General features: G+C 41.4%; 1 protein-coding gene across 2 annotated transcripts; it reads left to right on the top strand.

Annotated features, from left to right (window-relative positions):
• Positions 1–615: 615 nt before the first annotated feature.
• KCNK2 (potassium two pore domain channel subfamily K member 2) lies at positions 616–75,439 on the top strand. 2 transcript variants are annotated; one of them, XM_056853221.1, is made up of 7 exons: positions 616–701; positions 3,499–3,809; positions 15,696–15,813; positions 44,521–44,681; positions 47,073–47,259; positions 55,716–55,855; positions 74,118–75,439. In XM_056853221.1, exons 1-7 carry the CDS (start codon positions 695–697, stop codon positions 74,433–74,435), a joined length of 1,242 nt encoding a protein of 413 aa, XP_056709199.1. In that variant the 5' UTR covers positions 616–694; the 3' UTR covers positions 74,436–75,439. The 2 variants fall into 2 exon arrangements, with proteins under 2 accessions (XP_056709199.1, XP_056709198.1); XM_056853220.1 differs by having other exon boundaries at positions 44,500–44,681.
• The last annotated feature ends 46,457 nt before the right edge of the window (positions 75,440–121,896 follow it).

Below are 121,896 nucleotides of genomic sequence, written 5' to 3'. Positions count from 1 at the left end.
GGCAAAGTGACCAGCGCTCGTCTCCCCCTCAGCCGCCCGGGCCAGCACCGCGCGCTCCGCCGCCGGCGCGCCGCAGAGACCCCTGTCCTGCCCTCTCCGAGAGGGCGAGCCGCGCCGAGCGCTGGGGAAGGGGAGGCGAGCGGAGGGGAGGGAGTCCCGCGCACATACACACCTTGCCTGCAGAGCCAGCCGCTTCGCCCGGGCGCCCAGACGCCGCACGCGCCAGGCGCTACAGGCACACACGCGCGCGCGCTGACTTGACACGCACGCACACACTCGCGCGTGCAGAGGGGCGCGCGGGCGGCTCACACCCCCCAGCGAGAGGGCGCGCGTGGCAGCCCAGCCTTTTGCTCCCCCCCACCCCCCTCAGCCGATTTATTTATTTATTTGTGGGCGCCTCAGTGGTGTGTGTGTGTGCGTGTCTGCGCGCGCGCGCGCCCCTCTCCATCTCCCTCCTTCCTTCTATCACGGCGCTGCCGCCTCAGACCCGCGCGCCGCTCGCTTCTCTTCTCCCCCTTCCTTCCTTCCTTCCTCCCCCCACCCTCCCCTCTTCTCCTCCCGTCCCCACCCCGGCTTCTTCCTCTCTCTCTCTCTCTCTCTCTCTCCCCCCCTTTTTTTGCTCTCCCAACTCTGCCTCCCCGAGCTCTGAAAAAATGCCTGCCCGTGAAGCGAGGAGAGGGCACCGGGTCTGTAAATGAGAAGTGAGTACTCGTGTGACAATGGCGCGGCTCGCTGCCTTGGGGGAAGGAAAAGCCTGGCCTGACTCTGCTGCTGCTGCTGCTGCTGCATGCTCCTGCGCTCGGCCGGCGCATCCTCGCAGGAAGCGCCCCCGACCCCGCCCCGGCCGCTGGCGGGGTCGCCCGTTTTTGCCCCCTTCCCGCCACCCTGATGCCTTCCTCGCAACCCCCCCCCCCGCTCCGGTCCAGCCATGCTTCTTGCGCGGGCTCTCCCTGCTGCATGCAACACCTTGTCTTGAGAGGCGCTTCGTGACTCTTCATCTTTGTTCGAGGGGTGTGCTGGAGCTTTGCTGGGGATAGATGAAAGGTGGGGGGGGCGGGGGGAGGAAGGAAGAAGGAAAGGTCCGGGAGATCCACCGGGACCGGGGCTTTTCCGAGCCGTTGCCATCCTGCTGGGCACAAGAGAGAGCTCCTTTGCAAACGATTTCAACAGTGGGGTGGGTGGGTGGGGGGAGACTGGTTGCTTCTTTTAACAAATGTAAAAAATGGGGACCCGAGAGAGGCAGGGGGTTTCTTTCTTTCTCGTGATGACTCCAAAACGTCAAAAGGGAGGGTTCTGTCTGTCAGAGTGAAGATCTCACTGGGGAGGGAAGTGGGGGGGGGACACTAATCTTGGCAAGGTGGGTGGTTTTTCAGGAGGGCTGAGAAGGTGGATGGGGAAAGCTGATGCTAGAGTAGCAGTGCGTTTTGTGCCATCGCTGTGAAGGAGACAGCTTTCTCCTGCCACCTCTTTCTCCTGTGCTAGCTTAGCTAAATATTGCTTTCTCAAGGGGGAGGGATGGAGAGATCTTGGGGTCTGCACTTCCCCAGGGTGCCAGGATTTCCTTTGGAGGATAGGCATGCATTGTGTGTGTGTGTGTGTGTGTGTGTGTGTGTGTGTGTGGGAGCTACTAGAAACGAGCAGAATGTCCTGGTGAGTAGCAGGAGGAGGGGAATAAATCTAACTTGCCACCATTTTGGGGCGGGGGGGGGGAGAGATGGAGCAGGATGACAATTTGCCAAGAAAGGAAAGCAATCAAAGTGATAGTGGCAGCATTGAGCAATGATGGAATGGTGGTTGCCCATCCTAATTTTACTGCCCATCACAAATTACTCAGCTTGATCCTCTGCCCGCTTAAGGTAATTTATATTCATTCTGTCAGTGCCTCAGCTTAACTGGTTTATGGGTTGCCCTGTTTGATATCATCACAGGAAAACCATCACCTGTTAATGGGGAAATCCATTCCATTCTGGTAAGCAACTCCCCCATTCAGTCATAATATCCCAACCACTGACTTTGGAATACCCTGCCTGAAATGATTGGGACCAGTCCCATCTTATCTACTTTAGGCATAGTGAGATGGCTGTGGGGCAGACAGGGAGATCTGATTGTATCAGTGTTTTTGTTTAGAATAAAATAAAATCACTGCACATGTCAGAATTCTGCACGTGAAGGTGTTTCCTGAACTTCTAGCTTTCTAGGAGCCAAGAAACAGCGAGTAGATGATAGTGCTGTGCAGTGAGTCATGAGGAAGGAGATTTCTCATCTGTGCCTGTTGCTGCATTTCTCTGGAGTTCATGTCCACTATGTTAATTAAATTTGCCATGGCTGATTGCCTTCTTCAAAGACTGTCTCCAAACCTTCACGCTTGTGTCTCTTTCTAGGCATGGACGTGCTGTAATGCTATAGTCCAGCCTCCCGAAGAACAAGCTGTATGACACACAAGACTTGTCCTGTCACTCGCCCTCCTCTTAGGTCATATCCACCTTTCAGGCTTGTAAGGGTAGAAAAGAGAGGGAGAAAGAGATTTGCATCTATGTTTGGTCTGGGATTTCCCTGTCATTGATGAAAGAAAGGCTGCAGTCACTCAAAAGAAATTAATATAGCTTTAAAAAAATCAGTACATTTAATATTTTCAGTATTTTATATATTTAGTAGAAAAACCATACATGTGCCATATAGAATTTATCGAGTTAATAATAAATGCAGGAAAACATCACACTGGATTTCTTGTGTGGCGACAAATAAGCTATAGAACTGGGAAAATCCTGAAAAAATACCTGGTTACCTAAAAAATGCCCTAGTACTTAGTGGAAAATATTTTCTAGCCAATTTTCAGCCAAGTACCAGTATACATTTGTAAGAAGGGGGTTTCATAACAAATGCTTACCATCAAATATAACTCACAGTTGTATATGGAGTGAATCTGAAAGCTATGATACTCCAATAATGCTCTTCTCTGAACCCAGCACATGAACAGGGGTGGACTATATGTTTGGTGCTGAACTGAAAATCTCATGACTTGGGGTGCTTGGGGAATCTCATGACTGATGTCTAAAACAAAACAGGATGAGTTAAATTGAGTAAGGGGTATGAGACCTTAATGTAATATGTAACATCAGAAAACACATTGTAACAATACTGTGTCATATCTATCTGTTATTAGTGGTATTGTTGTGTCACTAAAGTTGCATTCCATGGTTTATACTGTACATATATAATGTTTTTGCACATTTTCAGGACTGCAAATATGACAGTAAGATTATCTAAAGACATGAATAATGAGTTGAGCAACATCACCACAACGTGTTGCTGGAACTCTTCATTCAAAACTCTTGTGAGGATGAACAAGTGGAGTTCATTTGCATGCAAGCATCACTGAAGTTAAATTGTCACTTGTATTAATAGCTTCTCTCCAGCCCTCCAGCAAGAAGAAGAACCACTGAATAAATCTCTGACAAGCCTTGTAAAAATTAGCATTCTCTCTTTTTCTTTTATTAGTGGCGGCACCTGACTTACTGGATCCCAAATCTGCCACTCAGAACTCCAAGCCCAGGCTGTCTTTTTCTACCAAACCCACTGTGCTTGCTTCACGGGAGGAGAGCGATACAACCATTAATGTTATGAAATGGAAGACGGTCTCAACCATTTTTCTGGTGGTGGTTTTGTATTTAATTATTGGAGCTACTGTATTCAAAGCCCTGGAGCAGCCACATGAAACTAGCCAGAGAACCACTATTGTGATCCAGAAGCAGACGTTTGTATCTCAGCATTCCTGTGTGAATACAACAGAACTTGATGAACTAATTGAGGTAATGACCTGTAAAGAAGTGTGTGCTTGCCATGTTTTTGAACAGAATGTTATTTATGAGTTACATGGGTGCTGTGATCCCAGCATCTTGGTGCAATGCACTGGTATTTATAAGAAATTATTGGTGCTGATAATTTGACTTTATGTGCAAAAATCTGTTTTTGATACTGGGTTGACATTAAAGCTAATCTTTTCATTGAGTGCTTCTGTTCTGCCACTCAAACTGTTGTTCATCAGTAGAAGCAGTTCAGTGTTCTCCACTTACATTAGATGAGTTGCAGTATTGCCTGATAGAAGAGAGAATAAGCAACAAGAGTTTTCTTTACTGCCCTTTATAAAAGATTGCCCTGACCTGGATAGCCCAGGCTAGCACAATTTCGTCAGATCTCGGAAGCTAAGCAGGATCAGCCCTGGGTAGTATTTGGACGGGAGACCACCAAGGAATACCAAGGTCATGACATGGAGGCAGGCAGTGGCAAACCACCTCTGAACATCTCTTGCCTTGGAAACCCTATGAGGGGGTCACCAAAAGTAAGCTGTGAGTTGATGGCAAAAAAGAGAGATTGTTTCTGGGCATAACCAAGTTTAAACAGGTTTCAACAGCAAGTATGTTCAGTACAGACAGTGGGCACCAGGTGAAGCATCTCACTTGGTATTGACTTAGCTTCCTGTTTATTATCAGTGCTATTTAGAGTGACTATTGATCTCAGAACTAGAAAAAGAGAAGATACACCATTATACTAATACTGCAGTCTGCTGTACACTAACTGGAGAATAAGTCTAGCTGGACCCATTGGCCATAGATTCAAAAAATGTTAAAAGAGAAGGGCTGTGAGAATACTTATTTATTGATCATCGGATTATTGCAGAATATGTTTCGTTATACTTGTGCTTTTGAAATAATCTGCTTTAAGGGGGGGATTGTCAGCTGTTTCCATAAAAAGCCTGATCTTGAAAGTCAAGGGTGCAAATCTGTTCTAAATCCACCACAAAATAACATACTTTGGAGCAGTTTCAGATGCCATTGCAATCTATAGAGCACTGAATGAAACTGCTGGTATCCAAACTCTGGTTCTTCCACATATCAGTACAAATGGCTTTCCATGCAAGGCTCTAGTTTAATGAGAAGAAAAGGGCTAATTTTATCCTGTGACCAATTTGTACGTTTAAAAAAAAAATCTATGGGAATGGTTTTAGTCCACTTTATGTAAGATATATTCACTTCTTTGTCATCCTATGGGACAGGCAGTCTCTCCTTTGGAAATGTTAAATATCCACAAAGGCTGTTTTGAATATGTCATAGAATCACAGAGTCATAGAATCAGAGTTGGAAGGGACCACCAGGGTCATCTATTCCAACCCCCTGCACAATGCAGGAAATTCACAACTACCGCCCCCCACTCCTCCAGTGACCCCGACTCCATGCCCAGAAGATGCCCTCCCTCTGCCTAAGGTTATAGAATCAGCATTGCTGACAGATGGCCATCTAGCCTCTGCTTAAAAACCTCCAGGGAAGGAGAGATTACCACCTCCCGAGGAAGCCTGTTCCACTGAGGAACCACTCTGTTAGAAAATGCCATGCAGTTCTGTAACAGGTAGTGATGGAAGGAGCTTTTGCTCTTCTAAGCTCTTCAGAGTTCACCTTCTGCTTCTGCCACCCTGTTATCTTGTGTAGTTATTTAATTGCTGAAGAAAATATATTATAATGAGGAGTGTGTTTAGTTGCTCATTCATCATACAATCATAATAATAGTTTTGCTCCAGTGTGGATTGTTCTCCTGTGTGCTTGAAAACATACAGTATTTGAAAATTGAATTGTTTGAATGATGGAAAGGTAAACATTACACAGTTGTAGAGTATTAGATAGCACTAATGATAGAGTATGAGTGAAGAAAATTACAGCGATGTATTTACTAGTGTGCTGTTTACAGACAATAGTTGCCTATTACCTACTTCCAGACAAAAGTTAAGTTCAAGATTTTATTTTAAAATGTATTTATTTATTTGTTAGACTTGTATCCCTCCTTGACCAGGGTCGGGCTCTGGTGGCTCAAATCCACAAAAGTTTATTTTTAAAAAATGAATCTGTATTAGTAGGGTTGCCAGGTCCCTCTTCGCTACCGGTGGGAGGTTTTTGGGGCGGAGCCTAAGGAGGGTGGGGTTTGGGGAGGGCAGGGACTTCAATGCCATAGAATCCGATTGCCAAAGCAGCCATTTTATCCAGGTGAACTGATCTCTATCGGCTGGAGATCAGTTGTAAAGCAGGAGATCTCCAGCTAGTACCTGGAGGTTGGCAACCCTATGTATTAATCTTACAGCTAAAGACCAATTTCTGGATAATATTCAGACCTTTTTTCAGTAATCTCTATAAGTACATACACATACAACATTTATATTGAAAGTTCATCCATGATGAATTCCTGAATGGGAAAAAAGCCAGTGTGATGTATTGGTTGCAGCTGGACTTAGATCAGGGAGACCTTGGTTTAGTCCTCATTGTGTCATGAAGCCCACTGGGTGACCAGTAACAGTACAACCCAAACCCAGAGTAATGCCCTTTTAAGCTCATTAACATGTATAACTGTTTAGAATTGCATCGTCAGTCTACCTCACAGGGTAGTTGTGAGGATAAAATGAAGCTCCTTGGATGAAGAATGGGATAAAAATGTAATAAATAAATAGAATTCTAATTAAAACCAGCCTTAATAGCATTGAGTCAAGGACAGAACTTACTCTGGTGCCACTTGTTTATTCTAGCTATAGGCTGAATTTGTAATCTGTAATTCAGTTACTCAGGAGTAGCTCCATTACCTTCAGTATAACTACCATAGTTTTTAAGTGAGTTTGAGGATATAGTTTGTCTCTGTAGACTATATGCTTCTGTTGTGCCTTTCAAACTGTTGTTAATCAATGGAAGCAAATGTAACTCTGTTTTTGCAATAATTTCTATAGTATAACGTACAAAACAATTTATAATCCCTATTTTGTTCACCCTTACATTACTGTGTGGGTCAATATTTTCCCCACAATATTTATCAAGATCATTTGTATATAAATTTTATTATTTCTGTAATTAATGTTTCCTTTATATACCTACCGGTTGTGGACTGTAATAGTAAAGAACTGAAGCTAGGCAGGGTCGGTACTTGGAAGGGAGACCATCAAGGAAACCTCTGCAGAGGAAGGCAATGGCAAACCACCTCTGCTTCTCACTTGCCTTGAAGGCTCCTTACTGGGGTCACCACAAGTTGGCTGTGACTTGATGGCATTTTACACACACAATTTTATTTCTCACACCCTTCCACTTGCATGAAATATACAGTTTTCATCCAAAGTGAGGGAAACCCAGCTTTATACACACACAGTGTTCACAGACGGTTTAAGATTTCCCATGACATTAAGCCTAATTATTTATTTTATAATTATTATTTATGTTATTTATAGTATGCCTTTCTTACTGAGACTTAAGGCATTACATAATGTTAGTCAGTAAAATCAATAGGATGAGGAGACATCTAATAAACAGCACTAGGATTGCAGAGATCTGAAACATGGCACAAGTAATAAACATGACATGTTAAACAATACAAGAAATTTCTAAGTACCAATACAATTCAATGAGATCAAGATAAAAACATATAGTAACATACATACTAGTAGTATAGTCCACAGTCCCATTCCCTCTTTTTGAATAATTCTCTTATAATGTAGCCTTATTCCTTTATAAAAATGCCCTTCTGAACAGCTCTGTTTTATACAGTTTGCAGAAAGCCAAAAGTGTGGGAGCCTTCCTGACATCCTCAGGCAGGCCATTCCATAGGGTGGGGCCCTTACAAAGCATGTGTATGTATGGACACTTATTGATCTTGACCATTTGCAGGGTGGCACCTGCAGAAGGCCCTATTCAAATGAGCAAAGTTGTTGCGGGGCATAGGAGAAGAGGTTGGCCTGCAGATAATGAGGACCCAAGGCCATGAAAGGCTATGTATGTGGCAGCAATACCTTGAATTGAGTCTAGTAACTAATGGGCAACCAATGGAGTGACTGCAAAAGGGGTGTACTATGCATGTACTACCTTGTTTTTGATAATTCTGCACTAACTGGAATTTCTGAGTTAATTTTGAGGGGAGACCTACATAGTGCATTACAGTAGTCTAGTCTCAATGTTACTGTGGTGTGGATCCAGGTAGCCAGATCAGCTGAATCAAAATAGGGGAGCTATCTTCCAGGCTAAACTACCGTATTTTTCGCTCCATAGGACACACCTTTCCATAAGACGCACCTAGTTTTTAGAGGAGAAAAACAAACAATCTTGTTTTCCTCCTCTAAAAACTTGTCTTATGGAGCGAAACTTGCCTCCCAGCTGGTGGGCCGCGTGCGCCAGCTCGCTCTGTGCAGCCCCGCCCGCCTCCCAGCTGGCCGTCGGGGTGGGGAACGCCGGCTCACGCCGTCCCGACGCGCACATGCCCAGCCGGCATTCTCTCCATAAGATGCACAAACATTTCCACTCACTTTTGAGGAGGAAAAAAGTGCATCTTATGGAGCGAAAAATACGGTAAGTTGCAAGAAAGCATTTTTTGTGACTGCATTAATTTGCTTCTGTAGCAGTGATGCAGGGTCCAGTATAACCCCAGGCTCCTAAACGAGTCAGCAAGAGTCAACTGAACCCCAAAAATCATAAGCATAATGGCCTTCAAGACCCAAGTCTTCCCAACCAGCAATACCTCCATCTTGTCAGGATTCAGTTTCATTCTATTCACTCTCAGCCATTTAACCACAGCAGTCAGGCAGTGGTTCAATACCACATCCCAAGGAGATTTAGATAGAGAGATAGAAAGCTGGCTTGTCATCAGTATACTGATGGCATTCAATACCAAAACTACAAATGATTTCACCTATGGGCTTTACATATAGATTGTTTAGCATAAGAGACTAGACTGCACCCGTGGAACCACAATGATAATAACTGGTCTCCAATGGCAGCCATTTTATAGTTTGATCCATAAGGAATTATTTAAACCAATCCAAAGGCCATCCCCTGATACCTACTTCTGCCTCCAAACATTTCAACCAGATAGCATAGCCTACTATATCAAAGACAGCAAAGAAATCCAGTAGGAGCAACAAAGAAGCAAGCCTTTGTCTACATTCAGATGGAGATCATCAACTAAAGCCACAGCTCTGTCTCTGCCCCCATAGCCTGGCCTGAAGTCAGACTGAACAGAGTTCAAAGCATATGAGTTATCCAAGAAGGTCTGGAGTTGATGCACCAATGGTCTCTCAGTTATCTTGCCCAGAAAAGACAAATTAGAGACAGGGGTGATAATTGGTTTATTAAGCAGACCATAGACAACGGCCTCTTTGAGTGGCCAAGGGAAGATGCCCTGAGTCAGTGATTGATTTTATGGTAGACATCAATGATTTATTTATATGGTCCTTACATGATCTCAACAACCAGGATTGGGCCCATAATGTTTTGAGAGAGGCTTGAGTCAGTCAAAATCACTATAAAATCCTGTGCCAGTCCCAGTGAAGCATCCTTGGCATGAATGTTGAAGTCCCCCAGAACAATAAGTCTAGTGTGTCCATCATCACACCCAAGAGCACCTTTACCAAATCATGTGGTGATAACTAGGCAGCCGGTGAAAAGCAGTATGCCTAACCTACCCTCAGTCCTTAAGGGAAGGAGAATACAGTCAGTGCTAGTGGTAGTGTGCACAGGGAGTCTGTAAAAGTTGAAGGACTCAGGGAGGATAATATCTGCCCCTCCCCTCTGCCCTATAAAACTGAATTGATGAAGGACTGCATAACCAGGTGGAGTTAATTGGGACAGACACACCAAGCCATTTTCTTGCAACTAGGTTTCAATTAGGCAAGCCAGGTCCATTTTTTCTTCCTCCAATAGTATAAACAGGAGTTCAGAGTTGCCCTCATGAGTCTGGTATTGCAGAATATTAAAGGGGAGGTGGAAAGAATAGGGGCCCTTCTATCAATGCCTCTTGGGATGCCATGGAGATTAGATGAGCAACTAGCAGTCTTGCCTAATGGTGGCCATCTTTGGAATTTCCTACCCCCATAGCTACCAGTTCCCATCTGCACTGAAACAGCACATTCCTTAACCATCCTGCCCCAGATACAAATTGCCGTGAGAACCACTAAGAAACCCCCATAATTCCAATCACCAATGGCAATACTAATTTGACAATGGTTTCAATCAGGTCCTTTATAATCATCATTAGATTGACATGCATGGATCTGCACATATGATACCATCATGAGCTGGGATTCCGGTAGGGTCTGATTCACACGACCAAAATGGTAGGCTTATATCCATCTATGGAATTAAATATATGCATAGTATACTAATTGTCTGACAGTTTCATTTCACCAGAAGTCCATATCACCAGTGAACCTGCAGTGATAGAACTTTAATTGTGAGAATTTTTCCAAGTGTCAGCCCTCCACTCTAGCACATTTCCTGTGGGAAGGAAGATAGTGCTTAGGAAGATGGCAGATAGTGAGAGGTTAAGAAAAGCAGCCATGCTGGATCTACTAAATAAGTGATGGTTTGCCACCCATTTAAATGGTTAGAAGGTCGGCGTGGGATGTGTTATGAGTTGCTTTAAGCTAAATTGTAACTTGTGAAATCAAAATGAAATATGTACAGCTTGAAGAGTTGACCCTTAATGGCTACATAGATTTTAACATTGTACCAGGGAGACCATTTTTCATGTGTTGATCAATCATAGTGTCTTGTAAGTTTGAAATTAAATAGTTTAATGACATCAACATTTACAAGCTAAATGGCATAACATATTTATAAAACCATATAATCAAAACAGAATATCATGTAGTGTAGCTAAAGCAACAATAGAGAATAGGTAAATGATTTGCATCTGTTGTTTTAGAAAAGCTGGTAAATTACCGTATATACTTGGGTATAAGCCGACCCGAGTATAAGCCGAGGTGCCTAATTTCACCCCAAAAATGGGGAAAAATTAGGCACCACGTATAAGCCAAGGGGGAAATGCACCCCTCCCCCCCGCAAGCTTACCTGACCGGGCTCCAGGCGCGCAGGCAGGCAGCGGCGGCCCCCTCCCTGTGCGCAGGAGGCCCCACAGGGTCAGCTGGCAAGCGGGAGGACCGGCCCGGGTGAGGTGGGAGGGTGGGGGGGAAGAAACCGCCGCTGCCCAGCAGAAGGCGCGATCGGGTGGGGTGGGGGTAGAAGGCGGAACAGCCCGCCCATCAGCTAGCCGGCGGGAGCGCGCTGGGAGAGGGCCCGGCAGGCAAATTACCGTATTGACCTGAGTATAAGCCGAGGTGAGTTTTTTAAGCCAAAAATCATGGCTAAAAAACTCGGCTTATACTCGAGTATATACGGTACTTAAAAACCTTTAAAGCCTGCTCATAATACATCACTTGAGTGCTATACTAAAACATGAATTACTCTGTAAAATAGTATTGATCTATGTTTTACCATGTATTGGGGTTGCTAGCTCTGGGTGGGGAAATACGTGGAGATTTTGGAGGTGGAGCCTGGGGCAGGTGGTGTTTGGGAAGGGGAGGGACCTCAGCAGTGTATAATGCCATAGAGTCCAACCCTCCAAAACAGCCGTTTTTTCCAGGGGAAGTGATCTCTGTCATCTGGAGATCATAAGAACATAAGAAAGGCCCTACTGGATCAGACTAAGGCCCATCAAGTCCAGCAGTCTGTTCACACAGTGGACAACCAGGTGCCTCTAGGAAGCCACAAACAAGATGACTGCAGCAGCACCATCCTGCCTGTGTTCCACTGCACCCAATATAATAGGCATGCTCCTCTGATACTAGAGAGAGAATAGGTATGCAGCATGACTAGTATCCATTCTAACTAATAGCCATGAATACCCCTTTCCTCCATGAACATGTCCACTCCCCTCTTAACGCCCTCCAAGCTGGCAGCCATCACCACATCCTGGGGTGATTACATCAACTGTAATAGCGGGAGATCTCCAGGCCACACCTGGAGGTTAGCAACCATAGCCATGCACCAATCACACTGGATAGTATGTTACCATTTCCAGGAGGGAGAATTTATGACCAGAATTTTTACCATACTGAAGTATATCCATAAACACTTTTTGAGTGTGGGCTGCAGGCTTTATGTATGAGATACAGCTCATCCAACAGCCAAGGAATTTGTATGTTACCCTGTTACACAGTTAAATTAATACACCAGTCCTTTGTGACATATGCAGTTTAGAATGATTTGTTCTTGTCTAAAACAAAATTAGCTCTGGAAAATGAAGCTTTAGTATTAAAAAGATTTCATAGCAACATTAAGCTTTCATTTAAACTGGTATGCCATGCCATTTGGGAGATTTATTGGATTTCTAGTAAAGTACTATAATTGTATTTAAAATAGCCATCGGGTCCATAAATTGAACTCAGGCCACCACCCTGGTATTGGGTAGCCATTTCCCCTGTGTTGTTTCTCTGACCTCAGTTGTTCTTGAAGCTCTTTGACCTTGCTGAGGAAAATATTCATAAATATGCAATCATTCCTCACGATAGTTCTTCCCCCAGGCCTATATAATAACAAGCAAGAAGCAACATGGTGGCTACTTCAAAAACATAAGCTGCATACAAGCTTCTCTACACCTGAGAACTGAGCCTTGTTGCCAGGAACCTCCTGGTAACTGGCAGGGGATGGGGGGGTGAGGTGGGGGGGTCGTCTGAGGCCTCTGCAAGGCAGTGACATCATTTCCAGCGTGCAACCGAAGTGACGTCATTGCATCGTCAACAACTGTGGGGAAGCTCTGGTATTTCAGCAAAACTCTACGTTTTGCCTAAATACCAGAACGGGCCCCCATGGTCATCGCTAATGTGATGATGCCAGAGTCCTCAGACTCTGTTTACTGCCCATAACTTCCCCCACTGGCTGACTGCCTGGCACTGGGGTGGGGGGGCACTAAAACAGAGGATCTTCCACTACCAGTGTGGGGCTGGCAACCCTAACTGGATCCAGCTTTATTACTGGAGAAGCAAGTTAATGCTTCTACCAATTCAAACTAGCTTGAAACATGGCCCCTTACCTTGATATGACTGATCTGGCCACCTAGAGCTTCACCACAGTAACATTGAGACTGTGTGTGTGTGCTAAGTGCCGACAAGTCGCTTTCGACTCATGGTGACCCTATGAATCAATGTCCTCCGAAACGTCCTATTTTTAACAGCCTTGCTCAGGTCTTGCAAATTGAGGGCTGTGGCTTCCACCCTTGGAACGTCCCCTGGGACGACGGTGGGAGATAGAGTCGGCGTCCCAGGGGAGGCTGTAATGTGTGCCCCAACACCAGCGTCTGTGCCACTCTGGGCGGTGCAAATGGCCTGGGTGCACCTGGCACAAGCAGCCTAGATGCTGGAACGGGCCCTTGCCTGCCTCTCAAGCACTTTCACCCTTCCAGATCAGGAATGGGCTGTTGGTGTGTAAAACCAAGATATTAAAGATATTGCTATTGAAGATATTGCTTATTTTGAATATATAAAATATAAGAAAGCATGGAACATGCAGTGTTAACCATCTACAACTATTGTTCTTAACGCTGATTTTGTTCATTGGAAATAGGCAACTTGTGAGAAAAATATCCTCATCTATTAAAACCATAGATTTTCCCCATTGATTTCAAGGCAAATCAGATCACACTCATGAGTCATGAGTTGTTTTTATTATTGAGTGAATTCATGGAATCAGTGCATAAGCAAAATTAGTGCATGGGATTACATTGGTTATATTAATCATTTTATGACTAAAACCCGTTGTGTCAGCGTTTTTCCTTATTAGTCTATAATTGGGCAAGAGCTTACTAAAACTGACCCCTACAAATGCAGTATGTTTCCAGCACTGGAACTCATTTCCAAACATTAATACATTTAATGGAAGACAATTTCCCAGATAATGGGAACACCTTTTCAAGATTAGAGCAGAACATTCTTTTAGGTCAGTTCCTATCCAGGGAATCTAGCACATGATTCTCCAACTAAGTTTATGTGTTCTGGTCACTCTGGTTAGTAGGAGTAGCCAGTTTCTATGCCTTCTCTCCTCTGTGGCTTGCCTATCTGTAGCTTCAGTATCCAGCTTTGGCTCCTGAGTAAGAATCTATAGTGTCTATTTTTTTTAAATGCTTTAACTAGGGCTACTTTTTCTTTGGCTTTTGTTTTTTGCTTTCTAGACAATAGTGTGCATTCATGTTCAAAACACCCACCCTTAACCACTATGTAACCACAGCACTGCCAGAAAGATTGATAAATAGATGGATGGATAGATGTCCACAGGGGAGGGGCAAGGGGACACTTAATCCTCCAATCCTAAATTTACTTATCTGCATCCGGTGTTCTGCAGTTACAATTGTTCCCCGCAATCATGTCTGCGGATGCTGATGGGTGGATGGATAGATTGACACAGAAAAAGAGATACAACAAGGGATAAAATGAGTAAAGGGAGAAATATGCTATGAAGTTAGACATACTGGTTTCTGCCTAGATCAGAAATTGGAAGTTACCAGTGTCTTGTAGAACAGGCAGTGAGAATCCAGGTGATAGTTTTCAAAACACTGAGGAATTGAAAGAATTAATAGAAAATGAATAAAATATACATCTGTACATTCCAGCATTTTTGTACAAAGCCTGCCAACGTTGTTGAGATTCTCTATCCACCAACTGCAGTAGGTTTAGGATTGGATTTTTGCAAGCAGAAATGAGTAATTTACATTTCTCCACAGTGAGGATCCAAAGCAGCTTACATCATTCTTCTTTCCTCCATTATACCCTCTCAACTATCCTGTGAGTAGGGTTCCCGACTGCCTGGTGGTGGTGGGAAATTGCCTGCCAACTCACCAGGCTGCCCTCTGCCCCTCAGCTGGCCAGCTGGTGGAAGTAGGCCAGCTGAGGAGGGGGCAGTGATTCGTGCATGTGGTGTGCACGTGGTGCGATGCTGTCATTTCCGGCTTTACCCCGGAAGTGCTGGCGACGCTCTAGCACTCTCCCCAAACTCTGTGGTTTCCATAGAGTTTTTGGAGGAATGCACTAGAGTGTCCCACACGATGCCAGCACTTCATGGGTTAACCTAGAAGTGATGCCATCATAGCACACGTAAAACTTTGCCCCCCAACCCTGACCAAATGATGCTCCTGCCAGTGGCATCGGGGGCCTGGCAACCCTAACTGTGAGGTAGGTTAGGCAGGGAATGTGTAACTGGTTAAGGTCACCCTGTGAGCTTCCATGGTAGGATGGGAATCTGAACCTGGATCTTCCAGATCCTAGTCTGACAATCTGACAAGAACTCCACACTGGCTTTCATGTGGTGGCTAATGTTGAATAGTTAGGGTTGCCAGGTCCATCGTCACCACCGGCGGGAGATTTTTGGAGGGCGGAGCCTGAGGAAGGCAAAGTTTGGGGAGTGGAGGGACTTCAATGGCATAGAGTCCAATTGCCAAAGCAGCCATTTTCTCCAGGTGAACTGATCTCTATCAGCTGGAGATCAGTTATAATAGCAGGAGATCAGCTAGTACCTGGAGGTTGGCAACACTATGAATAGTAGCAAACAGCTGGGCCTGGGTCAATTGTGCAAGTAGGGTGGTTGTGAATCGCTGGAGGTTGCTGCCAGGCCTGGCACTGATAAGTCCTCCCTCAAATTCCAAAACAGCCTTGGGAAGCCTTTTCCCATGTATTGAACTATGCTTAGGTCAGATGCTGCTGGAATTTGAGTCATTTGCAAAACTCTAAATGAACTTTGTGTGTTCCCTTTTTTATTGGCTTTAATCTAATACATTCACAAATGTACAGAATCACATACTCTAACATCCTGATTTATGTTTCATGAATATTGACAGATATCTCTTTAAACTTGCAGCAGGTAGTGGCAGCAATAAATGCAGGAGTCATACCTATAGGAAACACGACTAATCATGCCAGTCATTGGGATTTGGGAAGTTCCTTCTTCTTTGCTGGCACTGTAATAACCACCATAGGTAAGACACAATTTATTATTATATTTTAGCAACGTATTATCTTCAACAAATTTAGGATTTATGTTTATGTTTTTTGTGGCAAATTTAATCTATTTTAATAATACTTTTGTAGTTGTTCCAAAGTGCAGACTGATGTTCATATACATAAACATTGCTGTACATATGCATATAAGAAAGTCAATAATGGTACAAAAGCATCAATAGAAAGCAGATTTACTTCACTGTGTAGTCTATTTCACTGTGTTAACAAATAATTGGAATATTTCTGTTTTAAAGCAAATCTGTACTTTAAACCATTGCTTTGGGTTTCTAGAAATGATGTTCTTAATTGTATACAGCTTTTATAACTTTTAAATTAGGAATCACAATTCTGGGGAGTCAAATTAGGAACTACAATTTTATGATAATCCTGACCATGTTAGGTTTTATTATTAGTCTTGTAGCTACATGCAAAAATTTAGGAACAAGGTTACCTCTAATATTTAATTTTATGCAACCTTTACTGCAGATGCTACATGGATATTTGCACCATGCCAAACTAGACATGATGCCAGCAGACCCATGTGTTAAAACCTGGATCTTCCACAATCACATAGAAAGAAGCAGGTAGGGTCCTTTTTTACAGCAAAGGACATGCCAATGAAGTGTGCAGAACTCTTTCCCTCTGCATCTTCTCTCTCCCAAAGACTGTGGTGCTAGGCACTTTTCTGGTCAGTGAAAGATCAGTTCTCGAGGTATGCTCAGCTAGGAGAAAAGTGCTTGGAGAGAAGGAATGCAGAGAGCTAAGCATGGGGTCAGTTCCATGCCTCACCAGCATGCTTCCTTTGCTATTAAATTTAAACCATCACACTTCTTGCTTTATGTGCTATTGTGGCAGATCCATATTTAGAACACATAAACTTGCTACCATCACATCTAGTTTGGCTGCCAGTTGGCATCTTATGGTCTGTTTGAGACGCACTGTGCTCATGTTTGTTTTTTTAGGTCATTTATGCATGCTCGCTGTACCCTTCTTTATTCCCCATTTCAGCCAGGATCAAAGCAACCCGGGTTGAGGGAAACTGTATGCATTGACTGGAATGATCAGGGATGAAACTGTGTGCTAATGGAAGCATGAATACAGAAAAGCAAATCAAGTCCCACCCCTTTAAATGCTGCTCTGTAATTGGCTAACTTCGCAGTACTCACCCTGAGAGATTTCCTTCCCCCCCAAACCCAACTGCCGCATAAAAAAGCATTTTAAGAACAAAAAACGGAGCTACCTGAAAGAAGGGGGGGGGAATCCAAGCCTCATTTTAAAAAAGCCTTTCTTTTGCTCAGAAAGAGCTCCAAGGCAGCAGGAAGCACTTGAATCCCTGCCTCTTTACACACTGCTTCATGACTGGATGTGAGAGAAGCCAATCTTCTGTGCTTCCCGTTTGGCTGCCTTGAAGAGGGGTTTGGAAAAGGGTGGGGCGAAGCTCAATCTGAGAAAGGTGTACGCTCGTTCAGTGACTCCGAAATGAGCTAGGATCCACGGTTTGATCAAGCAAGAAGAGGAATGGGAAAAGCCGGGTTCGTTTTGCGTTGAAGCAGCGTTGAGCTTCCAAGGAATGAGGTAACGTGCATTCCCAAAAAATTGGTCCTGGCTGAAACAGGGAATAAAGGAGGGTTAATTGACCATGCATAAAACACCTTAATTACTTCTCTTCTTTGTACCCAGCATGCTACTGCAATCCAAGGAAAAGAGAGAGAGCTGATCCTATTCTTGTGAATGGGATCACGGTCAATGATACTCTTTCCTATACCACTAGCTTTCCAGCAGTGTTTGGTTTATTGCATAGATATACAAAGTACAGATCATTAGCAACTGCATCAACGTGACATCTTGAATGTTTTGCTACTCCAGTGACATTCCAAAATTTTTGTGTGGCAGCCCACACATGTGATCCAGTCCACTTTTCCTTGCAGAAAGGCAATAGGATTGGGCTGCAACATAGAGTACTTTACACAGAAACTTTAGACAGACTCACCTGTGAGTTAATAAGGATGTTGCTAAAAAAATAGTGTTATTCATAAATCTAATGTGTGGAATGTAGCACATAATTTTAGTGCCACTGACATTTTATTATCATACTATCGTGTTTGCTCAGGAAACTAAAGTGCTTCATAATTTTTCACAGTATGGCTGTAGGCAGTTTGGGCTGAAGTTAATAAAGTTAAAGGAGCTCACAAATTTAATGGTTTTCTTTCTAACTGAAACATTTAAGAACACAGGGACATCAAAAGAGCCATGCTGGGTAAGACCAGTGGTCCATCTAGTCGAGCATCCTTTTCCCAACGGTGGCCAGTCAGATACTACATGGAAGCCAACGGGCAGTTCCTGCCAATAACAGTCCTCACCTGCTCCCCCAAACCTGACAATCAGAGGCATTCTACCTTTGAATCAAAGATCCCGTTTGGATGTCAAGGCTAATACCCTGCATAGAACTGTCCAACCCCCTTTTAAATCCAAGTAAAGCAGTAGCCGTCACATCTTATGGCACTGAGCTCCACAACTCAACTACCTATTGCATGACAAAGCACTTTGTCTTGTCTGTTTTGAATCTACTACCAATCAGTTTCATAGGGTGAACCCTGAGTTCTAGTTTTATGGGAAAGGGAGAAAAGTTTCTCTTTATCTACTTTCTCTAGGCCATGCATAATTTTCTAGATCTCTATGATGTCACCCAGCAGTTACCATTTTCTGATTTAGGGTTTAAAACTGTGAATATTTGATAAGAACAACACAATAAATTAGGCTTTGTTTCCAGCAGCAGAATGTATGCAATCCAGAGCAGAGATCACATGTTTAGCTTCCTAAAACTATGATGAGAAGACCTTTATTATGATAATTTCCACATATTAAGTAGTTCATGATAGTTTTGTATTTCAATGTAGTGACACTCCATTTCTATTCCTTATCAGACAGCACTGACAACTTACACTTGGTCTGAGAGCCTGTAATATTCTAACAAGGCTACTGTTTGTGAAAATGAAGTATTAGTGTGATTGACATTCTTTTTTAATAACAGGAATATTTTTGCTTCTGAGAGTTCTCAGGTGATGATTTCAGTAGTTTTACCATTGTGCTTTTAGCACAGGGATCCCCAATGTGATGCCCGTGGGTACCGTGGTGGTAGCCAACAGCTTTCCTAGCAGTGGCCAAGTGTTTTTAGAAAGTGGGTGGGGCCAGCAGAGCTTCTGATTGGCCGCTGGAGGTCATCCAGGTACTGCCAGATGAGCATTTCTTAGCTAGCTTAATATGCATACTTGTCCATACAAGAAAATATTTTAAAACAATACGTTCATTTTAAAAGGCATCCTGTGAAGCAGAGCTTCTGCCTGACATGTTAAATGGTTACTGTTAGAGTTACGTAAAACCTCACTTCCTGACGTTTTGTGGTTGGCTCCACCTCTTGTGACAGCCATTTTGTAGCTTTGCCCACCACACTGTGTCAGATTTCCAAAAGTGCCCACAGGCTCAAAATATTGGGGACCTGTTTTAGCATAACTCATCAGTCTCCTTACAGAAGCAAAAACCCTGCTGTTTGTTGAGTTGCATTTAATAAAATCACAAAGGAGCATTTTGGGGGTTGCGTTCATGATTGGAATACTATTTGCACTCTGTCTTAAAAATAAATAACATACTGTCAAAGAATGTACAGAATAAAACAGCTACCATGATTAGGTGTGTGGCACATCTTTCTCACGTCTTTTAGGCAGTTGGAGCTCTTTAGATAAAAAAAAAAAGACGATAAAGTTTCCCCCCATCTATGTAAATAGTCTCAACAATTTTTTGGTAAGAATTTGTGTGGACAGGTGTAATGTATAAACTTGGTGATCACTGATATTGCAGACAGCAATTCCAGTTATTGGTAGAGAAGTCTTTGCTGGTTATAGCCGTATAGTTTCTTTGCTGGGTATATCTGTATAGATCATATGCCGTGTTTGCTCATGTAAGAATTTTTTCCTCACACATACATAGGGTTGCCAACCTCCAGGTACTAGCTGGAGGTCTCCTGCTATTACAACTGATCTCCAGCCAATAGAAATCAGTTCTCCTGGAGAAAATGGCTGCTTTGGCAATTGGACTCTATGGCATTGAAGTCCCTCCCCTCCCCAAACCATGCCGTCCTCAGGCTCCAGCCCAAAAACCTTCCACCGGTGGTGAAGAGGGACCTGGCAACCCTACACATACACAATACTACAACTTGGAGAAATTCAGTGAAACTGATTGCCAGCTGGTTAAGAACTTAAAGTTTCTATAACTTCTGATTTTATAGCTGCTTGATTGAGCTGCTTTTATGTTCTACTGGTACCTGTGGTCTGGTGCACATCAGTTGCTTTTTTGTTTTGATTAAGGCACAGAATCTTTGATATTGCATGCAATAATGTTTGAGATAGATCCTGATTCTGTGCAAGGAGAACATCAAATCTGTGCAAGGTTCAGCAGTGTTTAGATCTCTGTAGTGATATAGAATAATGCCGTGCAAAGCTATTTGTTTTTCTGAAACTAAAGAAAAACAAGACGCTATTGGCAGGTCTGAGCTAGCACTTAACAGACAAACGTAAATCCTTGTAGATTCACATTTGTGATTAGAGACCTGGTCTAGGAGTTCAAACAGACCTTTATTGTAAAGAATGTTTCTTTATCCCATGCATGTCCCCTGCGGGCACAAGCATTTCTTTTGAGGTCAGAACATTTTCTATCTCCTTATGTAGTTTATTGATTCAGCTGAACAATAGGGATTGTAGTATTAACTCCATCCTTGCTTGCAGAATTTTATTACAGAATTTTATTACAGCCATATAGATTGCATTCAGAGTGAGAATTCTGCCACACATTAATGATTTACCAGTTGTGCCGTCATTCTAGTATCTGTAACCAACACTGCTGTTCTGTCCCTAAACTCTCTAGGCCTAGATTCCATACGTAAGCAAAAGCATGGTGTCAAGCACTGAACGTGTCAGTAGAAGTCACTACACTGATAACAATATTAATGGGTCTAATGGTAATGGTGGTGGTGGCTGTGGCAGATGATCAGGGACTAGACCAATGGTTCCCAAACTTTTTGGGTCACTGTACAGTACAGTTTGCACTTTCACTCCTTTGCACTTCCAGTAGTGAAATGGGAAAAAATAGCCAATATCACTTTAAACACCAAGTACATAGCAACACCATCCACACCCTCAGTCATGGCACAGCACATTGACAGTGACCTCGCTGCCTCTTCCTCTATTCTCTGCCATGACAGCTTTACTCATATGAACAGGGTCATTTCTGGGTGCCGCCCTGCAAAGGGCAAAATCAACAACTGCCCATATACATGCCTTTCCCATTGTGGCTCCCGCCTTATGGAATGGTTTGCTGCTGAAGTTAGGAAGGCTTCTACAATTCTGGCTTTCTGCAGGCTATGCAAAGGTGAATTGTTCAGGAGGTCTTTTTGCACACAAACTAGCATTTCACTGTAAAAATATAGTTCAGAAAGAAGCTTGGTGTAGAGGGTTAGGGACTGTAGCCTCTACACTTTGAATAGGTTGTAGTATCTGTTGTTGTAAGTAGGTTCCTACTATGTAATTTTTGCTTTCATCTAATGTGTCAAATAGCCCTGTGGCACAGAGTGGTAAGCTGCAGAAGTTGGTTTCAGGTAGCCGGCTCAAGGTCAACTCAGCCTTTCATCCTTCCAAGATCAGTAAAATGAGTCCCCAGCTTGCTGGGGGTAAAGTGTAGACAACTGGGGAAGGCAATGGAAAACCACCCTGTAAACATAGTCTGCCTAGTTGGAGAGCCAGCGTGGTGTAGTGGCTAAGAGGGATGGTTTGGAGCGGTGGACTCTGATCTGGAGAACCGGGTTTGAGTCACCACTCCTCCACATGAGTGGCGGATGCTGATCTTATGAGCTGGATTTGTTTTCCCACATTAAGCCAGCTGGGTGACCTTGGGCTAGTCACAGTTTCTCAGCCCCACCTACCTCACAGGGTGTCTGTTGTGGGGAGGGGAAGGGAAGGTGATTGTAAGCCGGTTTGATTCTTCCTTAAGTGGTAGAGAAAGTTGGCATATGAAAACAGACACTTCTTTCTCTTCTTCCTCTTCCTCCTCCTCCTCCTCCTCCTCCCTCCTCCCATGGGTCAGTAATGACCCAGTGCTTCCACAGGGGGATTATCCTCCTCCTCCTCCCCCCTCCCCCCTCCCATGGGTCAGTAATGAACCAGTGCTTGCACAGGGGGACTACCTTTACTTAATGTGTCATGTTAACACATTATACTTCATCTCTGATTGGTTTCCAGATCCCTACAAGTCAAATTCTATTGCATTGTTTTTTTGATGCCCCACTCTGTTGGTTGTACTGATTTATTGTATATAATCCACCTTGAGTCCCAGTGAGAAAGGAGGACTATAAATAACGTAAATAAAATAAATAAAAATGAGAACCCAATCTTCCAGGTTGCATCTTGTGTAGTAGGGTAAGTTGATAGCATGGAAGCTGCCTAGGTGGTCCAGATCCAGGGCAAGAAGGTGGGGTATAAATGTTGTAAATAAATGGATATTATGGAAGCATGGAAGTTTGATATGGAATACCCCATCACACAAGATATACCCTGGAAGAGACCAATAAGCACATATGAAGCTGCCTTATACTGAATCATTTGTTTGCATAATAGATTTCTAGATAAAGTATTTAGTTGGATATGGTCAGTTTGCTATCTGTCATACTGCAATGTCATATTTGTTGACTCTCAGATTCCACATTAGTGGCTACACAGGGCTTGATTTCCATAAAGACGTTGCTGTTGTTGCCATTTGCTTTTGGAAATCTGGCAGTACTTATTACCAGATGGAAGCTGCCAATGACTTTTATACATATGTTCTGTAACAGTCATAACAGGCATTTAAAAATAGTAGTTTGAACATTAATTTTAGTTGTAATCCTATCATGCTGTAGCTTGGTAGCTCAGGATAGAAGACAGGTTATATCTAAAACTAGCGACAAAATGATCTTTACAAACAGTAAATAAAGCCTTAGGGTAACATTTCACAAAGTCAAACAGGATGGTGTATTCATCCATGTCTATGTCTATGTCCCCTTTCAAACTGCCCTTATAATCCATTTGAGCAGCCGATTGCTAACAGATTTTTTGTGTCATTTCAGACACAACTGTTTTGGCCCCTGGCTGTTAATGGATTTTTTTTTACCTTTTCAGACAAAGCTGCTTGTGTCGTGTTGGCATCCCAGAGATCAGCCTTTTAAATTAAAACTGCTTTCTCCCATTTTCAGTTTTTCCTTGTGCTTCTTAATTGCTGCAGTGTTCTGTTTAAAATGTCTGGAGCGCCTCCGAAAGGACCACTTTCCCCTGCCTTTTTAGCGGTGTGTTCTTTTTGGCCTTTTTAAAAAAGTTCTAAGATTAGTGCTAAAGAAGAAGAGCTGGTTTTTATTCCCTGCTTTTTCTCTACCTTTCCCCCCCCCCATTTATTTACTAGCTCCTTTGACCAAAGGTCTTGAGCTTAACCATGACAATAATACATAATACAACAGCAAATAATTTTCTCTACCTTTAAGGAGCCTCAAAGCGACTTACAGTTGCCTTCCCTTCCCCTCTCTACAACAAACACCTTGTGAGGTAGGTGGGGCTGAGAGAGTTTGGAGAGAACTGGGACTAGCCCAAGGTCACCCAGCAGGCTTCATGTCTAGGAGTGGGGAATCAAACCCGGTTCTCAAGATTAGAGTCCACCGCTCTTAACCACAACACCATGCTATAGCACCATAGCAACCCAGTGCAACCAAATGCTGGTGATATAGCAAGCCTCCCTTTGCAGCAGAAATTCTTGAATGGCAAGAATGGCAGCCTCATACAATTGCTTTGAATTCTAAAAATTGTAAGGAATTCTAATCATGAATATTCCATGTAACATACAGTTAGATATTTGGACTATAGAAATTATAGTAATTTCCAGCATGTTTATAAACCTATTTTATTAATCATAGGTCTTTATTAAGCTTAAAAATACTAGTCAGATCTGTCAAACCAACCCCAAAGGCAACTAAAAACAGCATTTATTTAACATTGACATGTAAGAATCCACTTGCAAGTCCATGGTAGCAGAAAATAATTGCCTCAACCCAACTAGGCAGGAGAGATTTGCAAATGGTAGTTTCACCTTTTTTAGGCTATTGAAGTGCCATGAAAGATTAACAAAATTATGTGTGGGCAGGCAGACTAGTGAAGTGTTTTGTCATTTAGCAACTTAATTAAAAAAACTTATTTTTTTCATTATTACCATGATACAATTTAGACAAAAAGGAAGCACATAACCAAGCTAAAAAACACAAAGGTAAACAGCATAACTAAAATATCACCTCAATAAAAAGCAACATTTACAAACCATTTAAATCCCTATATAGTATGACTTAACCATCCAGTTCTAATAATATAATTTAGATAACCAATTATCTCTTTATATGGTTTTTCTATCTTAGAAATCAGAGCATCCCATAGTCTAGTTATTTTATCTTATTTTCTAATAGTGAAGTCAGCCAAATAAGCCATTAACCGCATGCCTAAACTTATCTAAATACCACACAAAATACACAAAATATAGTATACTGAGCCTACGTGCTGATCTTTATTTAGAGTTAACCCCATTTGCAGCAGAGGTTATTGTTTTGCAGTTAGAAATAAACTAGAAATTACCTTTTATATGGAACATTTTTTCAGTCTTGAGCGATTTTGCTGATCTGGGGCATAAAGATATTCTTGCTGTGATGCATTGCCACACAGACCCAGATATCTGTAATTAAATGCAGTTATATGCGAATATTACTATTTTACTGTGACTAAAGTTACCTTTAGGAGCCCCATGGTGCAGAGTGTTAGCTGCAGTACTGCAGTCAAAAGCTCTGCTCACGACGTGAGTTCGATCCCAACGGAAGTCGGTTTCAGGTAGCCGGCTCAAGGTTGACTCAGCCTTCTATCCTTCCGAGGTCAGTCAAACGAGTACCCAGCTTGCTGGGGGTAAAGGGAAGATGACTGGGGAAGGCACTGGCAAACCACCCCGCAAACAAAGTCTGCCTTGGAAACGTCGGGATGTGACGTCACCCCATGGGTCAGGAATGACCTGGTGCTTGCACAGGGGACCTTTACCTTTTTATTAGCAGGAGATCTCCTGCCATTACAACTGTTCTCCAGCTGATAGAGAACAGTTCACCTGGAGAAAATGGCTGCTTTGGCAATTGGATTCTATGGCACTGAAGTCCCTCCTCTCCCCAAACCCCGCCCTGCTCAGGCTCTACCCCGAAAATCTCCTGCCGGTGACGAAGAGGGACCTGGCAATCCTAAGTATTCTGTATTTGGATGGGAGACCTCACGATTGTCATGTGGAGACAGGCAGTTGCAATGGCAAACCACCTCTGAATGTCTCTTGCCGACTTATATATACACATACATATACATATATGTTTATATACAGTGTATATGTGTGTGTGTTTGTATACACACACACATACACACACACACATATATATATGTATTCAATACTCCTTGAATTTTAGAAACAACTGACTGTTGTTTCCCATACACCATTATTGTATTAGACAGTACATCAAAAATCTTTAGTAGAAGGGCTCCTCAAAACTCCAGGGTTCTTTGGCTGAGAGCTGTCTGAAGCTGGCCCTTTTATCTGTTGATTACTAAAATGTCTCTGGAACAGGAGCTGCCATCTCTTGTTCTTTGTGAAATCACACAGGTGCCAACACTAATCCTTACACAGATATGACAGTTACTGAACTTGTCAATATCTTGTAAGTTTACAGATCTATTTTTATTTCTCACTTAAACATCAGTATGTTTGCACACCTGTCTCATTTTATGCTGTACTATTGAGTGGTTAATACAACCATTTCCCGCCACTTTGCAAAGATGTTTTCTTACAATATCTATCTTGCAGGTGATCTGCTTTTTCTATAAATAGTGTAGTGCTCTAATTAAAAATGAAATTGTCACTTTTTATCACTTGCTGTAGAAGCCATGAACCCTGACTAGCAAATATAATGACAAGGTGAAATTTCATAGTTCACAATTCAATTTAGAGGTACGTTTAATTAAAAGGAAGCAGATAACGTTGCCATTTGTCAGTCGCACAGATAATTAATGAAAACAAAACATGCTTGACCCAAGATAACTTCTTTTCCTACTTGTGCTAATAGATTGACAAAACTAGCGTTTCTGGCAGTTCTTAGAGCTGCCCATTGTCATGTCCATGTTTTCCCTGGAAGTGATATCATTATGCCAGTGATACGGGTGGTTTTTAAATCCCCTCTCTGCTTCTCCAAAGTCAGGGTGGGGGAGCTTCACCAGGAGCTTCACAGCCCTCTTGGTAACCAAGATTCTACTTGCTGATTTTTCTGCACACTTTATTCCATCTTTCTGCCTGCCCCCAAATTTCCCATCCACATGTATTCCTCATTGGCTTTCAGGGAGTGTAATCATGCCTGCCATAGCAACTCACCTCCTTTTTCTTTTCTGTATTCATCTGCTGTAATACTATAGTGATATATAACACATCTATCAAAATTTAGAATGAAAATAGACAAATGGCAATAGATCATTGTAGTGTTGTAGCTCTACAGCAATTAGACTTTTTTTTTAAAGAACGACTTTTGGTGGTGTGGCAGGAAAGTAAAGTTGGGAAAATGCCTGGAGGTAGATAATGGGAAATTAGTACTGATGTCTGCAGGATCTTTGCAAAGCAGAAAAATGTATACCTTTCTTTTTTGGATGGTTTGCTTGTGCCCTTAACAGCTTTCTTTCCCAAAATATCAGAGAAAAGCAGGTTTGGGAAATAAAATATTGAGGACAAGGAAATCTTGAAATGGGGTGATTGCAGCATGTTTTTGTGCTGAAGCTTTAAAAAAAGTGCTCCACTTAGAAGACAAGGCAGAGAAGAACTGATACTTCTATCCCAATATTACAGATTTCTTTTCTATTTTCAGTTTTTATGATTTTTCCTACCTCTCAAATGGCAAAGACTAAGATACATGTTCATAGGGTCCAATGGTTTGCAGTTCTTTCTCTCTATTGTCTATATTTAGAGTATTTTTATTATTAAAGAAAGACGATCCTCCTTTTTATATGTAAACAGGGAAGTATGTGAATCACATACTTTGGTCCAATCACATCTGCTTTGGCTGTCAAGTTCAACAAACTGTGGTAAAACACAACTGGTTGCAACTGTACCACTTACAGTCTTTTCTTTGGATTTCTTGGCTCTTAATAATGATACACAGCTGAATGCATGAAGTGGTGTTACTGAAAAGCATTCTTTTTGAGGATATACTGTCTTTGGTGTTAAATTTGTAAGGGACATTCATAAATTAAAACCATCACTTGATGCCACACTGATGAAAATTCCATACAGATGACACAATTAGGTAGAAACCAACATGCAAAGAGAGAAAGAATGTGGTTTCCCCATGATGTTTGCCATGTAGATGCTATTTAAAAGGGTTTGAATGTTTGAAGTGACCACCTTGTGTGTCAGGTCCAAATACATGCACTTATGGGTAAAGATTTATTAAGGGATCATTATCTGATGTATACCAGAGTCCAAGACTTAGCAGCCCTTCATTATGGGAGACAGAGAGATTCCCAGAAATAAATGGGCAGAAAATAGAATAATTGAAATCTTTATTGGAAATATATAGAAAATAGATATGGTGTCTTAAGTCTGCTGGTCAAATGACTATAAATAAATGAAACTATGGTGCCTAAGGCTGCTGGAATTTTACAGGAGTCCATTTCTGATGCTTTGCATATACTCCAAAAAGAAACCTAAATTAAGAGGTACATGCAACCTTTGGGGTGTTCTTGTGTTGGGGTCTACTTGGTAGGCTTCATTATCTCTGCCATAGTGTCTAGACAAGGTACTCATAGCAAGTATCAGGATCCGTGTGAGTTTTCCAGACCCCACTAGCTGCAATTATGAGATTTAGAACTGTGGCAGGAGAACATAACTTGAAAACACATAGGAGAGAATAACTTGCCACAAGTCAGCTCATTCCACAACACCTCCATTGCAAATGTAATGTGTAGCCTTGATCTTAAAGAGCAATTAGGTGAAGATATTATTGACAGTAAAATTATTCCTGATGGGGTATGTATAAAATGTAATATTTGGATTGCAGTTTTCAAGTGCTAAGGAAAGTAATTTATTCACTATTGATTCATTCAAATATAATGAATTGTTGTACATTAATTTGTGTTGCTCTGCCAGGTTTTTGATATTACAGGCTACTACCAAACAAGCCAAATGCACACATGCATTATAAACAAACAGGGGGTCAATTTAAAGTGTCTTAGACACCCACACACACCACCTGGGAAGATTTTAAGAATAAGAATTTCTGGCAGCTTTTAAAAAGTTCACTGTTTTATGTTCAACAAGCTCCTCTCCCATTTATGTTGATTTCTTGTGGATGCAAAATGATGGATATGAGTTACGGTTGCCAACTCTGGGTTGGAAAAGTCCTAGAGATTTAGGTGGTGGAGCCTAGAGTGTGTGAGGTTTAGGGAGGGGAGGGATCTCAGCTTGGTGAAATACCATACAGTCCACCCTACAAAGCAGTCATTTTCTCCAGGGAACTGATCATTGTTGTTTGGACATCAGTTGTAATTCTGGGAGATCTCCAGGCCCTACCTGGAGGTTAGCAACCCTAGTTTATATGTGACTGTGAGAGTGATGTGGCAGATTTTGTTACAACTGTGGGATGTGTTGAGCTTGGTGAACAGGGGAGGAAGGTTAGGATCATCTCTTTGCCAGCTTGGTGAGATCTGGGATGAGCTTCTGTTCCTCCTCTTTTGCTGTTATTGGCCTGAGTTTGGCTGGAGATGTGAGAAAAAGGGCCCTATAGCCTTTCCTCTTAACCACTGACTTGCAGGCTGCAGCCTTGAAATGAGCTGGGCTAGTGGATCCAGATCCATACCAGAAGTTGGGGTACTGTCTTGGTAATTTATTTTCCCATTTTGTTTATTTTTATTTTTTTGTATTTTATAAGTTGCTTTGAGTCCCCATTGGGGATAAAAGTGTGGTAAATATGTATTGATACATAAGCATTGGAGGCTTGGCAAATGTGGTAGCTGTGCCATCTTAACTGGTAGCTGTGCCCCAGTGTGATCCTGTTATAAACCATCCTGAATGGAATGTTGGGCTCACTTAGCTAGTTCACTGGTGAATGAAACCTTAAACAGGATCTTGGGCCAGTAATTAGGGTTGCCAGTTGCGCAGTGGTGGCGGGTAAACTACCGGCCATCCACCGGGCTGCCCACCGGCCAGCGGGCACTGCGGGCTCGCATCACTTTGGGGTAAACCCGAAAGTGACACGGACGCTCTAGCAATCCTGGCCAAAACTCTATGGAAACCATAGAGTTTTTGGCCGGGATTGCTAGAGCGTCCCCGTCACTTCCAGGTTAAACCGGAAGTGACGTAGCGCATCATGCACTAAGGCCATGGCCCCGCGAAACTCCCGCCGGTGGAGCAGCAGGGCCTGGCAAGCCTACCAGTAATCCACAGTTTTCTGTGCTACCCAGTAGCGTCATAGGTAACTGTTGTTCATACTCCAGGTACTAGCTGGAGATCGCCTGCTATTACAACTGATCTCCAGCTGATAGAGATCAGTTCACCTGGAGAAAATGGCTGCTTTGGCAATTGGACTCTATGGCATTGAAGTCCCTCCCCTCCCCAAACCCCACCCTTCTTAGGCTCCACCCAAAAAACCTCCTGTCGGTGGCGAAGAAGGACCTGGCAACTCTAGTTGTTCACATATTAGCAGCCAATCATGTTGCAGTGCTGTCATGCTGACCTCAGCAGTTCACTGGGACAGGCAATTATAATGTGTGGTTGCTGCATCTTTTGCGTTTTATTCTCAACACTTATTTGATAATCCAGTGACTGCCGGGGCTTAGAAATCTCTTCCAAGTCACTCTGCACCTAGGAAGGTGATTCTCCTGACATTTTTTATTTTAATGTAGTGATCAGAGCAGGAAGGAAGTATTAAAACTTTTTTCTTCATGTTATTTTCCCAATCTAAATCACATCTCCCTGAAAGTGCAAATTAATCCCAAAATCGTCAAATACAGGTGGAAGCAAGATTCTCAGTATGGATGCATGTAGTGCATACTGTATATGTTTGCTATTGGAACACCAGTGTTAAACTGCTGTATTCACCTTGATGATGTTTGCTGCATAAACTGAGGAGTTCTCCTGAAGTGTCCGAAGTATATATATCATAAAGATAGAGCTCTTTTGAAATGTGGCTTTCCTCAGGAGCAGAACTCTAATCTAAAATGTAGAGCCAGTTTACTGTGCTACAGGCACATAACACAAAATATTTTATTTATGCAGTGCACAAAAGCATGCAATTTTTAGATATGGTTTCAATTAAGGAACTTCTTGTGACCCTTGAAGCACTTAGAAATGTGCTTAAATGTGCATGTTTCAATAATCTGACGAATGGGTCAGGACCTTGAGAGATGTAGCAAAAAATCAATGTTCCAGTGAATGAGTGAAACCAAAACATTCTTGAAATTGCCAGTTACACCTGGCCCAGCAAAGCTGAGCATCATCATTTTTCAGTCTTACATCACCCCAGCAATAGTAGTATGTTCTTGCTATTAAAGCATTTTTACCACAGTTGGCTGTATGTTTATAAAGATGAATCTGAATATGAGAAGGTTAAAACAAAAATTTAAATTGCTTTTAAACACAGTTTATGATAGTAAGGTGCATTCTGAAAGCAATCTTTCAGGACTGTAGGGAACTCACTAGTAATTTTGGAAATCTCAACATCGCTGGAAATCTCAACATCAACACTGTCCCAAACCTTTAACATGAATGGCAGGAGAATTTCAGGCCACATTTATGTGAAAAGATTGTGGGTCTCTCGTCTTCCTGCATATTTTTTCAGAGATTATTTCAGGGTCATTTAGGCTTTCTGTCTTGCATGCCTTTCCACATTTATGCCACAGGATCCTGCAGGATTCTGTCTTGTCCCCCATGCTTTTTAACATCTATATGAAACCACTGGGAGAGATCCTCAGGGAATTTAGAGTAAAGGGCCACCAGTATGTGGATGATACCTAACTCTACTATTCCATCACCACTGAGTCAGGTAATCCTTTGGAAGTCCTCCTGAAGAGGTGTCTGAGATGGTTATGAGATTGATGATGACCAATAAATTGAATCTCACTCTAGACAGGACTAAGGTGCTGCTGGCCAATGATAAGATACTCAAGGATTGAGGATTCAACCTGTCCTGGACAAGGTTTCATTCACCCTGAAGGAGCAGGTTCATAGCTGTGGAGTACTGCTGGATCCTGACCTTCAGGATCCCCTGTGGCAAGTAGTGCCTTTTATCATGCTTGGCTGATACGCCAACTATGGTGGTTCCTTGAAAACTGTGATCTAGCTGCAGTGATTCAGGTTCTGAATACATCCAGGTTAGATTATTGCAATATGCTTTACAAGGGTCTGCCTTTGAAAGCAGTTTGGACACTTCAGCCAGGCTATTGGCAGGGGTGGGATAAAGGGATCGTATCAGCCCAGTGCTGAAAGATCTGCACTGGCTGCTCATTTGTTTCCAGAAGCAATCCAAAGTGCTGGTTCTTACCTTTAAAGCCCAAAATGGCTTGGGATCAGGTTACTTGAATGACCTCCTCTTCCATATTGTCTAGCCCACCTAGGGCTTTGCATATTGGTAAACCCGACCGAAAATAAACTCAAAATTAGCAGTTTCGGCAATATTTGGGTTTATTTTCAGCTGAATACAAAAACCTGGGAATCTGCCCAAAGCTGATTAGGCTCTGTGCCTTCTCCCATTTTTCTGTCTTTGACTGGTTTTTTTAGGACCCCATAGTTGGAGACCTTTTGAGGTAGGGGTTGTGTAATCAGAGCCAAATTGGTCTGACTAACTTTCCAGGTACATCACCCAACAGAAGACTAATCTGCATAGCAGAAGGGTCATGTAAATGACAGGGCTCAGCCATTTCCGTCTGGAGGGATATACCTTCTAACTAATAGCACCAGCTTTAGTAGCTGCTGATTGGGCTTCTGAAGAAGGCTCCCTCACCCGCGTGAATGAGCAATCTCCTTCAGAAGAGCTGCCTTGGTCGAGACTTCGGATGTAGGGGATCACCCCCCTCCTCATGAAAACCTGCTCTCAAACTGAAGGTTGTCCTGAGTAGTGGCTTCGTTTACAAGCACCGTGAGCATCTCTTGAAATTAGATTTTTGATGACTATATTAAAGGACTATTCACAGGATGTTATTTGCCACCAAAAGGAATGTTTTCTGTGCCTTATTTTTCTTGCATTGAAGCCATTTTCATCAGCTTGGAAGCTAATTTGCATGGACATCGAGCAAAGCAATCCAGATAGGAACGGAGCCCCCAGGCTCAAGAGGCAACAGCCTTCCAGTTGGCTCTTTCTGCTAGTCTTTGGTAACGCTGACATTCTGAACCTGAAAACCAATTGTCAGCTTGGCTCTCACAAATGCCTGGAGGATGGGGGCACCTTCACCAAACTTCGGTAACCATCTGAGAAGAGTCCCTTGCAGCTGTGCTGCAAATTTGATGACTCTACCTTGAAAAATGCCCCCCAAGCCTTGAAAATAAATTCCATAGACTATAGTGGATCTGAATTTTTTGGGGAAACCCGAAAATAAAGCCGAATACTCATTTACTGGTGTGGGTATTCTGCTTATTTCGGTTTACCCGAAAAAAAATGGGGACAATAAACCCTAACCTGAAAATTACCAAAAAAAATTTTTGCACACCCTTAAGCCCACCAATTAAGATCTACCTCACAAGCCCTGCTCTCTGTGCTCCCACCTTCAGAGGTGAGGTAGGTGACAACCAGAGAGAGGGCTTTTTCAATAGTGGCACCTTGCCTGTTGGTGCCCTTCACCTTGAAGCTTGCCGGGCACCAGGCCAAACTGTTTCTGTTCACTTAGGCTTTTAATTAAGGGGTTCAGTATTAACACTATTTTAGCCTGGAAACTGTTGTTTTAAGCTATCTGTGATATGTATTTTTTATACTGGGCTAGGGTTTTTTAATGCTGATTTTGATTAATTTCTTTTAATGTTTTGTTTTTATTATTTTTATTTTGTAAGCCACCTCAAGCAGGTTCATGGAGAGGTGGCATAAAAGGTGTAACATAAAATAAGGGCAAATATGTGGTAAAATGATAATCTGTAATAACACATTGTCTTTTATGGAAAAAAAAGAACATTTGTGTCCATATTTTGTAAGAACAGATTGTATTGCTATGCTGTGGAGATCAGATTCTAATTACCAGAAGTTCCCGTTTAGCATTTGAAAATAAATATCCCTATCTGTTTTTTTTAGAGTAATCGTGGAAGCGTCAGGTCATTTAACCTCTTACGATGAATGGTTAGGATGTGCAGTGAAGGAAACATGTTCTCCTGAGGCCAATATTCTTGTCTCTCTTATTTTAAACATCTATTTGTAGTTCAGCCATATGCTGTTATGCAGGTGGTAGCTAAGAGATGAGATTGTTTTGGAGAGTAATCTTTTAAACTTGTATTGGGGGTTGAAATGTGCTGTCATGGGCCATTTCCACCAGTATGATTAATTTCAGCTTCTTATCATACCCGAGAAGTTCAAGTACTCTTAGTCAAATAACTGATCTTTCATATTACCCTTCAGATGTTGATATATTTTGATGTTCTGGTGTATGTAACAGTTCCTGTAAATTGTAGTTCTTAATTGTCAAAGCTTTCCTAGTTATGCTTGGGAATATAAACCATAATCTTTTTATGGCTAAGTGCCAGTAGTATAAAATTACCTCATCAAAATGGCAAGCATTGCTGTGTAGGGATTCCTAATCCATAGAGACCACAGTGATATTATGAGTGCTGATTCAGGTTAAACATGGTTACATATCTGAATTAGGGATTGTGAATGGAACGGAGTCCTCTGAGTGTCTCTTGGGAAAGGAGCAGATGGCTGTGTTGTTGCTAGTTTACTTACTTATTACCCTGATACACCACTCCTCTTCTAAGGCAAGATGTACATTTAGAAAATAAAATAAAGCCGGAGTCCAGTGGCACTTTAGACACCAACAACATTGATATAATGGAAGTTTAAATACATTGCTGAGGTACCCCCCAAAAGATCAGGACACAAGACAACAGCGTAGGTTTAATTAGTTTATTTAAATGTCTGAGCTACATCATAATTTAATTTTTGCATCATTTAATGTGTCATGTTAATACTTATGCTTTGCATCAGTTCTGTTTTTAGATTTCTGATTAGTTCTACAACCCTAATCCTATTGTCTTGTTTGACTATCCCATCCTATTGATTGTATTGACTCACTCTGTGTAATCTGCCTTGAGTCCAAGTGAGACAGGCAGAACATAAATAACATAAAATAAATATTTTCAGGGTGGGCTGTGCTAAGCAGCCTGCCAATGGCTGCCTTTGTTGGGCTGATCCACCCCAGCTCCAAACATGGCCAGTGATTCAGCCAGCCTTGTTTATCCTCACCTGCACATGCAATGTGCTAAGAGTTACTGCATTTCTCTCCTCTGATGTGCCATAAGACCACTACCAGGTCTGCAGTGATGCTGCTCAGTACCAAGGGCACTCCATCCCAACCCACCTACCTGTAAGGCTGTTCAGGACATGACCCTCCTTCATGCCTGATGCCTCAGGGTGCTTGCTAATTATCCCGACCTATCATGAGCAACCTCAAAAACCTCCCACCAGTGGTGAAGAGGGACCTGGCAACCCAATGGCCTAACCAGTTAAAGAACAGGCATAGTAAATTTTTAACACCCTCCTTTAGTGGCATTGCAAACCAGGCAAGAAAATGTCCCCCCATCAGCCGCAGCCCAGAAATTACTGCTTGGCACTTTACAAGAGGCCAGCTAATCCCATAGTATCCCATGGGAAAGGACTGGGTCAGCAGCACACAACAAATGCCTGTTTGAGAGGGGCATAGCCTGTTTAAGTAGGTATCCTGCCAACCATTCCCCTTGGCTAGAACATTTCCAGTCCTGAACAATGTTGCCCTGTGCCTCATTTGGCAGAGGGGACTAGGGCAAATGAATCCACAGCTGCTAATACTGTGAATGCCCCTTTTTGTCATTATCTAAGGTGCCACTGTACTCCTGCTTTATTTTGCTGCTACAGACTAACTCAGCTAACCATGTGGGTTTATTTGGATGTTAATTAATCAAAAACAGACTGAACACACTCTATTTTAAAAAGAGCTATTAAAATGGCTGTGTTCTCAAAGGGGCAACCAACGCACAATCAAAGAAAATCTGAGATACAGCTAGAGTCGCCCCAAACTCATATGTACATAATCTGTCTGAGTAGGGTACTCCTTGGAATCTACCTACCAAAACAGTGGAGAGGAAAGCATTTACCATAGCCAAAAGAAAAGCCCCCCCCCCAATATTTGGTGACAATTAGTTCGTGAAATAAGATGGAAGGGTAGGATGGGGAGCAATACCAAAAGACAACATACAGCATTCTCTACGTGCTCTGCCAAGAGCTGACTGATGGTCTAATGCCTCTATCACTCTATCAAGTATAGTCTAGCAGCCCATGGACCAGCAGACTGGAGGAATGAAGGGGGCAGCCCTAAGAAAAAAAGTTTGGATTCAAGATTGGACCATGAGAGTGAAATGTAAGGGTCTGCCTGTAAACGAGAAAGAAAAATTCTGGAGTCCTCAGAAAGCAAGACCTTTAAATAAAAGTGAAAAGCCAGCTTCCATGTTGCCATTCCAGTGATCCCAACCCCAGTTTAAATCAGAGAACCACAGAAGCAACACAATGAGGAACTCTGTTGATTTTCCAAAGAAAAATGTCAAAGGGCTTCCACTCTCCTGGCTTTCTGAAAATTATGCAGAACTGAATGATACTAGAGGGCTTTACTACTCAGGCAGTAGGGTTGCAGTATACAAGATGATTCACAAAGTTACTTGGATAAATGATTAGGGACTGTGGTTTGTAACACTGTGTTTAGCTTCCTGAAACTAGGGTCCTAGTATGTAATTTTTGCATCATTTAATGTGTCATGTTAATATTTATGCTTAGCTTCAGTTCTGCTTTTAGACTTCTGGTTGATTCTACAACACTAACCCTATTGCATTGTTTATTGAATGTCCCATCCTGTTGATTGCATTGACTAATTCTGTGTAATCCACCTTGAGTCCAAGTGAGAAAGGCGGATTATAAATAACGTAAATAAGTAAACAGAGCTATCAACTCCAGAGATCTGAACAGCCACCCCATGTTTCTATTTTATTTTAGTTATTTCAAGGTGGATTACACAGAGTGAGTAAATACAATTGACAGGATAGGATATTCATTGAACAATACCATAGGCTTAGGGTTGTAGAACCAATCAGAAATCTAAAAACAGAACTGAAGCAAAGCATAAGCATAAGTCTTAACAAGATACATTAAATGATATAAAAGCTGAGACAGCACTTTAGCCCTAAATACCTGAATTTCTGCAGGAACATAGTGACCCCCGACAGAGAAAAAAGTGGTGAACAGCTGCTGAGAAAGTGACCATTGAAAGCAAAGTATACTCTTTGTGAGCCAAGAGAAGCCTAGAAAATAATACCTAGACATCAAAACTGGGATACCTGTTCAATTGGCTGCTGCATCAACTTCCAGAAGAGTTGCTTGGGCCTCTGCAGTTCTTCACCTTGGGGATCTTCATACTGAGTTAATTTCCACTTGACTGAGGGCCAAACTAGATGTGCGGGTTTTTAAACAGTTGGGTCTAGGTTCCACAGTGTTATATCTGTGCCAAAAGGTTCTTTCCAGGGTGCTTTTAAAGTGGCTGATAGTATAATTTTATGTGATATGATGTGTAGTTGATGTTTTTTCCTAACTCTGCCATAAATATTGTGAAATGTTAGTGGATACGACTGTGGAAGTAGTATAGATTTTTTATGAAACCTTGTTGAAAGAACTGAGTTCTTTTGCTGTATTGTTTTACAAAGTTAATGAAATACTATCTGGCATAAGTTTTAGGATTGCCTCCACACCATTTATCCACATAGTTTGCAATGTTTTGCCTTCCATTTTGCCTTCAGAATGATACTGGGTTAAAGTAGACTTGCTGAGAATCATTATGTTGATATATTTGAAATTAGATTTGATTTTAGTAAGTTTTCAGTTTTTATACCATAGGTTACAAATAATTCCAAAGTGACAAATATCAAAATGCTACTCCTAAGAGAATAATAAATGCACTTTCCTTATCGCCAAACCTGCTTTCAAAGATTAATGATATCATAAGGTAAAATGTTAATTTTGTTGGTTTCTTCCCTTCTTCTCACAATGACACCATTTAAAAGCCACTACAAATTTACTGTTTCTGGGTTGTTATTGCTTCTCTCTAATCTGCCTGGACATTAATGCTATATAGAAAGCAGTAAGATATAACTTCATTTATGAATAATTGTCCTTAACCTTTGATCAAAGATATGTTCTTAAAGTTACTGATATGTTGCATTGGCAGCTGAGAGGTAAAAAGGCAGAATAAGATTATAGCATAATAATTTGTTTCTGACATACAATGAAACTGGCATAAATCCATGTAATTTTACTGTTTTGGAATGCTACTGTATAGGTGGCAAATTCTGACCAACCAGTGATGTGTGAACACTGCTCAGTTTAAATCACAGTTTGAAAGTAAAGAAAAGTTTGCATTTTATGAAGCACTCAAAAATTGTTCTAAATTTATTGGAGATGTTTGGTGTGTTCTCACACTGCCATCTGGGAACTGTAGTTTGATCCATTATGCTCTGACTGTGCACCAACATGATAGATTCATCTGACAGATGAATTGTACCGATTTAGAAGAAGAAGGAGTTGGTTTTTATATGCCGACTTTCTCTACCACTTAAGGGAGACTCAAACTGGCTTACAATCACCTTCCCGTCCCCTCCCTACAACAGAAACCTTGTGAGGTAGGTGGGGCTTAGAGTGTGACTGGCCCAAGGTCACCCAGCAAGCTTCCATGGTATGAGTGGGGATTTGAACCTGGGTCTCCCAGATACGAGTCCGACATGCTTTTCTCTCAAAAATTGACCCAGCAGGTAAATATGTAAGAGTGGCATACCTATTTATGTATGATCACAGTGACACAAACCATGACATTATGTCCACATTGATCTTCTGAGGTCATATATAAATATGTCAGCAAAACATCTGTGCTATTATGGTGCAACTATAGGAAATACGTAAGCCTAATGGAATACCAAGAATGATAGAAACACAGGATAAATTGAATTTATTTTGTTTTAAAACTTCACACTATTATGTAACCAATGAATTCTCATTTAGCTTCTTGGCTAGAGTAATTATTGCCGACATTTCCCCCCTGAATTTATAGCATGTTCTAAGAAGTTAAGTTAATCATGACAGCATGATTTCCAGGAAAGACTTTTTGTTACAGCAGAACCTGCTGATGTTATTTTTTCTAGTATTTAGTTTTCCTTAATAAGTTTTATATATTGGGTCATCTTTGGTCAAATTATATAATTGGAAATTGGAGGGGAGAAATTACAGGAACATGAATTAGCTTCCTTGAATCTAAGGTGATAAGGTAGAAAATCAATGTTTTAAATATATTAATACAATTAATTACACCTATAAAGATATTCTGAAAATATTTCTCCTGATACAATATGCATCTATGGCCAATAGGTAAGAACAGGTCCAGGATTCAAAGAACCATATGACTTCCAGTTCTGGAAGGTCAAGGGGACTTTTAACTTGGGCTTCTTCATTGTCAGCCCCCACCCCTCCCATGAAACCCTACATGCCAAACAGTGCTTGAAATGGAGGAAAGTTTCTGAAGCAAGTTACGAGTGTGGTATGGAGTGGCAGTTCTGTTGTAGGAAAGAAAAAAATTCAGTAAACATGCTTGATTCCTTAAGAAGCGCCCAGAATAGCTCTTTGTATCCTAGCCTGTGAGGTAACTTCAGAATAGTTTAAAACATGTCCTTATAATACCATCCAGCACAAGGTGATCATGGTATGCAAGCTTACAAAGCTGAAAAGCTCACAGTTGTTTCTTCAGCTTTTAGAGTGCACTGCTGGGAAATAATCCAAATGTTGCTAATTGTTGTTATTGTTTGCTTGTTGGCTATTTCCTGAGCTCAGTGTTTTGGAAACAAGTTTCTAAATGAAGATTTTCCGTTTGGAATTTGTCCAATGTTTGTAAAGGACACTGTATTTTGGGGAAACTCTGTGCTACTTTCTACTCAATGGGTTGTGGCATGGTACACCATCACCATTTGTATCAAGCAGAGAACAGATGATTGGCTGTGGTGACCACCTGTTTTGTTGGCAAGTATGGCTGTGAATCCTTCACTTCCCAAGAGATTAGCAGAGTCAGAGCTGGTATTTCTGGTTATGTGTTTAGCAGAAGAATATGCTTGTATGGAGTGTCAGGGTGGCAGCTTCTTACTGCAACCGAGGAGCATTGTTCTGAATCCCTTCATCCACCATATGGGCACTGTATTAAATTTATAATAGTACATAAAAATAGCTTATTTCTCTCCTCTAGCTCCTTTTCTTCCCACATTACTCTTCCCTAAGCTCTAGTGCAGGGATGTCAAACGTAAGGCCCGAGGGCCAGATCCGGCCCCTTGAGAGCTCTTATCCAGCCCACGAGCCAGCTGCTGCCTCCCGCCCCCCACTCTCAATCTGGGTTGGCGAGGCATGGCCCAGCCCAACCAAATGACATTTATGTAATATTCGGCCCTCATAACAATTGAGTTTGATACCCCTGCTTAGTGGTTCTTTCTGATCAAATATCATAGACAGACCAGTGAACATTGAACACTCATCACAGAAGTCTTCTCTGGAGGAAAGCTGCATTCTTCTCAGTTTCAATAAGTAATGCTGGGATTTGTTCCTCATGAGTTATCCTAAATCAGGAAAATTAAAGCTCGCCTTTTGTTTTATCTGAAGTTTCTGACAGCATGCAATTAAATACCCATAAGAATTAAAATATCAAGTTTGCTTCTTCATTCTCTGGAGTAAATTGCAAGGGAACACTTTCCCCCACACCACATTTCTGTTGCTTGCTTATTTTCCTGTTCTGTGTACCTAATGCAAGCGTTGCAGATTGAAAGCCAGTGTGATGTAGTGGTTGGCATGCTGGACTAGGCCTGGGGAGGTCTGAGCTTAAATCCCCACTCTGCCATGAAGCTTACTTGGCACTTGGCATGAAGCTAAACTGGCACTTTCTCTTTAGCCCAATGTATCTCAAATGGTTCTAAGAATAAAATGGAGGAGAAGACAACCTTAGGTTCCTTGGAGGGAAGGTAGAATAAAAATATAATAAATTACTCTCCTAAAAGCCAGCATCTCAAAGGACTACATAACTGCAAGAATGCATGCAGCCATGACTTACCATGGCCGCCCGTTGTGGCCAGCTGAGAGGCAGGGGAGTGGGCGTTGCTTTCCTTGCCCCTGCCGCGTAGCTGGGCGTTCCTGCTGACCCTTATAACCTTGCAGCCTATCGCTGCGCTTGAGGCGGGCAGAGTAACAGCCGGTGTCGGGGATGGACGACACTGGTGTCGGGGATGGATGACAATAGACCCATCACCTATTTAAAGGCGGCATCACCCAGACACCAGCCTGTTCTGTGCCTGGGCCAAAGGATAGGAATATCCTAATATAGCATACTACATTTGTACTAACAAGAGAAATGTTACGTGCAAGATGAGAAACATAGTGAGTACTGTGAAAGGATGCAAATCATAATAAAAGTGAAACAGTGCTGAGCGATGAACTGAATTAAAAGGAGGTAATTATGTGACAATGTTCTTTCCTAAATAAGATCCTCACGGAATTTGCTACTAAATGCAGCAGCTGATGTGAAAGCGATTTTTAAGCTGTTGTATCATCATTGCTTTCTCTCTCTCTCTTGCTTACTCTTCCTACATATTGCTGGCTGAGTTTTTAAGACTTGCCCAGATCTTTATTTCATGTTCTTTCTTATTTAGGACACCTACTTTGTCTTGCAGATCTTTTTTTAAAAAAATCTCTCTCCTTTCCTCTTCTTTTTAAAAAACTTTGTATATATTTTTAACATTAATAAATTGTGGGAAATATTCTATTACACTCCGTACTATTGAGTGTGTTTTAAGATACAATTTAGAGCTAATATAAGATAGGTCAAATCCAAATATTAATGCTTTGGTCTAGTGTAGTCGAATTTAAGAGGTATTTACACATGACTATTTGTACCAGAATGGTAATCGGAATGCGCATCTGGGAAAACATTAGAATGCACAACACTCCATTGACAAGTAATTCTTTTGAAAGCTGTTTAGTGGAAGAGATGGCAGTCAGGTTCAAATGTAAATTCCAGTAGACACGTGATTTGTGCACGGGGTTATCATTGGACCATATGCGCGTGGATGTCTGCTTATATGTACATTGATTTCCTTGGCTGGATAAACAAACTGGCCATGGTTTTGCAATGTGAGTATACACAGCTCAGAAAGTGTACGGGACTCCAATTTTCCTTTATGACAGAGGAAATTCTGATCCTGTGCAATAGAAATGAGACAATGAATACGCGAGTCGCTCTTGCCAGACTCAGCTTTTACCAAATTGAAGTAAGGGACAAGGCAAGATAGAGGCAAATATAGTCTCTTGCATTCCTAAAATTATACAATATTATCTTGCTAAGTACAGCACTCAGTTTAGTGTGTTTGAATTATTAGTTCAGTGATGGATGTGCCAGATGCACTTGTCTAGGAGAGTGAACCATTAATGTATATTATTAATTCAGGTGCCAGGCACTGAATAAATTATACTTAATATGGCGTGTATTTTATGTAAGAAGGAGGTAAATTATCTTCAGTTTTAGCAAAGCAAACTAAGGGAAGGCTAATTAAGTCGCTATTGGTCTTTTAAGCATTACTCAGCTTTTCCATTCACTTTTAGTGGGACAGGGTCTCTGCTCATGATTAGTCTTCAGATTCAGTCTAAGTCCAGAACTGGGAGCCATGCACATAATAGCTCTCCAGAGTGAAAGGCATATTAAATAGAACATTTGGGTCGTCCTTCTTCTCACACTGTAATAGCGCCCAAATTTGTAGTGCCAACTCACAGTCCATCCTGTTAGAACTGTCATTGTTAGAACTGTCATTATAATAAGCTTCTCCAGATACAATGAGTTCTCCAAAGGAAGGTATTGTACAGATAATTTTGAATTTGGCTGCTGGTTCAACTGACAGAGTAGCCAAAGGAATAAGGATCCAAACTACATCTTATATTCAGATAGCAAAGTTGGCCAGATCTTTGGATACTTAAATCTGGTGACTGGAGCTGTGAATGGGCAAGACAGATCTTTCCACAAACTTGAAAAGGTCCCCGGGTTTGTGAAAAAATGTACTGAGGGTTTTTAAAAACCCAAAAATTATAAAAGGAGCACCTATAGCTTTTAGCCACGGATTCTCTCAGTGGTCATTGCTAGGCAAGTAGTAGTGAAGCCTTGGATTTAATGTACCAGTTCAGCATCCCATTTGTTTGCAAATTTCTTTAGTGATTGTAAAACAATAGCTTACTTGAATATTGAGAAACTGAAATGATATTTAGTCCATATGGTTTGGACATGGCTTTGTGTTTCAAGTTTGAATACTGGTTTCACTCCTATACCTTTTTTTAAATAGGGCTTTGTAGTCAGAAATTTACCAAACACTTATTTTCTAATACCCAAAATGCTCTGAATCTGAACTAAATTTTTTCCATCATTCATGAATGGTTGGAAACTTTCTGATTTGACAATTACTATGGAACTTTGCTGTCTGGTTTTGGTTTTCTAGTTAGTAACATCAAATATGTGTGTGGCAGAAAGACCAGGCACTTAAAACAATTTGCCAATTTTCCTGCTAAGCAGGATTTCCCAACTGCCCTTTCTGTGTACAGTACTTGGCAATTGGGTACTTGGAACCTTGGCAATTGGGTACTCTCCTTCATGGGTCCCTCATTTTCCCTGACACTCCATGGGAATTTGAGGGACCAGGCACCTCAGGGTCTGTCATGATTTTGTCCTCCATGGGGTCTATTACCATGATGTCCTCATCCTCTGATAAGTAATTATCAGGCCCAATTCTGACACCGTTTTCAATTATTCCTTTGGCATGGTATTGCCTTCTATTTAGAGATCCTTCCTTAAGATAAATGGAAGTTATCTAGACTTTTACAGCTTGTGGCCTCTAAACTTTCTAAGCAGCAGATCTCATGTGCCAAACATGTGGTTGACTGCTTAGCCTGCAGTCTTATGACAGCCATCTCCTTGAGATGTTACTCATGGTTAGATTCCACAGCCTTGCCTAATGAAACCCGCTCTAGAATTGAAGATAACCCATTTGATGGATCAAGTCTTTTTAGTACTAAAATAGATAAGATCCTGGAGTATATGAGGAAAAACAAATTTACCTTGAGAATCATTCCTTCTGTTCTACCACCTGAGATGGCATTAGGGGGCAATGGGAACAATGACTCCTTTTGAAAGTCTGGGACTGGGAATAGTTTCACCACTCACAGCCCATTCCTGACTCTAAAGGACGAAAGTCCTTAGGAGGCCAGGAAGGGACTGCGATGGTGTTTGTGCCCTCTGCACTGGCACCCATGCCACTTATGCTGTCCAGGGTGGCATGGACGCCAGCAGGGGGACCCAGATGCCATACTCCAGGCGCTGCTTCAGCAGTGTTGCCCAGGGACGCCGGCTGGGCCTTCCGCTGGCTTCCCACCAGCACAAAGCCCTGCACTGGCATCTGGGGCCAGTAGGCAGATTCCTGACCCCTTTCGCCCCAGGTACCCCAACTAAAAGGACAGTGTTGCTGCGCCAGCTTTAGAAAGCCTTTAAAAGGCTTTCTAAAGCCTTTCAGTGGCTGGGGAACAGCTTTGGAGGCACCGAGGCTGCGCCTCAGCCATGCCGTCCCTGGCCGCTGAAGGCTCGGTAATGGGCTGCCCGGACATCTGTGTCTTTTCTACTTGGCTTTCTAATCTGCCTTAGTCCTGCCCCCTCTGCTTAACTAAATAAAAGCTGTGTTATCCATATGTCCATTAAAAAACAAGAAGAACGTTACTAGCAAGGAAGAGGTTTCCCACTGTAAGTGTGGTTGTAAATTTTATGCGTTAGGTGTGTAATTATTTAGATTCTTTACAGTAGAGTTACTCCAGTCTAAACTCAAATGAAATCAATGGACTTAAATTGGAATAACGGCATTGGATTGCACAGCCAGATACTTTGCCTATGAGTGTTTGGCCCTGTTTTGATCAGAAAATACCAGGAAAAATTGAAATGAATTGGAAGTCTGCTGAGTAAAATTTTATAATAATATAATTATGTGAAAATGAAGAGGGTTCTTCAGTGTCTTCTAGCTGTGTTAGAAAGGCAGATTGATTCTACATAGCATCTCAAATGCAGTTTAGTTTGAGGTGATTTTAGTAATCAAATTAGGGTGAGATTTCTATGTGGATGTTGCACTATTTTAATGTGATTTATGTACTCCCAGGGAATGTTTTTAAAGTTTCCTTATCCACAGTACTAATTAGATGTGTAATTTAATGCCTTTAACTGATTTATCAACAGCTCAAGTTGTTTGTAATTTAGGATTTGGGAACATCTCGCCACGTACAGAAGGTGGAAAGATATTCTGCATCATCTATGCCTTACTAGGAATTCCTCTCTTTGGTTTTCTGCTGGCTGGAGTTGGAGATCAGCTAGGGACCATATTTGGGAAGGGAATTGCCAAAGTAGAAGACACATTTGTTGTGAGTATGATGCACAATTTCCTAAAACGTAAATAGTAGCTGTACCTTAGCAAATATGATTTTAAAGAACAGTAAATACATAATGAAATAATAGTAAAATGACCCTTATGTGATGGAAAGAGCATTAAAAGCTTCCTCACTTTTCAAATCAAACTGTGCACAGCAACAGCAACACACTGTTGATTGACTATTTGATTTTTGCATAATAACGTGTTGAGGGGAATGTTTGCCCTTGTCTTTAAGAGCTAATCTAAACAACGATTACCGACACTTAGTAATCACCATGATGGAATTTCTTGTTCCAAAATAGTTTTGGGGAAGAAGGCTATGTGAATTTAAGAAATGGCGAGTGGAGGGGACGTTTAATACTTTCTCTGTTTGTGGTTCTCAGCTCCAAATCACACATCCCATCCTACTTTCCTCCAGCAGAGGTCCATATTTGCACATGAAATCTGGAGAAGAGAAGTGGGGACAGGGAGAAGCTTCTCTACCCTACATTGTTTCTTCCTGAAGCCACTTTAAAAATGTTAATTGGGATACACATATTTGCATGTAACATTGACTTTGGTTCTAAAATACTTGTAAGACTTCTTGCAATCTTGATCAATGCAGCATCATAAAGGAAAATGAGGGAAAGGGGAAATTAAATCATTGTTATGATGGGCCAGTTCATCTCAGTTTGATTCAGAACTGAGTTGGCATTTAAAACAACATCCTAAAACACTTCAGGAAACAAACCAGCTAACAAGGTGTTTCCAGTTGTTTTTTGTTGGTTTGTAATTCTGTGAGTGTATGTTCTTTCCTGGGATACAAACATGTTCCCATAGTGCTGTTTTGGGTGTGTAATGAGGGACAGGGAAATACCTCATGGTGGCTAACCAGCTGGGGTTGAGTATTTTTCATTCAGCACCAAATCCCTTAGCAGAAGTACCCAGCCATGCTCTTGACTGGATGATGTAAGGATGATAAAGGTGAAAGTGATATGAAGAAATCCACCATGATCCAGGGGGAATTTTACGTAGATAGTACGAGGATGCATGTTCAGGTGGGCAAAATTAGAAACACTGCCATTTTTAGGGGACACCAGTTGCTCCTGATCTTGTTAGAATCTCCTGTTCTAAAACCAAACTCTAAATCTGTAAAAGGAAATTATCAGTTTACAAACTCTTTTGGTGGGACAAATCACTCTTCAGTTGGGGCAATATTCCTTTTTTGTTCATCCTGGCTACAGTCCAGTTTTGTGTATAAAAGCAATATAAAAATAAGAAAGAAGAAACAATTCTTCAAACTGGATACTTGTATTTGGAAAACTAAAGTAAAGGAATCTTCAGATAACTGCTTTGCTGTTACACCATTATTCCCTGAAGAAAATAGAGTGTAGATATAATCTGCAGTGTACCACCAGTGTTTCCCACAGTAGTTGTAATGTACAGAGTGATCCTAAGGAAACTGAAATCTAATTAATTACCTAGTATACATTATATTTCATTTCAAATCAATGACATTTCCCTAAAAACTATATTAACATTTCTGTGAAATTCTTTGTGCATGCACTGGCTTTGGTAGCAATTTTACTATAAATATCACATTGTTTATCATTATCCTGGGAAATAAATTTCTGGAAGGCAAAACACGTAGAAGCCAAAGGAGACTAATTTATAAGAAGGCTAGAAATAACAAAATTAAGTGTATATATTTTGCATCATTTTAAGTTACGTGCATTGTGGTTTTTCTATTGTTGACTCAAAAATTCTTCTTAAGGGAATGATATGTGCCTGTTATGAGCTGGTTCATTGCTAATTCAGACCACTGTGTACCTCATATCAAAGCCCCTGTATGATACTAGCCTCATACTGTGAAGTAGTTATTCTTGATCGCTAGGGTTGCCAACCTCTAGGTGGTGGCTAGAGATCTCCCGCTATTACAACTGATCTCCAGTCACTAGAGATCCGTTCCCCTGGGGAAAATGGTCACTTTGGTAATTGGACTCGATGGCATTGAAGTCCCTCCCCTCTCCAATCCCCACCCTCCTCAGGCTCTGAATGGGCTTAGAAGGGTGTAACTGCTTAGGATGGCACTGTGCAAATGCTTCTGCAGACTTCCTTGGGACAGGGTAATTTCCATGGTTGCACTGCAGGTTTGTAATCAATTTCCCAGAAAGGTACACCACGTATAATTATTTTTTTTAAAAAAATCATTAGTCTTTTAAAATGGGTTTCAGCCATTCTTTTGTCTTCTTATTCTTCTTTTTTCACTGTGGTATCTGTTATACAATTTTTAAACTTTTTAACATTGCCTTGAGAATTTATAGCAAAACAGTGCAATATGTTTTACTAATAGTGAATTATTATTTCTTTCTCCCCCTCCTCCTGTTTATTCTTTCCCCCTTAGAAATGGAATGTGAGTCAGACAAAGATTCGCATCATATCAACAATAATATTCATACTGTTTGGTTGTGTGCTGTTTGTTGCTCTCCCTGCAGTCACATTCAAGCGGATAGAAGGCTGGAATACACTAGATGCAATTTATTTTGTAGTTATTACTTTAACAACCATTGGATTTGGTGACTATGTAGCAGGTGAGATCAAATTCTTCTATTTGCTTTAAAAAAAATTTTTACAGTTGTGCATAATAATAATACAGGATTTAAATTAGTTTAGGCTACTGTTGTAACTTGTAAGGGAAGAATCATTCCAATACACCTTAAGTCACTTTCATCAGCCTTGTACGTTTAAAAAGTTCCCCATGAGAAGTAGAATGATAGTTCTGAAACTAAGCATTTGTTTCTTCGATTTCTGTTTATTATTCAAAACAGAGGAATCTATGGCCATTTCACATATTATGCATTAAGAGATGTGTACCCCCATCATGTTTGAAACAGATATACAACAAATACACTAGGGCAGCCAATCTCCAGGTAGAGCCTGGAGATCTTTCAGAGTTACATATGATCTCCAGATTATACAGTTCAGTTCCCCTGGAGAAAATAGCTGCTTTGGAGGATGGTCTGTATGGCATTATACCCTCTGAAGTCACTCCCCTCCCCAAACCCAAGCCTTTCGAGGCTCCACTCCCAAATTTCTAGGAATTTTCCAGTATGGAGTTGGCAACCCTACACACTGTAGAGCCATGGCTCCTGCTATGAAATAGTCAAGTGCTACTGCTTTAAATCTGAGAATGTATAGGCACTCTAGTCTTTTTCTTCCTACTTGGTTCTTTGCTACTTGATAAATGCTCACTTTATTCCTCTTCTCTCCCCATATCAGTCAGTTCTCTCACTTATGTCAACCTGTTCCAAGGTTACCACCACATTTTTTTTCCTGGAAAGCATAGTTGTAGGGGAAAGACCCCAGAACAACAAGAAGAAACTACTGCAGTATGGGCACACTGGAATGGTCAGAGTAGGATCCAAAGCTATGACCCTTGATTTTAGATTTCTTGCATTACAATTTAATACAAGGAAGTGATCATGCAAGCCATATCAGGCCACTTTAGAGAACAGAATATGTTGTTTTCATATATACATATACACCTGACTATGAAAATATATGCCCTGACCTGGATGGCCCAGGCTAAACTGATCTCGTCAGATCTCAGAAGCTAAGCAGAGTCAGCCCTGGTTAGTATTTGGATGGGAGACCACCAAGGAAGTCCAGGGTTGCTATACAGAGGAAGGCACTGGCAAACCACCTCTGTAGTCTCTTGCCTTGAAAATCCCATAAGGGGTTGCCATAAGTCAGCTGCGACTTGACGGCACTTTACACACACACATGAAAATATATATTGTTATGAATTGTGAAAATGGCCTCATCAATGTCATTCTTTTCTACCCAAACCATACATGTAGAAGATGATCCCTTTATCTCTTTCCATGGAGATAGGTTATGCCAAAAATAATGAATTACACTGGCATATAGGGTAGGGGTGTGCAAAAAAATATATCCTTTTTTTCCAGATTTGAGTATATTGGATGCAAAAAATACCACTATTCCCAAATTCCATTACCAAAAAGGTGTTTGGATTCGGGTCCGTTCCCCCCTCCCCCCTCCCCAGGAATCTGATTTTTTCAGGTCCATTATTCCCTATGGGGAAACTTTCCAGGTAGCTGGGGTGGGGATTGTTTTTGAAGGTTCATGAACCAAAATTGCAGCAATGCTGCTGGTACCTGTCCTTTAAATAACCCACAAATTTCAAAGAGATTGGACCAAGGGGTCCAATTCTATGTTACATTAATTCTGTGTTATCCGAACCTGTACAGAGCAAATCAGCTCAGAATGTGTGTGAAATGAATAAACTAAAGCTCAGTTTAAACTGTGTTTTGTGCAGCAAACTCTGACTAGTATGGCATATATAGATAATAAATCCCATTTTTTGTTCAAACCAGCTGTCTGCTTCTTACCTCCTCTCTTGCTAGGGGCATTGCTACTCAATCATCTCTGGTATATGCGTTCAGACATCACAACAAACCAGAATTAGTGGAAACAAGTTAACAAACCAGCTATAGGCCCTAGAACAAAATCTCAGGTTTGTGTTGAACCACAATCCAACTGTCTGGATTCAGTCATCACAAATAACCAGGATTTGATCAAACCATAGTTTCATAAACCCCTGTATATTATAATATCTGAATACAGCCTTAGTCTAGTCAAAAATACACAACCAGAGTTTTAAAATGATTGTTACCATATATATTGGCATATTTTCTCTTGTAGACATTGATGTTCTTTTTTACTGCTACTCTTTTGTGTTGCCTTTAATTGATGGCTTATAAAAAATTAAGCCATCAATCAGGTATCTTCCAACATTGAAACATTTCATCCATCATTATCAACGTGCTTTGAAAAAAATTAACTGTCTGAAAGGACTGAGTAGGAGGCTTGAAGAATCCTTACAGAGATAAAAGTGTCAGAAGAATTTACACATAGAGAGTTAAATGACATAGCAATGGAGAGGCTTGTACTTTTATTAGAAATGCGAGTAGGATCTATGAGAATCTTTTTTGAAATAACAATGGAATAGGCGGAGAAGGTGGGAGGAAAGTATTGATAGCGCCTGTTTTAATTGTGCAAATATATTTGTTCAATTTTAAAAGGAACACTTCCACTTATATGGTGATCAGTTTCTTGTTAATGGAAGCAACATAAGGGAGAAATTTTTGCTGATCCCCCCTCCTGTGGAAGACCTCTCTAAGGAGAAGTATTTTAGAGAGCATTCAGGACTGCTGCTGGAGGGAAGAATCAGTGAAAATCTCCCTCCCTCTTGTGATTGCACAAATCTGAGTGGGATTCAATGCATAGGCGATCATGAAAACTTATCTAAAGTATCTGTATTCTTTGGCTTTGATCTGGCAAAGTCCTTATGGGATGGGGCTATGACTCAGTAGTTGAGCACCTGCTTTGAGTACTAGGTTCATTTCCTGGTAGAAGGTGATGTGAAAAGCCTTTGCCTGAGATTCTGGAAAGCTTCTGCCAGTCAGAGTGGAAAATGCTGACCTTGATCAACCAGAGGTCTGCATTCAGCACAAGACAATTTCATGTTTATGTGTTTGCAGGTGATGTTGAGACCATGTATTTCCACTGTGATGTTGCTGAACAAGCTATCTTTTGCTGTACTAGACAGCCAAAAAAGAGACCATATAGTGACGAAGTCATTGTGGTGCTGTAAAAAACCTTAGTGCTGCACTTATCATTTGACAAATGAGGTGAGAGAAGCAATTGAGAACTAGCTTGTATCTTCTTTTGAAGAATTAGGGTACAGTAGTAATAGATTTTCTTCCACAGTTTGAAAGGAATGCATTCCCCAAAAAATAAATTGCTTTGTGAAGGTCGAAAGTTAGAGAGCTTTTTTGTTTAGGTTGTGCCATCTTTTGCTTGAATTGTGGTGTAGTTGTTAAGAGTGGTGGACTCTAATCTGGAGAACCTGGTTTGATTCCCTACTCCTCCACGTGACTGGCAGACTCTAATCTGGTGAACTGGGTCTGTTTCCTTACTCCTTGGGCTAGTGACCTTGGACTAGTGACAGTTTTCTCTGAACTCTCTCAGCCTCACCTACCTCACAAGGTGTCTGTTGTGGGGAGATCTACTGTGCTTGAAATGCATTGTAGTGGGGCACTTGAAGCTTTTTATAGCTTCATCCCATATGAGATCTGGTTTGGTTCCAAAGCAGCATTTCCTCAGCCTCTAGAACTGCTATTGACTTTCCAGATGCTAGAGACAAGTATTGTGAGGTTCTTCCTCCATCCCCTTTCTCTAGTTGTAGGGTTACCTTTCACAGAGCATATTGCTTGTACCTTCGTATAGATTTATTTTCATTTTCATTTCATTTTGGTGTTTCAAATATGGCATGATTATCATTATCCCAACATTTCAAGAGTATTCATCCAGTTTTGGGAATCTGTTTGGGGTAATTTTTTTCAGATTTTGGAATTTCAGGTATTTGAAGTCCAGGTGTATCACCACTGTTTTCAAAGGGTGGTAGTCCTGGTATTCAGGCTCGACATCAGGTCTACTGCCATTGTTTTCAGAGGGCAATAGACACAGTCTAAAAACTCCAGGTCTATCACCCATTGACAACAGTGGAACTTTAAAGTTGGCTCAGGTGGGGCACACTCCATCTTTCTCCCTTGCCACTTCTGCAGCCTGCACAGGAGAGCAGGAGCCTACAGCCAAGTTGGCTGCTGCTGAGTTGCCAGTCCTGCAGTGGCCTTTTATAGTTCTACTGTTGTCACCAGAGGCCAGGTCTCCCCCCCCCCCAGTAAAAACAATGGAGGTAGATCTGGCCTCTAAATGTTGACTCCAGGTCTACTGTCCATTAGACTCAACAAGGGTAGATGTGGCCTCTAGATGTTAGGTCTACCATCTGTTGAAAAAAAATTGGAAGATTTGATGTCTGGAGGCCAGGTCTACTCTGTTGAGTCCAATGGAAGGTAGATCTGTTATCTGGACTTAGTGGCCAGATCTACCCCGCTCTGTTTTCAGAGGGGAGTAGGTCTGTTGTCCATTGACAATAGTGGATTTTTAAAGTTCAAAGGTCCATGGCAGCATCAGCACCATGGCCCAGTTACAACTCTCTCTCTCTTTCTCCCTCATTCTCTTGCTGCCTGAGATGGAGAATAGGAGCCTACAATCAGGTTGGCTGCTGCTGCTGGGCTCCAGTAAGTCCAACCAACCAGAAACACTCCTAAAATTTCAGGAAATAAATGTTCATAAAACCCAAAATTCCATGACTGTTTGGGGTTGCTTTGGGTATTCCTGACCTGAAATGAAACAGGAAATTTCAGGTATCATTTCTGTTTGGGGATACAGAATGCATACCCTTAATATCAGGTAGCATTGCAGGCCAGGAAATATAGAGGCTACTGTTAATCTTGTTGCCCCTGGACATTAGGCAGCATGGCATGCAGGTGGGCATACTAATAACCAAACAAAACAGAGAAGAAACAATCACACATCAGTGATTCAGAGCAGGCCTGGCACATATTCCTGCTAAATGTGATATGCAGTGGCAATTTGTACCATGTGTTGTACTCTTAATCCTTACTGGCAACTGGCTGCCTGGACTTGCAACAGCAGAATTATGGTGGACTCTGTGGTCATGACACATGATGTAAAGTCTCCCAACACCTTCTTCACATAAAGGCAGTCTGTTAACCAAGCATTCATCCCCTACGTGAATATGTTCCCTCACAGTTTATGGAGTTCTCCCTGCCTCCCTACAACACTAGTGAGGATTGTTGTCTTTGGCTCCAAAGGGCCTGTAGGAATAATGGAGGAAAGAGACTGGATGGAGCCTCATTGTCAACTTCTTCATCACTTCATCTTCCTCAAGACATGATGTGTCCAAACCCAGGTCCAAACTTCCCTCCTCCTCATACCCCAAATCCACCTGTAGATGAATGCTTTCTACAGATGCTAAAGCTGGCTGCTATAGAGTGGACAGTGTATGCTGAACAATTTTATCCCACTTTTCTGTCAATCACGGCACCCCCACCTTCTTTTGACATCCCTGCTACTTACACCAATAACATCAACAGTTGAAACAGATGGAGAGAATGAAGGGTGTCTCTTGGTGTGTTGGGTCCTGCCAAGCCATCAGGGCTACTGTTCACCCAATGTGTTGGGACAATGTCTTTCCTTTTTGCACTATATTGTTTTCCTTATAGATCAAAGAGTGATGAGCATTTCAGCCATAAATGTATTATTTGTTTACTAAATTGCATCCCACCTTTCCATTGGCATGCTCAAACTGGCTGACAAAATCAAAGTTGTACTAAGAAATTACCGCATTTTTCGCTCCATAAGATGCACTTTTTTCCTCCTCAAAAGTGAGGGGAAATGTCTGTGCGTCTTATGGAGCGAATGTGCGCACAGAGCCAGCTGGGCGCGCTGGAATGATGTGAGCTGGCTCTGTGCGCCCCGTTCCAGCACGCCCAGCCGGCTCTGTGCGCCCCGCCCGCCTCCCAGCTGGCTGTCGGGGCGGGGAAAGCCGTCTCGCGTTGTTCCAGCGCTCCCAGCTGGCTTTCCCCGCCCCGACGGCCAGCTGGGGGGCATCTTATGGTCCCGACGCGCACGCGCCCGGCCGGCTCTGTGCGGCCCCGCCCGCCTCCCAGCTGGCTGTCGGGGTGGGGAACGCCGGCTCACGCCGTCCCGACGGCCACGCGCCCAGCCGGCATTTGCTCCATAAGACAAGTTTTTAGAGGAGGAAAAGAAGGTTTTTTTCTTGTTTTCCTCCTCTAAAAACTAGGTGCGTCTTATGGAGTGGTGTGTCCTATGGAGTGAAAAATATGGTACATTGAATTAGTACGAAGTAGAAATCTGAAATCTGGCTCTTCCATCTGCAGCTGGAAATTGAGTCAGCTTGCCAAAAAGAGATGCCTAATGAATTAATGGAAGTAATCAAGTCCTTGATTCCCTCCATGTATTCTAGCAGCTGATGTTATCAATGTCAACAGCAGGGATGGCAAATGGAAGGGGGCTTTGGCTCCTCCCTCTGCTACAGTGTAGATATCCAAAAAAGCAAATAATTTGCTTCCAAATGCCCCCTTCCTGCAAGCCTCTGTAGCTGCTGTGTACGTTTTCTTGCAATACCAAACACCATCCTATGACTGCTGTATAATACTACCTCCCTTCCTTAGGTTACCAAAGGCAAACTTTTATGTCTGCTCTGCCATTCTGTCCTTTTTGGCATGTCAAATCAAGTCACTGCCTACTCTGCTGTCTACCTGCCTGCCTTTCTTGTGGTGCCAAATGCCTTCCAGCTTCTGTGAATTAAAATTTTAATTGCCACTAAAATTGGAGTTTTCCTCCTATTTGTCTGAAATTCGGCAGGGAAGGTCCCTTAGGTGAGAGGTATAGTTGTGGAAAATTCCTTCACAATTGAATGGAAAATAAAACAATTTCAGAACGCTAAACTATATGTGTTTCCCATTGAAACAGATTATATTTATCATTCATGAAATAAATACAATATTTGAAAAATTTAAAAATGGAAGGAAACAAAAATGAAAATAACCACCCACACTAGCATCCACCCAGGAATCAGAGTGCCCTGGTCAATGCCAAGATTCTTAACATTGTTAAGTAATCTTTTTAAACAATGTGTAGTATTTAGTATGAGAATGCATTTTGTTCATCATTTGAGAACTTGCCACAAATGAGCCTCTTTCTGTGTCTCTGTCTTAAAGGTCCTCTTCATTGGTTATGTTCAGTATAGTGGTGTTGATGCCAGCCGACTGCAGACCACAGCAGTGGCCTAAGAATGTTAAGAGGAAGACTTAAACAATTTCACTAATGTACTAGAGTCAATGAAATTGCTTAGCCTGTAATTGAAAGCAGTGTTAAATACTCATGACAGGTTTAGCCTTGCATAACCTCAAAGAGAGGGGAACACTAAGTGCTGTAGTTATTGCAGTCGACTTGGTCTACCACTAGGTGACATTACTTAACTTAGAGAATATGGAAGTATGCACAAATAGACACCAATGAAAAGTACACACAGACCAAAAAAATATGAAGGAGAGAGACCTTAGATGTTTTTAGCACCCAAAGTCAAATATTCAAATGGTGCTCACTCTTTCCTGTGAACTGGAAAAAGTGGTCTCATCCTTCATGTGCCTTGAATAGTTGCCAAAATATCATCAGCTTTTGGTAGAATCCTTAATTTGTCCTCCCCAACCCAGAAATGAATCCTGATCCCCAGAGCCCAAAGCGCTGCTGGAGCGCCCTCTTATACCACTTACCTGCAACCTTTTGATCTCACTGTTCACTTTCTGCTATTACTAAATTAATGTTGTTGCCTGACCTTATCTTTTATAGCATTAGGACCTGTATCTTTTGCCTTCAACCTAAATATTCTGGGACTGAGTACCTTGTAGTGCAATCCTAAAAACACTTCCCTGGGGGTAAGCCCCATTTAATAGACCTTTGTAGGATTCTGAGTAGACTTAATTAGGATGGCATGGTTAGTTGTTTGAGTTCATGTATAGTTCTCTGACGTCTGTGCTGTGTATAAGTAAAGGAGAAGGGAAAACCAATGAGCATAATCTATTGCATCTATTGTGAGAGATTTAATCATGTGTTTAACTTTCTCATTGAAATCAATGGGGCTGCCAAATTCTTAACTTGGAATAGATTGTGCCTTTTTTGTTTTCTATTGCATTTTTTCCTAACTTGTGTTGAAGTGTTGGAAGTTTGTCCCGCAAAGACCAACAAATTCATTTGTCAAGGAATAGTAAACGATGTAACATTTAAAAAGTTAATAAGTACAGTATTTACTCCAGTGCAAGACTAAGCATTTTTTTTTACAAGTGTGCCATTAAAAAAAAGGGGGGGATCTTATATTTGCATACAAGTTACAGTTATGTCTACTAAAATTTGGGGGGGGTATGACTTTTTGGGGGAGGTCATTCAGGGTGGCCTTCCTTTTGAGTAAATACAGTAACTAAACAGAAATGAAGAAGAATGATTGATGTATAGGTACGAAAGCATAGATTTATATAAACTTCACTTAAGTGTTTTTAAAATCTTTATTTTCTAGGGGGAGGTGATATTGAATATTTAGATTTCTACAAACCAGTAGTGTGGTTCTGGATCCTTGTGGGCCTTGCTTATTTTGCTGCTGTCCTGAGCATGATTGGTGATTGGCTAAGAGTTCTATCCAAAAAGACCAAGGAAGAGGTAAGGAATTCTTGCAGAATTTACATTAGCACAGACATCTTTCACTTAAAAGTTATTTTACCTTTCATTTTCACCAATAGTGTGTTTGCTTTAGCATTTTTATTATATTTACGTTTTTGTTCAGACAATGTTGCAAGAGTGTAGTGCAAAATTGCAAAAATGCATTACTCTTGTAACTGCTTAACAGAATTATATGCAGCTCCCTCTCTACAATATGAAGAACATGCCATCGAGTCACGAACCAACTCGTGGTGAACCCATCCCTGGGTCGTTCCAGGCAAATGATGAGCAGAGGTGGTTTGCCATTGCCTTCTTCTGCATAGCAACCCAGTCTTCCTTGGTGGTCTCCCATTCAAGTACTACTAAGGGCTGACACTGTTTAGCCTGGGCTAAGCTGGGCTATTTGGGCTGCTTCTCTCTACTAACACAATATGAAATTGTTCAAGCCAAATAACAATTCATTAATACATTCACACAAAATTCTACCAGTTCTACAGTTGTTTGGGGCTTCTTTAATAGGTTTATAATTTTCATGGGATTTTTTTTCCTTTCAGTTTTTTGTATCCTAAAATTTATAACCAGTTCTGTCAGAGAGAGCTAGCAGTGGCTACAGTTATCCCTCAATTACATTTCCCTTTCCAAGTTTCACCAATGAAATTTCTTCAGTGGAACAACAGAAATTCCTATGTGACAATGAAGGTAGCAAGGAATTTTGGGATTCTGGAAGCTATAATTGAAAAACAGTAATTACTTATAGCAGGATGCAACAGTTGGATTGATTTACAACAGAACTTCACTTTCCCCCACATGAGATTTACTGTTCCTTTAACCCAAGTGTTGCTCACTGCAGAGCTCAGAACTATGAGCAAGTGGAGCTAAAGGAATAACCACTAAAAGCACTTAATTGCTTTTTAGCTATCTCTGCTTTTACTGATTTGTTACAGGTGACAATGCTTCACCAGAAGATGTACATGACAGCTTAAAGGAACAATTGAGGGAAAGTAATATGGGTAGCCATTTTCCCCCAACAGGGTTAAAAAGCAATTTGGTGGCTTTTTTTTGGTGAAAAAACAGAGGGCCAAAGGGTTAAACTTGCTCCTGGGGAAGGGGCTGTGGCTCAGTGGTATATGCAGAAGATCCAGGGCTCAATCTCTAGTATCTTCAGTTAATAAGGTAGTAGGTGATGTGAGACCCTGAATAAGTGCTGCCAGTCAGATTAGACCCATGTTGGCGAACCTATGGCACGCGTGCCCACTCAGGCACGCGTAGCCCTCTCTGCCAGCACTTGCGGCTCGCTGCAGTTGCTTGAACGGCAGTAACGTCTGCCCCCTCCCGAGCCTCCCATCCAACACTGCAAAATGCCTCCCGGGTCCTCTGGGCCCCTCCCTCTGTTTCTCAGCTGAGCTGCGGCCACAGCTCAGCTGTTCCTCGCCCCTGCCTCTCTCAGCTGGAGTGTGCGCGGCCGGCCAGGCGGGTGGGAGAGCGGAGAACAGAAGCCAAGCGCCCACACTCGCCATTGCCGGCGACTTCTCCAGCACCTTCTGGGCCTGTGCGGGCGGAGGGGCATGGCTGGTGGGTGGGCGTGAAGGAGGTGCCCTCTGCCCCACCCTGCTCGCTGCTCACAAGCCTGCCGCCACAGCCTCGCCCCGCTGCCCCATCCCCACCTCGGGGCAGGCAGACCGGGTGGGAGATCGCCCCCCGGGCAGGGGGCTTAGGGGCCTGGGCAAGCCAGGCAGGAAGGCAGAGAGGGGCGCTGAGCTAGGCTGGGCTCCTTCCCTCTGCGCCAGACGGGCCTCCTTTCTGCCGGAGCTCCACTCTGAAAGGGGTGGGTGGAGGCAGTGGCGGTGAGGCCCAGCCGGGCGGGGGATCCTCCTCCTTCTGCTGCTGCTCACCCCGGGCATGTGGGAGGCGGCGGGGCCCAGCCCCGTCCACAAGCGAAGGGCCCGGCAGCAGGGCTGGTGGCTGACGAGCTGTGGGGTGGGAAGTCAGGTGGAGGCTCCGGAGCGCGGAGGCTTTGGGGCGCCTCCTTCCCCTCCCTCGCTGGCGGCGGGCCCGTCTGGGCAGAGGCAGCTGTCAGTGGGGCAGGACGCCGAGCCTCCGCGGGAAGGGAAGGGTCTCCTGGCGCCCCGTGTGCTGTGGGCTGTACTGCACGCCCCCTTCTCTTCTGCGAGCTGAGGGAGGAGGCGGGGGGGGCATGTGTGTGTGTGTGTGTGTGTGTGTGTGAGAGAGAGAGAGAGAGAGAGAGAAAAGCAAGAAGGCTTTTCTGTCTGTGGCCATTCATGCATGGGAGGTTTTGCCTTGGATTTGCCACTCTGTAGATGCACATTTTCCCCATCCAAATTCTCAAAACTCATCAGTAAGTACCCATGCAGAGTTTTGAGAATCCGGATGGGAAAAATGTACATCTGGAGAGCGGCAAATCCAAGGCAAAACCTCCCATGCATAAATGGGACCAGGCAAGTAGGTGATGGGAAAGACCTCTGCCTGAGACCCTGGAGAGCCGCTGCCGATCTGAGTAGTAGACAATACTGACCTTGATGGGTCTGGTTCAGTAGAAGGCAGCTTTATGTGTTCATGTGGCTTCATGAAATTTTGGGGAAGTTGTTTGTACCATTGAAAGCTCTGTTATTGTGTTTTTCTTTTAAGGCAAAAAATGTTAACGTATGAGTTGTTTTTTCTAAACTAAAACCTCAGTATTCAGGTTAAATTGCTGCATTGGCACTCGGCAATAAATAAGTGGGTTTTGGGTTGCAGTTCGGGCACTCGGTCTCTAAAAGGTTCGCCATTACTGGATTAGACCATACTGATTTTGATGGACCAATGATCTGATTCAGTACAAGGCAGCTTCATGTGTTCATGCTATTCTCCCGCTTGAGAAAGCAAGCCCAAGAAGCATATTTATAAGAGCTGTGTGAATTTGGACCCTTTAAAATAGAACCAGAGAAATGTTCCATTAAGTATAGTGTGTATTCCACTTAATAAAGTGTTGGAAAGTTGGTATAGACATTTGAATTGGAAGAATTATGCTCACACAAGGATTATTTCTTCACCACACTGCCAAAGTTAATATTAGAGATTAGCCCAGTCTCATTGGATGTGCATATAATTCAGATGGTTGACAATTTTTTAACAGTCATATTCCTAAAATTCAGTGTGACTTCAGAGTGGATCATTTTAAGACTGTATCTAAAAGTGGCAGCATCTTCTCAGTTTTTTGGCTTTGAAGTAGTGTGGTGCAAGTTGTAAATAAAGAAAAACAATGGTTTTGTTATATTTTGTAACCCAGTTGTGTAAATGTAATAAAGAAAACAACCCACTGATCCCTGAGATGTCAACAGATTAAAATGTCCATGGGGCATATTAGAGATTTATGAAAATCCTTGTTTCATAATAAATGTCATAATCTGTATTTGGGCCCACATTTACACCATTAATCCATCTTGAGAAGGATCCTCACCTATTCTCATTCAGAGGCATGTGTATTCATTTGCAGGCATATATATGCTCATTTCACTCTTCATGTTTTTTTTACAGTGACAGTGGCTATAAATTATTTTAATTAAAATGTCATTGGGTGTTAACAAACAGCTTGTTTTCTTGGGAGAGAGAAAAGGAAATACTTTCTTAGTCTACAGATTATATGAAGAGATGTTGCTTTTCAACATAAATTCCTCAGGTAGTGTTCACCCCTGCCCTTAGCTGAATTAATCTCTAAATAAATGTGTATTTGTATCTTTTTTTTCATCGAAGGTACCAATTGTATGTTTTGGCAGATGTATTTGTGTCAGTAATCATGAACATATCTTCTATTTCTAGTAGCATTATCTAGCTAGGAAGTTATATATGAGTGCCCTAAATATTTTGTATTCATTTATTCCCATGAAAATCTGGTATCCAGTTAATAATGGAACATTAACCTGAAATTTTTTGTCCTTGTAAACATTTTAAGGAGTATTGCAAAATTTAGGGGAAAGTCATGTTAATCTAAGCCTCGTTTTTAGCATATTCTTAGGGGTACTAAACTCTTGATTGTCCCATGTCATTGGGATGAATCTTCCTGAAGGTTCCTTTCTACAAACAACTGCATGGAAATGAATGGGAATCACTTAGCTGTTGCCAAGAAATGCATAAGAATGTTTAGTTGGCTGTCCCATTAGGATGGTACTCAATCTGTCCATCCTTCCTCATCCCCCACCACTTCATGTAGGGCTTTATGGTTTGCAACATGGCGGCAGTGATCATGGGGAGTGTGTCACTTGATGAGGCCATCCTTACCCCCTGCAAGAACATGCCTATACAAACACTGGATAATCTACCAGTCCATTCCCAGTATGAAATCTGGCTTGGTGCCACCCTCTCTGCACCATGGGCGGGCTGGGAATTGCCTTCCCTGTCATTGTGCTGGCCTGGCCCAGGTGGGGGTGGCCATTGGCCCACCAGCAGAAGTCCCAATAGTCAAAATGACCTATCTGCCCCAGCAGTAATCAAGATAAGAGCTGTTGAACTCCAGCTCTGTGTTCCTGGCAGCTTCTGTCAATGCAGGGAGACTCACAACATGATGGTGATGATCTATCCTCAGGCAGATTTCAGAGACTGCAGGATATAAATCTTTTAAATGAATGTTGTAAACAGTTCTAGCCACTTTGTCCAGAATGGAGATCTGTTGCCAGTGTTGTTTTTAGTGAATTTAATGTCAGTTTATCCTGTGCTCTAGCCCCTAAAAAATAAATGTAAGTACCTTCAGGGTTTGAATTAATCCTGTATTATACACTCCGTGTGTGGGACTTGACAGGCACTGTTTGCACAAAATGGCACTGGGCCTAGTTTGTTCAACTGACTGTTGTGCTTTTGCATAATTGTCTTTGTCACATCTGTAACCTAAACAAATGTATTCATTGTTACTACAGCAATCCAAAACACATTGTCACTGTTCATGTTCGCTTGACTAAAGGAGGATCTTGTTACATAACAGTCTTCCTCTGTGATTTGTTCTTTTTGTCTTTTTACTTCTGCTTAAATGTACTCGAAGAATCATGGCTGACTTTCTGCTTGTAATGATATCTACTTCCTGTTGTTCTAACTGGATCACAATGGTCTCCTTTAATCAAGGGCATCAATGTGCTCAATAATATATTGGTTTATTTATTTGGAAAATTTACATGCTGCTTCTCCAGAGATCTGCTTTAGGTGGTTTACAAGTAAAACAAAAACATTGGGCACCTCACAAAGCTATGAAAATAGTGATATTTTTAAATATGTAGTTATACGACCATGTTTTGTTTGATGTTGAAAGATGGCATTTTCTTTCTTAAGCAGAATTGTTTCTGCGTTGTCAGCATTTAGCCACCACCTGTGTTACTCTTCTTGGTATAATTTGCAGGCTGAGCTGGTGATTAGCTCTCCATATAAGAAACCACGAATACCCCTTTCCTCCATGAATATGTCTACTCCCCTCTTAAAGCCTTCCAAGTTGGCAGCCATCACCACATCCTGGGGCAGGGAGTTCCACAATTTAACTATGCGTTGTGTGAAAAAATACTTCCTTTTATCTGTTTTTTTAATCTATAGCCTTATAACAACATTGTATCTGTTTTTTTATCTGTAGCCTTATAACAACATTGTATGGTAGACTAGTCCTATTATGCCCAATATTACAGTTGAGTGACTGAGGGTAAGAGATAATTTTCTTGTATCCTTTTCAGTGGATTTTGTCTTGTAGTCTCAGGAAAATCCTAAATTCAGATAAACACATCTTCCTCTGTGATAAGACCACAGAAGGGAGTACAGCATCCAAGGCCCACTGCTGATCTTACCCAGATAAAAATCCATCTGAATTAGGCCTTCAATCAAATGATACACAGGGAGTTCAGTGTATGAAGCTCCAAAGTATTTTTTATCAGGAGCAGTATGATTACCCTCAGGGTAAATGCATGGGGTTGGAAAATTGAATGGAAGGGGAATGCCTCACCCCTTCCCAATCCGAATCAGTACCATGTGCCTGCTCTATTTATATATTTTTTAAAAAACCTCTTGGGAGCTTTGTACATGCAACTTGAAGCATCACATCTGGTTTAGCCCTCAATTCCAGTCCTCCACCTGTAACACAGGAATATTCATTATTGCATTCCCAGGTGCTTTTTAAAAGAACTTTGTGAATGTTTATTTTATTTTAATTGTGTTGCTTGGGCATGTGATCATGTTTTGAAAGCTTCCATGGGCTAAACAAAGAAGTAAAACTAAATAAATTTTACATGCTAAAAGCAACTGTAGCAATGTTTAATTATAGTTATTATCCATGAACTGTTTACTATAATAGTCTGTAAATTGAGGGCTGTTTTGTCACTTCTTTGCATCCATAAAGGAAGCAAAACATTGGTAGTCTTTTGAAGATAGTCACATCTCATATGCAAATAGAATGAAAATATTTATTTCCACTTTAAAGTATTGTTGAAGGCTTTCACGGTCAGAGTTCATTGGTTCTCGTAGGTTATCCGGGCTGTGTAACAGTGGTCTTGGTATTTTCTTTCCTGACGTTTCGCCAGCAGCATCTTCAGAGGAGTAACACTGAAGGACAGTGTCTCTCAGTGTCAAGTGTGTAGGAAGAGTAATATATAGTCAAAAAGGGGTTGGGTTTGAGATGAATCATTGTCCTGCAAAAAGTAACAAAGGTAATGTGCTAACCATTGTCCTGTAAGTATCAAGATAATGTGCTAATGAGGGTGTGGTATGTTTATATGGAACCATTTATTTCCACTGTTGGTCCACACCTCCAATTTCCCCCTTGCTCTTTGTTGTCTCTTGTATGATGAATTTTAGATTGCAAGCTTCTTGGGGCAGGGACATTTCTTCTTGCACTCCATAAAGCACCATGCATGTTGATAATTAACACCAAATTAACAGCATAGCTGCAAGGGACTCTCCTTGCATGAACCCCGAAGTTTGGTAAAGTTTAGGTCAGGGGGTCCAATTTTATAGGGTCCCAAAGGGGTTGACCCCCTCATAGAAAAGCATTGTAAAGTTTACCATGCTTTTCTGTGGAGGAGGGGGCCACCCCTTCGGGACCCCATAAAATTGGACCTCCTGACCCAGTCTTCACCAAACTTGGGGGTTCATGCTAGGAGAGTCCCTTGAAGCTGCCCTGAAAAATTGGAATCTCCAAAAATGTCTCCCCCAGAGATAATTTTTAAAAATTCCCACCGGGAAAAGCCTGGGGAAAGCCAAAACCGAAAAAAGCTATTCAGCTGATTTGGCGATCCACTATTCAGCTTCGGCTTTATTCCCAGTTTTAATATTCGGGTTAAATTAAACCCGAAAGAAGCCGAAAAGGCCTTTTTTCAGGTTTATTTTCAGTTCGGGTTTATCCATATGCAACGCCCTACAATACAAGTTCCTCGGTGGGGGGTATCCTCCCTCAATGTAAAAAACAACAACACCTTTTCAGATTTTTCTGCAATCTGGAGGGTCCACCAAGTTTGTTGAAACATATTTCTTTCTATATGGCCTAGATATCCAGCTTAAAGTATCTGCAGATGGGGCAATATTGAGAATTAGATATATTGATACATAATAATAATCCTTTATTCAGCTGAACTAAGCTATAAAATAGAGATGATTTTGTCATTATGCCATCCCTTACTAGGTTACCTTATTGAAGGTATTTGGCCTTGAAAATAACTTTTCTATAAGATATGTGAAGAAAACTCTCAGCAAACTTGGGATGTTCCTGAGTATATCCAGGGGATGTAATTGACCAACATATCTGTAGTACAGTGAGAACAGTGACTTATGTGACACCTGTACTGGAGAAATAGCTGGTTTTCTTATTTACTGAAAAGACTTAACCATCCCTCACAATTATTAATGGATTTTGAGAGTTACAGGCTACTTTATTTGGCTTTTGAGCCATTAAGCCTCACTGCAGTAATCACTTTTATGCCTTTGTCTGCAGCCACAAGAACTGGAAATTCTCTGTTTCCTGTTATCTTTAGATTTTAAGAAATCCCTGTCACTGTCTTCAGGTATGACAGTGAACTGAAAGTAGAACCACATTCCTAGCCAAGCAGTGAGCTGGCACAAGAGCCCAAGCAATCCCCCCACTTTCTAACAACTCCATCTGAGCCCATCTGCTTTCAGAAAAGGATGTGGACTGGACTCTACAGTGCTGAAGACACTGAAGAAAATTGTTTTTTGAAGACAGAGGCAAAATATTCTGTGCTCTAATCTTTTGCCAGATAACGTGACACTTAGATTATCCTTTCTAGTTAGTCTACTGTATCCTCAACAAGTTAATGGAATGTTTTATTTTTAATCTGTTGACAACTGCATCAGGGGAAATGATTTCAAAGTTTCAGACAATGTATTAGTCATAATTGTTAAAAATTACAGGAGCACAGCAAATTGAAATATCAGCCTTCAGATTGTTCTCCCAATGCATTTTAGGAGATGGATATCTTCAGCCTACATTATTTAATTCCATCGTTTACTTAGGGCAGCTTTTTAATGGTGTTGACAGAGGCATGTACAGTTTTTCATAATGACAAAAATCTGTTAAATAAAAAGAACCCAAATATATTTGCAAAGAAAAATCTTTGTTCTTTAGGTCTTTCTGTGGTACACAATATAGTATAACCTCATTACTTACCTATCAATACAGTTATTGATCCAGCTCCTGTTGTTATCAATCGCAATAATGCGTGAGCTCTCAATATGTTCTCGTTCTCATCAGGCAGCTATGAAATGCTGATTTGACTTTATAGGAGTCAATATGCTTAATTATTTTGAGAGGCCAAGAGATAAATGTATTAAAGGGGAGCTAAGCCAAAAGAATAAACTTCCACTGAATTACGAGAGAGGCAAGTATGTATTAATTGTTCTTTTTTGTGCGCCATGTTCCATAATATTGGTACCAATCCTGAAAAGGTAGTAAATTCTAATGGAAACGTTCTTCCAAATGAGTTTCCTTAGGACTGCAGCCTAAAATAATCTGCCTATATGGATTAATTGAGTGGAACTGTGAAAAGGAATTAAATGTCAGGCTGATATTTTCTAAGCATTGAACTTTTCCAGGCTAAGGAAATATTGTTGGTTTATTTTAACTCACCTTTCATGTATGGAAGGCAACCCAATATGGGTCAGAACATTTTAAAATATTCAGAATTACACAGTACGTTCAATTAAAAAACAAAGGTATAAAATAATAAGTACAGCCAGCACACCTTATTCTTGATAATTTTAAAAAGCTCACTCAACCACAAAATATCCTCTGTAACAGAAAGCTCTTTTCAGCCTTCCTAAAAGCATTCAGTTTTTGGCCCACATAGGCCTCCCAGGACAGCATTCCATAAGTAGATAACACAGTAGAGAATTACTTGTCACTCAATAAATCTTGGGTGGTTAGAGTGTTCATAGCAGAGTGTTCTTCTGTATCTGTTCTTATTAGTTGCTTCTGACACCACTCTCATGCCGTAAATCCTTTGGGCAAGTATTATTATGTAGACCGTCTACATAAAAAGTAGATATATCCCCCCAAGGATAACTTTTTGTAAGGTGTGGATTATTCTGCCTCTAAATTCTGTTGTTGTTCCCAGGAAACAAGATTCAAAGAAAAAATTAAATATAATTCTTCCTGCCATATTTGGGGAAAGTAAATAGCACATACAACCGTCATTTCAATCACTTAGCATCAGCTATTGAGGTACTACCATATCCCAAATTAAGCTAAAATTGAGTGTAACGTTAAATGACAGCATGGGGTAATGTCATACCACAGGAAAAGAAGAAGGCTGAATATTCACCAAAATATTATTATGAAGAGAAGGAAGAACTAAATTACACAAGTTTGTTGCTTATGTGCTCTGGCAGTCTGAAAATTACACAGCTCTCCAATAGTAACCTTTTGAGCTTATGTCTGTCACAATACATAGCAAAGGGAACCTTATTATGAAAAGGTAACATTTTATTTAAGTGCATTTGAGGGCACAGAAGAGTTAGCAATACCAAGCAACAGTTTGGGCCATTATTATACGAGCATCTGTTATGCAGTGGGTGTGTAATGGAGATGGATGAGACCTTCATGAATTTAACAGACCCAAGAACAAAATTCAAGCATCAAAAATAAAAGGCAGGATCATTATCATGCACTATACATTGTTTAGAATATGTCCTTTTGTTTGAAGGCACCCAAGGTGACAAACAACATTAAAATACACTTTGATTTTGAAATGTACAAACCTAGTACAAAAATAGCAGCAGCATAAGTAATAAAAATCAAGCATTAAAGCAGCAGGATATAACTAATTCCAAAGCAAAACACGTAACTGCATGCAGCAAAATGCTTATATAAAATGATCAATAAAATAAATTAAGTCATTAAAAGAGTAGTAATTAAAAGCTAACAGAGAAGGTGAACAAACAATATAATATTACAAATTATTTGTAACATTAACTGACAGAAAATAACCTACCAGTAGAGAATTATTAGAAAAATGGCCTGGGAGAGAATTCTACAGTGTGGACGCCAGTACCAAAAAAATCATAATCCTGGTTTAACAGATTTTATTTATGCAAATTCCTGAGCTCCCCCATTCAAAATCTTAGAGTGTGTCAGGATACATGGGAGAAGTATACTGGACAGGAAATATGTAGGGTTTTGAAAATAATCACCCATACTTAGAAGTGGGCTTAGTAGCAGACGGAGCCAATACAGTCAATCCAGGATAGTTATCATCCACTCCCTATGTCTAGTTTCTTTGAAAAGATGGGCAGAAGAATTCAGCACCAAAACCCTTCCATGACCATTCCACTCAGCCAGCTAAATGCACAAGTCAGTTCTTTCTTGGTTGGCACTACAGGATCATTATGTCTAATGCAGTGCAGAAGGTTTCAAAGCTATAGCTTGTGCAACTTTCCTTTGCATGTTCCTCTTCAGACATGATCACCTGGGAATGCCAACCAAATGAGGAAAAGACAGCACATTTGGCTGTCTTTGCAGGATTGTCACTTGCAAAGTCGTTCTTGGATGCACATGAGGTGAATTCAGATTACTGTTTCTTTTCCCATCGTACAGTGATTTCTAGAGAGATACTTTTTTTGTCCTCTTCTTCAGGATGAGTGGGCATGAAGAGTGAAGACTAAACAGTTTGGGGACATTATGAGTAGCTCCTACTACATAGCCAGCTGGTTCTTTGCTGGGAGATTGGCAACAGCAAAAGAAGAGGTCAGATCAGGATGTTGGCAATTTTGAATAGCTGGCCTGAACTCGAGTACTGAAGAGGATGACAGAGAAGAAGGGTGGTAACCAAAGCAAAGCAAGTGCAATAACTTCTCATTTTTAAATCAGGAGGCTTTACACATTGTATTGAAATGTGGCATTTCAGATTATCAGTTGACATTTTCAGATTCCATTGAAGCCAGAGTAACTGGTCCAACAGATGGGAAAGACTGCTTTAGAGCCACTGAAAGCAAGCAAAGGTTCTGTATTGGATAAATATGTAGAGTACGATGCAAAGAAAGTCAAGGGTACTTGAAAACAAGTTGGACCAAGTACAGAGTTAAGTCCCACTGATTTCAATGGGGCTTAATTGTGTTTACCCTTCTCTCATTTCCAAATCTCTTGACCGTGTTTCTGTGCTTTGGGGCTTTTGAAATCTAACCTGTTTACATTGTGAAAGTGTTTGGCAAAGCTAAAATCATTTCCTTCTGTAAAGAGAAGCTACATATTCTCAACGGGTATTGATGGGAGGTTTTATAAAATACAATTACTACTGTTTAACTGGTCATATAATGATACTATAAAAACCAAAAACATCCATATTGGATTGTATGCATTAGCATTTTTTTTTTTTACTGTTGCAGATGTGCCTGGACAGATCTAGGTTTTATCTTTATTTGGAGTTCCCAAGAAGACTTTAACCTCCTCATAAGAGTTAGCAATAGCATACACCAGGTTCTTTTAGATTTCCATTGAGAGAAAAGGCAAACCTAAGCAAACTATGATTAAAGTTTACTAATTAACTCAGTAATTAATTGGTTTAATAAGCAAAACAACTTATTAACACAGTGCTTAAAGATCAGAAATAATGCATATAATATTTTGTATTACCTCACTCATGATTATTTGATGAATATGTCTCCCAGAAGTTACTAAGTGGTCAGCCTTTCTCTCTTTTAACAAATCTTGGTGCAAAAACCCATGACACAATTTGGCAAAATGTGTGTGTGTGTGTGTGTGTGTGTGTGTTAAGTGCTGTCAAGTCGCTTCCGACTCATGGCGACCCTATGAATCAATGTCCTCCAAAATGACTTATCTTTGACAGCCTTGCTCAGATCTTGCAAATTGAGGGCTGTGGCTTCCTTTATAGAGTCAATCCATCTCTTGTTGGGTCTTCCTCTTTTCCTGCTGCCCTCAACTTTTCCTAGCATGACTGTCTTTTCTAGTGACTCTTGCCTTCTCATAATGAGACCAAAATACGATAGGCTCAGTTTAGTCATTTTAGCTTCTAGGGTCAGTTCAGGCTTGATTTGATCTATAACCCACTGATTTGTTTTTTTGGCAGTCCACAGTATCCCTAGCACTCTCCTCCAACACCACATTTCAAAGGAATCTACTTTCATCCTATCAGCTTTCTTCATTGTCCAGCTTCCACACCCATACATAGTAACAGGGAATACGATGGCATGAATTAACCTGATCTAGGTGGCCAGTGACACATCCGTACACTTCAGAAAATAGTCCACTATATTTTCTGGTTTTCAGAGCAGTTATTTTTAAAAAGTCACATGGCCTAGTAAAGTTATGTAACACAACAGATATCCAGGTGTACCAGTGTTTCTTAGAAGGCGATGGAGACTCTGGGTTTGAGATATTAGTAAAAAGAATTGGCTGACAGGAAGTGCTGTTTTTCCAGACAAGGCAAAAAAAGAACAGAGAGTTTTGTCTATTCTGCTTTGAGAGATGTTAACAGATGAATGCATTTTAAATATTAGGGAAACCTACCCCCTTTATTTTTTTAATGCCTCCAACTACAGAAAACATTTTACTTTTATTTTTTAAATGTTCAGCATTTGGCCAGGTCCAGTTTTGGAGGGGCCTCAGACACTGGACTGGGAGCCAAATTAGACATCACAGCAGACAGGGGTCAACACAGCTTCTCCAATGCCATTTTAGAGAAGAACAAGTTGGAACCTGCAGAGATTGGGGGAGGCGTCTCATTTTCCCCTCCCCTACTATTTCCTCTTTCCGTTTCCTGAAAGCCCCCATAGCCTCTCCCCTTTTCCCTGCTTCCTACTCTCTTTCTAGGGTTGCTAACCTCCAGGTGGGTCCGGGAGATCTCCTGGAATCACAGCAGCTCTTCCACCTACAGAGATCTGTCCCCCTTTGTGGTTGTAAAATTGCTGGACATTTGGGGAAGGAGCCTTGGAGGGGGGTGAGGGTTGGGGATGGAAACAATCTCAGCAAGGTATAATGCCATAGAGTCCATCCTCCAAAGCATCCATTTTCTGCAGGGAAACTGATCTCCAGCCCCGACCTGGAGGTTGACATAACCCCAGTTCCCCTGGAAGAAATGACTGCTTTGGAGGATGGAGTCCAAGGCGTTGTACCCCTCTGAAGTCCGTCTCCTCCTCAATCCCCCCTCCCCAGGCTCCACCCCAAAGATCTCCCCAGGCTCCACCTCACAAGTTAAAAACCACCCAAAATATAGTTAAGGTGATTTATTAAAATTGTGCAAGAATATCTCTAAAAGGACATAAGCAAGTGAGACATTTGAAATAAAAAGGTAAAGCAAAAGAACTAGCTACACAGTAAAACATTAATTCAAAACAGCAAGGTGTTACCCATCCAGAAATCCACTGTCCAGAGTCAGGGGCTGGCAGCCTGTCCAGTCCCTATTGCAAACAAGAAATCACAAGGTCTAAGAAGTTGGATAAAGGCACCAGGATTTTGGAACCAAGAACAAAGCTAAGTTGAAAATGCGCAACTTTTATGGCCAAAATATGCTGAGTTGGCCTGAGCTCTTGACCAATCAGATATATGGCTGGTGATCTCAATTGTGTCAGCTTGTTGCTGACCAGGTGACCAAGGAGGTCAGAGTGTAATAAATGGTTAGAGTTCAACTGCAGTCTAAACCCTCCCCATTTCTCACAGGTGACAAGACCATATAAGATTAAATAAATAAATAAATCTGCTAATTGAATGGAATGTACTTAATGGGCTGGCGCCACAGGTATAGCCTTGGAACTGGGGAGTGAAGATTACCTCCCCTCAGCACCTGGAATCATATCTCAGTTGCTAAAGGTCGCAACTTGCTGAATTCCAAGCAAGATCTGGCCAGCAGCTATTAAAATATACGATCCGTCCATTTAAAAAATGCCATAAAGGCCCAATCCTGATCGAGCCCATGGTGTATCAAGCCCAGATGACCTTGTTCCCTCTGTTGCGCACCTTTTCAAGTGCAGAAGGCATCTAAGAGTATATCCAAACAGCGAGCAATACAGCCTCCAGTGTAAATTGACACCTATTCCCAAGTAAGCTTTAAACCTTATCCACAGCACCTCTGTTTTACCTGCATTTACTTTCAGTTTGTTCACTTTCATGTGGTCCTTTACAGCTTTTTAAGCTTTTTAACAGCTGCCACATTAGCAACAGTGGAAAATCACTCAGATCTCTTAGTGAAGAGGCAATGTTTTGCTGACTGAAACAACTGTATATTTATTTATTTGCTTCATTTATACTCCACCTTCCTCCCCAGCGGGGACCCAAAGTGGCTTACATAATTCTCCTCTCCTCCATTTTATCTTCACAACAACCCTGTAAGGTGGGTCAGGCTGAGTATGTGTGACTGGCCCAAGGTCATCCAGCAAGCTTCCATGGCAGATTGGAGATTTGAACCTGTTTCGCCCAGATTCTCGTCTGGCACACGAACCACTACACCATGCTTCCTCTCTCACTCTCTCTTTTTTAATAATACACTCCTAAGAAATCAAACTCAACATCCCTCCTCCAATATAACCTCCAATATTATGAGAAGCCTAAATGTTTGCAAACAACTTAGTAAAAGAGAACTGTAGTAAAAATTACTACCAATAAATCTACTTCTACAAGGCTGCATGTTCAGGGAACAAACTTTCCACCTTATGAAGTGGGTTGTACTTCAAAACACATCAAGATGTGATATTTTTAGAAGAATGGTTTAGCCTTTTTTCTTTGTTAAAGAACTCAGTAAATATTCTAAAGTAAAAACATTCATGTCTACTTCTGATATAATTAAGGTTGCAAACTTGAATTCGGAGCTTGTAGATTTTAATTTTTGTTTAATTTTTGTTTCATTTCATAACCAAATGTCTTTACTCAAATTTAGCAACAAGGATCTGTCTATGCACAGAAACAAGTTGTCATAACTAGAGATCAAGTGGGGTGTTATGCAGGGTAACAGACACCACGTCAAGAAACCTGACTGCACACCTGAAGTAGTTATTGTCACTGGGTGGAGGGGATATAGCGGAAACTCACCACATTCTCTGAGTGAATCCCTTCACATAACACAGCATGATCTTTTTCTTGTTTCATTATTCCTAAAAAAAGTGTTTATGAAAATGGTCATTGCAGTTATAAATCTCCACAATCCGAATCCATTTTTAAAAGAATTATGTGATCATAAACTTGAGTTTCTATTTTGTGACAAAAGGTGGAAGCTCTTAATAGAAAATTCTTCATCATTCATTTGGCTTGATTTTTTTAAAAGATACATAGTAGCTAATATCAGTTTGCTTGCCAATGTCTGGAAATACAACACATTGGACTAATTTATTTAAGTGATTTAGGAGATTGCATGCACTACAACCATTATCTTCTCCTCTACACTATCAGCCTATTGCCAGCTATACATAAATGGTCATATACTGAGTCAGACCATTGATCTATGTAGACTAGTTATCACCAATTCCTGCAGGTAGTATTTCCAAACCATGCCAACTGAGATCTTTTTGCCTAGTGATGCCTTATTCCTTAACCTGGACTTTCTGCATGCAAAAGAAAAACAAGAGCATGTGTTCTTCCATTAAGTTATGGCCTCTCACAGAAATGTTGAGAACCCTACTGAATTCAAGCATAGGGGAAAGTGAAATTTGAACCCACAGCCCCAAGCTGAGATCAACTGTACCAACTAAACCTGTATGCTACAGCATCTATATCCTTCAGTTAGCAACATAGAGCTGATTGGTAAGTGGGCCCACTGCGTAAGGAAACAGGGTAAGAAAGAGTTAGAAAAAAACATAGGGAAAGAAGTAGAACTTTTTCTTTGGGATCCACTTGTGTTATTAATACTGATCAGTTTATACAACCCTTACATGTATGGGTTGACAGATGCTAATGTAGTAAGGCAATCATTTAGGTACTCTGTTATGGACACAAAGAGCAATTTGCCAAAATTTACAGCCAACCCTAAAGTAGGTTTTTGTGTAAGAATGTGCATTTGGAAAATTCATTAACATTAGAAGGATAACTAATTTGAATGAATGAAAGCATTGTTTTTTATGATGGTACAAAGTTATGCTTTGCTTTCATGGGACTGTGGACATGTTAGGAAGGCAGGGTAAGAGCTCTTCTAGAACTGATAAGAGGCAGATGCCCAGGATTTACCTCCTCCTCCGGCAATAGGCAGCCCACTTTCCCTGCAAATGGAGGGGTAGAGAGATGTCTGTGTCCCCCTTATAGAAAAAAGAGTTAGGAAACATCGTAGAGATCTTTAATGATGATCAGATAATCCCTGTAAGTGAAACTATTCATGTAGAATCTGAGATCTCCTGGACATGTTAAATGGTAGTTTAAACAAGAAACTGTGGAGGAACATGATAGGCATGAGTCCATGTATTCATGAGTAAAGCGGGGGGGATGTTTTTGTTTTTGCTTTTACAAAAAACTGAGTGTGCATGTAAGGGGAGACAAATCCTGCTTGCTCCCACCCCATTTCTTACTTCATTGTGTGTTTGGTTGACTGAAGGTTTTTTTTTTTAATTCTCCTGTCTGATTTACAAATGGAAATTGTAATTGCCTTTAGAATGCCTTCTAGCTACCTGAAAATTGCGGCCGGGGGGGTGGGCAGTCCTTGGATGATGGCTACAGTCTCTGAGAATGTCATCCTAATCAATTGAGAGACAAAAATGTTACGAACAGGAATATATTAAAACCAAATGGAATGTCATCCAAATACAATAAAGACTGGGAATATTTGTTACAATTATATTTAAAAAGCATAAATTTTGGGTGGAAAACATGGGATGAATCCAAGCCTGAATAAATTTCGGTGCACACGCCGGGTGATATTGTCATTTGAGTTTTTTGAAGTGTACAGATGGCTGATATGCCGGAGCACACCAGAATCTGGGCTGAGAAAATAACATTAAGCCAAGTGGCCAGCCACTGTATCAAGGTCATGTAAATCAGTTACAAAGGAAATGGTTATTAGCTTAAATTAGTGAGGTCTTTCTTTACTTATGAAATTTAGGCATCTGGAATGTGCATATATCAGCTTAGAACATATTAGTTGCAGCGTGCCTCTTATTATAGTATCCTTGCAATTTCCACATATTGACTGCAGCAGAAGTGGGAAACGGCAACCATTCTGCTGACTTGACTAAAATTGTCACTTGCCTTAATCCTCATTTCAAACATGTGCTAAAAATAGAACAGCGACAGCTGACATTTTTCTTTTAAAAGCCCTTTCCGTCTAAATTTAGAAATGTCAGTATTGAATCTCACAGGGATCATTACACATGCAGCCTGAGTGTCCATAAATAACCACGACATCTCCCCTGGTAACAACACAATAACAGGCAGTCCGGATTGCAGGGAATTCAGTGCTCCCTGTCCAGCTGGGATCCTTTCAGCTGTCTGGGCTTAATTTTTAGAGGCAATTTCACCTCACTGGCCTAGATAAAATTATAAAAAGAGCTGTGAAATGTTTTTGCTGCAGCAGTTTTGGCTGTTTATGACAGTATATCCCTTCTATTGTATTAATACGGCAACTAAATTTTTCCACTGCAACAAAATAATTAGCGACTGAGCACTGATCAGAGAATATTCAGGGCACAAAGAAGCAGTGCCAACGGGCAGGTGTTTCTTGTCAGTCTTTTGGGCACAGTTTACCCTTTGTTCCTTTGAAGCCTTTACGCCACTCAAGCATTTTTTTTTTAAAAAAAAGCATATAGCAATGTTATTTCTCTTTCTTTCTCTCTCTCTTCTTCCCTCTGTTGTTACGTTCCTTAGGTGGGAGAGTTCAGAGCTCATGCAGCTGAATGGACGGCCAATGTCACTGCAGAGTTCAAAGAAACGCGCAGGCGCCTGAGTGTGGAGATTTACGACAAGTTCCAACGGGCTACCTCCATCAAAAGGAAGCTCTCTGCAGAAATGGCAGTGAACCACAGCCAGGACCTGACACCTTGCAAGAGAACCTTGTCTGTCAACCACCTCACCAGCGAGAAAGATCTCTTGCCCGCCATCACAAAGACAGACAGCATTTATATGAATGGCTTGACTCCTCACTGTGCAGCTGAAGAAATTGCTGTTATTGAAAACATTAAGTAGCACTGACTTTGAATCCTGATCTTTTAATAAGAAGAAGCCTATGATTTAGACTTACCTTGTAGTTCCTGATATTTTTTTCCTGTTCATAACTGATGCTAATAGCATTTTTTTAATCACATGCATGAGTTCCAACAGAAACCCACCACAATAAGGATTCAGAGTCACCATCATATTTCTTGAAAGACACAAAATGAATGGCACTTCTATAATTGACAAATGCTGGAACGAGCAATGTCTGATGCCTTTTTTGTGCCCAGACTGTTTTTTCATCTCTCCTAATGTGCCATAAGGCGTAACGAATGAATAATACTGGTTTAGGTCAACAATGTAGCTTTGAGGGATCAGTCCTTAAACTTTTCAGGGTCTATCTTACCACGCCTAGGAATGGACCATGTATGGACTACAAACTAAATGTAAATGGCAAGAAAATCTTATGCAGCCTTTTACCTAAGAAATTTTTGTCAGTGCCTTATCTTTTAAAGAAACAGAACCTCTATAACTCTCATATGGGTTTTTGTCTGTTGATTGGTTGGTTCCTGCATGAGTAACATATCTCATTTGAGCTTTCATCATGCCCAAAACGATGATGTTTTAAGGGTGTATAAAGCTGAGGATACAAGCGTTGAAAGAGATGCCAAATCAAAGGACATCAAAGCAACACTCCTAAGTCTAGCTTTAAAGGCACTGCAATTACGAGAGTGCAAAAGGTGTCCCCCAGCAAGCATTTCTTTTACTCAGGTGCATATGATATATGTACACTCTGTAGGCCTGTAGAATTTATGGATCCATGTCAGGTATCATTTAAGCTATGGTCCGCAGTTCAGCCCCGCACATCACATACCAAAAAATCTTCAGTATTGTCTTGCTAAATTATACGATAGGCGATAACAAATACTGATAGTAACTTGGTGCATTCAAAAGATTCATTTACATACCAACAATCCAGAACAATTCTGAATCAGCAGCAGCAGAATGGTTTCTAGTCAATACAAAGCTGCTGGCGGAAAGGGGGGTCTAAAATTTTTTGTTCTAGCCACGTCATGCCATAAGCTATTTTAGCAAAGGGTCCTGCCTGCTGGGTTACCTTCCTGAATGTTACAACCTACAATGCTTTTTTACCCACTCCAGAGGTGGGGTTAAAGTGGGAATGCAGCTGAAACTGGCATCACTGTGACTTTCTCCACCGAGAATATAGACGGTATCTGAACACAAATGCAGACGTGAACAACAGTTGACCAATAGCACAATCTGAATATCAATGGATATTCGGATAGAATAGGCTGATATGCAGATCTGAAACCTATCCTGGGGATTTCTTTGTTGTTTTAAAGGGGGGAAATGACTTTAATTTTAAAGCCTTTTGTGTCTTTGTTTCTCTGTGTGTGCAAGATTCAGAAGGAATGCAGGATTAAATAATGTAATGGGTTATCTTTTAATTTTTTAAATTATTTTAATTCTATTGCAACCTGGCTGTATATAAAATAAACATAACACCCCTTAAAAGATTAATAGGCAGCCTGATCCTCAAAGCATAACTATGGTGCAATGCCATTGAAATGACTGGGGCTTGCACCTGCAGAGCCGTTTGAGGCTCACACCCTTGACTCTGAGAACATTAAAGCAAAACAGGATATTGATTGGACACAACTAAAAACAAAATCCATATTGTCTGACTATTAAATGACATTATGAACTATGAATGTTAAATTAATGGATGCTTCATCTTCTTTTCTACAAATATAAGTTATCAGTGTAAATAGCAATCAGTGAAGAGTGAATGAGAGTATACATCTCAAATCAGCAAAATTCCATTAAATACGGCCAGGCTCTTCAAAGAAAAAGCCCCTTGTCCCCACCATTTCCCCCCAGCACAGTGTTCTGAATGTTGACATGGTAAGAAAGTCATCTTGCCATGTATAAACTGTGAATTGTAATGAAAATAAAAATAATAAAGTTTTTAATTAAAACATACCTTACCAAGTCTCCTACTTGTTGCCATTATAATGGTGAGAAATCTTTTTGCACAGCGGAGCTCTGGAATTAGAATGATTTTGCACCCAATTGCGATTGTTAGCAAATAAAATGAACTTTGCAGATTCAATAACATCATATCCTTTTAGCATCAACTTGTTTCTTCTCAAATTAAACTTAACTGCTTTTCTTGCTCCTGCCCCTTTATATTTGTACTTTGGCCTCTATTCCAATAGCCCATTTAAATATTAAAAAAAAAGAACTGTGGACACACAACAGACTTTAAATTCCTGTAGCTGAATATCAGCACCTCCTTCCCAATGGCTTTGCAAGCTGCCTTTAAAACTTGGAAAGAGTTTGGATAGCATCTTGTGATTCAAGGCAGAATGCTGCTATTAAAAGTTCAGCTGCATCTGTAAAGCACTTGCTCACACATCTCTTATAATGTGGAAATAAGTTCCATAGAAATTTATCCCAGACATCTAAATGTCTATATGAGAAGAATATGCAACAGGCAGTAGGTTCTTCAGCACCTAGGACAGTACATAGAAATGTTGCACCAGTGGAGACTCACTATTCAACCTTTGCAATATGGGAACAATAATACTGACCTATCTTACAAGGTTACTGTAAGGAAATGATGTTAAATAATGTATGTGAAGCACTGTGAACACCCAAAAGCATTATACATGCAAAGTATTATTTGAGTTCTTTGAAGACATCTGGCATTCACCTGTGACTGTGGCAGCTTACCATATGTCCCAAGTTGCATACGGAAGAGGCTAGAATTAGTGCCCAAGAATGTTCCTGGAGAGGAGAAGTTACTAGTCCAAGTCAATTTCCAGTGGAACTGAAAAAGAGGTCAAGGTTTGCAGTATCAGATTGGTCTGTCACACATGGAAGTGATACCTCCTGATTCCCTAACAGCTGCATCCTGGACTGGGACAGGGACAGGATCATCACCATCATCTTCATCAGACAACACTCATCTAGCATCAGTGACCCTTTTCCAGGGCTAGTGCAATCTTCTCATTTAGGTTAATGTTATGGGACTCACCCAAAATATTTGGACAATTAAAACTTTAGAAAGATGAAAAATCTCTTTAGATAGCATTCAAATAACTCTGCAATACATGTGCGTCAAGAGTTGTGCTGTCTGTTCCCACTTTGGAGCCACTGGTTTAGCACATTCGTTTTGGCTATCCTCCCATGCTGGAATCTCGGCACTGATATTCTGCCCTAACTTCAATAAAGCTTCAATTTTCCAGTGCAGAGGTCACTGGAAATTCTGAGATGCTTTCATGATTACCTGGAAGCTACAACTGTGCTGGTCCTCTCATCCTTCACAAAATAGCCTGGTTGTAAGTGAAAGAAGCAGCAGTAGTATTAATGGAGGATCCAGAAGATTGCCTACATATTGTGTTTCAGTGTGGCTGCTATTGTATCCATGGGCGCTAATTTGGCATACTTGGAGAACTGTACACCTGCTCTAGAGTAACTGTGATTTTGGTGATAATTACAATTTTAGTGATAATTGCATATTTGTGTACGTTTCATTATTGAAGAGTATAGAGACTAGAGTGTAGGGACTTTTCTGGTTTCATTAGATAGATGGGAGGAGCCAGTATGGGTCAATCTAGGGAAGAATGCCAGATTCAGTCTCCAATTAAATGGAACTTGGGGAGCTAAGAAGGAATCCCTCTGAATCCATTATTTCTATTTTCCATATTTTCAGCAATGTTTTACTCATAGGCACTTAAAGGTTATCGGTTAAGTGCAGTTCATATTGTAATAAAGAACAGCTAGCAACAAAGTACAGAAAAAACAAAATCACAGTGTTTGGTAAGGGTTACATTAAGTATGAATGAAAAGTGTGTAGAAATTCAGTTGAACAGGTTTCTAGCTTTCCCTGTTTTGTTCCACCTTCTCAGATGTTGATAAATTAAATAGTTGCACAAGATTGGCTCATTGTACACTGGGATAAACATATCTTTTAAAAAAAAAGATTATTTCATTTCTTATAAGCATAAATATACAAACATACAAACAAATATAACAAAATAACACAAACATACCGAATACGATATGTACACAAACAACACATCTACAAAATCTAAATATTCTAAAATAAACTTTAGCTGAATGGACATGTAAGATTTTTTATTTCCCTCTTACTATCTTTCCTGTAACTGCAATTATAGCTTTATAACCTTAAATCTATTGCTTTATAACATTGAATCTACTGCTTTTTAATCAATCTTTCTCTCTCATAATATAGATAATTTAAACTTGCATAAAAAGCTGACCATTATTGAATCATTCTATCTGCTTAAATAAAATTATATATATTCAGTAGATTCTATTATATACTTTTCTATTATGGCATTATAACTCAACATTTTCATTTCCACTTCTGCATAGTTTACAGGATGTAATATAATTTCCAATGTTTTTGAAACTCTTAACTGGATCTTTTGTTCATATAATTTGTCAATTTAGCCATCACAGCATACTCTACTAGTTTGTCTTTCCAGTCTATCTGGACATTCTTCTGACTTACATTTCATAGCAATCATCACTCTTGTAGCTTCACACTGGGATAATCTTTATCCCTTATTTTATAGTACCCATAGAGAGCCTTACAAAACTCCATGCTACCTGTGAGCTGGGATTCTGCACAGACCATAACCATTTCCACCAACAGGACACCAAACTCTTTGTCACGACTGTCGAGGTTATCCTATTCTGTTGAAAGGTACATGGCTGCTGGTTGCTCCCAGATGTTATTAGTACAGGTTGTGGTGTGGCAATATAGGCTGGAATTCAATTTGGTAACAGAAGGAGCACAGAAGCTCAGTGAGACAAAGTGATGGATTGTGCCTTCCTGCCTCTACCCCCATCAAGAAGACACTTCTTGATCATCAGCTGTCTAGTGTATCTTATTTTCCAGTTTTTAGTTCAATCTAATAAGGATTTCAGCATCTTTTTATAAGTGCTGCTCAAATGTTTTGTGCAGAAATTATTGCAGTCCCTAAATGTCCTCCTGCAACTCTTTTCCAATGCTTGAAATAGCAGGAATATGTTTTGTACTTGTAACATGTGAACTGAATACTTATGAGAAAAAGCCTCCTTTTACTGCACTTTGTCAAAAGTGAACAGGATTGCATGTCATGAATCTTTACAATAATGGAATCAGCACAACCTGCCTCTAGTCCTTCCTCTTTTACACTATAGCTATTCATGGCATCCATGGGTTCAGCAGCCTTAGTTCATCTTTATATACAGATGCATGTTTACAGTGATTCTGATTATTAGTCCTAGCAACAGCAGGGCATTTCTGAAAGTGATTCATTTTTCTAGCCCAAATGTTAATTAACAAAAATATTTATACCCCCAAGGTACAATAAAACCCGAGTAACCCCTTGCCTTAATGCCTGCAGCCTATTTGAGCTAGTCCTGATGGATGAGAATGTGTAATGCTCAGGCTCTACCCACTTCCTACGTGCATATGTTAAACAACTAAATCACATGTTCTCAGCAAAGATGAATAATCTTTCCCATTAGATGAACTGCAGACTCAATTTACTTTTCTAATTATAAATTTGAATGGTATTCATGACTCCATTTTAATTACTGATAATTAGACATTTCTAAATAACAAGTCTGAAAAGGGTTTTCACATATACAGAAGACTTAGGACAAAAATGGAGGTTTAGTCCAATTTATTTCAAAGAGATATACTTGCTAGGTTATTAATAAACTGAACTAAACATTAGCATCAGCCATTAACATCTCCTTCAGTTATAACAAATAATAAATTCATTTTATCATCATTACAAACTGACAGTGCCATCTTAAGTAGAGTGGAACCTTGTGAGCCCATTGAATTCAATTGACTTAGACGGAAGCAGCTTTGCTTAGGATGGCAAACTAAGATCTATCTTAACAGAACTTATACATTCCTGTTGAAAGCAATTATTCTTACAGAAACATGGAACAAATTGTGTTATCACAGATGAAAGTGAATAAAATGGTCAAATCCCCAACGTTTAATGGCTTAATTTATGTCATCTGACTTGGGAACCAACTTGGTGAAAAGGTCAAGTACAAATATAAGGAACCATATTTTCTAATTGTTGGCCACTTTTGCAGGCTTATGGCCCCACTGCTTTGGTGTGACTCTGACATAGTGTCATCACAATCCAATCAATGCATCAATGCAGTGAAGTAGAAAGAAGTACCAGCAGAAACAAGCGATGATGTAGCAAGATCAATAGGAGCTTCTTTAGCAAGATTTCTACCACACCCCTGTCATAGTTATGCTCACTTATGATCCTCTCACATGTATGGAAATCAATGCACAGTTACACACAAACAGCCCTATGATATCACCCTCCCCAGCCTATGCCTTTTTATACACATTTAACACACTACCAGGCAGCAAGGAACAAGAGACTGCTTTCTGTGGAATTGACTGGCAGCTGTGAGCAGGGCCAGCACAAGGGTTTTTGGTGCCCTAGGTGAATGACTGATCACACACACACACACACACACACACCCCAGAGGAGCTACCCCCACTGAGACCAGGGGTGTCTTACCCCACCATCACTCTCAGGCCTAGCAACAGCAGAAGCCCCCACCTGCCACCTGAACATATTCCCATGGGAGCGCCCAGGGCTGCTGCTTGCCATCGCAGCAACAAACCTCCTCCAGACCTAGCAACGGGAAGGCTCCGCCTGCCACTTGGGTGCCCCTGCACAGTGCCATCTGCTACAGCTGATCCTGCAATGCCATCTGTGGGCTGACTTGGTGCCCTTCCAGCTCAGGAACAGGCTGATGCCCTGGTTGCCTAGGTATGCCTAGTGGCTATGCCAGCTCTCATTTTGTGTGACAGGAACAGAATGGCTCCCTTCACTGAGTGGCCCTGGCTTTTTCCCCCCTATGAAAAGTGTTGGGGTGTTCAGGCTTGCTGTCTCTATTTGATGCCCTGCTTTCAGGAAGTGTGGGGCCGTGGCTCAGTGGTAGAGCAGCTGCTTGGCATGCACAAGGCCCCAGGTTCAATCCCTGGCATCTCCAGTTAAAGAGACTAGAGAAGTAGGTGATGTGAAAGACCTCTGCCTGAGACCCTGGAGAGACGCTGCCTATCTGAGTAGACTATACTGACTTTGATGGACCAAGGTTCTGATTCAGTATAAGGCAGCTTCATGTGTTCATGTGACCTACTCTTGTGACTAGGGCTGTTGAAAAAAAAATTCAGTAAATTTCAAATTCAGCAAAATTTGGCCCGTTTTTATTCAGGAAATGCTGAAGTCCGAACTCCCCCGCTTCGGGTCAGTGCAATTTGGCATGATGTCCAGAGTTCGGGGGAAAATTTGGCCAAATAAAGCCATTAAAATCACAACCGCACCTTTCTGCGGCTCCGGGGGGGGCATTTTTGGGGGTAGAGGTCCCAAACTTTCAGCGTAGCTTCAAAAGACCCTTCTTGCAATAACCTCCAAGTTTTGTAAAGATTGGATCAGCGGGGGCTGAGATATGGGCCCCGAAAGGGGTCCCCCCTCCTTAATGTGCATTTGCAATTAGCAGAGCTTGCACAGCAGCTGGGCTCATGCACTCAATCGCTCAAACTGATTGGCCAGAAGAAGACCCAGCTTGGCCACCGATTGGCTGCAGGAGAATGCTGCTTACTAACTGACAGTTATGCTGCTGCGCCGAACCCCAAATTTGCTGAATTTATTCGCCGAACACCATGAATTCACTGAATACGGCTCCTCGTTTTCCCGCCTTTTTTGAGTTCGGTTCCATCTGAACTAAAAACCGCCGAATCAGGGGAAATTCGGCTGTTTTTTGGTTAGGGATGAACCGAATCGACAGCCCTACTTGTGACCTCTACAGCATATTATGGATGGAAGGGGTCAACTTCTGCTCCAAGTCCAGTGGAAAATTAAGCCCCCTTCATGCACATAACACTGGAGTGTCTGTGTTATGGTATTATGGAGGATTGGCATCCCTAGCTGGCACCCCAGGGAGAGAAATCAGGGGCAGGGACAAAGAATCTGGCATGATGTTACTACTGGCCCAAACTGGAAGTGAAGTAATCACCAGGCCAGGAGGCCTAGTGTGATGCTACACTACTGGGGAGTATGTATGCATTTCACTATTATATGTATAAGGATGGTCAAGTGGGTCTTTCTACTCCTAGTAGGCTGCCAGTCAGATGACTTACATAGTCATCCTTGCCCGTGTAGTATGATATTCACACAAACACCCTGCTTTGGCACGGGATCTCATCACAGAAGGTAAGTGGCTGGATGTGTCTACGAAAGGACCTTAAATGGCTGCAGGGAATGATTAAGTGAAATTTTTCAGAACATAGCATTATGGCATCTTACAATCGACTATTTTTAGTAGCCCCTTGCTTTACAGACATGTTTGGCTAAGGATATCTCCAAGCCAGTAGCAGAGTAAGAGTCACTCGTTAAATTTTCCATACAGAAAGACACCCCCACACACACACTGCTCACCACCCTCAGGGAGGACTCTAAAGTGAACTTCCCTGTTCCATGCCTGTTTTTGCTTTATTGAGATGCTGTTGCTAACTCAGCAACGCCAGGAAAAATGAATGCACCAAAAAAATAATACAAAAAATGAAACCTCAGCCCCAAGCACAGTACATGTAGAGAAGTGAAGAAACTATTCATGAAAGGCTGGGAGAGAAAACTGGCATAAACATTGATATGGAGGGAAAGTAATTATGGCTAAAATCCTAAGCACAGTTACTAGGCAGTAATAGGTAGTAAGTTCCACTAGATATTACATTTACCTTTCCAGTAGTGAATCCGTTAGTCTAGATCCAGCAGAATACATGCCCATCTTTTGTCCTATATTTGGGAAATGTTGTACAAATGGGCCTTGTTGTACACATGGGGCAGTGTACATATTTACCACGCATGTATATGTGAATGTGAACCCTGGAAAATTCAGTGGCCAGTTTGTGCATTCCAAAGCTGTACATGCATGGTAAAAATATGGGTTGCCCTGTTCACAAAATATGGCAACCACACATACTGGGAGGAATGTGGGCAGTGTGCATTCCCATTACACAGGTTGGTGGGTTCCTGGTATGTAATCCATGCATTAAATTACTGTAATGTAAGAAAAGCCTGAATATCCCACATCTTTTCATCTGTCTGTTCACATTTCCACCTGTGCGTATGGATGCAAATGGTATCACAGGAAAACCAAAAAGAAGATATCTGGCTCTTCAGAGCACCATTTCATCAACAAGTGGGAGAAAATGCACAGAATGCCGGTTCCCTCTACAACTGTATATGAAAATAACACTTCTTGCCCTGGGAGACAACAGTGCCTTTGTGACATTCATAAGCATCGTCCCAGTCCCATACCCATCTTAAACTCATTTGTATTTTTAGCAATTGACGCTAAGGAGAGGGGCCAAGAGTGTCACGCTTAACAGGCTGGGAAGCAACATGGTCGAGAATCCATGTGGGATTACACAGACAGATCACAGTTAGTATGGTCATTTATGCATGGGTACTTGGACTCACATTCACAATCTGTCTGACTTGGTTGTTCCTTGGAGTTCTGCATGAGTTTTCAGTCCATTAGAGATGACCTCACTGCCAGCCCTCGCAATGTCCAGATCTTCCCATTCCTCTGTTAACCTGACTCTTCCCTCTCCCCTGAGCTCAGCCTGGCGGAAATCTGTGTTCAGAAGGCAAAACAGGGGAAACAGAAACTGGCTTTTTCTCACAGCCAGTTACAAAGCAGCATGTAAAGAGGCAGGGATTCAAATACTTCCTGCTTCCTGCTTTCTCGGAACTCTTTCTGAGCAAAAAAATAGAGGTTTTTTAAACCCGAGGCTTGGATTTCTCCCCCGCCTTTCTTTCAGATTGCTCCATTTTTAGTTTTTTGTTCTTAAAATGCTTTTTTATGCAGCAATTGGGTTTTGGAGTGGGGGATTAATTCTCTCACAGTGAGCATTGCAAAGTAAGCCAATTACAAAGCAGCATTTAAAGGGGCAGGACTTGATTTTAGCTTGGAGGCTTCTGGTGCAGAGATTCCCAAATGGAAAGTGTGGGTCCAGCAAGCAACAAACCTCAGGTAAAACTCCCATGCATAAATGACCTATAAGTACTATCTGGAAAGAAAACTGAATGGATGTTAAGGGCCTGGGGGAGCAAGGACACAGTTGCAGATGTTTGGAGAATTTCACTAATTGGCCTCAGAAATGGGCTATGGTTAAATAGGGCTGAGGGGAAGAGGGAATGAAAATACCCATGGCTTCATCAAAAGCTTTTGATAATCACGTAGCAGTTTAGAGCAATGTTCCCATGCAAACATAATGAAAGGGAGGAGGATGAAGAAGAGTTGGTTTTTATATGCTGACTTTCTCTACCACTTAAGGAAGAATCAAACTGGCTTACAATCACCTTCCCTTCCACTCCCCACAACAGACACCTCGTGAGGTAGGTGGGGTTAAGAGAGCTCTGAGAGGGCTGTGACTAGCCCAAGGTCACCCAGCTGGCTTCATGTGTAGGAGTGGGGAAACCAACCTGGTTCACCAGATTAGTGTCCGCCGGTCCAAACCACCGCTCTTAACCACTATACCACACTGAACCAGAGTATGCTATGATTATAAGGGGAACTAAGTGCAACAAAAATACCAAAAACAGACCTTGCCCTTTCCAGTACCCAAGGAAAACCCATAGGTAGTAGAAGCCATCCCTGTATTCCTTGATCAGTGCTATTACCAGCTGCTCGGCATGACCACTAAGAGCAATTTCCATACAGCCCAGCCAGCCCATTGGCCAAATAAGGCACTCAGCCTGTTGCTGGTTCATCACTGTTGGTACTTTTTGCTATTCACAGAGATATGTAGGAGGTAAAAACTTGAGGACTCACAAACCATATGTTCAATCATTCATATGATGTAGACTTTTAGTTTGTACTGTAGACTGTTTTCTTTGGTAGCAGGTATGGGGCTCCTTAGGATCATCCATCAAATACTTTAAAAATATTTTATAATATAATAACTGATACAGAAAAATATAGAAATTATTAAACATACAAAAATACAAACAAAAATACAAAGAATACAGTAAATAGAAAAACAAATAAATATAATAAACCATTCTGAGTTTGCTGCTATTCATATAATTAGGCATGCTAAATGTGCTCCTATACAGTTAATCTAGCTAACTTGCCCCAAAACATCTAACCACCATCTGTGCAGTGTAATAGATCCAAGTTACAACTTTACAGTCTACCTTTCTAAAGAGACAGTTCATTAAATAAATAATCCTCTGTATTTCTCCTGTCACTTCTATATTTAACTCTTTCCATCCCACTATGTTAGTAATTTCTGAATGTTTTCACTGTCACATACTTATTTGTAGCTATTAGGCATTATACAAAACATATAAACTTGATTTGTCTATAATTTCATCTCAAAAGATGTGCATCTCATAGGTCCATCTTTTCCTTCACCCATCAGATATATTTTGATGTGAATGCAGATCCACTGAATACAGTCATTTATGGTTAAAATTCTAATGTTGTTGAAAGAAAAATTCCTGTTCCTTTTAGTTGAGTTATGACATTTTAAAAGATCACAATTTTTCCTGCTCCAAAAGTGGAGAACTGTAGTGGAAATGTTGAATGCAAAGAGTAATAATGTTAATAACAAAAAACTGAATTGTTTTCAGTGGGAAAACTGAATCCTTAATTGAAAAATTGGTCATGAAGATGGTAGGAATGCCCATTATTACCTAGTAATTTCAGTCTGTATTTGGCAGTTAAATGGCTTAATATATCTGATGTTCTTTATAGATATTTCACCAATGAATAAATTTACTCATACTTTCTATTGCTTTTATATTAAATTTGCAATGCAATCTTGATATAAAAGGAAAGTACCCTAGGCTGGAAAAAAGCACAAGTGAATATGTATGTCTAGGTTCATCAGAGGAAAGATCATTTGCTGTACTGAGAAAGATAATAGATTCAATTGACATTCTCCTTCATATATGTATATATAATCGAGTACAAACTAAACTACCTCCTACCTCCACAAAGCCATAGGCTGAGTTGCTGTGATGTCATGGTATATGGTGTTCAAAGACAGGCTTTGGTGTGGAAAAGTGAAAAGGTAATTTTGGCAATGAAAAACCTTCCCATTGGTGCGGGCAGCAAATAGGAGGAAGTTGGCAGGAAGGCAAGTAGCCTGAGAGGGCCTTCCCTAGGACCACAATTTTGCCCCTGCTGGTGGGAAACCAGCTGGTTGTTGGATTTTGATGTAAAACACAGATTGAGGCAAAATGGATAAGCATTCTTTCCCCCTAAGACCACTGATAGAATCAAATTCACAGCTCCTGGAAGTCTCCCCCACTCGCCCGCCCAAACATTCCAGGATTGTTCACAGATCTCCTGGTATAAACGTAAGTTGTAAAAGGTGTAAGTGGAAAGACAACTAAAGGAAGAAGCAGACAGTGAGCAGATTATCAGGAATGGTGAGTGAACAATGAAAACTGAAGGTTGCAGAAAGGGGGAGACGGGATTGGAAACTTGGAATAAAGGAGCTCAAGTGAATGTCAGAACTGGAGGTAGAACCTTATATAAGGACCTAAGGATAGGATGAGCTATGCGCTGTTGGCAGAAAGAGAATGGGAAGGCAGATGTAGGCCACAGGATAATTTGCCTAAAAGGACATGAATTTTGAACAAAACAATCAACTGGTTGACTGCAGCTTTCAAAGTAAGATTAGAACTCACTGGCTACTTCTTATACTCTCTGGATTTCTATTCAGTTCAGTTTCTTTACTGACACCACAGAGCATTGCAAAACAGCATTAACTACAAGTATTTATAAAAATGTCATCAGGAATAACTCGATGTACATATATTTACAGAAATATCCATGCGGAGCTTGTGAAAGGACCTTCATAAAGAGGATTATAGGACAACATGGGCTAAATGTACATAGTTGTTCTTCTACTGGGATTGTAATTTACTTGCCATCCAGACATGCTATTGGCATTGTCTGGAAGCAAAATTGAGAGCAGTGTCTACGTTCTGTAAAAGTTCCTTTTATATATGATCTACCTTGAAAAAGCAGCATCTGTGAGAGAACTGTGTATGTTGAATGACTTTTACATCTGGTTGGGTATCTCTACTATTGTTAAGGTTACCAGGTCCCTCTTTGCTACTGGTGGGAGGTTTTGGGGGCAGAGTCTGAGGAGGGCGGGTAGGGTTGCCAGCTCCAGGTTAGGAAATACTGGGAGATTTTGGGGCGGAGCCTGAGAAGGGTGGGGTTTGGAGAGGGGAGGGACTTCAATGCCATAGAGTACAATTGCCAAAGTGGCCATTTTCTCCAGGTGAACTGATCTCTATTGGCTGGAGATCAGTTGTAATAGCAGGAGATCTCCAGCCACCACCTGGAGGTTGGCAACCCTAAGGGGGGGTTGGGGAGGGGAGGGACTTCAATGCCACAGAGTCCAATTGCCAAAGCAGCCATTTTTGTCCAGGTGAACTGATCTCTATCAGCTGGAGATCAGTTGTAATAGCAGGAGATCTCCAGCTACTACCTGGAGGTTGGCAGCTCTAACTATTGTCCCCATCTTGCATTAATTCTTTCATGATCCCTGGTATAAGATTCCACAATCATTCAGGAATACGCTGATAGTCTTCTTAAGCAAATAAAAGTATAACTTTATTCAAAATAAACAAAGAAAAGCCTACTATAGTCCTTCATAGCAGCTTGCCTAGCCAGTTTACCCAGGTTACAGGCAGATTGTATTCTTATATAACACTTTCAGATTTTCTAGGCTGGTGCTGTGTTTCTTAGGTTACTGATACTCAACTGCATTTTATAACCTTAACCAATACAATAGTAGCACTTTGGACCCCTTCATTGAATGGATCCAGTCCTTGCTCATAACAATACAGTTGCCATGCCATTGAAAAATGCCAGAAGAGCTTTAAGAAACTCTTTAGAGGGGTAATATTATCCATACTCCATAACTATGCCTTGTATATATTTGATCAATAATCTTGTCAACATAGATCTTAAATGTGGGGATCACTAGGTTTCCTCCCTGCTCCAAGCAAAATTCAGACCCACTTGTACTGACTGAGAGGTAACAAATGTAAGTGCTAATGTGTGCCCTTTTCTAGAAGGCATTTATTTAAATGGACTTCATATGGACCCCTTCTATTTGAAAGCCATATGTGGTCCATTTATGCTCCTTTGTCCTCTTGCCCATAACAATAATTTTGGTTTTGTTATAATTTACATTCAGCAACTCTTGCTGGCAAAAGACTGTGCATCTTTATAGTAGATATTTACGCCCCATGTGCTGAAGGAAGGTAAAGCAAGAAACGTAGACTATAAATAAAGAACTAACTTCTGGACCTAATACTCTGTAATAAAAGACCAAGCAGGGATGTTTTGCAGTTCCCGTGGTCTAAGTAAGTAATATTTTGCCTCAAAGCCATCCAGTATTCATGAGGGCAACTTTGGAGTGCTCTGTTTGAATGAGAAAAGTTTATAATGGTTGCCTTCTCCTTTTTATGGAACATTCTAGATATTAATATGAATAAGAGATTCACAATAGCTGAATATCCCTTGTTGGACCAATATGAATTGGCAGAGGAATAATTAGGGTTGCCAACTGCCAGGTAGTAGCAGGAGATCTCCTGCTAATTCAACTGATCTCCAGCCGATAGAGATCAGTTCAACTGGAGAAAAATGGCCACTTTGGCAATTGAACTCTATAGCACTGAAGTCCCTCCCCTCCCCAAACCACGCCCTCCTCAGGCTCCACCCCCAAAAATCTCCCGCCGGTGGCGAAGAGGGACCTGGCAAACCTAGGAATAATGCATGCACTGTCATGGCACACATTTAGCCTTGAGAGTTATGTACTAACAACTGTAGCCTGAAGTTGAGGTTACAGGGATTATTAAATATTAATATACCAAAGGCAATGCTGACAGGTTACAGCAACACACAAAGAAGAAAGCCATTGACTTGGCTGAACAAGACAGCTGTCACTCAACAGGAACTGCTTACAACTCAAACAGCACAATTAATCACATGAGGCAACAAAGCAAGGAGCCCATAATATTAATAAAATTGTTAATGACCAGAGCCAAGAAAACAGTGCTGTGCCACAAAGTCCACAAAACAATCCTTTCTCAAGTGTTAACTAATGTAGTAGAAGTCATGTCATCAGCCTTGTAAATTACAAGTTGTAGTACTGCATTAGCAACCACAATTATTACTGAATCAGGGTGGCTGGATCAAAAGAAGAAATCTACTATGGAAGTTGTGGGGCTGACAATGGGACCTAGTAGGACCAATGCCAGCCAGGGGAGTAACATTGCGAAGGCAGGGGAAGAGGATACTTATTAAACACCTCTCATCTGATAAGAGCTTAGATGTCAAAGCACAGAACTGTTATGTTGCTCATAATTATAAGCCACATTTAATCAATGCCTCTTATTGAGTACTATAGCATTTGGGGGAGGTTAACATGTTGAATTCACTGCTTTCTGAGCCGATTGATTACCATTTCAGAAACAACATTTAATGTGAATAGATTTTGCTTCCACTAAGGTAGAAGAAAAAGCCTACTAGATAATAAAAAGAACAGTAAATTTACATATGCTACTATATAGAATGTTTTGAACAGTAAAAGCACTTCACGTTCATTAGTCCAATGATCCTTACAACAACATTGAGAGATAAGATAATATTACATTTCCATATTGCAAATGAGGGGTGGGGGAGGGGCTGAGGCTCAGTGGTAGAGCATCTTCTTGGCATGCAGATGATCCCAGGCTCAATCCCTGGCATCTCCAGTTAAAGGAACTAGGCAAGTAGGTGATATGAAAGACCTCTGCCTAAGACCCTGGAGAGCCGCTGCTGGTCTGAATAGATAATACTGACTTTGATGGACCAAGGGTCTGATTCAGTACAAGGCAGCTTCATGTATTCATGTGACTTAAGGCTTCCTAGTGAGATCACGGATGAGATTTGAGTTGAAATTGGTATAATGCAACATAGGAGAACCTTGTGACGATATAAAAGCTTGGACCTTGGAGGCAGCATAGTCCACAATTTCCCTATATATACACGTTCAGTTCCTCATGCCAAAAGAAGGCTTGGTTCAGTGAGTTCTTGACTTGCAGGGCTAGTTAGGGTTGCCAGATAGCTTGGATTGGCAGGTAATTGCCGTCCAATCCATCGGCTGGCTGAGGAGTGGGGATCAACATATGCACTCAAACCCCTGAAACACTAGCATTTGGGGGGGTTGAGTGGTAAAGCAGCCTGTTGCGATGCGGCACTTCCAGGTGTAAACTGGAAGTGACATAATTGTGTTAGTGTGGCCATGCACACGCCATCCTTGCCCCAGCTCTGCCTCAAAAACCTCCCACTGGAGGAGAGGGAGAACCTGGCAACCCTAGGCTCAGTGAATGAGTGCATTCTGCCCCTCAGCAAGCACCCAAGGAGGACACCTCTTTACGAGCTGTGATAATTTAGTAGAACTTAAAAGTATGAATTATTTACCAAAACCAGGCCACCACAGATACGTTTGCATTGGTAGAACAGGGTCAGAATAGGATTCTGCCACCCTCCCATTCTTCAGCCAGTACTCCTAAAATGCGTAACTTAAAGCCTTAGACCTTGAGATGGAAAGAAATTGGTGGATTATATATGGGGCACACATGAGGGCCTGCTGTTGCCAGTAACATCCAGGGCACATGGTACACACTTGACTGAGGGAGAAGGTGGGTAGAAGGGCCACTTTAGTCCTAAGCCAATCCAATAAAGAATTTTTTCTCCAGGCCAGTCCGGGAGTTTGGGAACTGAGGTTTTTTCCTCCTCAGGTTCGTCCAGGAGGGAAGTAACCACAGAATTTACAACTTAGATTTTGAAACTTGTTTTAAGATAATAATAGGTTGTTTTTGCTAAAACCTCCAGGTGGTGGCTGGAGATCTTCTGGGATTACAACTGATCTCCAGTTGATACAGATCAGTCATCTGGAGAAAATGGCCACTTTGGAAGGTGGACTTTATGGCATTATAACCCATTGAGTCCCTCCTCTCCCCAAACCCCACCCACCAGAGGCTCCACCCTGAAAATCCTCAGGTATTTCCCAACTCAGAGCTGTCAACCCTAGTGGTCTCCCATTGAATTACTAACTAGAGCCAACCCTGCTTAACATCTGAGATCTGCCGTGCTGCTGAGATCAGGCTAGCTTGGGCCATCCTGGTTAGGGCAAAGTTATATTGGGGGCCTCATTTTGCACACTGTTTGTTTGTTTAAATTGTTAATTTAAATTATATCTAGGTGTTCTTGTAAGCTGCTTTTGATCCCCTCTAGGTAGAAAAGCTGGGTAATGAATCATTGGAATAAATAATAAATAAGGACATGCGGTATCTTCTATCCACTCTGTATCTGACTGTGTGACATTATGGAAACAGCAAGAATGATAGTACATCCTGTGGTCTTTTTAGACAAGTTCCATATTATAAAAATGGAGATCAAACCAAAAATCAAGCAAAACAACACACTCTTTCTGGAACATGTTTATATTTAGCACAGAGTCCAGTTTTCTGAAATGTCATGGGAGGGTTTTTTCTGTTTTTGTTTTTTTGCATTACTTAACTCTGAGGTGACCTTATCCATAATAATACTGGTTAATAAAAGACAAATGAGCATAAAGCCAAATGTTGCTGTCTAAGTGATTCGATGCATGTATTTTCTACCCTTGGAGGCATTACTGATCAGATAACAGAACTTAAATATAACTATATTGTCAAAAAGAAAAGATAGAAGAGGAAACAAGGCTAGCAGAATGGCCAAATGGTTTGGATAAGAATTCAGATCTAGAAAGAGTAAGTTTGCAAACAAATCTTCTGGTGACTGAAATTAACTTCAACTGGAAGTCTAGACTCAGTGATGGGAGCTGAGAATGAGAGGGTATACCTGAAGATAAAGAAACATCAGGAATAGAGAAGGTTTTCAAGACAGCGTCAGATCTATCATTTCCGACCCCATAAAATGTTTCATTGTGTGATCTATTTTTTTAATTGGAAGGCAGCAGTTAGAAATTAAACAGTATCATGCTTTCTCTAATTTACCAGGATAGCAACCATTTCTGTTTTGCAGTTCCCCTCAAGCAACTGAGGATAATTTTTTTTCTGAATAAGTATTTCTGAATGGGTATTTTTTTCAACCTATGAACAACCGGTGAATGTTGTGGCATTTCAAAATTAAAGAAAGCTGATCCAGATAAGTACTTAGAGTGATGCCTGTGACGGACAGGAGGCTGTCTTGCCCTTGAAAGGAAAAAACAGCCACTCAGAGGAGCCCATAGGAGTGCTGTTCCAACATCCAATCTCCTTTCAGGAGGGGGTTGGAAAGTTGGGGGGAAACACAGGAGAAGGAGTTCTATCTCTGAGACATCATAGAGAGTACCCTGTTTATAAGGCCTGTCTCGGGATGAGCAGACCTAGCACCATTTAGTCTGACTCTTGGGAAAGGGCAGGCTGGTGTGGGTGGAATCTTGAGTGTGTATGAGAAGATCCAACCTAGTGGCTAATCAGTAATAGCCGGTTTGTGTCTGAAACCATTAAAAAAGATTCTATCTACCCTCTAAAGCCACGGCTGATTTAAATTTATGTGCCTCAGCCAGGTTTCTCCTTTGTCTGCCCGGAGACCTGTGCTGCTGTTCCATTCCTTGAGTCTATCCTGTAAATAAATACATCTTCTTTGTTGTTTCTGTTCAAAACCCGCCTCAGTGATCTCCATAAGCTACTTGCGCACTACATATACTTACCTCACAGCAGTGAACCCAAAGCCTATACACTCGCTACCTTTAGAACAACTGGTAACTGAGGGGGAAGGTTTCTACTATGTTAAGACAACCCTAGATGCCAGAGAATCTTGGAAGGCTGTGTGTGTACCCTCGGGGGGGGGGGGGGCGGGGATAGGCTTGACACATAAAGGTTTTAGCTTAGCCAATTGACATGAAATGCATAATGCTGCTGTAGGTCAAGCCTATGTAGCTTTGGCCCCCGCAACCAAATATCATCAACTAGCCATTTACAGAGGATCTCACAGAACCTCCTGTCTGTCTGGTGCTGCCCTAATTTTTTCCTCTTCTGAGGTTAGCAGCTGATGAAAGTCAGGGAAAGAATCATACCTGGAAAATAGCACAGGAACAGATTTTAAATCCTCCTTGTCCCAGAACTATAGTCTTAATCCAATCAGCCCTTCCTCCCCATGGTTTCTATAACTGTGAAAGCAGTATAATGTAGTACATTTTAATCCTCTTTATCATTGAAGAGTGGACAATGTTGTTCTCCCTCTGCCTTTTGATTCTCACAACAACCACAACAGCATGGTGTAGTGATTAAGAGGGGTGGTTTGGAGTGGTGGACTCTATAACTGCGTAACCCGCTTTAGTTTCAGCGGGAAAGGCGAACTATAAATAATCTTATATGTGTGTGTGTGTGCGTGCATGTGTGGAAAAAGCAAGAAGAAGAGTAGTTGGTTTTTATACCCTGCATTTTCTCTACCTTTTAGGAGTCTCAAAGTGACTTACAATCACTGCCCCTTTCCCTCCTCACAACAGACACCTTGTGAGGTAGATGGGGCTGAGAGAGTTTGGAGAGAACTATGACTACCCCAAGGCCACCAAGCAGGCTTCATGTGTAGGAATGGGAATACCAACCCAGTTCTCCAGATTAGAGTCCACCGCTCTTAACCACTACAGCATAGGATATCTATTCCTATCCTTGGCTAAACCATATATGAGCAGTTGACCACCTTTCTCCCCCTCTAACTCTTTCCCTTCTCCCTTGGGCAAATGGTCCACAGCCTCTCATTGGCTGGAATCTCAGGGAATTTGCGTACCCACACTGGGATCAAGAATTGGCCATCTAAGAATGGACAGTGTGTGTGTACAGTCCCCCCAGATGCCCTTTCAGCTGCAGTTCTAAGAATTCTCTCTGCTTTCCTTCCCTTTTGCTCCACTTCCCCACCCCCAGCCCCCAGAAAGGGCAACTCCTTCTTAGGACAGAGTCAGCAGGAGTCTCCCAACAGAAATACCATTGCAGGATCCTGAAACTCCTGTTCTGAATAACATGGCCCTCTATTTGCATCTGACCAATTGCAAAATAATAATGACACTGAATAGCTAAGGGCAGTCCTTTTCCTTTCTTTGCACTACATGACAATTTGGAGAATATGTTCACAGGAACATCACATGGATATTTTCCTTCTCTTCACATCTGTTCATGGAAACTACTACTTTTAACTCAGGCACAAACCAAAACAGAGTGCAGTCATGTGAAAAATAACTGACATTATACCACACTATATTCAATAAACAGGTAACAGCTGTTATTTTTGTGTCACTCGCCCAAGTCATAACTAAATTATGGCATAAGTAAAAGTGACAGAAGTTTCCGTTTTGTACCCACTTGGCTCCTTTGTGTGAAAAAGTAAGTTTATTTTTCAAGTAACTTTCAGCAACTATTTAGAGGGCTTTTCTGACTCATCATTCCCCATGTGGATGGGCTGCCAGACAGGAGAGCCAGCCATCACAAAGAAGGTTCAAGAGTACCTCCCATAATAGCCTAATGAATGTCAACCTATCTCCTTCTTACCTTTTCAGGTTCTGTCAAGCTCCTGGTCTTGGGGAGATTTTTGAAGGTATATTATATATGGATGATCAACTACTCCCCGGAAGAAGGGCCTTGCTGGGTCAATGGCTTGAATCCAGCAGTGTGCAAGAAGAAGCATAAATAGACTTCAAGCAGTTCCACTTGTGCAAGATCTTGCACAACACCTGTTGTCCTTCTCTTTATATATTTTAGTGCCTAGAAATTGGTTGCATGATACCTTGAGCAAATGGAAGAGCGAGTGGCGATACAGTAAGTTTCACATAGCATCACCGGCCCCTGCAGTCTTTTTCTTGTCTTTCTGCTTTCATGAGAGCCCTAACACAAGCAGAAATGTTGTGATGGATCCAACCTGAGCATGGTGGCATCCTCCTTGGTGACAACATCATAGTGACAATGTCATGGAGTGCAACTTACCTGGTGGTGGAATAAGATTGGAGGAGGACCAAGAAGGGCACACATCGTTCCTCCACTTCTGGGTTGCAAAAGGAATAGCCTCTTGGAATAGGTTCCAGTGCTGCTGTACTCTTACTCTCAAATATATGGAGTTTGTTTTTCACTGTGAAAATCCTGCCAAAGACCAAAGTCAGCTGGTGGATGATAGAGCTAAAGATTCTTTTTTACATAATATGATAATTGTTGTTTGCTTGTTTTTCATAGAATCATAGAGTTGGAAGGGGCCATACAGGCAAGATAGTACAACCCCCTGCTTAATGCAGGATCAGCCTAGAACATCCCTGACAAGTGCTTGTCCAGCCTCTGCTTAAAGACTGCCAGTGGAGGGAGCTCACCACCTCCCTAGGTAGCTGATTCCACTGTCAAACTCTTACTGAAAAATGTTTCCTAATATCCAGCCAGTACCTCTCCAACAGCAATTTAAACCCATTATTGCAAGTCCTATCCTCTGCTGCCAACAGGAACAGCTCCCTGCCCTCCTCTAAGTGACAGCCCATCAAATACTTAAAGAGAGCAATCATGTCCCCCCTCAACCTTCTCTTCTCCAGACTAAACATTCCCAACTCCCTCAGCCTTTCCTCATAGGCCTTGGTCTTTTGCATTCCTTTCAGTGATTTCTGTGTCTCTGTTCTCGCAACAGGCAATTTAGCAAGGACTTAGAAGTAGGAGGTCTGTGGCTGCAATACCCTGGAAACCCACTGGGTTGTTAGAACCTGTCAGGTTACAAGAGAATGACATTGTTACATAATAAAGCCACGGTCTCATGTGTTGTGTGAACGAAGTCAAAGTGTTGGCTCCAGGAAAACCAGTATCAACTGCACATAAAATTCATTCTTAACTGTATTGTGTTTCTGACAGCTCATTTATTTCACTTACCACAACAATTTAGAAGTACTCAAAATGACATAAAGGGTTTCCTGGCCAGGCTGAAGCTTCTGGTTAATGTCCCTACAGCATGGATCTCATCCAGAGCCTTTTATTCTTTCCATTTTGACACTAGCTGAGAAAATCTATATGATTATCCTGAATGATGGATATAATTGGAACCCACAAGTCTCTTTACAAGAAATTAATCATATGGATTCTCCAAAGATGAAGTACATATTTCTTTTGCCTGTTTCTGTCATTGTGTTTGACAGAATTCTTTTCTATACCTTTCATATGAAGTTTATATAATGTCTTACTTAGCATGCCTTAGCATCAGTGATATTTCTGAGTATATTTCTGATTTTGTTTTGAACCTAAAACAGACACAACTTTCTTTTGTTTGATCCTTTGACTGAATTTGTTGTATCTCTGTATGTGTGACACACACAGGCACACGCACAGAGAAAGAGAGAGAGAGAGAGAGAGAGATTTGAGTTATAAATTCTTAAAAGTGCCTATGTAGTCTGTCTTCCCCAAGGATATGCTGCTTATTAGCTATGAGTTCTGAATACCAATTAACATGCAAATAAATAATTCTTAAATGTGTCTTAAGAATCCAAAAAGAGTGACCTTGTTATTTCTGTTGGTGTTAATCTGCGGTCATTTTAGGAATAATTTACAAATTTTTATTAACCAGTTTAAGGTTTAATTCTTTGTCCTTGGGACTTTGAATTCATTTGTAGCAATTGTATCAACTTCTTTATTTGGTTCCAGAAGCATTGGCTTTCCATGGGACTTCGTTAACATTATTTTAATTCCTTTACAGAAGAATTCAGTGCCAAGAATTTTCACTGAATAGAACAGGCACTGCTGCTTTGGGGCGGGGGGGGGGGACAGAAAGTTTAAGAAGGTTCATTTGCTCTATGGATACACCCTATCCAACTATTAGCACTTTTGACACCAGTGATTTCAATAAGCAGGAGTTAAGCATCTGGGTATTTCAATCCAAAAAGTCTTAGTTGGAATGAATTACCGGTAATGCAAATGTCAAACAGTGCCATCCAAAGCAGACCTATATTGTTTTAAGTCCATCGGACTTAGAAGGCTGTAACTTTGCTTAGACACTGTTAATTTTAGTGGAACCACCCAAGGGTACGCTGTTTTGTCAATTTTTCCTTATAATTTTCTTACTTCATGGCTGGCAGTCATGAAGACTATTGCAGCAGAAACCTGCACACAGTTTTGGTTTCCTCAGGACTTGTACCACTTGTGTGTCAATCTACTCTTTTCCCATTGGTGTTGGACTGATTTATGTGCAAAAACAAAACAAAAAAAAATCCACCTCCCTTTAGGCTTTGTTGGCATGGTGTACTCCCTGCCTTTGGGAGTATTTGCTCACCTGCCACCTGCCAACACAGACCAATCTCAAAGGGATGGTAGAAGCACAGGGAACACGACAATCATTAATTTATTTAACACAGAGGCTTTGGGGATGAAAGTTAGGGGAGCCGGGGGAATCAGCAAATGCGTCTAAAATAATACATTTAATGCCAGTTTCTTTGTAAGAACGGTTATGCAATCTGTAATTACAATTTTTGGCATCACCTGTAATCTATATGTCATCAAAATAAAATAGGTTTGTAACACTTATTTGGGCTTCCGTTTTTACTACCATAGATACATATAGTGAAAAATAAATACAACTGTTAAATCAGCATAATTGAAGGATGGGTTTCCCCCAAGTTAGGGCTACCTCAGCTGAACTAGGACATGTTTGGAATGGAAACATTTGTATTAAATGCCATGAAAAAATCCTAAGAGAGAAATCTTAGAGAAACCAGGGCAACTATACAAATGAATAAGAACTCTAGAATTTAAACTTGAAGCCTCAGAGTCTATGGCTCAGGCATTGCCCAGTGAGCCCAGCCTAATATTTATACTGTAGCCTTCTGTTATACCTCTGGTAGATGCAGAAAAGTATAGGTGTGTATATCATTAGCCCCTGTGTTTGCACAATAAAGTATGAAGCCACTAGATGATACAGACCTTGAAGACAAGACTCACTGGAAAAGACGATAATGCTAGGAAAAGTTGAAGGCAGTAGGAAAAGAGGGATACCCAACATGAGATGGATTGCCTCAATAAAGGCCACCAAGGCCCTCAGTTTGCAAGATCTGGGCAAGGTTGTTAATGATAAGGTATTTGGAGGTCATTAATTCATAAGGTGACCATAAGCCAGAAGCCACTTGACAAGCATATAACACACACAGAATAAAGACTGGTTGTCTGCCTGCAAATTAGTACCTTCTGCTTCCTGTGCATGTCACTAACCGGCCATAGGAATAGTGGCTTGGATCTCAAGCTATGATATGAACTTTAAGTTTAATAACTTGGAGCTGTACAACACAACTGCCTGGCTCTGGCAGTCACGTATCATCACCACCTATTAGGAGACCTTCACATCTTACCTGGCACAGCCAACCCTCAGAATAAAGAGCAGCTCAATATCAAGTAAAAGGGACACAGAAGCCTGTGGAGATGTGAGCTAGAAGCCAACAGCTGTGTCACAGAAATTGGTCTGGTCTACAAGGGACAGCACCATTGCTCTGTTACCTATCCCTGACTCTATTTTGTTCTGATATTTTCCCCTTTTTGAATCCCTAATTAACATAATGTGAGCTACCACAGTTCTTCAGTTTTGGGATTGAACTCCAGCCCCCAATTTCTGTTGGAGTTAAATCTCTGAGACATGGTGATGGTGGATGCAGTTGGTCTTCAGCGTACATGTGTATGTGAACACAAATGATGCACAACCTGCAACTGCACCAACTTGTATATTTTCAATTGTTGAGAGATACGGGATTATAGATTTTAACCAAAAGCAAAATTGTCCTGTTTACTTTTAAATTAGAACAAGGCAGGCAATGGCGAAGGAAGGGTATATGCCAGGTAGAATGGAACATTCACTGTGTGAGACAATGGTTGTGTTGGGCTTACTTAGTGATCTTTGGTAGAAGAATAGGGCTATTAATACAAATGTAACTATTTTTTTCCTGTGAAATATCAGGAGGTATGGGGTCATCAGCACGGTGAGACCACATCACCAGAGCGATGAGACTAGCAATGGTGGTAATGTGACACTGTATCCACCAGGGCAACACAAGTAGCAGTGGTGTGGCATAGGGTTGCTAGTTACCACCTTGCAACCGGCGGGGAAGCGGTGTGTGGGTCTTACCAGCCACAAAATGAAGACCAGGCCTCATCACCGTCAGTGCATTGACGTCACTTCCAAAAGATTATATCGCCGACGACGTGGGAGACGCTCTGGTATTTGGGCAAAAAACTCTATGGTAGAAGCTGTTTTCACCATAGAGTTTTGTCCAATTACCACAGCGTCTCCCACATCATCAGCAACGTGATGAAGTCACTTTCGGAAGTGACCTCAATGTGTCAACGGCGACGAGGCCTAGCCTCAGTTTACAGCTGGTAAGACCCCTGCTGGCCAGCTGAATAGTGCTTGGGGAGGGGGCCCAAAGCAGGGGATCCCCCACCCCCAGTGGTGGTCTCGCAACCCTAGTGTGGTAACATGTAGAGCAACAAGTGAAGAGGAACATCAGAGGGAAGCAACTCTGAGGAACTGGGACTTGGAAGGCACACACCTGAAAGGAGGAGTTCCCCAGGGTTCTGCCAAGACCTGTTGACCTGAGGCCTGGAGAAAAAAATTAAATTAACCTAACCAGACATTACAAACTGCACAAGTTTACCACAGGGACCTGCAACTATACTGTCACTGTTAGTTCCTGGTGGCAACTCATGAGTAAATGTGCATCAGCACCTACTTCAAATCAGGACCACTGTGCAGAAGACAGGAAATTTTGCCTTCTCCTCATGCTGTTGTTTGGAAGCTGTAACCGTCCAGGGTCTGTAAGGGAAGTGATATTTGCTTTGTTGGGAGCTAGCGCCTTTGCTTGCACATGCTGACTCTCCACAGAGCAAATCACTTCCACATCCCCCGGGCTGTTTCAGTTGCCAAAAACAGTACAGGGGAGAAGGCAAATGTCAAGAGACTTCTTCCATAGTCTCTTGTTCAACACTGAAACAGTGGTTCAGGCTGAGGCCTAAGAACATGGAAGATTTCTGTCCCTGAGAACCATGGTCCAGCTGACTGTTGCTCAGAGGGAGAGATAAGGAGGATGGGAGGTATTCACAGGTGCTGGGTGCATCGTCTGTCTTAATGGTTTTAAGGCTGCCTAAGTTGGCCCACACATTCAATCTTGTTAACACAAAATTTGAGGATGCTTGTAAATGAGATCTAACACAGCTGCAGAGCGTTAGAGACTAATTGACAATCCTACCTGATAGGTTGCATCACCTGGTCAGTAACACCAAATGTTAGCTGGGTTACATCATTGGGCCTATATTTGATTGGCTAGCCTAGATCATTAGGGTTGCCAGGTCCCCCCTCCCGATCAGCAGGAGGTTTTAGGGGGCAGGGCTGGGGCGGTTGCATGTGTGCGCTCACAATGATGTCACTTCTGGTTTCACTTCCGGAAGCACCACATTGCCGCAGCCAATTTAATACTCAGACCCCCAAATTTTGGGGGTTAGTAGTTGACAATTGCAAATGCAATTGCTGGTGATCCTTATGTGATCGCTACTCTATATAGTAGTGCCTTAGCACTTAAGACAAGTTTTTGTCCTCATTAGCATCCTGTCATACTTTTAGCAGAGCTTTTGTGGGCTATACTACCACTAATTGGCTATGCTTATCTTATGTCTTTTAGTGGTGACAGCTTTAAAAAAACATTCTTTTTATTTTATGATCATTTTACCAAGCTTGACTTGATGAGGTTTTTAAGAGAAAAGTTAGGGATTGCCCATTGGCAGATGGCACTGGTTTTTTTTTAAATTGTAACTGTACTATAGTAAGGAATCTTTGTTCCTTACTCATGGTAGCCTACCCTGAGGGCCCATTATATGGTTGGAAGGTTAAGCTATGAATGATGCAAATAAATACATGAATACATGTTCAATACATATGCTGCAAGACATCTGTTACTGAAATTGATTTCAGTCCACTCAGCAATCTTAATATTCTTTCATACCATAGAAAAACCCTCAGCCTCAAATTGGAAATGATGGGTGAGTTTCTTGTTTTGCTGAGGAAAGTGATTTAAGAAATGAAACTATGTCCTGACACAGCATTTCTGGGACCACATTCATTATGATGAAATCTTTCTAATATACAAGGGTCAATTGTTCCAATAGCCTACCTCGGAGCTATGTTCTAGCATTAATGTTTAAAAATGCTGTCAACTTTGTTCTTTGGGGTTGGGCTCAGATGCCAAAGCTCTAATCCTTAGAAGAGCCTGCTGGACACCCTAAATTTCCACTGGTGATGGTGGGTGGAAGAGGCTTATTTCATCACAGGGTGCCTTGAGGGGTCCCAAGTGCCTCTGCTAGGGTTGCCAGGTCCCTCTTCACCACCGGCAGGAGGTTTTTGGGGCAGAGCCTAAGGAGGGTGGAGGGGAGGGGCTTCAATGCCATAGAATCCAATTGCCAAAGCAGCCATTTTCTGCAGGTGAACTGAACTCTATTGGCTGGAGATCGGCTGTAATAGCAGGAGATCTCCACCTAGGACCTCGAGGTTGGCAACCCTAGCCTCTGGCAGTGTTCACTTCAGTCAGGGATGCCAACTCAGTTCAGCCAGACTTCCCACTCAGACAGCGGAATGGCTAATGCCTTTCCATTCTCCCTGCTTCACCTCTATGGGCTACAATCAGGCTCACTGTGGAAAGAGCATTAGCTGCTGTCTACTCAAGAGCCTCCATTCTCACTAGCTCCCCTTAGTTTTCCTATCCTCCTGACAGATGAAAGTCCTCCTTTTGTCATTCCTGGTATTAGTTTGTCACTTCTGGTCTATGTGTGGACACTTCTTGATGGTGTGATCATGGTTGAATGATAGTGTGGCTGTTTAGAACCTGGTGACCCCATCCAGCCAGGAAAATAAAGCTGAAAATTGTCTTTTCTATGGGAATTATTCACTTGCACATGATTTAGTAGAACACAGGTTGTCTGCACTGTGGGACTAGAATAGAATGGGATTTGAGGTTAAAATAGAGTTTTAAAGGTATGGCATCCTTTAAAATCACAAACAGCAAGTGATTCTGTAGCTGCAATCCTGTCCATACTTCTGTGTTTTTGTAGGAGAACATCCCATTGTACTACTGAAATGCACTCCACATAGGTCTCCCCTCCAAGTCAACTCGGAGACTCTAGCTGGTGCAGAATCCTGCTCCTCGGTTATTATCAGGAGCTAGGTAGAGCATGCATATTGCTCCCATTTTGCAGTCACTCCATTGACTGCCCATCAATTACCATGCTCAACTTAAGGTATTGGACATCACATACAAAGCCCTTCATAGCCTGTGTCCATCATATCTGTGGCACCGCCACTCCCCAAAGCTCTATCATAACAGCTTCACTCATCTGAGCAGGGCTTTCTGCAGGTGCCACCCTACAAATGGGCAAAATCAACAATTGCCATTACACGTGCATTCTCTGTTGTAGCTCCCACCTTACGGAATGGCCTGCCTGGTGAGGTTAGGAAGGCTCCCACCCTCCTGGCTTTCCACAAACTTTGCAAAATGGAATTATTCAGGAATGTTCCAGAAATATGCTTTGGGAAAGGGACAGGGACTGTGGACTATACTACTACAGTACGTACTGTCTGTTGCTATAAGTATGATCCTACTATGTAATTTCTGCATCATTTAACATGTCATGATAATACTTATGCTTTGTTTCTGCTTGGTTTCAGCTCTGTTTTCAGATTTCTGATCATTTTCAGGTTTCTTCAATCCAAACCCTATTGCATTGTTTACTGGATGTCACTTTCCTGTTATTTGTTTTGTTCTATGTGATGAATCTCAGTGACAAAGTGAGAAAATAAGTATAGTTTGCCAGATCAGACCAGGGATTCATCTAGTCCGGCACCCTTTTCCACACAGCACACTGTTTCATACACTAAATAAGTCAGTATCATTTGTGAACTTTGCTACTACAAAATATTGTCGAAGGCTTTCACGGTCAGAGTTCATCGGTTCTTGTAGGCTATCCAGGCTGGGTGACCGTGGTCTTGGTATTTTCTTTCCTGACGTTTCGCCCGCAGCTGTGGCAGGCATCTTCAGAGGAGTAACACTGAGGACAGTGTCCTCAGTGTTCAGAGGAGTAACACTGAGGACAGTGAGGACAGTGTTACTCCTCTGAAGATGCCTGCCACAGCTGCGGGCGAAACGTCAGGAAAGAAAATACCAAGACCACGGTTACACAGCCCAGATAGCCTACAAGAACCGATTTGCTACTACACTCTCTGTGTGTTTGTGTGTGTGTTAAGTGCCGTCAAGTCGCTTCTGGCTCATGGAGACCCTATGAATCAATGTCCTCCAAAATATCCTATCGTTAACAGCCTTGCTCAGGTCTTCCAAACTGAGGGCCGTGGCTTCCTTTATAGAGTCAATCCATCTCGTGTTGGGTCTTCCTCTTTTCCTGCTGCCTTCAACTTTTCCTAGTATTATTAGCTTTTCAAGTGACTCTTGTCTTCTCATAATTTGACCCAAGTATGAAAGCATCAGTTTAGTAATTTTCGCCCTTACCCACATGCTTGTTAAGGTAGGGGCTCACTGAATTGGAAGTTCTTCCATCAAAAAAGATCCCTCTACATGGAAAAGTACATTTCAGGGGGAAAGGATGAAGTTTAGCAATGTCCTTGACAGCCAGTTTGCTATAGGCATTTTTTGTTTGGAGGAGAATTCAGCCCTGTGAACCTCCACCTGCAGTTTGCAGGAGTAAAGCTCACACACAGGTTTCCTGATTCAGTGAATTTAAGCCCTAATCCCTAGAGTGTTTCTTCAGAAATAAAGAGTTAGCCTCATTACAGAGTCATCACTATAATTTTTCTTTGAAATATCAAGCAGTTGGGAAAGCATAAAAGACTAATGCTAATGAGCTCGGTTTTGATGATAGTGCTGAAGATAGCACTGGTACCTTGCTGATGAAGCAAAAATTCTTACAATCCCTTCAGTACGAACTAGTTAATTAGGCATCTCACTTTCCTCCAGGCTATTCCCCAGCAAACAATTTGCTGTCTTCACTACTGACAGCTGATATGTCTACTTTCTTTTGCAGAGTTCACAAACTTTCTGTTCACTGTAATTAATAGGGCTTGCAAAAAAACAAACCCTATCACACAATACATTCAAATGTAATTATAGTGAAGAATGTCACAAGTTTGTAGACCTTTTATCTCATTCTCATTCAAAACTCTCCACTGTTTTATCTTATATAATAAATATTAGCACTTTTCAGCTGTTACAATAATGTGTACTGGGCGCTCAGCATAATGGGAGCACGTGCTCTCTCGAGAACCACTGAGGTGAAGTGGTTAAGAGCGGCTGACTCTAATCTGAAGAACCGGGTTTGTTTCCCCGCTCCTACACATGAAGCCTGCTGGGTGACCTTGGGCTAGTCACAGTTCTTTCCTAACTCTCTCAGGCCCACCTACTTCACAAGGGGAGGGGAAGGGAAGGCGACTGTAAGCACTTTGAGTCTCCTTAAAGGTAGAGAAAAAAACAGGGAATAAAAACCAACTCTTCTTCTTCCTCTTCTGTGATCTTCCTGATATATGTGGTCTCCGTGTTGTACAAATGGGGCAGTGTACATATTTACCATGCATGTACATGTGAATGTGAACCCTGGAAAATTCAGTAGTCAGTTTGTGCATTCCAAGGCTGTACATGCATGGGGTCCCAAAGGGGCCGACCCCCTCCTCCATAGAGAAACACTGTAAAGAGTTCGCGGATTCCAATTGTTTAAGGTTTCTTCTATAATAGATAATGCTTCTCTCTAAGGAATATTGGTATAGAGTGACATAACTTCTAGTGAAAACAAAAGGATTTCCCTGTTTATATTACATTTACTCTCCAGTTTGTTAATAAAATCAGTAGTGTGTCATATATGATTGTATGACGGATGCTCTAGTTTATATAAAGGTTGGAAATATTTGGCGCAAGAGAGCATTTTTTTTGAAGTAAAACTTAAAATGGTTTTATTTGTTTCCTTGAGGGGAATGTAAAGGTCAGCTTAATCAAGTGTCATAATATAAATTTGGCTTGTAACAGAATAACAGGAACAAGGAACTTATGGTTATTTACAAGAGATATTTTGTAATTCAAGGTGTATCTATGGTGGTTCACTGAAAAGAGTTGATACTTTTATTAAGTCTGGAGATTGATTTCTCTTGGCAGTCGCTGCTTCACTTCATAAACATAAACTTAGTTCTTAGTTCTGAGAAGTTAGGAACACATACACAGTTCCCCAGTTTTCTTCTTTAAACAAGCCTGGGATCACTCTTTTCACTAGAGCTATTTCCCATTAAACACTTAAAGATCACCCTATCAACACTAGAGCTATTTCCCATTATAACTGGTTATGGATCCTTTCTGATCCTAAACTAAAATGTGTTCCTCTCACTCAAGAGGGGAATCCTCTACAGGAAGCTTGCAGCTCACTCCGTTGTCTCCAACGCTATCCATTAACAGCTTTCCTTCAATTGTCTGTTTGCAACTGTCAGTTTTCTAATTGCCATCCTTAGAATTCCGTTCAAACACCCTGCCAATTAAGGGGTTCTTTAACCAGGACAACTCCTCAGAATGCAGCTGTCCATCACAGATAGCATTAAGGATACAAACAGTCTGAGGAAAAATGCCAATATATTTGGATAGAGGGTCCTGGATACAGTTGTAACCAGAGAGAATAGGTATACCTGGAGGGGGATAAATATTTTATGTATTTTATGTATTTTGGGGGGTTAGCATTACCAAGGAAATCACTTTCCTTAGGTTAATGTATCCCATAATAAGACTTTCCTCCAATATCATTCTAATGTTATATTAAATTGATGGACCTGGATTGTTTTCACATGAGGTATAATATAGGTCATTTATCCAGGGGTACTTGGACTCACATTCACCCTCTGTATGACTCAGTTGTTCCTTGGAGTTCTGCATGAGTTTTCTGTCCATTAGAAATGACCTTGCTGCCAGTCCTTGTAATGTCCAGGTCTTCCCATTCCTCTGTTAACCCGACTCTTCCCTCTCCCCTGAGCTCAACCCGGCTGAAATCTCTGTGCAAAAGGCAAAGCATGAGCCAGAGAATCATGGCTTCTTTCACAGCCAATCACAAAGCAGCATGTAAAGAGGAGGGATTCAAATACTTGCTTCTTCCTGCTTCCTCAGAGCTCTCTCTGAGCAAAAGAAAGGCTTTTAAAAATAGAGGTTTGGAAACCCCCCCCCCTTTCTTTCAAATTTCTCCTTTTTTTGGTTTTTTGTTCTTAAAATGCTTTTTTATGCGGCAATTGGGTTTGGGGAGATTTTCTTTCACAGTGAGCACTGTGAAGTAAGCCAATTACAAAGCAGCATTTAAAGGGGTGGGACTTGATTTGAGCTTGGAGACTGCTGGTGCAGAGATTCCCAACTGGAGCGTGTGGGTCCAGCAAGCAACAGACCTCAGGTAAAACTCCCATGCATAAATGACCATAGTGGGTTATTAAATTGCATTGTAACTTCCAATTTGTAATCTGACCTATTGTGAATGACAACTGTGCCACCCTTGTCTGTTTCTTTGATTATAATGTTTGGGTCTCTAGATAGTTTATTTAGTGCCAACTTCTCTTGGTTATTCAAATTTACCCATCTAGATTTTAAGTTACATTCTGATTTTTCTAAATAACTCATTACTCTTTCCTCACACACTTGTATAGCAGGTGGAATGGGCTTAGGAGGTATAAAGTGTGATATGATACAAAAAGGAGTACTCTTTGTGTTACCTTGTACACTGTCCTTGAAAAAAAGATCTTAATCTCAAGGTTTTAATGCATTTGTCACTGAGGTCACTGGAGGTCACTGAGTCCTAATGTGGAGTTGGAACATAAGATAAGCCTTTAATGAGGACCCATGATTCTTGTTCTGTAAGTGCTTGGTCAGATAAGCTGTAAACTACCTCTTCAACATCTGTTGTTATTTATAGTCTGTCTTTCTCACAGGGACTCAAGGTGGATTACACATAGTAAGTCAATACAACCAGCAAAATGGGACGTCTGGAGCCAACCAGAAATCAAAAGATAGAACTGAAGCATAGCATAAGTATTAATATGACACATTAAGCAGTGAAAAAGTTACATAATAGGACTCTACTTACAGTAAGCTATACATAGCAATACAGACCACTGTCTCTAATAATTTATCCAAATAAGTTTGTGGACCATTTTGTTCAGGGCAACTCTACTACCTGTGCAGAAAGCCCTCAGATTTGCGCAGTTTGCAAGAAAGCCAGGAGAGTGGGAGCCTTCCTGATCTGCTCAGACTGGCCATTCCACAAGGTGGAGGCCACAATGGAGAAAGCACTTGTATGGGGAGTTGTTGATTTTGCCCATTTCCAGGTTGGCTCTGCAGAAGGTCCTGCTTGTCACATACATGGAAAATAGCCATTATAGTAGGACTATATTGTTCCTGTTTTCCGAACTCTCCCCCTCTTGCGAAAATGAACAGTTTGCCATGGATTTAGGAACCCTGATCATTACACTGCTGACATGAGCAATGCTGTCATGGTAGAACTTAGGAGGAGATGTGGTGCCACAGATATGATGGACCCAGGCCATGAAGGGCTTTGTATGGGATGGACAAGACCTTAAATTGAGCCTGGTAATTGATGGGCAGTCAATGGAGTGACTGCAAAATGGGAGCAATATGCATGCTCTACCTAGCTCCTAATGATAACCGAGAAGCAGGGTTCTGCGTCAGCTAGAGTTGTATTGGAGGGGAGACCTATGTGGTGGGCAGCCAATGCACAGCCAATGAAATGTCGGCAGAATGGTTGTAATATGCATGCTCTGTCTAGTTCCTGATAGTTGAGTTGTTTCTGTTCCTCTCCCGGGGCCTTCTGTCCCAGACAGGATGAAATCTCCTGCTCTTCAAAGGTGTATTTAATAATTCACAGTTGTTATAACTGTGAAAGTTACAAGCTCTTTGAGGTCTCAATAATAACATTCTAAAATTGAGTTGTCTTTCATAACTATAGCTAAGTTGACTCAGTGCTTTATGTCTTTTGACGTTTAACATTCTAAATTAGTAAATTATTAAACAAATCAGTAACAAATTAGTAAGAACACTGTAATCAATATTAATAATCAGGCTGAAAGCCTCCTCTATGCTTGAAACATCAAATTACAGTCATTTAATTTGCAGCAAACATCACCTCTTGAATCAGCTCATTCCATTACCCACATGGCACAAAACCCTCAGGCTGGAACTACAGACTTTGAAGAGAAAGGGGGTTTGCTCCACATGATTGTGTCTTTCCCCCCTTTTATGGTAGATCGTTAGGGTTGACATTTGTCTGCTGCTGACAGTGAAATCTCTGCTGGTGCTCCCCTGGGGCAACAGAGAAAAAAAGGAGGTGCAAATGTTGATTCTCCAGTTACATAACCAGAAGAGGTTAGTATAAATAACCAAGAGTGTCTACTCAGATGGGTTTGACAGGAAGGCTTCAGGATAAGTTAAAGTGGAAGACAAGAAATCAAGCAAGTCATTCAACATACATTCATACTTGTATAGTATACAGGTCTTACTATCAAAATGGCCTCGCATTAGGGTTGCCAGGTCCCTATTCGCCGCCAGCGGGAGGTTTTTGTGGTGGAGCCTGAGGAGGGCGGGCTTTGGGGAGGGAAGGGACTTCAATGCCATAGAGTCCAATTGCCAAAGCAGCCATTTTCTCCAGGTGAACTGATCTCTATCAGCTGGAGATTAGTTGTAAAAGCAGGAGCTCTCCATCTAGTACCTGGGGTTGGCAACCCTACCTCACATGGATAAGGCATATTTGTAATGTATACTATCTAGGCAGTAAAGAAGGGAGTGGGGGTATACTGAAGTGAGAATGTAAAAACTCCTAATCAGATCCATTTACTAAAGGATCATGCCACTTTCTGTTGTGGCACTCATTCGGTTAGCAGGGAGATGATAAAACAAGTTTCAGGAAAGTAGGGGTACTGTGGGTACCAGAATGCACTAGGCTTTATTTGAAATGTTTTAGGGGAGGAGATTCCATAATTTCTCTGTTTGTAGATCTGAACTGTTGCTTCCTAACAGAGCACAGCATTTGAGACAAGGTTTTCTCAGTATTGAGAAAAATAATACAATTTCTTCCTCAGTCTTTAATGTGATATTCTTATTGACAGCTACTTGTGGTAGGAGGTCTTCTTCGCACACAGCAGCATATGCTAAGCGCTGCACACACATGAATATTTGTACCAGGGCACCCTAACATTTAGATGTTAAATGTACTGTTATATTGCAGTTTCCTTCACCTATTGTGCTATTGCTTTTCCTTTCCTATTTTACTATGTTATGAGTGGGGACCCACAAGGATTTGTAGGGGGCATCTGATTTCCCCTCCTGCACTGTTTCCTCTTTCCCTTCTTTGAAAGCTCCCATAGTCTTTTCTCCTTTCCTGCTCCCTCCTTTCCTACCTCCACCAGCCAGCCTACTTTTATGTGCCCTCTTGTATTCAGCTTTCCCTCCTTCCCTCCCCCTGGTAGCCTCGCCTTGGAAAAACTCTGCACAGTTCTAGCCACCAGGCTAGTCAAGGCCCAGGGCTCACCTCACTTTCCCCTGTATCCCACCCACCCCTGCTCTTTCCTCTATTCTGCCTCCTGGCAGCCCCCATATCCTTATCTTTCCCTACTTCCCTTTCTCCTTGCCAACCTTTTATCTGCCCCCATCTTCAGCTATATTCCTCATTTATTTTATTTCATTTATTCCATGCCTTTCTCCATAATGGGGACCCAAAACAGCTCACATCATGCACCCCTCTTCCATTTTTCCCCCACAGCACCCTGTGAAGTAGGTTAGGCTGAGAATGTGAAACTGGCCTAAAGTAACTCAGTGAGCTTCCACAGCAGAGCAGCAATTTGAACCTCGGGTTGCCAACCTCCAGGTACTAGCTGGAGATCGGCATTGAAGTCCCCCCCTCCCCAAACCCCACCCTCCTCAAGCTAGATATATTGATGTTGTTCTTGCTGAATTTCATTCATTTGCTTTTATTCAGACCTGTCCTCAGAAAACATCCACTGGACACGTGCTAAGTGTCCCAGTAGAACAAAAGGGGGGATTTTAGACGAGTCAATGTAAACTAATTTGCTTGTGAACTGCAGGTTTGTTTGTTTTTCAAAATCATCAGGTCAGGTAACGATCAGTGTAATCACACACACATGTGTGGGTGTAAAGTGCCGTCAAGTCACAGCCGACTTATGGCGACCCCTTTTTGGGGGGGTTTCAAGGCAAGAGACTAACTGTAGTATCGTGAACACAGGACACATCAGCTTTGCTTAACTTAAGAAAAGTTTTATTTAAGTTCTTTGGGCTGTCTCACTTTCTACTCGGCCTTCTCTCAGTTGGCCTCTCCATTAGCTGTCTCAGTCATCATCTAACTACAGGAGCCCCGCAGGGCCAAAAACTAACAAACACTCAAATCAGAACTCACCCCCTAGAGGTTTCTTGTATACCTTACAACATTCTCCCCCTGTTAAGTTTTAACTAACCCCCCAAACCAGAATATAATAACAATAATAGTAATGGGCAAAACATGAAGAACTTTATACAACATAATCTTTCAAATGAGTTGGTGTAAATCTCTGCCGTGTAGAACGACGTAGTGGCAACTCCACAGGTGGTGGTGTTTTCAGTATGTCTGTAATAGTGGGAGGCACAGGATAATCAGAGTCCCCCTCATTGTGAACAACAGGAGACACTGTTTCTTCCGACTTCTCACTGTTAGTGACCTTGCTCCCAGGTGGATGTATAGTTGGTCTGTCTAAGTCTGCAAGAGAACCCAGACAGTTAGGGCCGATGGCTTGCTCCTGGGATGCGATGCTAGGTGCTGTTGGAGACAAGACAACACGCCTTCTCATTTGGTCCACATGCCTCTGCACAATCCTTCCATCTTGTAAGGTGACAGAATAAGACACAGTGCCTGAAACAGTTCTCACAGTAGCAGGTATCCACAAAGGACCTGAGCCAAAGTTTTTAACATAGACTGCATCTCCAAGCATAAAAAAACGTTGTTTTGCTTGTCTGTCATGTTGCCGTTTCTGTTGCTGTTGTTTATGATGCATACGTCCTGTCAGGCATGGGTGTAACAAATCAAACCTGGACCTCAATTTCCTGCCCATTAGCATTTCAGCTGGAGATAAACCTGTGGTAGAATGTGGCGAAATTCTAAAATTGAACAAATACCATGCAAGCTTTATATTTAGACTGTCACCTTTTATTCGTGAAATGCCTTCTTTAAAAGACTGCACTGCACGTTCTGCTAGGCCATTTGATGCTGGATGGTTTGGGGCAGAGGTAACATGCTGAATGCCATTCTGTTCCATAAACTGTTTGAACTGTTGACTAGTAAAGGAACTTCCATTATCTGTCACAAGCATTTCCGGTAGCCCATGCATACTGAAACACATTTTTAACTTTTCAATTGTAGCTTCACTAGTTGCTGTAGACATAGGAAAAATCTCCACCGATTTCGAATGTGCATCTACCAATACTAGAAACATCTTACCCAGAAAAAGACCTGCATATACTACATGTAATCGCCTCCAAGGTTGATCTGGCTACTCCCAAGGGTGGAGGGGAGCCACAGCAGGCATTTTACGGCTTTCCTGGCAAACATCACATGCCTGTACCATGTGCTCAATTTCATAGTCCATTCCTGGCCACCACAAGTAGCTTCTAGCTAAGCCTTTCATCTTAGTGATTCCAGGGTGGGCCTGGTGTAGGTCTCGTAATATGGTCTCATGTCCTTGTTTTGGAATCACCACACGGGCACCCCACAATACACATCCATCATAGACACTCAGTTCCCATTGACGCTGGTAGAATACTACAAGTTCTTTGTTGTCCAAAAACTGTGGTCATCCCCTTAATATAAATTCTCTGACTTTGGCCAATACGGGATCTGTATCAGTCCATGACTTTATCTGCCTGGCTGTCACTGGCGAAGTGGCAAGGCAGTCCATTAGTAAGACACGATCGTCATCATGTACTGTTGTAGGCACTTCAGGTAATGGTATGCGGCTCAAGGCATCTGCATTGCCCAGTTCTTTTCCAGCTCTATATACAATATTATACTCATAGGCTCGCAAGGTGACCTCCCATCTCTGGATCCTAGGTGAAGCCATCTGTGGTACTGCTTTCATTTCATTAAATAATGAAATCAGAAGTTTGTGGTCTGTGCAAATTGTAAAATTCCGTCCATAAATATATTTATGGAATTTTTGAACTCCAAACATAACACTAACAGAGGTGGTTTGCCATTGCCTTCCTCTGCACAGCAACTCTGGTATTCCTTGGTGGTCTCCCATCCACATACTAACCAGGGCTGACCCTGCTTAACTTCTGAGATCTGACCTGGGCCATCCAGGTCAGGGCAATCACACACATACATGAACCTTTATTGGCATAATAACAATCAGTGCAATCCTAAATAGAGATGCTGTCTTGAAGTCCATGGGTTTAGAATAACTCTGTTTAAGATTGCACTGTAAAGGGACAAATGATTGGAGAAGTGTTGAAGGTTGGTGATGGTTGTCAGGCAGTGTACCAGAAGTGGTCAATTGGAAATTACAGCTAACATTCTTCATATCTTTGCAACATATGCACAACTTCAAATGTGGGCAAATGAGGGGGAGAAGCAATTCCAGAAGCTGTGGTTTTAAGGAAAAGGAAATCTTAAAATAAAAAGGTACAGAGTCATTGTCTTCTTCCTTGGAATTGAAGTCTTATCTATTTAACTCTGAAAACCAGAGAACATTCTACTTTTTCTTTCCTTAGAGAAGCATTCAGAGATGGGTCAAAAATTTCCTTGTAGGCTCCTGATGATTTTTTAGGCAGCACCACATCAGTGACATGACCTGCCCCACCTTAATGCTCTACTTGTTGGGTTGACTAATTTTCTGTTTTTAAGTGAATAGCTGATAGCAGCAATGGCTATGTTCAGCTGACAAGAAATTGCAGCATTGTAGTCCTGCCAGGGGCAATAAAAGTACCATCTGGAGTATACAGATTACAATTAAATGAATTATTTTGACTTGAGTAGAGCCAGAATTTTACCTGTAAGTTGCTGTTCCAAACATACTTTCATTGTCAACAGCATTCGTAGAATTCTTTATTGCAGTTCTGGTTAAAGAAATGTGATTTGCTTGAATACATCATAATTATGGAAATAAGTATAACTGTGGAGATAGAGGATGCTGAAAAATATAAATCTCATTGAGAAAGCCTGTGTGGTATAATTAAAGTTGCCAGTTGCCCACCCACAGTGGGCAAGCTGCACCCCTACACTCCATTACTCTCACTCTCTTGACCAAACAGTAGGAGAAAAAATAGGGGGGGGGTAGGGTTGCCAGGTCTCTCTTTGCCACCGGCGGGAGGCTTTTTGGGCGGAGCCTGAGGAGGGTGGGATTTGGGGTGAAAGACTTCAATGCCATAGACTCCAATTGGCAAAGTGGCCATTTTCTCCAGGTGAACTGATCTCTATCAGCTGGAGATCAGTTGTAATAGCAGAAGATCTCCAGCTAGTACCTGGAGGTTGGCAACCCTGGGGGGGAGACAACACTGCAGATGCTGTGACATCATTTCTGGGTGACCAGCCACGATACTCTAGGGATTTCCCATAATCTGTACAGACTTTACCATTGAGATTGGGGACATTTGTAGAGCAGCATGCGGGGTGGAGGTGGCTGCAATATCACTTCTAGGGAGGGGGCGTGGCTCAGTGTTAGAGCATCTGCTTGGCATGCAGAAGGTCCCAGATTCAATCCCTGGCATCTCCAGTTTAAAAAAGGACCAGACAGCAGGTGATGTGAAGGACCTCTATCTGATACCCTGGAGAGCTGCTGTCAGTCTGAGTAGACAATACTGACCTTGATGGACCAATGGTCTGATTCAGTATAAGTCACCATCATGTGCTCTCAGATATTCACCTAGAAGTGCCATCACAATGTCAGTTACATTCCCTCTCCCCGGCTGGAGATCAGTTGTAATAGCAGGATTACAAATAGCAGTTGTAATCTCCTGCTATTACCTGTAGGTTGTATTGTGTGTGTGTAAAGTGCCTTCAAGTCGCAGCTGACTTATGGTGACCCCTTTTTGGGGTTTTCATGTCAAGAGACTAACAGAGGTGGTTTGCCAGTGCCTTCCTCTGCACAGCAACCCTGGACTTCCTTGGCGGTCTCCCATCCAAATACTAACCAGGGCCGACCCTGCTTAGCTTCTGAGATCTGAGCTTCTGATCAGGCTAGGTTGTATTACCTGCTTACATTCTGTACTTACACAGTGCTGTCCCTTTTGAGTAATTACCTGGAGGTTGGCAACCCTACTCTCCCCAGGCTCCAACCCCCCAAAAGCTCCTGGAGTTTATCAGCACAGGGATGGCAACCCTAGGTATCAAGGTTAGCTTGAAAGAGAGTTACTGGCCTGGGATCATACAGCAATCTATATGGCTGAGAGAGAATTTGAAATACAGGCCTAGCTTCTCCTAGTTAGATACTTTAACCACTATACCAAGCTACATCCTTACTTTCCTTTCCTTTCCTTTTATCCCTTAGAAGCTCCTTGATCAATTGATCTTGAGCAGCATATATCTAGTGTTGGAGGGATATAAGGATTGGAACAAATCTTGCCACTGACAATGTAGCCTTGGGGTCCCTATCACTTAGTAAAAAAGGCATTATGTCAGTCACAGAGGCATTGGATTTGTATATTAAAAGGGGGGAAATATAGTGTGATCGAAGTTCCTCGTAAAAGCTGCCTTCCAAAAGGGCATGGGCTAATGAGTCAATAGAGCCAGAAGAGCAAGGGCAGATCCTGTGTGAGTATGGTATATTCAGAATTCTGCCCAGCATTACCATGGAAGGGTTAGCATTCAATCTAGCCAAGCAGAAAGCTCTACAGAGATGAGGGGTTGTCAGATAATATGTATAGGCAGGCAGACCACGTGGAGGGGGTATTCCGAAGAACTGGGATGAACAGATGCGACGAGCACAAAAAGTAGTGCTGTTATAATCGAGCTCTTTAATGCGCTTTTTAATTTTGGTAAAAGCTTCAGTTTTCCCAAGATCTAATAACATACATCCTTACTTTCAGCAATACTTTATTCTGGTTTTGGTTCTGTGCCAGGACAGAAAATGAGTCTCTGAAACACAAGAAACTCTGCCTGTGCTAGGAAAGTCCAGCAAACAAACAGAAGCCATTTTGAATTCAAGCAGAAAATTATCTGCCTTATTCTTTAAAAAAAGAAATAAAGTTATAGCCTTGGTATGAGCAACTCTATTTATTTTAATATTTATTATGAGACCACAATGTAATATGATATTAATCTGAAATCCAAATAAATGGCAGGGAAAGTCAAATAATGAAAAGACACTTGATTCCCCGGAGCTTGAAGCTTTCTCACCAACTGATAAGTATCTGGTGTCATGAAAATGTTGTCCCACACACCCTGCCAAGCCACTGTGCCCATACCTTCTCTCATCTCTACCCACCTACCTCCTATATAGCTTACACTACAGAAACCCTGAGTCTCCCCCATGATAGCTAAATGGAATAGGGTTGCCTGGTCCCTCTTCACCACTGGCGGGAGGTTTTTGGTGCGGAGCCTAAGGAGGGTGGGGTTTGGGGCAGGGAGGGACTTCCATGCCATAGAGTCCAATTGCCAAAGCGGCCATTTTCTCCAAGTGAACTGATCACTATCGGCTGGAGATCAGTTGTAATAGCAGGAGATCTCCAGCTAGTATCTGGAGGTTGAGTAAACAATAGTACAAGGCTCAAACACTCAAATAGCAAAAATGTATATTTGAAGGTTACAATAGTGAAAGTGCAGGAAGTGACAAAAAGGAAACTTAACACAAAATCTATACACTAAGATCTAAAGGTCGATAAATATGATAAAGTCAATAATTATGTCTCGATAGAATCTTTAAAAGTTCATAATAAATATATTCAAATCCTTGCGTTGTGGAGACAGAAGTCAGGAGAAGACGGAACGCGGTCCGGATGCCTTGCGTTTTCGCCGCCCCTCAGGGCGGCTTCTTCAGCTCTCTGTTATAAACAGAAACTGTTCTCCTGCAGAAACAAACATCCACAATAGAAAATTCTCTAGGCTACAATCTTTTTAACTAGAATAAAGTCATCACATTTAAAAAAAGATTACTATGCATCAACACCGATACAGTGAGCATACCTTAAATATTCATTCAGCAGTTTCTTAGATATAAAATCTCAGGTGGACTCTTCCTGCTCCCAACTGGGCTGCTCAGTGAAAATGCTTGCTAACTCAAACACAGGTGTTGCCAATATATCTGCTAAGCCCTCAAGGGATCTTTCTAATTGCAGCTGAAATAAATTACTGTATGAGCTCCATGCTTTTGAAAGAATTAAAGAAAACAAGAAAAATCTAATTCATTATTCAAACCATAAGGATGATAGGATTTAAATAAATAAATAAATCGTAATTCTTGCCTAAGTAAAATTTTTTGAACGTTGTCAACATCAAAAGAATTGCCTTTGTAAACCCAGATGGCAAAAAATCTAAGATCATTCTCATTATGCTTCTGATTAATAAAGTGCTGAGTGAGAGGGGCTTCCAAATTCCGTTGTCTGATTCTGGATTTATGCTCCCCTATTCTTATTTTTAGGGGGCGACAGGTGCTACCCACATATAATTTACCACAGTTGCAAGTAACGCAGTAAACACATCTGCTCGTAGAGCAGTTGGAAAAATGTTTAATTTTGAATCTGAAGTTAGAGCTAGTAGAGCTAAACTCTTTAAGTGGTAGACTGAGCGGACAGAAAGAGCAAGATCCACAGGGAAAGTGCCCAACAACAGAGGGGGTGGCCCGCTGTGGCATAATGTCAGAGTGAATTAGTTTGTCTCTGAGCGAGATGTTTCTTCTCAGGCCAAAAGTAGGGGGAGTGGTACAGCCAGGGATGCTGGATATGATGTGCCAATGATTTCTGATAATCCGCTGGATGGATTGAGAGTGGCGACTGTATGTAAGAGAGCAAAAGATACCAGTTCTAGAGTTGTACTGGGTGGTGCTTAGCATAGACTCCCGAGGTCTCAAGTCTGCTTTCTGTTTAGCATCTCTTAAGATTGTGTCTGGATAACCCCTTTCTTTGAGATCAAAATGTAGGCTCCTGGCAGTCCGCTCGTAATCACCAGGAAGTGTGGAATTCCTTTTGAGCCTGATGAACTGGCTAAACGGGAGATTTTTCTTAAGATGCGAAGGGTGATAAGAATCAAATCTCAACCCTGAGTTCCTGGCCATCGGTTTTTTGAAGGGTTTAAAAGCCAAGGATCTGTCTTTGTTGACAAAAAGCTCGAGGTCCAAAAAATTAATGTGTTCTGTACTGCATGACCCTGAAAAGTGTAAGTGTTGATCACGCTCATTAATCCAGTCAGTGAACTTGGAAAATACTTCAGAATTGGAAAAACAAAACAACAAGTCATCTACATATCTCTTAAACAGAAAAATATCCTCTTTAAAGGGGTTATTATCAAAAATGAAACGTTTCTCAAATGCAACCATATAAAGGTTGGCAATAGAGGGGGCACAGGAGGCTCCCATTGCCACCCCTTTGGTCTGAACATAAAAATCATCTCCATAACGAAAGACATTATTCTCCAGGATTATGTCTGAGATGTCTAGCAAAAAATGTGTAGGAGGATTGTGGTCAGGGCGACTGTCTAGGTGATCAGAAATAATATTACGGGCTATGTCTAAGGGTACATTAGTATATAAAGCCGTCACGTCTAAGGACGCCAGGACGGCTTGAGGCGGTACCGAGAAGCCTTCTAGCTGCTTGATAAGGTCTCTTGAGTCTAAAAGGTAGGACGGGGTATCCTTAACAAACGGCTGCAAGAAATAATCTAGCATTTGAGATAGGGGTTCGGTTATGCTCCCTCTTGAGGAAATAATGGGACGACCAGGAGGATCGGTGGGGTGCTTATGGAGTTTCGGTAGTGTATAAAATAAAGGGGTACGGGGGTAGGGCACAATCAGAAATTCTGCTGTGTAATTGTCAATATATCCTAATGATAATCCTTCATTCACTACTGTCCGGATTATTTTTGAAATTCTTTGAGTAGGGTTACTGGAAAGCCTTTTATAAAAATGAGGATCAGAAAGTTGCCTGATGTTCTCAGCATGGTATTTTTCAAAATCCAATACAGCGATAGCGCCTCCTTTATCAGCTTGGCGTATTACTATGGAGGTGTCATTCGCTAAGTCATTAAGGATAGATTGCTGTGCTTTGGAAATATTAGGAGGGATTCTCCAATGATGCTGTTCTAATTTTTCAACGTCTTGATTCACTAAAAATTGGAATGTATTTATTAAATGGTTCGATGTGTTGGGGATGAATGAAGATTTTCTCTTAAAGGGACTCTGACATTATGCCACAGCGGGCCACCCCCTCTGTTGTTGGGCACTTTCCCTGTGGATCTTGCTCTTTCTGTCCGCTCAGTCTACCACTTAAAGAGTTTAGCTCTACCAGCTCTAACTTCAGATTCAAAATTAAACATTTTTCCAACTGCTCTACGAGCAGATGTGTTTACTGCGTTACTTGCAACTGTGGTAAATTATATGTGGGTAGCACCTGTCGCCCCCTAAAAATAAGAATAGGGGAGCATAAATCCAGAATCAGACAACGGAATTTGGAAGCCCCTCTCACTCAGCACTTTATTAATCAGAAGCGTAATGAGAATGATCTTAGATTTTTTGCCATCTGGGTTTACAAAGGCAATTCTTTTGATGTTGACAACGTTCAAAAAATTTTACTTAGGCAAGAATTACGATTTATTTATTTATTTAAATCCTATCATCCTTATGGTTTGAATAATGAATTAGATTTTTCTTGTTTTCTTTAATTCTTTCAAAAGCATGGAGCTCATACAGTAATTTATTTCAGCTGCAATTAGAAAGATCCCTTGTGGGCTTAGCAGATATATTGGCAACACCTGTGTTTGAGTTAGCAAGCATTTTCACTGAGCAGCCCAGTTGGGAGCAGGAAGAGTCCACCTGAGATTTTATATCTAAGAAACTGCTGAATGAATATTTAAGGTATGCTCACTGTATCGGTGTTGATGCATAGTAATCTTTTTTTAAATGTGATGACTTTATTCTAGTTAAAAAGATTGTAGCCTAGAGAATTTTCTATTGTGGATGTTTGTTTCTGCAGGAGAACAGTTTCTGTTTATAACAGAGAGCTGAAGAAGCCGCCCTGAGGGGCGGCGAAAACGCAAGGCATCCGGACCGCGTTCCGTCTTCTCCTGACTTCTGTCTCCACAACGCAAGGATTTGAATATATTTATTATGAACTTTTAAAGATTCTATCGAGACATAATTATTGACTTTATCATATTTATCGACCTTTAGATCTTAGTGTATAGATTTTGTGTTAAGTTTCCTTTTTGTCACTTCCTGCACTTTCACTATTGTAACCTTCAAATATACATTTTTGCTATTTGAGTGTTTGAGCCTTGTACTATTGTTTACTCAGCCATACTTTGTTAGTACTTGTGCATATTTATCTCAGCTGTTCCTAGTTGCACTATGGCTCAGAAAATGCCAATGTTTTCGTTCTCTAATGCAGAACGAGATAGGATTCTTAGAAATATGACTTCATTGCATGATATTGATACAGCCAAGCTGCCAGACTTTGATAAGTTGTTCAATTTGAGCAAAAAGAAAATTCGTTATGAGCTCCATGGTTCCTCATTGAGCGACTATGCTAAGGCAATGATTATTCCGAGGGGTCTTCGGATTCAGAAAGCCCCAGCTCTCTTTGCTGAGAATGTTCCTTTTAAAGAGAAATGGGCAGCTATTTTGAATAAGTGTTCTATGGACCTTATGCTCTTGCTGATTGATCAAGCATCTAATGAAATTGCAGATTTATCTTTACAAATAGATGAGACTAACAAAGATCTTAAAAAAGAGTTCTCAGATCAAGAATTTAAACATCATATGGACAAATTGGAATCAGACTTAAAAAACTATTCTTCCAATATTAAAGCTTACAAAATGAAAAAATTTGCAAGAGATAGGGATGATTACGAGAAGAAAAGGGTATACCATTGGGAATATGTTGATTCTAACTTTAGACGAACTTGGAGAACAACCCCACAAGATGATTCGAGATCAGAACAGGAGAGCTTCAGCTCCTTTGAGTCAAACAAATCCAACTTCTCAGACAGAGGGTATCAACTCCGCTCTAAAGGACAGGCAAAAAACTTTTCATACCCACCCCGCAATCGAGGGTTCCAACGAAGCAAACGATAGTTGTTAATCTATCTTCTAGAATTCTCACTCATGCTGAGTTAGAGGTACTTGATTTGGGGTTAGGTTTTATTCCCACACCTGCATATTCTTCTTTTCAAACCCGTATAGATTTATTTAAACTTTACCGGAATATTAAGTTACGTGACTTTTTCAAAAGTCAACCCTCGTCATCATTTAACCGCTTTCCCTTTAAGAGAAAATCTTCATTCATCCCCAACACATCGAACCATTTAATAAATACATTCCAATTTTTAGTGAATCAAGACGTTGAAAAATTAGAACAGCATCATTGGAGAATCCCTCCTAATATTTCCAAAGCACAGCAATCTATCCTTAATGACTTAGCGAATGACACCTCCATAGTAATACGCCAAGCTGATAAAGGAGGCGCTATCGCTGTATTGGATTTTGAAAAATACCATGCTGAGAACATCAGGCAACTTTCTGATCCTCATTTTTATAAAAGGCTTTCCAGTAACCCTACTCAAAGAATTTCAAAAATAATCCGGACAGTAGTGAATGAAGGATTATCATTAGGATATATTGACAATTACACAGCAGAATTTCTGATTGTGCCCTACCCCCGTACCCCTTTATTTTATACACTACCGAAACTCCATAAGCACCCCACCGATCCTCCTGGTCGTCCCATTATTTCCTCAAGAGGGAGCATAACCGAACCCCTATCTCAAATGCTAGATTATTTCTTGCAGCCGTTTGTTAAGGATACCCCGTCCTACCTTTTAGACTCAAGAGACCTTATCAAGCAGCTAGAAGGCTTCTCGGTACCGCCTCAAGCCGTCCTGGCGTCCTTAGACGTGACGGCTTTATATACTAATGTACCCTTAGACATAGCCCGTAATATTATTTCTGATCACCTAGACAGTCGCCCTGACCACAATCCTCCTACACATTTTTTGCTAGACATCTCAGACATAATCCTGGAGAATAATGTCTTTCGTTATGGAGATGATTTTTATGTTCAGACCAAAGGGGTGGCAATGGGAGC

The sequence above is a fragment of the Euleptes europaea genome, chromosome 7, assembly GCF_029931775.1.
Source record: "Euleptes europaea isolate rEulEur1 chromosome 7, rEulEur1.hap1, whole genome shotgun sequence".
In the NCBI taxonomy this organism is placed as follows: Eukaryota; Metazoa; Chordata; class Lepidosauria; order Squamata; family Sphaerodactylidae; genus Euleptes; species Euleptes europaea.
This window is presented reverse-complemented; position numbering and strand designations above follow the sequence as displayed.

Excerpts from the sequence above, each read along its gene's own strand:
- KCNK2 (XM_056853220.1), top strand. Across the intron at positions 44,682-47,072 it reads AAGTAGAAGACACATTTGTT|AAATGGAATGTGAGTCAGAC; the intron begins GTGAGTATGATG and ends TTTCCCCCTTAG. Across the intron at positions 47,260-55,715 it reads ATTTGGTGACTATGTAGCAG|GGGGAGGTGATATTGAATAT; the intron begins GTGAGATCAAAT and ends TTTATTTTCTAG.